Source organism: Cyprinus carpio, chromosome B7, assembly GCF_018340385.1.
Source record: "Cyprinus carpio isolate SPL01 chromosome B7, ASM1834038v1, whole genome shotgun sequence".
Lineage (NCBI taxonomy): Eukaryota > Metazoa > Chordata > Actinopteri > Cypriniformes > Cyprinidae > Cyprinus > Cyprinus carpio.
In genome coordinates, this window is record NC_056603.1 from 8,339,169 (window position 1) to 8,479,104 (window position 139,936).

General features: G+C 37.2%; 14 protein-coding genes and 3 non-coding genes across 31 annotated transcripts; 7 read left to right on the plus strand and 10 right to left on the minus strand.

Moving 5' to 3' along the window:
- The first annotated feature begins 12,757 nt into the window (after window positions 1–12,757).
- Window positions 12,758–14,727, plus strand: LOC122137859 (jmjC domain-containing histone demethylation protein 1-like). The gene is made up of 3 exons (XM_042726869.1): window positions 12,758–12,827; window positions 14,173–14,249; window positions 14,353–14,727. Exons 1-3 carry the CDS (start codon window positions 12,779–12,781, stop codon window positions 14,461–14,463), a joined length of 237 nt encoding a protein of 78 aa, XP_042582803.1. The 5' UTR covers window positions 12,758–12,778; the 3' UTR covers window positions 14,464–14,727.
- A 2,699-nt stretch (window positions 14,728–17,426) lies between these two features.
- On the plus strand, window positions 17,427–22,545 carry LOC109093020. Its single transcript, XM_019106747.2, has 3 exons — window positions 17,427–17,883; window positions 19,933–20,625; window positions 20,909–22,545. The coding sequence occupies exons 1-3, from the start codon at window positions 17,841–17,843 to the stop codon at window positions 20,992–20,994; spliced, it is 822 nt and encodes a 273-aa protein (XP_018962292.2). The 5' UTR covers window positions 17,427–17,840; the 3' UTR covers window positions 20,995–22,545.
- A 343-nt stretch (window positions 22,546–22,888) lies between these two features.
- On the minus strand, window positions 22,889–26,710 carry si:dkey-19b23.7. The gene is made up of 8 exons (XM_019106749.2): window positions 26,417–26,710; window positions 26,032–26,103; window positions 25,841–25,912; window positions 25,442–25,617; window positions 25,306–25,363; window positions 24,234–24,405; window positions 23,439–23,636; window positions 22,889–23,108 (listed from the first exon to the last, which is right to left on the minus strand). Exons 1-8 carry the CDS (start codon window positions 26,480–26,482, stop codon window positions 23,002–23,004), a joined length of 921 nt encoding a protein of 306 aa, XP_018962294.1. The 5' UTR covers window positions 26,483–26,710; the 3' UTR covers window positions 22,889–23,001.
- Window positions 26,711–30,219: 3,509 nt separating this feature from the next.
- On the plus strand, window positions 30,220–38,355 carry zpax4 (zona pellucida protein AX 4). 12 transcript variants are annotated; one of them, XM_042727016.1, is made up of 22 exons: window positions 30,220–30,380; window positions 30,458–30,540; window positions 30,617–30,706; window positions 33,000–33,127; window positions 33,671–33,811; window positions 33,880–33,948; window positions 34,022–34,192; window positions 34,305–34,401; window positions 34,529–34,749; window positions 34,847–34,996; window positions 35,095–35,241; window positions 35,332–35,496; window positions 35,598–35,673; window positions 35,758–35,966; window positions 36,417–36,531; window positions 36,665–36,870; window positions 36,975–37,092; window positions 37,280–37,449; window positions 37,535–37,632; window positions 37,768–37,877; window positions 37,954–38,091; window positions 38,303–38,355. In XM_042727016.1, the coding sequence occupies exons 1-21, from the start codon at window positions 30,358–30,360 to the stop codon at window positions 38,082–38,084; spliced, it is 2,718 nt and encodes a 905-aa protein (XP_042582950.1). In that variant the 5' UTR covers window positions 30,220–30,357; the 3' UTR covers window positions 38,085–38,091; window positions 38,303–38,355. The 12 variants fall into 12 exon arrangements, with proteins under 12 accessions (XP_042582950.1, XP_042582951.1, XP_042582954.1 ...); XM_042727017.1 differs by having other exon boundaries at window positions 35,347–35,496; XM_042727020.1 differs by lacking the exon at window positions 35,598–35,673 and having other exon boundaries at window positions 35,332–35,407.
- Window positions 38,356–38,526: 171 nt separating this feature from the next.
- On the minus strand, window positions 38,527–46,056 carry LOC109093024. The gene is made up of 12 exons (XM_042726729.1): window positions 45,376–46,056; window positions 43,792–44,627; window positions 43,584–43,705; window positions 43,285–43,437; window positions 42,404–42,627; window positions 41,076–41,227; window positions 40,894–40,997; window positions 40,679–40,739; window positions 40,501–40,589; window positions 40,290–40,424; window positions 39,138–39,238; window positions 38,527–39,004 (listed from the first exon to the last, which is right to left on the minus strand). The coding sequence occupies exons 2-12, from the start codon at window positions 44,567–44,569 to the stop codon at window positions 38,527–38,529; spliced, it is 2,397 nt and encodes a 798-aa protein (XP_042582663.1). The 5' UTR covers window positions 44,570–44,627; window positions 45,376–46,056.
- Window positions 46,057–54,537: 8,481 nt separating this feature from the next.
- Window positions 54,538–58,960, minus strand: zgc:158423 (uncharacterized protein LOC790938 homolog). Of its 2 annotated transcripts, none has more exons than XM_042727029.1 (9): window positions 58,915–58,960; window positions 58,505–58,697; window positions 58,231–58,418; window positions 57,706–57,879; window positions 57,169–57,257; window positions 56,793–56,923; window positions 56,308–56,590; window positions 55,147–55,209; window positions 54,538–55,026 (listed from the first exon to the last, which is right to left on the minus strand). In XM_042727029.1, the coding sequence occupies exons 2-9, from the start codon at window positions 58,663–58,665 to the stop codon at window positions 54,679–54,681; spliced, it is 1,437 nt and encodes a 478-aa protein (XP_042582963.1). In that variant the 5' UTR covers window positions 58,666–58,697; window positions 58,915–58,960; the 3' UTR covers window positions 54,538–54,678. The 2 variants fall into 2 exon arrangements, with proteins under 2 accessions (XP_042582963.1, XP_042582964.1); XM_042727030.1 differs by having other exon boundaries at window positions 58,905–58,947.
- A 2,620-nt stretch (window positions 58,961–61,580) lies between these two features.
- LOC122137920 (4F2 cell-surface antigen heavy chain-like) lies at window positions 61,581–65,951 on the minus strand. The gene is made up of 9 exons (XM_042727028.1): window positions 65,797–65,951; window positions 65,379–65,589; window positions 64,966–65,153; window positions 64,277–64,450; window positions 63,683–63,771; window positions 62,882–63,012; window positions 62,431–62,743; window positions 62,295–62,357; window positions 61,581–62,177 (listed from the first exon to the last, which is right to left on the minus strand). Exons 2-9 carry the CDS (start codon window positions 65,567–65,569, stop codon window positions 61,839–61,841), a joined length of 1,488 nt encoding a protein of 495 aa, XP_042582962.1. The 5' UTR covers window positions 65,570–65,589; window positions 65,797–65,951; the 3' UTR covers window positions 61,581–61,838.
- An 895-nt stretch (window positions 65,952–66,846) lies between these two features.
- Window positions 66,847–68,814, minus strand: LOC122137922 (cytidine deaminase-like). Its single transcript, XM_042727033.1, has 5 exons — window positions 68,698–68,814; window positions 68,275–68,385; window positions 68,040–68,151; window positions 67,893–67,950; window positions 66,847–67,785 (listed from the first exon to the last, which is right to left on the minus strand). The coding sequence occupies exons 1-5, from the start codon at window positions 68,702–68,704 to the stop codon at window positions 67,672–67,674; spliced, it is 402 nt and encodes a 133-aa protein (XP_042582967.1). The 5' UTR covers window positions 68,705–68,814; the 3' UTR covers window positions 66,847–67,671.
- Window positions 68,815–69,155: 341 nt separating this feature from the next.
- LOC122137921 (transmembrane protein 272-like) lies at window positions 69,156–70,387 on the minus strand. Of its 2 annotated transcripts, XM_042727031.1 has the most exons (4): window positions 70,155–70,385; window positions 70,025–70,075; window positions 69,665–69,856; window positions 69,156–69,517 (listed from the first exon to the last, which is right to left on the minus strand). In XM_042727031.1, exons 1-4 carry the CDS (start codon window positions 70,192–70,194, stop codon window positions 69,309–69,311), a joined length of 492 nt encoding a protein of 163 aa, XP_042582965.1. In that variant the 5' UTR covers window positions 70,195–70,385; the 3' UTR covers window positions 69,156–69,308. The 2 variants fall into 2 exon arrangements, with proteins under 2 accessions (XP_042582965.1, XP_042582966.1); XM_042727032.1 differs by lacking the exon at window positions 70,025–70,075 and having other exon boundaries at window positions 70,155–70,387.
- A 2,618-nt stretch (window positions 70,388–73,005) lies between these two features.
- On the minus strand, window positions 73,006–74,990 carry LOC122137860 (transmembrane protein 272-like). The gene is made up of 4 exons (XM_042726870.1): window positions 74,714–74,990; window positions 74,557–74,607; window positions 74,268–74,468; window positions 73,006–73,421 (listed from the first exon to the last, which is right to left on the minus strand). The coding sequence occupies exons 1-4, from the start codon at window positions 74,793–74,795 to the stop codon at window positions 73,216–73,218; spliced, it is 540 nt and encodes a 179-aa protein (XP_042582804.1). The 5' UTR covers window positions 74,796–74,990; the 3' UTR covers window positions 73,006–73,215.
- A 1,072-nt stretch (window positions 74,991–76,062) lies between these two features.
- LOC109092599 (calpain-5-like) lies at window positions 76,063–93,094 on the minus strand. Of its 2 annotated transcripts, XM_042727034.1 has the most exons (14): window positions 93,029–93,094; window positions 91,929–92,375; window positions 89,182–89,347; window positions 88,125–88,256; window positions 87,379–87,590; window positions 87,085–87,277; window positions 86,692–86,885; window positions 80,226–80,303; window positions 79,655–80,108; window positions 79,348–79,470; window positions 78,589–78,785; window positions 78,229–78,347; window positions 77,472–77,608; window positions 76,063–77,342 (listed from the first exon to the last, which is right to left on the minus strand). In XM_042727034.1, the coding sequence occupies exons 3-14, from the start codon at window positions 89,344–89,346 to the stop codon at window positions 77,178–77,180; spliced, it is 2,169 nt and encodes a 722-aa protein (XP_042582968.1). In that variant the 5' UTR covers window position 89,347; window positions 91,929–92,375; window positions 93,029–93,094; the 3' UTR covers window positions 76,063–77,177. The 2 variants fall into 2 exon arrangements, with proteins under 2 accessions (XP_042582968.1, XP_042582969.1); XM_042727035.1 differs by lacking the exons at window positions 91,929–92,375; window positions 93,029–93,094 and having other exon boundaries at window positions 89,182–89,468.
- trnai-uau lies at window positions 81,895–81,988 on the minus strand. The gene is made up of 2 exons: window positions 81,951–81,988; window positions 81,895–81,930 (listed from the first exon to the last, which is right to left on the minus strand). It is a non-coding gene; the product is annotated as a tRNA-Ile (tRNA).
- A 1,724-nt stretch (window positions 93,095–94,818) lies between the features above and the next one.
- Window positions 94,819–97,304, plus strand: cnpy4 (canopy FGF signaling regulator 4). The gene is made up of 7 exons (XM_042727036.1): window positions 94,819–95,022; window positions 95,233–95,359; window positions 95,494–95,590; window positions 95,728–95,850; window positions 96,109–96,226; window positions 96,339–96,498; window positions 96,853–97,304. The coding sequence occupies exons 1-6, from the start codon at window positions 94,938–94,940 to the stop codon at window positions 96,440–96,442; spliced, it is 654 nt and encodes a 217-aa protein (XP_042582970.1). The 5' UTR covers window positions 94,819–94,937; the 3' UTR covers window positions 96,443–96,498; window positions 96,853–97,304.
- A 137-nt stretch (window positions 97,305–97,441) lies between these two features.
- On the plus strand, window positions 97,442–97,535 carry trnai-uau. Its single transcript has 2 exons — window positions 97,442–97,479; window positions 97,500–97,535. It is a non-coding gene; the product is annotated as a tRNA-Ile (tRNA).
- A 765-nt stretch (window positions 97,536–98,300) lies between these two features.
- Window positions 98,301–98,384, plus strand: trnai-uau. The gene is given in 2 exon segments: window positions 98,301–98,338; window positions 98,349–98,384. It is a non-coding gene; the product is annotated as a tRNA-Ile (tRNA).
- A 2,184-nt stretch (window positions 98,385–100,568) lies between these two features.
- Window positions 100,569–119,923, plus strand: ntn5 (netrin 5). The gene is made up of 7 exons (XM_042727037.1): window positions 100,569–100,981; window positions 108,299–109,653; window positions 110,122–110,310; window positions 111,168–111,317; window positions 114,712–114,765; window positions 115,903–115,983; window positions 117,720–119,923. Exons 2-7 carry the CDS (start codon window positions 108,312–108,314, stop codon window positions 118,433–118,435), a joined length of 2,532 nt encoding a protein of 843 aa, XP_042582971.1. The 5' UTR covers window positions 100,569–100,981; window positions 108,299–108,311; the 3' UTR covers window positions 118,436–119,923.
- A 4,114-nt stretch (window positions 119,924–124,037) lies between these two features.
- On the minus strand, window positions 124,038–134,854 carry si:dkey-33c9.6 (active breakpoint cluster region-related protein). The gene is made up of 22 exons (XM_042727039.1): window positions 134,676–134,854; window positions 134,389–134,501; window positions 134,075–134,179; window positions 133,108–133,365; window positions 132,677–132,784; window positions 132,538–132,592; window positions 132,390–132,442; window positions 132,159–132,296; window positions 131,183–131,298; window positions 130,209–130,365; window positions 129,918–130,043; window positions 129,094–129,169; window positions 128,906–129,001; window positions 128,729–128,800; window positions 128,340–128,437; window positions 128,113–128,217; window positions 127,664–127,830; window positions 126,278–126,417; window positions 125,970–126,104; window positions 125,729–125,834; window positions 125,436–125,556; window positions 124,038–124,269 (listed from the first exon to the last, which is right to left on the minus strand). The coding sequence occupies exons 1-22, from the start codon at window positions 134,728–134,730 to the stop codon at window positions 124,180–124,182; spliced, it is 2,490 nt and encodes an 829-aa protein (XP_042582973.1). The 5' UTR covers window positions 134,731–134,854; the 3' UTR covers window positions 124,038–124,179.
- Window positions 134,855–139,936: the final 5,082 nt, after the last annotated feature.

The following is a 139,936-nucleotide window of genomic DNA, read 5'->3' on the forward strand; positions in this document are numbered from 1 at the left end:
CAGATTTTGCTCTTAGAAACTGGCTTCGTGCCACTCAAAACAGGTCCGGTGCTGAAGTAACGGCACTGCTGACTGAACCGTTGTCTGAGGCTGACTAACGCAAGCGAGGGGAAAAATGCTGCTGTTTTCCATCAGTTACGCATGATCTTCAGATGACGTAGGCCCTATGTAAAAGGTCCAGCCGCAAGTATTGAAGCGGGTGGGTTTCAGACAGAAACGGCTAATTGTGTTCTATATCCTTGAGAAGGCTGAATAAAGACGTGAGGGTGAGAAAATCTTGAAAGACCACACAATAGCAACTTCAGACTACATATTCAGACAAAATACCTTAATAAGGTCATGAAACCCTAAAACACATTTTTTGAGACGTTAACATATGTACAGGTTGCACATCAGTGAAAACAATAATAGCACTCATTTTTTGGAGCTATTTCGCTGTACGCCACGATGAATTTAACAACACTAGCTGCACGGATCAATTGACCCTTCACAGGGAGCTTGATTGACAGGCGATCTGACCAATCTTAAAGCAGAATCTGCCATTTTTGGAGCAGATTAACATCGGTGGACTTGAACTTGAAAAAAGTTGTGAATCTTATTGTTTCTACGTGGTTGAACTACATGTTTTAATGTTTATTTCATGCTAAAACTAGTAAAGAGGAAGAGATGATCGATTCATTTGGCGCTTTTAACTGAGGTGCTACAGTGACATTAAAGAGCCACAAAACTGTATTTATTGTTGGAATTTCTTAAAAAAATAAAAATTTAAAGCTGATTTGTTTTATACTTGTTTTATGTGCGGTGTGAGAGCGCCATGACTTGTTGGACATAGCAACAGTAATGAAAGGGGGGTGGGTCTTTACGAATGGTTAATTGCTACATTACATCAATACTTTATCAGAGCCGTCAATTTGTAGGCCAACCCAGAAGGCTAATTCTTTGCCACTGCATTTCACTTTCTAAAATTTTTAGTGCAATTTGTTTAAGCCACACACAATTATAATTTAGTTGTAGATGCTGGCATGGTATTTTTCTTTTCTATTTGCTTTAAGGACTATACAATTGTTGTCTGATTGGTCAACTCACATTCTTGTGGTACTTGTTGAACTAGTGAAGGTGTGGCAACATGAAAGGAGAGAATGGAGTTTTTTCTTTAAGCTACATGGTCCCCCGGTATAGGCTCATTAGTACCAGGTCAGCGCCAAGAACCTTTATATAACTGACATTAACACTTATAACTACAGCTCTTAGAAAACTCATGCATTCATGGAAAAATAGCGGGCCTGACGTCACAACCAGTAGCCTAAGACCCTTTTATACACACCTCATAAAGAACAGATGGAAGAACAGAGGCACAGTCACTCTGCACATAGGATGCAAGAACCTTTATGCAGAATTTGATTAATCCAAACAGTGAAAAAATAGGCATCTTAGCATGTATTTAACAGTCAATGTTAAACAACGTAAATGTACACTAATTGTAAAAAGTAAACAGTGCATAAATAACAACTAGCTACACCCAAAATAGCATCAGCTGAAGGTCCACTACATACTATATAATGCATTCTTCTCTTGATCTTGTGCAGGGTAGGGAACTGTCTTCCTTTCCTGTTTAGTCTATGACGTGGTGACATTCTTTTACTGCTACAATAATATCTTTTTTTGGGGTGCTTTCAACAGTTTAAATTTGACAAAGAAACGTAAGGCAACTGAAAAAAGGTTTTAATGTAGATATCCCTTAACAACAACAACAAAAAGCCTAAAAATGCTGTGATCGTAGTGGAAACTGAAAAGCACATTTTTAAAAAGTCTGCTCTGATTTGGATAAAGACATTTGTGTAAAATCACTATTATCTGGACAGTATTACAGTTCAATCAATTTTTTTGTCAAATAAGCTCAACTTATCTGACAGCGTGTTGTCTGGTTTACATACATTGACTGTATATATAGATGAGATAAAAAAGGAAATGAGCTCATATAGCTGATGCAACTGAGCCACAAGAAATTCATAAGTGAGGAAAAGAAAAAAAATCTCTTATTCTGTGTACAGGACTAACGTCCCTCTTTCCCATATTAGGAGAAGAATAACTGTTTGTCATCAGTGCTGTATCTGAGTGAGGAAATAGACTGAGCAAATGTTGTCCGTCCGCGTCCAGACGCAGTTAGCATTAGTCATGTGACCTTAACATTGAGTTTAGCTGCATGGTCAATCTGTGGTTTTCCAGTATGAGATTTCATTTTTTGTTAGACATTAACTGTTTCAGTCAGTGAGTGAGCCATTCAGAAATGTATTTTTCCTCACTTAAACTACATCTGCTGTTTGTATTTAGTACATACAGGTAAAACCTTATTCTCGATGGACATTACACTGACCTCCAGAAGTGAACTGAAGTTGCTGTACTTCAGGGAGCTATTTGTCTTGTTTGATTAAAAAGAAGATCTGTTCTAAAACATTAGATGATTACTACCTCATACTGCAACCTAGTTAATAGAAGCAGTAGGCCTATATTAGGCAATAAGATCGAAGTTTTTCTAATCATGAAATTCCATGCCTGCAGGTTACTGTAAGGTTGTGAACTCCAAGCACATTACGTGGGATATGCTGCATAAATTGTCACAAGCAATCTAATAATGCTATTTATGCTTACTCACCTGTTACTAAATTTAGCAGCAGTGCTTTGTCAGGGGTCACACATAAATATTCCAGCACGCAGCGGTCTCTGAATCTGCTACAGTAGACAAAGTCCAGTACTAATAATTGTCTTATTGTTCCAAGATAAAACAGAAATATATTTATATCGCAACATACTGGCTATCAATTCGAACAGTTCGGACATTGTGTGAATCAAGAAGTAAAAAATTATATTTATATAATAATTTTCAGTTTCTTGCACAGACCCATTGTTTTGTGTCTTTACACATCAATGTATCGTCACGAGCCACAGGGTTTAATTTGGTTTTATTTGTGTATGTTATTTTGACTCTCAAAGCCGTGATTCCCATTCACCTCCATTATATGACTGACAGACTGCAACGGTTTGTGTTAAAAATCTTTGTGTTCTACTGAAGAAACAAAGTCACCTACATCTTGTATAAACATCAAATTTTAATTTTTGGGTGAACCGTCCCTTTAAATGGCTTCTTGCATAATAGAGAGATGAAAAAAAAAGTCCAAGCAGTTAGGTCAATCACATTTTGTTCCATTAAAAATGTCTCCTATTTAAGAGTTGGCACTGTCTGCTTTTTGAGATTTTCTTGTTTTTGTTGGAAAGTTTTAGTTTAGGCCTGTGAGATAAGATATGGAGGCTTTCAGAGAGAAGTGGGTGGTTACTCTGATTACTAAGATGTAGAGTTGAAGAAAGGAAGCAGAAAGCAGTTTTTATGCTTTTCTTCCCTTAAGTTCTCAGGCTCCACAAATAGCAACCCCACCCCTAAGAAAACAACAAACCTTAATGGTCACTAGACTGAGATCAGAGTTATCACCAAAAAGATCACAGATATGACAAAGTTTTATCCAGAAATGGTTGTATTTATTTTTATACAGTAGTTGGTGTTAAATTAATAATTTTTGCACACAATGCCTTACTTGCTCATTGCCATCCTACTGGCAAAAACATGAAGTGGTTTACGTCAAATGCTTCACCCGTGACAATTGTCCGGTTATTCTTGCGTTGGCACTGTCCTATGAACCTGGTTCACTGTGTGTTTCATGTTGGATTTATATGAAAGACAGTGTGTTTGTACTGAATATATTGGACTCATTATGTATTAGAGTGTGTGTGTGTGTGTGTGTGTGTTTTGTTGGGGGGGGGGGGGGATTTGGTGGCGTCACTGGCAGTTGTATAATAGCACTGCTGTTAGGACCAGAGCTACTTTGGTGGGTGTGTCTCCCAAACCTCCAATTTGCTGATTACACAGGGGCTCAGTGTTCCTTCCTCAGTCCACACACATGGTATGAATGAACTCAATTCACTTTTACCTCTACTGAAACACCAGGAAAACTAATTAAAACAGCAAAATGTTAAAAACATCAAAAATATAAGACATCCCATATTCTTCCTTTAGAGACTCCAGTTTCCAAGAACCGAGATTCACTATTTAGTTGACAAAAATCCACAAAACCAAACTGGTGGAAATGGTATTCGCCAAAGAGATAAACATGTGCAGCATTGAAAAAAAAAAGTACAATACAAAACAATAACAGTAATATTGCATGAGAAAGCGCAGCATAACTAGTGTGTAGCGGTCTGAGGGAGCATCAGCAACTGGAAAAGATGCAGGACATACTGTATAGTTCACTAAGAAACAGTTTCTCTCTTCTGTCCTTACTGAGGTTAAATGCTTTTCTCTGGCAGAATGGCAATAGAAAGGATGCCTTATTCAGTTCTCCAAGTGATGCATCACCTCCATATGGGAGTCAAAAAGCAACTTTGGCATTAATAGCCCAGATTATTAACCATTAGATTGCTCACTCCACTAACTCTTTGAAGGTTGTTTGTTACGCATTGCTGTTAATTTGCTAAATTAATTCGATAAACCCATGTTAGTCACTCTCATAGTTGTGTCATTTGTCTATACCGTCACATTTTGTGTGATCTTTGTCTAGTAGTACATTAGAAAGTGTTATAACCGAATGGTCAGCCATGATACATCGTTTTTTTTTTAAACGTACAGGATGAAAAGCTTGTGTTAATGTTATACATTTAATTAACAACAGAACCTACTGATGATACCAATTTATTTAACATGATGAAATGACCAAATGGTAAATGATACTTGCATACTTTATGAATGTTTTTGTCATTAATTTATATTTTATCACATTGTATCTATATGGGCAGTTCTGGGGGTGGGGGTTACCCAAGTTACTGTGGTCCAGAACCGCCCCTGTACACGAGTCACAGTGAAAGTTACGGATGGGCGAGACCACTTATTTTGATTTCGATACGATACTGATACTTTTCAAGGCCAGAATCGTCGATATTGATACAATACTTCTTAACTGAACTTTTACATTTTGAAATTTATTAAATTATTAAATAGTAAAATGGGTAATGATACCCACTTAACTTTATATTTGAAACGCATTTTAACATTCTATACGCCTTAATTATAACTAATTAGGTTATATTTTTGTTTACACGTGGTTCAAATATGTGTAGGCTACTGAAGTTGTAACTATTTGAAATCTACAAATAGTTGAACGACGGTCACTTTATAATAATAATAATAATAATAAACTTTATTTTATATAGCGCCTTTAAAAGTAGCATCTCAAAGCACTTTACATAAAAAATGAAATTAAAAGATACACATAACAAAGCAGGCAGTAAAAACTAATCAAACAAAAATACAAAAAATTTAATAAAATAGAAAGCCAATATAATAACAAACAATCACATGAATCACATAAAAGCTATCCTAAAATAGTATGTTTTAAGGGACATTTTAAAAACACTAAGGGATTATGCATTCCTAATCTCAGAGGGCAGGGAATTCCACAATTTAGGAGCCAAAGAAGAGAAAGCCCGATCACCTATAGATTTTAGCCGTGTTGTTTGGACAGTTAAAAGACCAGCTTCAGAAGAGCGTAGAACATGTGTAGGAGTGTAGGGGGTTAAAAGCTCACACAAATATTGAGGGGCCAAATTATTCAAGGCCTTATAAGTGAGCATAAGAATTTTAAAATCAATACGAAAACTAACAGGAAGCCAGTGCAATTTTTCCAGGATAGGTGTGATGTGCTCCCTCGCACTGGTCCTAGTCAGAATTCTAGCAGCTGAATTTTGTACCAACTGTAATTTACTTAGGGTAGCTTTAGAAACTCCAGCCAGCAATGCATTACAATAATCAATGCGTGAAAAAACAAAAGTGTTGATTAACTTTTCAGCCACAGAGAAAGTCAACATGGGACGTAATTTGGCAATGTTTCTGAGATGAAAAAAAATGATGCTTTGACTGTGTTACGAACATGATGGTCAAATGTTAAATTGGCGTCAAATATCACCCCCAGATTTTTTAGTTTAGTTTGGAATTGTAAAGCAGAGCCATCCACACTTAAGGTTATGGACTCTGCTTTACGCAACTTATGGAACCAATAAGCATCACTTCAGTCTTGTCACTGTTTAGACAAAGAAAATTTTCAGACATCCATTTTTTAATCTCAGTAAAACATTGAGAAAGAAGAGACACAGGCATATTGACACCAGGTTTTGAATGTGTCATCGGCATAAAAGTGAAAGTTAAGACCAAGAGTTCTTAAAAGTAAAACCATGGTTTATTTTCATAAGGGACTGCCAGTGACAGGCTAGTGCATGCATAAAATACAACCTTTGTATTCTGACAGTGTATGATTTATGTTAACAGAATAGAACATGATCAATATAAACGTTTAATTTAAATAAATGTAATTGCACCAAACTATGTAGGCTACAATTAAATTATATATATATATATATATATAATATATATATATATTTCTATATATATATATATATATATATATTAGGGCTGTCAAATGATTAATCACGATTAATCACATCCAAAATAAAAGTTTTGTTTACATAATATATGTGTGTATACTGTGTATATTTATTATGTATATATAAATACACACACATGCATGTATATATTTAAGAAGAATATGTTATGTTTATATATTAAATATATTTATATATAATATAAAATATAAGAACATAAATATATAAATGTATATACATGTAAATATTTTCTAAATATATAATTTATGTGTGTGTATTTATATTTACATAATAAATATACCCTGTACACATACATATATTATGTAAACAAAACTTTTATTTTGGATGTGATTAATCGTGATTTATCATTTGACAGCCCTAATATATATTTTTTTTTTTTTTTTTTTTGTTGTGTAATTAAATCATATATGTTTTTTCTGTCCTCTGATAAGCATTGTTCTGGGCTGCCGTTTCCAAAAGCATCAGCTTATGATACTTTGGGGAAACGCAGCCCTGCTTGAATGCACTGTCAGAAGAGTAAACGCTGTCTATGATCGATTGGTTCTGCCTTGCAACATCTGCGTTTAGATGAGCAGGAAAATAGTTCTATCCTACACAGTTATTCACTAACATACGTTATTCGTACATTTCAATGCATATTGTACACTATATAGCCTATATATATATATATATATATATATATATATATATATATATATATATATATATATATATATATATATATATATATATATTTGTTAAACAAAATTACTGGTAAAGTAAAACACACCTTAGTATCGATATTTTTTACTTTCGATACTCGCGTCAGTATCAATATATTGATACTTCAGGATCGATGCGCCCATCCCTAATGAACATGCAAAAAATGAATGAATATATTAACAAATACATGCAAGTGTTTTGTTTCTTCATCAGTCTGTACCTACATCAATCTCGTCATCATTCGATGCTATCTGTACTTGTGCATTTACATATCCACTTGACTCTGCGGTCAAGCCAGCCGCCAAGTCGGAAAGCACAGTCAATCTAGCCGCCACGTTATTTTAAGGGTCGCGTATAAACTGCCTATTACGGTAAAACCGTCAGAAAACTGATCTGGATGCAGCGCTCTTCCAGCGAACGCGATTTTTCCCAACACACAGTCCGTAACTGTCTGATGTTGAATACCAAAATAAAAGCCCTCCAATACACATATTACAAAATAAAAGCAAGAATATACGCTTGCTGCATCTATATATTTAAAAACATATAAAAATAAAAGTTCTAGATTGCACAGACCACTTTCACCTCAGATTGAGAGTACACCTTGCCACAGTGTCAGCTGCATCGTTTCAGGACTGTCTGATGTGGAATTACAAAATAAGAGCATCCCAAATCTCATAAATAAGATGCTCCATCTATTTGGAAAAATCTATAAAAATAAAAGTTCTAGATTGCACAGACCACTTTCACCTCAGATTGAGAGTACACCTTGCCACAGTGTCAACTGCGTCGTTTCAGGACTGTCTGATGTAGAATTACAAAATAAGAGCCACCCAAATCTCATAAATAATCTGCTGCATCTCTACTTTCAAAAATCTATCAAAATAAAAGTTACTGATTGCACAGACCACTTTCACCTCAGATTGAGAGTACACCTTGCCACAGTGTCACCTGCTTCGTTTCAGGACTGTCTGATGTGGAATTACAAAATAAGAGCATCCCAAATCTCATAAATAAGTTGCTGCATCTCTACTTTTAAAAATCTATAAAAATAAAAGTTATAGATTGCACAGACCACTTTCACCTCAGATTGAGAGTACATCTTCCCACAGTATCAGCTGCGTAATTTCAGGACTGTCTGATGTGGAATTACAAAATAAGAGCCTCCCAAAATTTCATAAATAAGCTGCTAAATCTCTACTTTCAAAAATCTATAAAAATAAAAGTTCTTGATTGCACAGACCCATTTCACCTCAGATTGAGAGTACACCTTGCCACAGTGTCAGCTGGATCGTTTCAGGACTGTCTGATGTGGAATTACAAAATAAGAGCCTCCCAAATCTCATAAATAAACTGCTGCATCTCTATTTTAAAAATTCTATAAAAAATAAAAGTTGTAGATTGCACAAACCAGTTCCACCTCAGATTGAGAGTACACCTTCCCACAGTGTCAGCTGCGTAATTTCAGGACTGTCTGATGTGGAATTACAAAATAAGAGCCTCCCAAATCTCATAAATAAGATGCTAAATCTCTACTTTCAAAAATCTATAAAAATAAAAGTTCTTGATTGCACAGACCAGTTCCACCTCAGATTGAGAGTACACTTTCCCACAGTGTCAGCTGCATCGTTTCAGGACTGTCTGATGTGGAATTACAAAATAAGAGCCTCCCAAATCTCATAAATAATCTGCTGCATCTCTAATTTAAAAAATATATAAAAATAAAAGTTATGGATTGCACAAACCAGTTCCACCTCAGATTGAGAGTACACCTTGCCACAGTGTCACCTGCTTCGTTTCAGGACTGTCTGATGTGGAATTACAAAATAAGAGCATCCCAAATCTCATAAATAAGTTGCTGCATCTCTACTTTCAAAAATCTATAAAAATAAAAGTTATGATTGCACAAACCAGTTCCACCTCAGATTGAGAGTACACCTTCCCGCAGTGTCAGGTGCATCGTTTCAGGACTGTCTGTTGTGGAATTACAAAATAAGAGCATCCCAAATCTCATAATTAATCTGCTGCATCTCTACTTTTAAAAATCTATAAAAATAAAAGTTATAGATTGCATAGACCACTTTCACCTCAGATTGAGAGTACATCTTCCCACAGTATCAGCTGCGTAATTTCAGGACTGTCTGATGTGGAATTACAAAATAAGAGCCTCCCAAATTTCATAAATAAGCTGCTAAATCTCTACTTTCAAAAATCTATAAAAATAAAAGTTACTGATTGCACAGACCACTTTCACCTCAGATTGAGAGTACACCTTCCCACAGTGTCAGCTGCATCGTTTCAGGACTGTCTGATGTGGAATTACAAAATAAGAGCCTCCCAAATCTCATAAATAATCTGCTGCATCTCTAATTTAAAAAATATATAAAAATAAAAGTTATGGATTGCACAAACCAGTTCCACCTCAGATTGAGAGTACACCTTGCCACAGTGTCACCTGCTTTGTTTCAGGACTGTCTGATGTGGAATTACAAAATAAGAGCATCCCAAATCTCATAAATAAGTTTGCTGCATCTCTACTTTTCAAAAATTTATAAAAATAAAAGTTATGAATTGCACAAACCAGTTCCACCTCAGATTGAGAGTACACCTTCCCGCAGTGTCAGGTGCATCGTTTCAGGACTGTCTGTTGTGGAATTACAAAATAAGAGCATCCCAAATCTCATAATTAATCTGCTGCATCTCTACTTTCAAAAATCTATAAAAATAAAAGTTATAGATTGCATAGACCACTTTCACCTCAGATTGAGAGTACATCTTCCCACAGTATCAGCTGCGTAATTTCAGGACTGTCTGATGTGGAATTACAAAATAAGAGCCTCCCAAATCTCATAAATAATCTGCTGCATCTCTGTTTTAGAAAATCTATAAAAATAAAAGTTATGATTGCACAAACCAGTTCCACCTCAGATTGAGAGTACACCTTCCCGCAGTGTCAGGTGCATCGTTTCAGGACTGTTGTTGTGGAATTACAAAATAAGAGCATCCCAAATCTCATAATTAATCTGCTGCATCTCTACTTTTAAAAATCTATAAAAATAAAAGTTATAGATTGCATAGACCACTTTCACCTCAGATTGAGAGTACATCTTCCCACAGTATCAGCTGCGTAATTTCAGGACTGTCTGATGTGGAATTACAAAATAAGAGCCTCCCAAATTTCATAAATAAGCTGCTAAATCTCTACTTTCAAAAATCTATAAAAATAAAAGTTACTGATTGCACAGACCACTTTCACCCTCAGATTGAGAGTACACCTTCCCACAGTGTCAGCTTCGTTTTCAGGACTGTCTGATGTGGAATTACAAAATGAGCCTCCCAAATCTCATAAATAAGCTACATCTCTTGCACAAACCAGTTCCACAGATTGAGAGTACACCTTGCCACAGTGTCACCTGCTTTGTTTCAGGACTGTCTGATGTGGAATTACAAAATAAGAGCATCCCAAATCTCATAAATAAGTTTGCTGCATCTCTACTTTCAAAAATTTATAAAAATAAAAGTTATGAATTGCACACAAACCAGTTCCACCTGAGATTGAGAGTACACCTTCCCGCAGTGTCAGGTGCAAATCGTTTCAGGACTGTCTGTTGTGGAATTACAAAATAAGAGCATCCCAAATCTCATAATTAATCTGCTGCATCTCTACTTTTCAAAAATCTATAAAAATAAAAGTTATAGATTGCATAGACCACTTTCACCTCAGATTGAGAGTACATCTTCCCACAGTATCAGCTGCGTAATTTCAGGACTGTCTGATGTGGAATTACAAAATAAGAGCCTCCCAAATTTCATAAATAAGCTGCTAAATCTCTACTTTCAAAAATCTATAAAAATAAAAGTTCTTGATTGCACAGACCCAATTCCACCTCAGATTGAGAGTACACCTTGCCACAGTGTCAGCTGTGTCATTTCAGGACTGTCTGATGTGGAATTACAAAATAAGAGCCTCCCAAATCTCATAAATAAACTGCTGAATCTCTATTTTAAAAATTCTATAAAAAATAAAAGTTGTAGATTGCACAAACCAGTTCCACCTCAGATTGAGAGTACACCTTCCCACAGTGTCAGCTGCGTAATTTCAGGACTGTCTGATGTGGAATTACAAAATGAGAGCCTCCCAAATTTCATAAATAAGATGCTAAATCTCTACTTTCAAAAATCTATAAAAATAAAAGTTCTTGATTGCACAGACCAGTTCCACCTCAGATTGAGAGTACACATTGCCACAGTGTCAGCTGCATCATTTCAGGACTGTCTGATGTGGGATTACAAAATAAGAGCCTCCCAAATCTCATAAATAATCTGCTGCATCTCTACTTTCAAAAATCTATAAAAATATAAGTTATAGATTGCACAGACCCATTCCACCGCAGATTAAGAGTACACCTTCCCACAGTGTCAGCTGCGTAATTTCAGGACTGTCTGATGTGCAATTACAAAATAAGAGCCTCCCAAATCTCATAAATAAGATGCTAAATCTCTACTTTCAAAAATCTATAAAAATAAAAGTTCTTGATTGCACAGACCAGTTCCACCTCAGATTGAGAGTACACCTTGCCACACTGTCAGCTGCATCGTTTCAGGACTGTCTGATGTGGAATTACAAAATAAGAGCCTCCCAAATCTCATAAATAATCTGCTGCATCTCTACTTTCAAAAATCTATAAAAATAAAAGTTATAGATTGCACAGACCCATTCCACCGCAGATTAAGAGTACACCTTCCCACAGTGTCAGCTGCATAATTTCAGGACTGTCTGATGTGGAATTACAAAATAAGAGCCTCCCAAATCTCATATATAGGATGCTGCATCTCTACTTTAAAAAAAATCTATAAAAATAAAAGTTATAGATTGCACAGACCCATTCCACCTCAGATTGAGAGTACACCTTGCCACAGTGTCAACTGCATCGTTTCAGGACTGTCTGATGTGGAATTACAAAATAAGAGCATCCCATACTGTTATTACACATTTACAGGTTTTGCTTTGGGGTGCATAACTATTACGGCATACAATGTGTACAAGGTGTTAACATTGGTGGGACATTACTCATCATCTTGAGATACAACTTAGATACAACTTTATTTTAATTAAACATTACAAGTAAATAATGTTACAAGTACTCAGTAACAAAATAAAATTTAGCATCTGTACAATTCCAAATAGTAGCGTTGTGCTACTATTATAATAATATATAAATAATATTTGTATAATATATAAATCTTCACTAAACAAATAACTGAACAGTAAATACACACAACAGGTGTAAAAAAATATGGCTAGATGGTATGTGGTATGTGAAGTGTACTGTAATACCCCTCTCTCTTATCTTCTTTATATTAAGGAAATGTTTCTGTTCCAATGTTTTATAGGACTGTACAAAATGACAAAGTAAAAAATATTTGGGGAATTCTAGTTAAGAATGCTGCCATATGCTGGAGTCTGACACAGTACATGATGGTCTTATATCACTGATTTTTTAGATGGCAAGGGGAATAATGAATGCATTTCCAGCTGTTCCCGTTTTTACAATTTGGAACTTCCAGAAAGGAAATGGGCAATGAACGGAAAATTATGGCTCTGCAGATACTCAAAGCATCAGGTTTGTAAAGCAAGTTCTTGTCTGCTGTGTGCTGGAATATTTAATAAAATGCAGCTTTTCAGATCTGACTCAAATCAAAATTCAAATACACCAAGCAGAAGTCGAGTATAACAATAATAAATCACTTATAAATCATTTGCAAAGTATTGGATAGTAGTTAATATTTTATAAATTTTTAAGTTAATAGAGTTAATAGTCGAAGGTGCAAAGGCACCTATTGTATCCATAGGCATTATTATTAGGGGCCAAGCACCGAAGGTGCGTAGGCTCCTATTGTATCCGTGGGTGTTCTTATTCTTTTTCGTCCATTTCTTCCACTCTTGAGTCTATGGCAGCCCATACCACTTGCAGGAAAGTTGTCAAATTTGGTACACTGAAAGAGGACAGTCTCAACATTAACCAAAGCAAATTTGGAGTCTCTAGCACCACCACTTGAACATAGGATGAACATAGATTAACTAATTTAGTCAGCATGAAGAATGAACAATACTTATACATCATTTATCAATCGTAGTGAGTGTTAAATAATGGAACCTTATTATAAAGTTTTACTAACAGTGTTGATTTCAATGACAATGACTTATGAAATCAGTGTTTGTATGAAGTCGATTAATGTATTAACTGCAGTTTGTTAACTATTAGTTTACAATAATCAAATAGTTTGTAAGTGATTTTGTACTTTACAATATACAGTGGCAGTCCAAAGATGGTAAACATCACTATTTCTATGGCTTTTGAAAGAAAACTGTCATGCTTACCAAGTCTGTTAAGCATCTTGACAGTTAGATATGGTTCTAATAAGAATGTCACTTTTCATCAAAGATAGAGATCACACCAGTTAAGAATTGTCTTTTAAGGGTCAACAGTCATATGAAGGTTTTACACTATTACTTTAAAGCTGCCACAAAATGCATGGATGTCACAGTATTATAGCAAGCTAATAAGTTCAAGGGGAGCTTACAGTTACAGTTACAATATATTATAATCTTGCATTACCTACATCTGATAGGTCTCACTACAATCAAGGGTAATTCATGGTAACAAAACTTTTAAATTAACAACTATGGAAAATAACAACTACAGATGCCAGATGACTATGCAGAGGCCTGAATTCATGAAATTATTTGATCTGCAATGTCATAGAAACAGGTGTTTACCAAAATGAAGGGGATGCAAATGCACTGTTTGTCTACATGCCACCACCAATGTACATAAAACAAGTAACACACATTGTTATTGTCACTGACGGTAAAAGACTGTTTTGAAGCCTGATTTAAAGGCTGGATGGGAGAGTAAAATATTTGTTTGTGTTACTAATTAATTTTTGTTTACATGAATATTGCAGTGTTTGATGAAGCCGAAAACTGTGCCATGTGTTCACTTAAAAAGACTGCTGGATCTGTGCATCGTTTCATAAATTGGGTAAGTTTGTTAACCACTAGATAAAAGAGAATGGGAAAGTGAAAAGCAATAGCAATATTAAAATTTAGCAGTTCCCTGATATTTCCGACTTCTACATTTCTAGATCCAATGTGACACATGTGAAAGGTGGTACCATGAAGAGTGCCTGGGTATGGCCAAAGAAGACCTGGAACAGGCCAGAGCTAACAAATGGAACTGCATATTGTGCTCTTAAATCGTTTCATTAAAACAAATGTTATCTTTTTTTTGTTGTTGTTGTTGAAGTGTGCAGTTGTTCTTTTAAGTTGTTATTAATAATTGTAAATTGTAAATTGTTTTTATTACACCGAGTATAAACACTGTTTTGTGAAAAATGTAAAAGAAAAGTCTAAATTATTATAATATTAAACATTTTTATATGTGAAATTCAACATCAGAACATGATGTCATTTTGTAGTTGATACCATGTCAAGCTGTCCCCTCAATCTGAGTTGAAAGTGGTCTGTGCAAACTAGAACTTTTGTTTTTATAGCTTTTTGAAAGTAGAGTGAGGCAACCGTATATTCTTACACTTATTTTGTAATTCTACATCAGACAGTCCTGAAACAATGCCACTGACACTGTGGAAAGGCGTACTCTCAATCTGAGGTGGAATGGGTCTGTGCAATCTATAACTTTTATTTTTATAGATTTTTTTTTTAAAAGTAGAGATGCAGCATCCTATATATGAGATTTGGGAGGCTCTTATTTTGTAGTTCCACATCAGACAGTCCTGAAACGACGCAGCTGACACTGTGGGAAGGTGTACTCTCAATCTGAGGTGGAATGGGTCTGTGCAATCTATAACTTTTATTTTTATACATTTCTTTGAAAGTAGAGATTTAGCATCTTATTTATGAGATTTGGGAGGCTCTTATTTTGTAATTCCACATCAGACAGTCCTGAAACGATGCAGCTGACACTGTGGCAAGGTGTACTCTCAATCTGAGGTGGAGCTGGTCTGTGCAATCTACAACTTTTATTTTTTATAGATTTTTTAAAGTAGAGATGCAGCAGTTTATTTATGAGATTTGGGAGGCTCTTACTTTGTAATTCCACATCAGACAATCCTGAAACGATGCAGCTGACACTGTGGCAAGGTGTACTCTCAATCTGAGGTGGAACTGGTTTGTGCAATCAAGAACTTTTATTTTTATATATTTTTGAAAGTAGAGATTTAGCATCTTATTTATGAGATTTGGGAGGCTCTTACTTTGTAATTCCACATCAGACAGTCCTAAAATTATGCAGCTGACACTGTGGGAAGGTGTATTCTCAATCTGAGGTGGAATGGGTCTGTGCAATCTATAACTTTTATTTTTATATATATTTTTTTAAAGTAGAGATGCAGCATCTTATTTATGAGATTTGGGAGGCTCTTATTTTGTAATTCCACATCAGACAGTCCTGAAATTACGCAGCTGACACTGTGGGAAGGTGTACTCTCAATCTGAGGTGGAATGGGTCTGTGCAATCTATAACTTTTATTTTTATATATTTTTGAAAGTAGAGATTTAGCATCTTATTTATGAGATTTGGGAGGCTCTTATTTTGTAATTCCACATCAGACAGTCCTGAAACGATGCAGCTGACACTGTGGCAAGGTGTAGTCTCAATCTGAGGTGGAACTGGTTTGTGCAATCCATAAATTTTATTTTTATATATTTTTTAAAGTAGAGCTGAAGCAGTTTCTTTATGAGATTTGGGAGGCTCTTATTTTGTAATTCCACATATGACAGTCCTGAAACGATGCAGTTGACACTGTGGGAAGGTGTACTCTCAATCTGAGGTGAAAGTGGTCTGGGCAATCTACAACTTTTATTTTTATAGATTTTTGAAATTAGAGATGCAGCAGTTTATTTATGAGATTTGGGAGGCTCTTATTTTGTAATTCCACATCAGACAGTCCTGAAACGATGCAGTTGACACTGTGGGAAGGTTTACTCTCAATCTGAGGTGAAAGTGGTCTGGGCAATCTACAACTTTTATTTTTATAGATTTTTGAAATTAGAGATGCAGCAGTTTATTTATGAGATTTGGGAGGCTCTTATTTTGTAATGTCCACATCAGACAGTCCTGAAACGACGCAGCTGACACTGTGGGAAGGTGTACTCTCAATCTGAGGTGGAACTGGTTTGTGCAATCCATAACTTTTTATTTTTATAGTTTTTTTAATGTAGAGATGCAGCAGTTTATTTATGATATTTGGGCGGCTCTTGTTTTGTAATTCCAAATCAGACAGTCCTGACACAATGCAGCTGACACTGTGGCAACGTGTACTCTCAATCTGAGGTGGAATGGGTCTGTGCAATCTATAAGCTTTATTTTTATATATATTTGAAAGTAGAGATTTAGCATCTTATTTATGAGATTTGGGAGGCTCTTATTTTGTAATTCCACATCAGACAGTCCTGAAATTACGCAGCTGACACTGTGGCAAGGTGTACTCTCAATCTGAGGTGGAACTGGTTTGTGCAATCCATAACTTTTATTTTTATATAATTTTTAAAGTAGAGATGCAGCAGTTTATTTATGAGATTTGGGATGCTCTTATTTTGTAATTCCACATCAGACAGTCCTGAAATTATGCAGCTGACACTGTGGGAAGGTGTACTCTTAATCTGCGGTGGAATGGGTCTGTGCAATCTATAACTTTTATTTTTATAGATTTTTGAAAGTAGAGATGCAGCAGATTATTTATGAGATTTGGGAGGCTCTTATTTTGTAATTCCACATCAGACAGTCCTGAAACGACGCAGCTGACACTGTGGCAAGGTGTACTCTCAATCTGAGGTGAAAGTGGTCTGTGCAATCTAGAACTTTTATTTTTATTTGTTTTTAAATATATAGATGCAGCAAGCGTATATTCTTGCTTTTAATTTTGTAATATGTGTATTGGAGGGCTTTTATTTTGGTATTCAACATCAGACAGTTACGGACTGTGTGTTGGGAAAAATCGCGTTCGCTGGAAGAGCGCTGCATCCAGATCAGTTTTCTGACGGTTTTACCGTAATAGGCAGTTTATACGCCGACCCTCAAAATAACGTGGCGGCTAGATTGACTGTGCTTTTCGACTTGGCGGCTGGCTTGACCGCAGTCACTTGACTACCAGTGGCACTTACTCTCTCTCTCCACGCGCAAAGATACATTGTCTTTGTCCCTGGTGAATCTTATTTTGGGTACATCACTGACGCTTTCTTGAGGGCTGAACTTTGCTCACACCCTCCTATACACTTCCAGTACTCGTTAACGCAGTGTCCTCTTGGTTGTCTCACATCTCCCCGCGGAGGCGTGCCCACGGCGCTCAAATACAGCGCTGCAGACGCGCGCCTGACTCATTGGGTTTGTCAGAGCGTACAGTGAGGTAAGCAGAGCCGCGCTGCCCACGCCGAGGAGAACATGCGATAGTCTCGAGACTCGAACCATATCCACTCCCCACACTGAGAAACAGCGCGTTCGTCTCAGTGTATCGTGAAGCGCCGTTGCAGATTTAGGAGAGAAAAGTTTTATGAGGTGACAAAAGCTACAACGGTTTGGACGTCCACTTTCCATTCAGCTGTTTGCGGAGGACGCATGCTTTACCTGTGCCGGACCAAAAGCAAGGATTGCATGAAAGGTGAGTCTTTCACTGACACATTTTGGATTTGGAAAGGAAATAGTCGCGAAAATATGTATTTGTTATGTCGCCCTTATTAATTTAGCTGTAACGTTATAAGTAGCTGAAAAGTAGCTGTTCTCAGCCTTTTTTTTTAACTGGAATATTTTATAGTTGTGTACATGACTTTCCTAATGGACTGAATGTCTGCCAGGCTCATTAGTCAATTCATGAACTATTTGTATTTAACAATTTTTAACAACAACAAAACCAAGGCAGAAGAAAAGCAGGCAATTTTAGGCTGGTTTAAGCTCGTTTTAGACTGATTTAAGTAAGCAGTATCAATATTGGCATCAGTTACTAAAAAAGCAACATCAGTCAACCGCTATGAAGTAATTGCACTGGTTTGTAATAATTAACTCTTGAAGAGTTGTGGGTGACCATGTAAGGACCTCTGAGTAAAGTGAAAGATAGACCTTCAGTTAAAGCTGTTTTTTTTTTTTTTTTTTTTTTGTTAACTGCAACATTAAAAAAAATATATATATTATTAGTCTGCTACTATGAGATGACCATCAGGATTACTTTGCATTTATGCAGCTGTATTTGACTAATGTTCTTATCATGAGTATATCTAATAAGTGTCTCTGTCTACAGCAAACGAGGCAACATAAAACACATTGATCTAACTGTTTAAAAAAAAAGTACATTGTGGTTCAGATGTTCACTAAGGTATTCTAAAGGAATTGTAATTTCCTTACAGATGTGCTTGTGTGTGTGTGTGTGTGTCTACTCCTTGCCAGTAGATCAAATCAGTCTGTTATTTCATGTTTGCATTTCTCACATGACACATGCTATTACACACCATTGTCTTTGGGACAAGAAATATTGTGAAGGTGGCGGGATGTCGTCTAAAGCTGTTTCCTGTAGAAAGTTTCTCCTCAACAATAGGCATTGGGGCTAAAACAGTTGGAGGTCTGAGTGGTGAACAACATCAGAAGCATCTAAGGATGCTGAAATAATGGGCCAGAAAAAAAGAGAGCGGAAAAAATAAAATGCAGCACAATGTTATCGGCCACATGGCCAGCACAATGTGGGAATAAAAGTGAGATGTTTTTGGGAACACGAGACAAAAGAAGAACCAACTGCCAGTGTTGCATAACTTCTGCAAGGCACCCCTCTGTGCATTTAGACTTGACCTAATGAGGCCCTCAAGGGCATGTTAACACGGGTTGGTTCAAATACATGTTTGAAATGGGTGATCTGCATGTTTCAGTACATTAAGTATATAATTAAGGGAATGCTTGAACTGGGCTGTGAGAAGCAGGGTAAGAAAGGAACTTTTGGCAAGGTCATATGCCATAGATGAGGATCATCAGTTTCTTGGTCAGGTGTTTGAAACTCCGGATGCATGAAATATTAGTACCATACTGACTATCAACCGATATTAGATATTAATTTTTTAGTACCAGTATTATGTACATATTTACTTATGTACATGCTCATTTTTAACAGAATGTTTTTCAGTCCATCTCAAAATCTTATGAATAAGCGCCTTCAAAATGGTGTAAAGATAAACATTGCTAATTTGAAGTGGAAAAATTACTTCTCAGTGTCCACACACACACACACACACACACACACACACACGTTTGTTATCGTCCTTTTTCTAGCAGAGTGTCTCAGATGACTCACAGACATTCTTCCACTCTTGCTAGACGCAAATGTGGCCTGTTTAATATTTGAAGCTCCTGTGCTGCATGCAGGAGGAGGCAATGCATAAGTGAGTGTTAATGCTTGACTGAAACCGGTCCTATCCTGAGATCTTGGGTGTGGGTTTATTTGTAGCCATTTTTGCAATGATGAGCTGGCAGACAGTTGCAGTCGGATTGCCACATTAGAACATAATGTTCTGTGTCATAAGGTAGTGTGCGGCTTAATATTAAAAACATGGTCAAGAAAAGTAACACTTGGACCACATGCGTAAATATCTCTTTGGGGTAAAAAGCATGTTGTGTTTAGATTTTCACCTCACGAGCATGAAAGCATCTTTCTCTTCGTTCTTTGTTTCAGATCTCAAGACTGTACTGAGTTGCGCCACACTGGGAGGCTTGCTGGATAAGCAGGAGAAGCATCCCTGTGACTCCAAAAGAGTGTCTCCGCTTCTATCTTCTCCCACGATGGCCCTGGCCTCCTTCCATCTGATGCAAACTCTAAGGAACTCTCCGGCGGCTCTGCGTCGACGATTCCGTCGCGACCGAACGGAGAGCCTGTCTCACGGCGATCCCCTCTTCAAGGTGCACTACCTCGGCACTGAAAAGATCTTCTCCCTGGACTTGGAGCAGGCGGAGGATGCCATTGATCGACTCCTGGATGGAGCCCCTGGGAAGCTTTCTAAAGATCACGCTCTAGTAGTGCGACCCCGATATGTGGAAGTTAAAGAACTGAGCACCGGAAGGCAGCTCACCAAGACCTACTTGCAGGATATCGCGTACTGTGCCTCGCACACGGCCAGACCCAATGTGTTTCTGTACATCTGCAGGCAGCCCGGTCAGCAGCTGCAATGCAGAGTGTTCTGGTGCAGTCGGGCAGAAAGGGCGAAGGACATGACCGCCTGCCTGGCAATGTCGTTTCAGAGAGCACTAAATGACTGGCAGGGTGGATGTGCCACGTTGCCGCAAGGGGAAGGGATCACTAAAGAGCCAGAGATTTCTGGTACACCCACTGCACCCAAAGGTTCAACATTGCCAGCCAGTTTGGGAAAAGGTGAGTTAAAGCAAGACAAAGTGGAGACAGATGAGTGCTGTACTCTTTTAGCTTAAACAAAAGATGCTAGCAATGCCAAGGTCATAGGTTCGATTCCCAAGGAATGCATGAACTGAATAAAATGTGTGCCTTGAATGTAATGCAAGTCACTTTGGATAAAAGCGTCTGCCAAATGCATTAATGTAAAGAGTGTGATGAATGCATCCAAAAAATTGCATTTGCTCAGTGTTCTATTTTTCTGTTTAAAAGTTGTAACTCTTTTGTTTTGGATTTTGTGTTACAGTCCGTTGGAAGAAGAGGGGGTCGGTGTCCCGCAGTCCTCTCCGTGCCATTTCCAGAAGTGGTTCTGCCAGTGACAACTGGCATTGATGGGCCCCGTCCCACCCTGAACCTTGACCACATTCATTTTGTGATGCTTGGGATTTTCCAGCATAGAATGTGAGCAAAAGGACAACCACACCTACAACTGGTGGAACTTTTGAGCTTTGATAGAGTTTGCAACTCAACTTCAGAGTCTGTATTCTAAACAGCCACTGAATTTGAGTTTATGGATTTACCAAATTGATGAAACGTAGGTTTCCAGAGATCACTTTTTTTGGTTTAGGAAAATGATGGGTCCAGTCATGCTGGTATAAATTTCATCTCAGTTTGCTTAAGGACTATGAGACACAACCAAAACTGCTAACCTGAGCTGAACTGGTATCTAGATTTAAAGCCATGTACGTATCACAGAGTTGAGTTTTTCTAGTCAGTCTCCTCCTGTGTGTACACTACATGTCTGGGTAGTTTGTTAATGTGACTGATGAGCAGTCAGACAGGCTTTGTTTGTATTAGAGGTGTCAGGTGAGGATCTGTGTGGGAAGTGGGTGGATGCATGATGGTAAACAGTAGCAGGACCACAACATAAAAGTAAGCGCTTTGGAAAAGTGTTTCTATCCCAAATGCACAATGGATACAATGATTTTTATGTTGTAAATGGGCATTTTAAAGACAATCAGTTTTATTCTAAACTACTGTATGCTTTCACATGCTCTTTTTTTATATATGGCCATAACCTCCACATTATTACCAATGACTGAATTATTATTACACCATCAAATGTGTACTGTATTATGTACTGCATAATTGTATACTGGCTTGACAATCAGGACTGGTTGTAATTTGGCATTTTGGTACTGAGATTCTTGTTTCTTGTTGTCTATAATTTGCCTGGTTCTGCCTCAGTTTGCCATTTTTATTCAGCTTTGAATAATTCCAAACAGATAATGAAAATTAGCAGTATTGCTGTGTGCTCTTAAAATGAGAATATTTTTTTTATGACATCAGCCCATTTTTCTTTGAGAAGAAAAAAGCCCAATAAGTCACTGTCTCTAGGCAACATCAGAATGCTGACTGATTCAAAGGTATGCTTGCATAGAGAGTCATGTCCTTGAAGAAGCAGCATCTTTGCACTGCAGTTATATGTAGTTAGTAAATTGCAAGGAAGCCTTTTTAAGTGGCCTGGTTGCATAAACCAAATATTTTATAGGAGGACACCCTGATTTCCTCATACAAAAGATTGTCCAGCACCCTAAGTAGCTATTTCCCTAACACTGTTACATATGCTCACTAAGAATCGCATTATATATCACAGTAGTATACAGTCGGTGCCTCACGGTATTAGAAATTCTGCCTCGTGCTAGGCCAATTACATCAAAGGATTTCTTTTTTCATTTTATCCTTATGGATTTTATTTAAAGTCGTATTAAACCGTATCTCGCATTACAACGACCTCAGATCTGTTGTTGGATCTGTTCTGTCTGCTTTATGAGGTGTTTAATGTTCTATGAATGTTCTTGTACCTTATTTGAAACCTATTTTTGTGTAGATACTTAAATATTAAATGTATTTTATGGAATATTAAACTTTTTATACATGAAACATTTGTGTCTCGTATTCTATTAATTTATTAAACACAAAAGACACCACAAACTTTTAAGAAGCCAGTTGTTGCTTGAGTTTCAGGACAGATTAGGGCTTTAAAGAGGGAGCAGTTTCTGTGTAAGTCATGGGGCACAAATCTTTTAATGCGAGGGATTAAAATACTCTTCTGATTTAGTAACTTTTCAAAAACATACATGGTTCACAACAACATGCCATGGCTGACATTTAGAAGCTTAAGGTCACAGGGCTAAAGCTGTCATTATTAAACTTCTGTTTGTACATAAATTAATGGTCCTTAATATCAAAAATAAATAAACAACAAAACATGTTAGTTCATGGCTCAGATCGTTACAATTTTAATTTCTAGGAGTTCTAGGCCAAATAATAAAAACGGTGATCTTTTGTAGTTTAATACCCTTGGATGTTGTTGATTTTTTTTTTGAAGTATCCGTTTCATTTGGCGAATAAAGGACTTCGAGTCCTGTCACTGTCTTGAAACCTTTGGACCTCAGAGAGGCTTTGGAAATGCAGTCGTCTCAGTGGCTTCAACTCTTCCACAACTAAGAAATAAGGTAGAGGAAATATGTATTAGAGGAAGATGGTAAAATCTACCCAAAGATGTGTTTCACACAAACCACTAACCGCTGTGGCTCTATGCACAAAAAAAAAAAGAAGTGCTTTTGTGCCACAGCGAAATGAATGTAGGCTATGCAACAGACACAGGATGTATGAAGCAGGCCTAAATTGCTATGTTTAGATTTTTGTATTGTTTTTCTTGCTCACACCCCTCCCTTATCGTATGAGCACAATGACAAAAGAAGGTTCCAAATATTTGGATCCTAGCTTTCCCAGACTCCTATCTTTCAAAGTAACTCGAGCTCTGTGCTCACCCATATCATAGAACGGTTCCTCTCGGCTTCCCTGAACCACAATCATCTCCAGGAAATTCAGGAGGGCCCCAGTGACCAGGAAGCGCTCTGGGAGGGACAGGGTTTGGAGGTAGCGCATGTCCAAAGAGAAGGGGTTGTCGGGAGGCGGCATGGTGCACAGTCCCACCAACTCACTCACTACATCCCATACATGAGTACCTAGAGGGCAGATGAAAGATTTGTGTCTTATGTAAGACCCTTGTAAAATGAAAAGTACAGATGTTTGATTACTATCCTTCTGGTGGACTGGTGATTTATGGTAACACAGCAATATATGGATATACAACCACTTAAGTAAGTTGTATGTATATTTTTACATACTATTTAGCATGTTTCGCACGATTCCCCTTTCTGTCAAACATATTTTATTGCACTGTCCAGCTTTTAATGTATGTAGAAAACTCTTTTATGACGTGAACTCACTTAAAGAGTTATTTAGTAAAATTTTGCCAGAAAAAGGTTTAGAATTTTTATCATATGTTAATGTGAAAAATCGTGTATAATATAACTTATACTTAATGTTATACTTGTATTTTTTTAATTGTTTTTGCCATGAAAATAGCCTTAGATGCTGACATGCCATTAGATAAAAATATACTGCTACTACATAACCTTTAACCTTGTTTAAAAAAAATTGTAAAAGTTTCCTAACTTTGATCCAGGAACATAAAAAAATACTGTATATAATAAAATTGTGAAAATATGGCCAATAAAAGTTGAAGATGGTGAAATAAAGAAGCTTAAAGATATTAAAACCTTGGGATGTTGAAACCCAGTCTGTGATGGACTTCAGCTTCATTGGTGTATCTTTGACTAGTGTATCAGTTCCTCCGACGTTTACTAGGCGCTCATGATTGGATCGAATCCAGACATAAGGTTGCCCATACTTGGCGTAGCCGGCTAGCAGGAACAGGGTGCAGTTCATTTCCTGCAATGAAAAAAAATATTTTAAGAGCCTTGACTGCTGCAAGACAATCAGAAATTTAATCTTGATAACTTACAGAAAACCTAAAAGTTAAAGGTAAACTATTGTATCTACAACATTTTATTATATAGCAACTTAATTGTATTTAATCTTTAATCTCTTTAATTGATATGTACATTACTGTTCAAAATTTTGGGTTAAGTAAAAAAAAAAGCATAATTATTTTAAAATATATTAAAATAACAGTTATTTTAAATTGTAATAATATTTCATATTACTGTTTTTACTGTATTTTTTATCAAATAAATGCAGCCTTGGTGAGCTTAGGAGATTTCTTTCAAAAACATAAAAAAGCTTACAGACCCTAAACTTTTGGAAGGTAGTGATTATTTTTTTCAAACCTAAACGAATTGCCAGTGTATTTTAAGAGTAGTATTGTTCTTAAAATGTGACCCTGGACCACAAAAGCAGTCTTAAGTCGCTGGGGTATATTTGTAGCAATAGCCAAAAATACATTGTATGGGTCAAAATTATTGATTTTCTTTTATGCCAAAAATCATTAGGATATTAAGTAAAGATCATGTTCCATGAAGATATTTTGTAATTTTCCTAGCGTAAATATATCAAAAACTAATTTTATGCATTGCTAAGAACTTCATTTGGACAACTTTAAAGATGATTTTCTCAATATTTTAATTTTTTTGCACCTTCAGATTCTAGATATTCAAATAGTTGTATCTCAGTCAATTATTGCCCAATCATAACAAACCATACATCAATGGAAAGCTTATTTATTAATCTTTCAGGTGATGTATAAATCTCAATTTCCAGAAATTGACTCTTATGACTGGTTTTGTGGTCCAGGGTCACATATGTGAATTTCACATTGGCAATGATACTCACAGGAACAGCGATCTCTCTCTCACTGGGTGAAGCTGGGAGAAGATGAGAATCAACATTCCTGTGAGTGAGTAATGAAAATAATTGATATACAGCACTTAGTTTTAATTGCTACAGTCTAAGGATATTTTTCCTCCACCTGCTGGGAGTTTGTTGCTGTGTGGCGTCTGGTGTCTCTGGTTTGTACTGTGGAAGTGGCCCTTCTCCTGCTAAAGGCGAGCTGGCGTAGTCACTGTCCAGACTGTAACTGCTACTGCAGGTTGAGCTGGTAAAGGTGGAGGCCACAGACACGGCGAACCCAGGAGAACGCCATCTCTGTGAGCAAAGGGTCACGTTGCCAAAAGATACATACAACTCTCACTGATGCAGCAGCTACTGAGCTTGAGATGAACAATGTTTAATGTTTCCAGAGATAAACTTGTGTTTAAAGATGTTGAAGCTGCACTTTATGACTCCAAACATCTTCTCAAACACATTTTTAATATAAAAAAGTGAGAGAAAAAATAAAAAGGGACAAACAGAGAAACAAAGACCCCACCAAGTCATCATTGACCACAGTCAGCAGAAGTTCCTCTCTCCCTCTTAGCCAAGGCTGAAAATAACGGAAGCCCTACAGACAGACATAATAAAGACAGCAAAACAGCGACATGAGCATTAATTACCCCAGAACGTCGTGCTGTTTTAATTAAATATGAAACTGTACATAGTATTGCTTTAGGAAAAGCCCACCTGTAAAGAACCCAGTATTGCAAGCTCCGACAGGAAGTGCTGAAGTCTCGCGCTTTGTTCATGTTCCTGCATCTATCACCAAGGCAACAGTTTATATAATTAGTTGTTCTTATAACGTACACAACACACACTTAAATAACAAATTGCTTTTAATGGTGAATGAACCAGCTTCGGCAGCCAAGCGATGGATTGAGAAAATAAAACCCTTTGCATTTAATATGCGAATATACAATTAATGTTTTCTGCAAACACATCATCGTGATACGACCTCTGCAACACCGTTTATGGCTGTCAAACAAAATCTAACCGATTAGGTACCAAAATGGACATTTGAGCATAAGCGCATAAATAAGCATGCAGTCAAAAGACATTTTCATATACTTACACCAGAACTCATGTTTACACGTACACTGATGGACACACAAACCAATTTGCTGTAAATGAGATGCATTTACATTGAGCAAATTAATGCAAGCACACTGTCACGCCTATTTCCACATGCATTTCTTGGTCTTCCCTCTGCAATGCATTGTATCACTTATTTTTGGTAAATTAATAATACATGCAATAGTCTCTTATCCTAATGCATGAAGTGTTTCGGATTTTAGGTCTCATTTGGTATATGATCTCGCGCTCATCATTGTGCAGATGCTGCTGTCGCGCGCAAGGGATCATCTGCGTGTTGCGCTCTTAAAGGAAAACGCAGACAATATCACATAACACCTGTGTGTATAATACTTAGATGTATTTTTGGTGAGTAACATTTAACACAACATCACAGGATAAATTTGAGGAATCAAATCTAATTAATCTATGACCAACCATAAATAGTTATCACCAACAGGCAAAATCTGGAACTAGTCATTTTATAGCCAAATTATATTCAGTTAAGTATTATTCAGTGTAGCTAAATATAATAGCTATGTCGTCAGGCACTGTAATTTAGCAATAAGTTTGTTATTTGCATTTAGCCACAGAGCCAGATCATCACTTATTGCGTAATAACCAAAGTTAACTGATTAAAAGAAGAAATTATGCAGTATTAATGCTTATGAAACTGTGGTTTGCATGTCTTAGAAAGGTTATAGGCTGAGGTTTAGATGGTAGGCCTGGTGGTGTCCCAGCCTGGCCAGCTAACAAGTGCCCCGAAACCACTCTAAAACCAGATTTCAAAGTTTTCTCATATCGTATAATCATCTGTCTCCCACTACTAATAGTTCCCATGCCAATGAACTAGTGACTTGCACATCAGTAGGCTACATTTGTATGTATCATGTTCTTCAAGGGTTTCATCTGATTACCGTAAAAGGTCAATTGTTTCTTCATATTTAATTTCAGTACATGAATCAATCACACACACTATACAATTCAGGTTCACAAAAAGGACCCAATCTGTAGCTGGTGAATTCTGTGTTGACTAGAAATCAGCAGTAGACGGAGAAATGACTCACTGCATATATCAAGCAAAATGATGTCACGCCACCCTGTTGCCCATAACAGGAAGTGAACACAATAGCATACTGCCAGAAGACATTCAGTGGAATGTGTATCGTCTTCTAGCTGCAAAAACACTCTGGGCCAGAACACATTATGTACCTTCTGTTTTAATCAGTCTTCTTATTAATTGTTCTGCTGTAAAACCAAATGCTTTACCAACTTACTGATGTCACTGTTTCACTTTTAGTCACTTCTCAAAATATATTAAAGAAGCATGATATGAGATCACTGTTTCTCACTATAGTTTGTGACAGTTTCTTCCTCTTTCTTACAAGTGGACCATCATTCCCAAATGCTACTTTAGTTTCAAATAAAAATTGTGTTTTTAAAATGAATGCTAAAACCATTTTAGTTTTAAAAACCATTTCAAATATGAAATATTCAGAAGTGAAATTACTTAGTTTTGTAGTGTTACCTCTGTTCATTCGGATGGCTTACATTTCAAAGCTGACCTCACTTCCTGTCTGACAGTTTAGCTGACAGCATTATGTTCTTTTCCTGTTTATAGCTACACTGTGCTTTTTAAACACTATCTATGGACATCCTATAACGATTACGTAGTCTGAAAAGAGCTCAGTATTCAGCCACTGTTTATTTAATTAATAATTGTAAATAATTCACTTCTGGACCTTCAGTGTGAGAATCTTTATAACAGAGAAGTACAATGTGTCTACTCTGTTCAATTACACTTAAAAACTTTTCATTCACTTGTTTTGCTTTTCCAGTCAGACAAACCCTTCAAATGTCTCCTGAAATATATCCATTCATTAGCCTAACACAGAATATTCTTTGTGTTTTAGCCCTGATTCATAAAAGCTGGAGACTCTGTGCGGTGCAGGTTGTATCAGTTCATTCATTTGTTTCAGGCCAAAAGATTTGATTCCACTGAACTCTGCTGTCTTTATGCTTTATGTTCAGTCCTTGAGTGAATTGTTTTGGTCCATTTTATTTGATTTCTCTCTCTCTCTCTCTTTATGGTGTTTCCTTTTCACCTCTCATCTTTTGGATGCTGATATGTGGATGGGTGCTGAAGGCCATGCTGTGAGTGCAGAATAAGACTCAAATGGGAGGAATGTCAGCACCCCTTTTGGAAAAGACAGTTTTCTATTTGAACTAGAATTTCTCATATAGATATATATATAGCTCTCTTTCATCGTTTTATAAATCTAAATTTGAAACTGACTTAAAACCCCCTTATTGTTTTATCATGTTAGGCTTTTCTTAGTGATTTCTGTTATTCCCCTTTGTGGAAGGGAAAAACAGAGAAATAACTGTGACTGATCACACAGCGCTGGTCTGTCATGCTGGGTGCGTTTCCTGCAAGCATGTCATAACATGATGACACTGCAGATGTGACACTCACACATTCTCAGGCCTGGATGTAATGCAAATTCAATTTTTATATGGTTCTCTTAAAAATAAAGGTGCTTAAAAGGTTCTTCACAGCAATGTCATAGAAGAACCATTTTTGGTTCCACAAAGAACAATTCAGTCAAAAGAACCATCTCTTTCTAAACTTTTTATAATCTGAAGAGCATTCTTTTTTCGCAAAGAAGATTTTTTTGTGAAGAAGGGTTGTTCTTATGTTGTTTGTTCTTTATGGAACCATTTAGACAAAAAGGTTCTTCTATGGCATCGTGAAGCACCTTTATTTTTAAGAGTGTACTTTGTTATTGTGATATTTTATTATGTCTTTTTATTATTGAGTCAGTGGCAAGAAATAAAAATGTTATAGTGTTTCTGTGACATTTTACAGTTAATTAAATGTATTGCAAGTAATTATGACAGCATGTACAGGCAAAGCATCTATTTAGCTTTATTTATTTATTGGTATCATGTCTCCATATGTTATATGCCTGATGCATCATTTATTTGATACTCTCTGTATTTATTTAGGATTGTCAATTCTGTAATTTCAGCAGTTGAAATGTTTCCTGGCACAGTTTTATGTATCTTTGGTCCCACCTTGTGGACAGATACACCATTACATTGGTTCAATAATCCTTTAGTAAGATTTATTAAATTAATTCAGAATGAATGATTTGTTGTACAGCTGAAAAGGTTATATCTCAAAATACCAAATAAAAATGAATGGCTAAAATGAGTGAATAATTTGAAGGCTGAAAGAAATGAATGGTTAGAAGAATGGCTTGGTTAGTACACAAATTACACCTTAAAATTGCAGTTCCTTTACTTTTTTCACAGTGATTTTATTCCTGCTTTCAAACTGTGACTTTTACATAAGCCAACAAATATCTGCCCCGCAAATATATACAGTATTTAAACTGTGTTCTTCTTTTCCTCCTTAACGGTTTATGACAACAGCAATGACTTCCACGTGATCTTTTTTTTCTTCTTCTCTCATTGGTTGTTTTGTTATCTCTGAACAGATGAAGTTCAATTGCTGCACTAGTAATGTGCTAATTCAGTATTCCTTTTTTAATATATTATTATTATTATCATTGTTGTTGTTGTCATAAAGCAAATTAATATGCATTTTTCTAAACAATTTTCAATAATTGGCCTTTCTTTCAACTTTGGATAATGGGCGGGGCTTCCAGCTAACTAGGAAAGTCTGGAAAAAACAGTGATTGCAGCCAATAAGTTAATTATGACATGCATTTGTCCTAATAAGCACAGCTGCTGTTGAAGTAGCCAATCAACTCATCCAACTGCTAACAAGCCAATCAAAATTACACATTTAAAATATAGCCGTCAGTCACATGTTGTCATTCTTAGCCACATAGCTCAGGATATTGTTTTAGTGCTAATGTAGGTTTGGTAGTGTTTTAGGCTCCCAAACTACAGACACTTAGTTAATCAGTGGCTATGGCCTTTGGATTTTTTTCAGGGTAATTGTTTAAGACTTTTTTTTTTTTCTGTATGTAACATGAATCCATTAGTAACTTGGGTTTGTTGTTCTCTTTAGAGAGCTGCTTCTCCTGTGTGCAGTAGCTTGTGCACTGCGTGACTCTAAAAACACATGGCAGCAGTCCTCCAGACTACCACAAGGTAAGGGCTTGCAGAAAGATGGCTTTCATTATGTTTTCTTGTTTCAAACTGCATTTTTGTCTTGTTTTGTTCATAGTTCCCACTGAGGTTGAATGCAAGGCCCATTCCCTGTTCCTGTCGGTAGACATACCAGCTTCAGGCAGAGAGCCTCGTTTTGAGGCTATTGGTGCGTTGTGTGTGGGTTTTTTTTTTTTTTTTTTTTTTTTTTTTTTTTTTTTTTTTTTTTTTTTTTAATTTATTTTTTTATTATTATTATTTTTATTTTTATTATTATTATTATTATTATTATTATTATTATTATTATTATTATTATTTGTACTACTTAAGTCATGGCCAAAAGTTTTGGCAGTGCCATTTTGTTTCGTGAAGTTTGCTGCTTCAGTATTTGTAACTTCTACATGTTTCTGTTATACTGACAAAACAATGAGCATAAGTTTTAAAGGCTCTTATTGGCAAAAAATGAGTCCATTTGCAGTGTTAACCTTTTTCTTCAAAACCTCTGCAGTTCACTGCTGGATATTAGCTTCTGGACCTAATTCTGACTAATGGTGATCCATTCTTGCCTTATTAGTTCTGTGTTGATCACAATTTGTGGGCTTTTGCTTGTCCTCTCCTTTTGAGGACTGACCACAGGTTCTCTGTGGGATTGAGATCCAGGGAGTTGCCTGGCCACGGATCCAGAATCTCAATGTAATTAGATTAGATTAAACTTTGTCACTGTCCAGAGTACAAGTACAGAGCCAATAAAATGCAGTTAGCATCTAACCAGAAGTGCAAATGGAGTATATGAAATAAATATAGAATGTGTTAGTTTTATGACACATAATGCAAGTTATGAGGTAGGAGGGCAGAGACCAGCTCAATGCAAATGACTGTACATACAACACAGGGTGCAAAGAGAGTATAAACGGAAAGTGAATTATACAGTGAAAGGTGCATTATACAGTGAGGTATGTAAATTGCGTAAGTTTATATATATAGCCAATTACCACAACAGTGCAAATGGCATCTGGAGGTAGAAGTGTGCAAGGGAATGTGCAAAATAACGGTGGGAATAATAAGAACATTGTGAGTTGTGCAGGCAGGTTTAGTTTATTATTTTTTTTAATTATCTTTGAGCCACTTCATCACTCTTGCTTTGTGCATGGATCACCAAATTGCTCATGGATTGTTGGAAGAAGTCGCTCTTGCAGGATGGTTTTTATACCATTCTTTATTCATGGCAGTGTTTTTGGCCAGAATTATGAGAGGGCCCACTCCCTTGGTTGAAAAGCAACCCCACACATGGATGGTCTCCGGATGCTTCACTGTTAGCACAACACAGGACTCATGGTAGCGTTCACCTTTTTCTTCTCCGAACAATCGATTTTCCAGATGTTCCAAACAGTCGGAAGGGAGCTTCAGAGAAAGTGACTTTGCACCAGTCTTCTGCTGTCCAATCCTTGTACTTCCTGCAGAATTTCAGCCTGTCCTCGACGTTTTTCTTGGAGAGAAGTGGCTTCTTTGCTGCCCTTCCTGACACCAGGCGGTTGTCCAAAAGTCTTGGCCTCACTGTGCGTGCAGATGCTTATACCAACCTGCTGCCATTCCTGAAACAAGCTCTGCAATGCTGGAGACACGATTCCAGCTGACTCCTCAGGAGACGGTCCTGGTCCTTGCTGGACACTCTGGGATGTCCTGAAGACATCTTCACTGCAGTTGACCCTCTCTCCTTTTAAGTTCTTGATCTGTGAACTCTTATAAACATCCATTTGGTTGTTAACTTTTAAATGCATCATTATGCAGAAAATGTTCAGAGTTCTCTGCATGAAGGACCCGTGACTGGCAGATCAATGAGCTAATTTTTTTTCTCTCCAGTATGGTAGTAAGTTAAATGAAATGTGGAGAATGTTGACAGACAAGGTGATTGACAGGCCAATTAACAGTGACAGGATGTGTGTAACAGGTGTGACAGAGCGAACCTTTAAAGATGCAATTGTGTGACGTGAAAGTCTTGACGTCCCAAAGCTTGCCCAGTCTTCTACTACACACTCAAGTGTGTACTTTTTCTTCACCAAAAAGAACATACTTTAAGAGCATAGTATAAGTAGAGACATTGAGATGCAGGGAGTTGCTTACAAGAACACAATGATTGGAAGCGCTTCCCTCTTTTTAAAGCAGTAAGTCTGCCACTACAATATTTAGTATGGTAGTGACTAGTACTCATTCACACTTTCACATGTGCTGCTGATGATTAGTCAATGTTAGCTGGCCCTTTCCCCCCTCAATTAAGCTTTTATCAATTTATCTAAAATGTGTCTGATCACTCTACACAATCTAGAAACAATGTGATTGAACACCACAACTGCTTGCAGCAAACTTTGCAAAACACAATTTGTCATTGCCCAAGCTTTTGGCCATGACTGTATAGTTTAGCATTTTCTTTTTCTTTTTTCTTTCTCTCCTCTCTGGTCTCTTAGATGCCACAGGTGCGTATCCTGTTACAGAGAGCTATGGGGCTCAGTGTGGTTACACTTACTCTGTCCAGCCTATGCTGGGTCGTGTTGATCTCCGAGCTTCATACTTTTCCTGTCATACGGGAAATCAGGTACAGAATCCAAAATAGAAGGTCCAAAAGAAACAATTTAAGTCTTGTTGCTTGATCAAATTAATGCATATTTGCTAAGGATTACATTTCCATAACTTTGGAATAATTTGCTTTGTTTAGCAGAGAAGCAGCATTTCTATTAGATTTGGTCTTTAAACTTTTGTTCAAAGAATTACATGTCACTGTTTACACTAAGCATAATGTCTGTTTTCTGCATTGACATGTTAGTTGTGCACCAAAGCAGCATGTAGGAATGTTTTCTTAGGGATCGTGTGATAAGCTGACCTTTCAGTTGTCACAGCAATGCAGTTGATATCTGTTCTAAACTAGTTTGATGCCTCGATTACGATTTCAGTCAAATGTAGGCTCTTTTTTTTTTTTTTTTTTTTTTTTTTTTTTTTTTTTTTTTTTTTTTTTTTTTTTTTTTTTTTTTTTTTTTTTTTTTTTTTTTTTTTTTTTTTTTTTTTTTTTTTTTTTTTTTTTTTTTTTTTTTTTTTACAAGCATTCTTCATGACCCCAGACTTACAAAAAAAATTTCCCCAGAATGATGAGGTCTTCACCTTCATGTTTGGGGTGTTCGTTATGGATGAGAGTGGCAAAGAATCATTTTTCAATGTCTCCAAGACTTGCTCTGTTCCTCCTTTATCTCCGAGGGTGGTTACTTGTGAGGAGAACTACATGGAGGTATGAGTAACTTTCATAGTGTTTGCCCTGCTTTATTTGTAAAGACTTCTACTCCTTTTCTCCAATAGGTGTCTGTGAGAACTGATCTACCTACAGCTGGCAGTATTAAAGAAGACTTCTCTGCAGCTTTAGCTGTGGTAAGCAGCTAGGTCTTGTTCTTAAGGGTTCACTTAAATGGTGGTCTTTGGTTATTTTATTTTTTGCTACCAGGCACAAAGTTCAGCTGTTGAGGCCTGGCAGGTGATGCTACAACAAGAGGGCCAGCAGTCTGAGGTAATGTCAATTGAAGATGCTGCTACTCTGGGCTACTTCATAATGGTCACACCTGGCAGACTTGTATTTAGAACAACCTTTGGACAACGCCATGCTTCTGTAAAAATGGTCAGTGGTTGTTATCTAACTGACTCTGAATTGGGGCATGTGACCTGCTCTCAAACATATACACGTTTAGGACTGCCTTGTAATCTCAATCGTTGCATCAAACTTGTTTCAGGTCGATGGTGGTGCGGCTGAAGTGATCCAAGCCACAGTGTTTTTTAGACGGAACTGGATGGTGGTCATGGTGGACCTGGTTGCTGCCTGTTCACTGGGTAAGAACCAGTGTGTGTGGTTTTATTTTTTTTATTTATTTTTTTTCCTCCATCTGTTACTGATTCTCTGTAGAGTTGCAAGAGTCACTTTCAGGTACCATATTTACACTGATTCTTCAACTTTCAGATAAAGGCTCTTTTGATGGCTACAGACTTCATTGGAGGACCCCTCCAGTAAGGACGCCTCTGGTTGTTGGACCCTCGTTAAGAAGAGAGTACATAGGCATGGGAGTTGATGGTGAGGTTGTGGATGAACGAGCTGTGAAAGACCGAGGCTACTATGTGACAGTTGGTGAAGAGACTGTAGGGAGTAGCATCTCCTCTGCTGCTGGGAGTGGAATACGAAAGGTATGATCCATGATGTTTTACCCATGTAAGATCCTGGAATTTAAAGCATCCTAAAGTGGATTAGGAGATGAATCACATGTTGACTCTTGTGGACCAGCATAATGTGGTCCGGCAGATGGCTACTCCACCAGTTCCTCGTCCTCCCTTTTCAGTGAATCGTGAGTCAGTCCGAGGCTACTCTGTGGCAGTTGGTAAAGAGACTGTAGGAAGTAGCTTCTCCTCTGCTGCTGGGACCGGAATACAAAAGGTATGATCCATGATGTTTTACCCATGTAAAATCCTGGAATTTTAAAGCATCCTAAAGTGGATTAGGAGATGAATCACATGTTGACTCTTGTGGACCAGCATAATGTGGTCCGGCAGATGGCTACTCCACCAGTTCCTCGTCCTCCCTTTTCAGTGAACCGTGAGTCAGTCCGAGGCTACACTGTGACAGTTGGTGAAGAGACTGTAGGGAGCAGCATCTCTGCTGCTGAGAGAGGAATACAAAAGGTATGATCCATGTAAGAACCTGGAATTTTAAAGCATCCTAAAGTGGATTAGGAGATGATGAATCACATGTTGACTCTTGTGGAGCAACAGGGTGTGGTGACCAAGCATGATGTGGTCCGACAGATGGCTACTCCACCAGTTCCTCGTCCTCCCTTTTCAGTGAACCGTGAGTCAGTCCGAGGCTACTCTGTGGCAGTTGGTAAAGAGACTGTAGGGAGTAGCTTCTCCTCTGCTGCTGGGAGCAGAATACAAAAGGTATGATCCATGATGTTTTGCCCATGTAAGATCCTGGAATTTTAAAGCATCCTAAAGTGGATTAGGAGATGAATCTCATGTTGACTCTTGTGGACCAACAGGGTGTGGTGACCAAGCATGATGCAGTCCGGCAGATGGCTACTCCACCAGTCCCTCATCCTCCCTTTTCAGTGAACCGTGAGTTAGAACGAATATCATGTTTGGGCATATCGCTGCTTCACTTTGGGTGATGGTTTACTTTAACTGTATGGACTCATCCAGAAACGACTCTCGAGGAGCGAGTCTTCCAGGTCTTCCTGGGTAATATTCCTTCTGATGTGGAACTAGTGTCCGTTGAGCTAAATGGGCAGGAGATCTCCGTATCGACTGCCGCACAGATGGGGTACTCCATCACCAGAGTCTCAGAAGGCAAAGATACCTTTGCGTACATCATAAGGGTGCCATTTGATGACCAATTTGTTGTAAAGCAGGTGAGGTTTGCTTTTGTTCACTATTTTCTAGGTCAGGACTTATTGTAATGCACAGTTTCAAAGCAGTTTTACAGGAAGTCATGATCTTTCTTCATGCATTCATATGTTAGCAGGTTGAAGTACAGTGATCTTTAACATGGGCTTTGTGACCACTCAAGCAATTGAGATGCATAGATGGTCTACACTCTAGCAAGTATACTGTAGTTTGGATGGATGCATTTAGATCCAAATTAATAAAAAGCTGGCTGATAAGATACTTTTGCAGGCAGTTGAGATTTTGCTGTGGTGTACCGCTTAATGTGAATTGTGTATCCATCTTCAGATTTTACAATTATATTACATGAAACCCTGCTCTGTGGACTTGATGCATGCTTGTATGACCAAGCATCCCTAACTTCAAACCTGTTAAATGTCCGTCTTCCGATTTTCAGCATTTTGTCTCTCTTGCAGTACACTTCGGCAGGCTTTGAGTACTCTCTGGAAATTAAATGGACTTTGAATATCAGGCCTCAGATGGAAGCCTATTACCACTATTCTTCTGTGTCTGCTTTAATCGTTGATGCCTGTAAGAACCATTCAACTTTCAGCATTTTAAGTTAAGGTTTTTTAGAAAGTGAATGAGACTAGTTTTAGATGAATCAAACACTTGGTGTAGTACTCTGTCTTCCAAACATTGGGTGTGTTTTTAATTTTCACAGTACCTCCAGTGTTTGACAGCATGTGTACTGACAGTGGCATAAGCTTCATGAAGGACCATCAGCAGTATGACTACTTGTGGGACATTGCCATTGGGTCTTACACCCTGACCCCACAGCTGGCATCTGAGCGTGGCTACATCCTGACAAATGACAGCACCACATTAAAATTGGCTGTGCCTCTGTTCACCATTGGATACGTTTATGAGGTTAAACTTAACCACAAGCAGGGCCCACTTGCAGAAGACACTTTAAAATTCTCATACCTGAGTTGTGTGGCTGAACTTTAACCGGAAGTCTCCCTATGTTATAGGATATTACCCTGCAGCAGTTCTATGGCACTTTTGAGCTTCTTGCCAGAAATGCTAAAACCCTGGAGATTGAGCAGTCCTCAGCCAAACGTTGCCTCTTCCAAACCACTGAGCTTTTGGGTAATGTAATGGCTGTTATTGACTTACCCCAAATCTGTGACGCTGGCATTAGAAAGCACGCGTGTATATTTTGTTTGTCTGTCTAAAAGCTGGTTTCTGTGGGCTTGATCTAATACAGGTCTAGGGATGAAGTGGTGTGTAAAGTGATGTACGATTCTTTGTCCGAACATTTTCCTTATCTTTGCAGTGTGCTCTACTGAGGGTGTGATGTCTGTAGTGGCTGACATCACTAAAGTTGTGCCTTCTGCCGATCCTGCCAGAACCACACTGTTGGACATAAACTGCAGACCCCAAGAAACTGATGAGACAAGAGTCCTCTTCTCTTTTGGACTTAACACTTGTGGGACTAGATTTCAGGTAAGGTGATTTGTGTGGGGTTTTTATTATTATTTTTTTTTTTTCTCCTCCCTGTGAAATGTCCATTTAACTTCTTGCTTTTCAGATTGATCAGCAGTATGTGACCTATGAAAATGAGATCATATTTCATGAGATGTATTCCACGGACAGCAGGCCAGTCATCACAAGAGATGCGGCATACAGGTATGTTATTGAGGGTCTGAGCACCCATAGTAAACTATTTTTAATATGGAGTTCTAAAACAAAGTGCTAAAGCTGTGCAACTGTGGCTTGGCTTGTTTCAAAACGGTTTACAAGATCTTCTGACTTGTTAATCAGAATGACCATGAGGTGCATATACCCAGTACGTGACACTGAAAGCCTTTTTGTGGACCGAAAGTTTAGAGCTGAGACACCTGGAATTGGACAAATCAAGGACCCTGTGAAGGGCAAGTCATTCTGCTTAATTATGATTTAGAACCATTTGTGTAAGTGCTTCTTAATGATTTTCTTTTCTTTTTTCAGTTCCTCCCCAAATGCTTAAGCCCATGCAAACAGTTACGAAGCCCTCTTTTTGGGGATCTGTTGCAAGGAAACCAGCTGAACATGCACGAGTGGGCCAGTGGAGTGCGCCCCTAGACAAATATGCCCAGTAGTCATTAGGTGGCATTTTTATTTTTATTTTTTCATCCGTTTACAAGAAGTCATGGCAACTTATGTTTTTACAGTACTTTTACTCAGAATAAGTAGAGCAATTTAAGTTAAGTTGAAGTTTAATGTAAGTTAAAGACTTGTACAACCAAGTTCGTTTTACTTTTAAGGCAGCAAATGAAGTTTGTTGAAATGAGTGAATTATTTTTGTTTTTCCCCCTAGGTCCCTAATGGAGGCGTTTGGATTTGATGTGATTTAATAAACTTGAATCTTAAGCATTTGTGTAAAGTGGTTTTCTTCAAGCACTTTTTTTTTTTTTTTTTTTTTTTTTTTTTTTTTTTTTTTTAAAACACTTGATTCTTGAACTTGAAGTCTCTTAAAACACTTTAAAGCAGTAATATCTTAATTTCTTATCCCCATCAAGAGTTTTAAACTGTACAAGTCAGTTATTGGGTATCAGCCCATGGTTTACTGACACTGTCCTGTATGCTCAAATGGAGCCCGTTTACCATGGAGCCTCTGTTATAGAACAGGCCTCCTGTGTCTACACTGTGCAGGGAGCCCCAGGTCTGCTGAGGTCCAGTGTGGAGTTTTTTTGGGGGTGGTTTTTTGGTCATCTTTTGTTTATTGTTGGTTGGTGTGGTGGTTGTTGTGCTGGTTGTTGGTGTACTCGGAGTCTTTGTGCTTTGAAGAAAAGCCAACTGGGTCTGTGATTGGACCAAGTTCTGAATCAGACTTTGGGTCAGGATGTGATTCTGATGGTGGGTCTGGGTTAGGAGTTGCTGGTTTGGATGAGCCAGTGCTCTGGTCAGGTTAAGGTTGTGGTGCTGGTTTGGGTGTCGCTGTAGTTTTTCCCTCCAGTCCTCTTGCTGTTGCCGATGGATCTTCATGTGAGCGTTTCTACTTTTGATTTTATAGAACATCCTGAAATGACAATTTGCAAGGTCAAAGGGAAGGATAGATGCCAATGTCCAAAATAAGCATTTGTTTGCTATAGAAACAAAGACCACAACTTTCAAACTTAGTAGTATAGCACAGAAAATTTGCCCATACTTACTTTCCACACTGTTTACAGGGAAAGTTTGTGGGAAGTGGTGGGGTATGAATCAGTCGGTCAATACTGGCTTGGTTAATCAACACCTTTGGGGCTGGAGGAACCTGTGAATGAGTAAGATAACATGTTTTGTAAAAACTGCTAAAAAGGGCTGCAACTAATTTAATTTAAGTATTGAAAAATTATGCTGTCCTCCAGAAAATATTCAAATCATAGGCTATAGGCCATTATACTTTTATACAACTGGTAAGAGGGAGAATGTTCTGACAAAACAAGGATTTCCTCTGCTGATCACAGTAGCACGTTCCTAATGGGTTATTCCTATTAAAAAAAAAAATGTGACGCACATGCACTTTCATGCAGTGAAGTTTACCGTAGGTTTGCGTGTAGTCTTTTAAGTCATATTGATCCACACACCATACCAGTTGGTGTCGGAAATACAGCATTTTGTCGACCGCTAATAAAATCTCAAGAAGAAGAATTTCTCACAATTACAGAAAAGGATATGACCGTAATATGTAAGTCATCATACATTGTGAAAATATGTATCAAATGCATTAAACGGCCAACGAAATCTGGCAAAGCACTGACATGGCAGGCCATGTTAAAATATTTGCTCTTGAGTTTGTTTGAAGCGTTTAATATAAAACATTCTCAAGTTTTGGACAACTTGGGGAGTACACTATTATTAATCAGCTCACTATGTGACCTTGGCTATTTTTCAGATGTTTTGTACATAACGCTTTTTTCGGTAGTAATGGGAGAAACGAAGCTTTTCCAAAATGTGAATCAATTAGAACCGATTTCTTCGCAAAATGATTCTTTTTCTTCTAAGAACTCGAAATGCCACAGGCTGGCGTCACCAAAACATGTCTGACATTTTACAAACCAAGTGTAAACTATTTAACTTAATAATTTAAAGGTTAAGCTAAAATTGTGTTCAATGTGCAGTGCTTGTTTTGTGTGTTATTAGGTAAGGCTGGGCAAACTAGCTCAGTTAAAAGCAATTTAATATCATTCACATTTTTCTATTAAATGAATTAAAAATCAGCCCAAATTATAAAAACCATTACACACCCATTCATGGGTTTACCTGATCAGCTCTCATGCTTGTATAGACTGACGCTGATGTGCAGTATTCTAAGTCGGTCTTACCTGACTGATGGCTGCTGCAATTCTCTGCTCTTCCAAACTTTCCTTTTCTCTTTCCCTCTGCTTGTTTTGCTTCTCCAAAAGCCTCTTGGAGTTGTAGTAGAATTCAATACACTGTGACACCTGCTTTGTTCTCACCTGAAAGTATGAGAACTGTGAATACTCTGATCTCTGATATTTGGTGGTTTGGAGTTTCGAATATTCAATATATTACCATTTTGTGTATAAAGGAGAAATCTTTTCCATAAATTGCAAATGCTTTATGGAACAGTCTTTGTTCACTCAAACTCCACATATCCATGCCTAAATGGAAAGTGAAACAGGATTAGTCTTATTTATGATATGCTCACTGTAAAAGTTTTTGACAATCAAAAAATGAGTACAGTATTTACCAGAATAGTGATAGTTTTCTGATGGAGGGGAGTTTTTAAACAACAGCATCTCCAGCGCTGCCTGTTACCAGGGAAAATAAGGAAATTCAATATTATGTGTGAAAAACAGTCATCAGAAGTCATGATTACCGAGGACATTATGAAGAGGTAACTGAAAGCAATCACAAAATATTATAAATCCACAAACATGAATTCATAATGAATATGGCACTCACTAAAATGTTTCCCTGGCATTGAGACAGGCTATGAAGAGCAAGCTCCAGATTGGCGCCACCTCCTGGTAGAACACTGGAGGCACTCAGGTCAAGAAGATTCTCCACTGAGGGTCGAGATCACACTCATTAATGAAGAAAAAACTAGTGATTTAATGGTAATTAAAATATGCAATTTTGGTTACCGTGCTGTAAAAGGGTGTCATTTTCCTCTAACTCTGCCCAAGGTTTCCATAGCAACTCCTCCCTGACTGGTATCTCTGGACACACCTCATGCTCTCTTCCTATTATCAGATCTGGCAGCTCAGCTTGGAACTCTGGGCCTATATTCATGCACTGGATGTGAATTGACAAAGTTGAATGAAATCATCTGTCTCAGAAAAGCTTGACACAAGGTTCTTAACCCTCTGGGTGAAATTTCAAATTTCATTATTTTTTTTTCTTTATTGGAATGGTACGAAACTTGGTAAAGACTTTGGCACTTGCTGTGTAAACACACACACACACACACACACACACACACACACACACACACACACACACACACACACACACACACACACACACACACACACACACACATTTTTATTGTTCACATTCATTAAAAACGAAGACTGAGAACTGAGAACTGAGACCTCGTTTATTTGTGATATCAACCTCAAACTTGTTTAGCTTCATGGCTTTGATTTTCTTACAGTTTTTGAGTAAAACATGTTTTGGAAATATGTATTTCATATAAAAAATGGTATTTTGTGCATTTTTCATAACAGTAATCTTCAATAACTTTTGTTTCACTTAAACTTCCTGCCATGTGTCTTCTTTAAAAAGAGACCAAACTTAAGTCTGTGCTCCAGAGGCCTGTTTCATAAAACAAATTTACCAAATAAGCCAGGCTTATTTCAGTTAGTCTGACTTATTTTGAACCAAATCAACGGACAATACGTCAAACTAATTAAAATAAACCTGGCTTATTTGGTAAACTTGTTTCATGAAACAGGCCCCAGTTTAAGATTTACGACAGTTTAAGTTGGAAATTAGATGTTCAGGTCTATGCTCAAAAATGGTTCGCAGGTATTAAATGGATCATAACTATTCCATAAATATAATTTAAAACCCAACATTTTCTAAAAAAAAAAAAAACCCTAAATATTAAATTAAAACTATCAAGCTGCAATATGGAACATTCATTTCATTGAAATAATAAAAAAAAGATAATTTTTGACTGCCATGTGAACAATGCCAGAGGGTTAAAATAAGGAAGATTCAACACAATCAAGCAGATGCTCACCAAATCAAGAAAGAAAAAACTTGACACCAAACTGTGCATTATTTATCTCCTGACAGATTATTGTTGTCAAAGAAGTATTTTTTTTTTTTAGCTGTTCAGGCATGCTTTTCATAAAACAACAAAACATTTATATTAGCTGAAATAATACAAATGCTTCATGTATGGCACCAATGAGCGACCAAAACTGAGAAAAACAAACAAACAAACAAACACTTGAATGCTGACCTTTGTGAGTCATCATCTTTCCTCTCGCCTGTCCACAATGCTCTGTTTTCCACAGCTAGGGAAGACAGTAGGTTGCAAAAGAGTCCCGTTCCACTACGTGTTGGGTTCAGCATTGGAGGTGGCATATAGTGAGGTGTAGTTTCTTCCCAGTTCTGCATTAGTTCTCTACTCATCTGGATCACACTGTTGAAAGGGACTCCAGTATATACAGAACTGGGAACATTCTACATGAGGAAAATAAAGCTGCATGTGAGTGATTCTGCTTAAAATGATGCTTCCAAGCATAAAGGCTTGTGGTTTTAACCTGTAACAGTTAAAGTTTTTATATGTATTTCACATGTCGTATATTACTGACGTTCAAAAGCTTGGGCTTGGTCATTTTTTTTTTTTTTTAATGTTTAAGAAAGAAGTGTCTTTTACTCACCAATACTGCATTTATTTAATCAGAAAATACTGTAAAAATGGTAATATTGTAAAATATTATTACAGTTTTATTTATAACAGTTTTCTATTTAAATATACTTTAAATGTATTTTTTTCTTCAGAAATGATTCTAATGTGCTGATTTGGTTCTAAAGAAACAGTTCCTATTATTATCAGTGTTGCAGACCGTTGTAATGTTTTTTTTTTTTTTTCATGGAAGCCATGATAATATTGTTTGGGATTCTTTGATGAATAGAAAGTTTAAAAAGAAAAAATGAACAGAATTTATTTAAAATAGATTTTTTTTCTTTGCATTATAAATATCTTTACTGTCACTTATGAAGCAAGGATTAATTAAATTGATCAAAAATTTAATTTATCTAAAATTTCTTGAAAATTTTACTGACCCCAAACTTTTGAATGGTACAAAATGATATAGTAAATGAATGGTCTCTTGCCTGTGTGCTGAAGGACGCCTGAGATTTGTCTGAGGACCCAGCACCGAAGTTCAGTCCGTAACCGAATCGTGTTCCTTCTCCTTGCCCTGACCCCTGCACATGGACACTAGACTGGTGTAGAGAAGGTCCAAATGAATGAGATGATTGCCCCATCTGTCAAAAAAAAAAAAATAAAAAAATAGGTTGCGTGCTAACATAACCAGCTTAAAATACAGAACAGTATTTCTGTATAAAATACAGAACGAGTATGCTTGACCAGGCTCAGGCTAATAATTTGTCTGAATGTGCAGATGACAAACCTGAGACCAAGCCATGTGATCTTCAGATGTCCCGGGCTCATGATCCAGCTCTTGTTGCATGCAGACCTGCTGATGGTGATGTTGAACCAGTACAGGGTTGAGGGACATTTGCAGTGAACAGTCTAAGCAAGAAAGCACTTGTTTAATTAAAAATAACGGCATGCCAAGACAGATCAACACACAAAACACGGTGTTATGTTACCTTTACCTTTCTGCAGGGAGTTAATATGTTTCAGATGAGGCCCTCCATGCTCTGAGTAAACCAGAGAGGAGTTTGAATCTTGTGGAAAGTGCTGCGTTAAGTCCATGCCGTCGCTGTCGTCAGCTTGCAGCTGGAGCCAAATGGGGTGATTGAACCTGCCGGTGGAGGGCGAAGGTAAAGAGGGAAAGAACTGCAGCGACCCATCCGTCTGAGTTTGTATCTGTGATTGGCTCAAGATCTGGCCGGGCAAGAAGTGTTGAGGTCGTTTAGGAGGAGAAAAGGATGGAGCAGACAGGGGCGTTGGTGGTGGGCTAAGAACCAAAGGGAAAGAGAGGGCATGTGACGGAGGAGTAGAGCTGTTAAAGCCGCTCTGCTCTCCTCCGCCAGGCATTTGGGTGGCGCTGCGACTGCAAAATGCCTCGGAGAATGAATCCAGTTTTTGTTGCTGACGCCCAGTCGTTTCATAACTCTCTGATGCCTCTTGTTGGTGGCAGTGAGAACTCCAGTCGGCCTCATAAACTCCAGCTTGTGCCTTGTTCCGGTTCAGTCCCATAGAGGACACAGGGGATGTATTCCCCCAGTAAGAAGCATTCCCCGTTTGATCTATTCCATTCAGAGCATTCCCGGTGCCATCTGTGGCTTCACACGGGACCTCAAACGGGCCGAGCCCACTTATAGAACCTTGCTGGTAAATGTTGTGGTTTGACCTTTGACCTTCTGTCTGGTGTCGGAACATGGGAGTGAAGGAGAGTGACTCGGGCTCGGGAGATGTAAGGTCAGCCATGTGGCTTGTTGCAAATGGCTGCACCGTCGAGTTAAAGGACGCTCATCGCATCTGAAAACTGAAACGACACACAAAGACAATCAGAAGCCATCAAAACCCTTTCAACCTCATGATCGTTAGTGAGCCAAACCACACAAACAAATGCAATGAGACATTTTCCCAACCGCTGAATGGTTTGTCTCTGTCTTCCTCTGTAACAGTTGCTTTAAAAGACAAACATTCATACAGAAACGCAGAAACGTTACAGCAAAGAAAAAACTGAGAAACGTCTACAGCTATCGAAAGAAAACTAACAACCTTTGTTCTGCGGCTTTTGTTTATCTTTTTACTTTCTTTCTCATCCTTCTTTTTTTAACTCTGTTTGTCTAGTACTCACCAGTGCTTCACTTTCTTTATCCATAACCTGTTGTTATTTTAACCCGTTCATGTCGACCTGCGAGTTGTTTGCCGTGTGCGACTCTTCTCTCCAGCTAACAAAATTAAAATACAGCCACATGTGAAAGCAGGCGCTGTCTCTAGCTCTTCCTCGCTTGTGCGCATTATCATACTTAAATGTGAAAACTCTTTCTCACACATATTTCTTTCACAGGTGCCGCCGATCAAAAGGTAAGTCTTCGGTTGTCATAGAGTCACCCCCTCCCTTAAAACCCTGAACCGAAAACCACATCCTGAGGAAGCAGTCACGGATCTCCCTCTATCTCTGTCTTTCTATACCTCTCTCCCTCTTCTGTCTTGCTCTCCTCCTTAACCTCTTTTCCTTCTCAGTCTATTTTTATCCGTTCTCCTACATCACATCACATACTCACAGTCTCCCATAGATCACCGTCTTCTTTTGGTCCAGTGGGGGTCTCACTCATGGTGAACAGACATAGGGTAGATCAAAAAGGGCTGATTCCAACCTAACCTTACTTTAGAATACTTGTTTTTACAATTAACAAAAGCAGCAGGATGAAAGCGTGTTGTCTTCAGTGATGTTGGCAGGTTATGAGACCTTTTGGGCTTATTGTGCTTGCGGCTCAGAGTGTTATCTTGAGATTCGCATCTGTTGTGGTTAGTGACTTGAGCGTAAAGAACGTAAGAGTTGTCAAACTGGCAGGTAAGGCGTGGGTGTGCGTGTATTCGATATGAGTGAGAGGCAAAGCTTCCTGTCAAGTGTGTGTGTGCGTGTGTGTGTCGGTCATAAGAACAAGTTTGAGTATTTTTTTCTATTTGTATGTTTTTGATAATGTTATGTGGTGTGTTAAATGATTAACTCAATTGCTTTATTGAGATTTTGTGCATGCATACATGTGTGTGTTCTTCTGTGCATGTGTTTGTGTGGGCGAAAAGACAAACTGTGTTTACGCCAGTGAGAATCTGTGGTTGCTCAAAATCATGTGACAGGAAGTTGACCATGAAACAACAACAGAACAGGAAGTGGACAAGGGAAACCTCCGTACACCCCGCCTCCGCTCTCTCGCTCTCTTTCTGCAAGTGTATCCCTCTTATACCCACAATATAAAATCGTTTCCATACCGCATACATTGTCTCTGCACCCCTTTTTCCACCCACACGTAGTGTTTCCCTCTCTTTTCTTTCTGCTCTCATGCTAACTTATTTGCATCATTTAAACTGTTAATTCTTAAATGACAGCAGTTCAGCATAATCATGGATTTTTATTTTGAATGACAGGTCTACTACAGGTCCACCCACTCTGTCTCTGTGCGTCGTATCTCGGTCAGAGGCATTAAACTTTGAGAGACCGTGAATCTGGACGGCCCCCGCATAGGTTATAGGTTTGTCAGTTTGGCTGATGAGGGTGATGTTAATTCAGTGGTGAGTACAGTATGAATGTACCTGCAGAGATCACCTACACAAACCTCACCATTAGCATAATGTGGGTGAAAGAATAAAAGGTGTAAGACAATACGCCGAGAGAAGACAGATTCCTGGACCAGAGAAATGTAGATTTTTCACTCTCGCTGCCCTACTTTTTTTAGCTTTTGTCTTTAAAAATCTACTTTGTACAACTTTTTATATTCAAGAACAGAGAGTGGGAGAATTTGGGACTTAAAATACCAGCTTCGTTGCATGAAACGTTCATTCTTAAATCAATATTGCATACCTAAAAGCTATGTGTGATCAGATGATACTGGAGAACGGGGCGAGTGGGTTAAGGAGGGACAAAAACAACAGGATATAATTGATGGAAAGAGGAGTGTGGAGGCTGTTTTCTAGTTTTCTGTCATACGTGTGAAAGACTGAACAGAGGAGGGGGAAAGCAGCAGAGCGGTTTGGACTTTTTTCCCCCCTCTATCATCCTATCAAACCGTTTATTTTATCTTTGAGACAACCTTCATAAGTACATGCAGAGAGATCACAGATGAATGCGTTATTAAAGAAGTAAGAGAGTAATGAAAGCTAAAGCTCTTGCTTAATGAACCCTGAAGTTTAGGTTGCGTAAATAAATGAATGTGCTTTTTACAGGTGCGAGTCACGTCCCCCAAAACCTGTAGTTTCTAATGAATTTAGGTGCTTCTCCATTATTAGTCTGCTCATGAATAACGCAGCGTGAAATCTCCTGATGATGCATTTTAGGAGGAGTAAGAATTCATTCATTTTAAAAACATAAGCACATTCAGAAACGGCTAATGTGATAAGTAAGCTTCCACTAAATTTCAGTAGTCAAAATTTCAACTGATAACATGTGGCCATAATTTGATATCATAAAAAAAGAAGAGAATAGGTGAAAATACATGAAGATATGAAAATCTCCTTTACCCTAGTGCACATTTACTGCTGCAGATTCTGTTGTATTGTGGGATCTTGTAGCGTGAATTGCTAGCATTGTGATAACTGTATAAAATAGTCTGTTCAATAATTTATTGTAAAGTATCAGACTCTATACATATGTCTGGCAGTCCATGACTTCCCAGCAATGTGACGGTGACATTTTTAAGTCGTGAAAGCATATACTATTATAAAGACTTTTAAATAATATTAATAAAGATTTTTAGTTTTGGAATTGCTTACATTTTGCTGGTGGCATTTTATAATAGCTGTAATGTAACGCTAAAAAATATGAACCCAAATCTAATGCTAAACACAAAAGTGTTTGCATATACTGGACCTGAAGTCCGTTGATAGAGGAAAAATCTGCAATTTAGATTTTTAAATATAAATACAACAAGATAAGATTTATAAATTGATTTAGATTTATGTTTTTGTATTTACATGGAAATATATTTTTCGTATATATTTTTTTCTTCATCGGTAGTCTTATTCAGTGTTAAAAGTTACGCATTATCCTATTGAGCCTTTTTTAAATTATGTCTATAACATGATCTTTGATTAAATTTCATCAGTTTTAGACCTGTAAAAAAAAAACAGTAAGTGAATATGATATATGCAAATTAGATAAATCTAGCATTAGAAGTTGCACAAAAGTGATACTAAATAAACAACTTTTTGAATGTGTGCTTTTGTATGATTACATGAATATATTTTGGAGTGGTTTTCAAACGAGAGAATGATAAAATATAAAATGACAGAGCACAACATCTGTACATATCTCACTAAATCACTGCAGTCGCATCCATATAATGATTATTGATCAGATTTATCATTGATATTATCAGATTGTTTTGTGTTTTTTTATTTGTCTTTGTTTTTCTCATATCGGTGCTCTAGATGAAAAAATAGCAAATTTAACATGTAATTGTTTTTTTAATGCACTCTAAAAATGTTTATCGCAGAAGGCTAAACATGACTGCACATAGACAAGCTTCAGAAGCAATCTGTCCTTATATCAGCTCTAATAAAGTCTTACATTTTCACACCATATCAATTATTTTTATATACTGTAAAATTAGCAAAAATTATCTTATGTAATTATCTGTATTATCTGATGAAATCAGACTTACTGTTGTTTTTTTGTTTTTTTTTATTCATATTGAACAGGTGCTACCTAGACTGAATATCTTGCATTTCATAATCAAATAGTAAAACATATTTATAGTCAAATAACTGCAACGACTGTTAAGTGATGTTTCTAAGGACTCCCAGAGCCTCGCATCTAAACCTACATACAAATACACAAATTATTTCTACGTGAAGACATACCAAAGACTACGATTTTTTATATAAACGTCGTTAGAATTACTATAGATTAAACCAGCTAACAAATTCCTTAAACAAAGTTATCTGATAGGATTCATGTGTTTTACCTAAAATATCAGTCAGTTTACATAAAGCCAATTCTACATTTTCTTTTTCGTATTCCATCATTTAAAAAAAAGAAAGAAAAATAAAAAATAAATTGCTAATTTGTTGTTGGTGACCATCGTCATATTCTGTTTGATCCAGTACATTACATAATAATGGAGATCTGAGGTTTAAAATCAACTTAGCGCCTTATGAAAACACTCATTCAATACCTGAATAAAAGAAGACCTAACACTGTACTGATTAAGTATTACTTATGCATATTAAAGCTAAATTTGGCTGCAATGATCATTATACAGGAAATATGCCCTTGGTGGATACCAACATCCTAACAGAATAAACACAGAACTCTTGCATAGACATCATTTAAATATCCAAAAAGGTTAAATGTACAATGCAACTATTGCAATTCTGTAGAAGTAGAAGGATTATTGTTAAATCCTAATAGTCTTTTTTTTTTTTTCAAGTGTAAAGTATAATCACTGAACTTTGAGGCTAATTTTTTATTATATATTTTCAGGAATCATCATCATCATCGAGTCATAAAGGCGGTGTAGGACGTTATCCGTCAGGTGAGTTTAATTTCATAAATAACAACTCTGAATCAATTTTCTCTACATGACATTATACTTTGCAATAATAGCAAAAACATCAAAGAAAGTTTGCTTATTAGACCCTGTCATGTAAAGATGAAATGTACAGAAAAAAACAGAAGAATCAGACAATACATTATTAGGAGCCCGAGTTATTAATAATTTGCATGGTCCGTCATCAACAAAAATAGGTCATCACTGACTGCTGTTTTGCTTAAAGGGAAGGGCCTTGCACACACTTAGTTGTTCAGGAATATCAGTCCCATAATCATTGACGCAGGTCTTCAAGGAACTACAGTTGCACTTAAAAGGTGAGACAGAAATTATGCTCAAAGTTAAAAAAAAAAAATCGTACCCCTTAGAAATATTTTTGTAATATGATTTCCAGAATTAGAAGCTTTTGTTTTTTTATTTTTTGAATTTTTGTAGTTAGAGCGCAGAACCAAGAACAAGTATTCAAAGTATTTCAAGTATTTAATATTCAAGTATTTCATCTACAGCTTATCCGATAATGATCAATATTCTACTTTGTCGTTCACAATCTGAAGAGTGTCATAGATGCCACAAAATACTAATAGAGCGAACTATTATTAGTATTGAAAATGTATAGTATGCATCTCATAAACTAAAGATGTATTAATTAATTGTAAAAAGAGGTACATTACAGTCAAAAAGATACCTCATTCAATCCACACTGAGTTTCTAATGTGTCCTCTGTACTCCAGTCGTTTTCCGAAACTAGGCCTCAACATCAATGAAATCTTTCATGCTACACACACATCCATGTTGCTTAGACGAACCTGTTTTCGTGCAAGTCTACAAGTCTGGTGCAATACACAATCTTATGAGTTTCAAAAACAAGCGACCCGCGCCTGCATCGCTTTATATTCAAGATGTAAAAACAAGCAAGATGAGTGTCAGCACAGCCATGTCTGTGTCTTATATAACTTTGTCTGCAGAACTGAAATACATGTGTATATACTTGTAAACACTACCTATTAGTCAGTTTTATCACTCGTTAACTCGCTTCACTGTCTGTTTTTTTGTTGTCTTGTTCATAAATAGAGTAAGATGTCACTTACCTCTCAGTTTTGAAGTCAAGGCCTGCAGGACAGTTGAACTCTGCGTGTTACATGCACGTCTGTATACACGAGTGATAGAAGGAGGGATGCACTGTTAAGGTAAGATAGGCAGTGAAAGAGACATGCAGGCTCTGCGGAGGCGTTAGTGATGGTTAACTTTTCGGTACGGCAATCTTCTCTTGATTCCTCTGATCTTCTGAAGCGTTTGTCATTGTGATCCTGGAAACGAGTGAGAAAAAACATCATACACTGTAGAGAGAGAGAGAGAGAGAAAAAAACCTGTATTGCTCCGACTCAGACCTCAGAGACAGCTCTCAGTTTGACAAAGCTCCTGTCCTTGCCCCTACGTTTTTTTCACTCTCTCTTTCTTCAAATCCATCTAGTATTTGATTGTTATTTACTGCTATTTAATGCTGAAAAACTAATCTGCAACCTATTTGTTGTATTTTATTGTATTTCCATGGTCTCCTGTATCACCTCCTCGGGCTTCAAACAGGGGTCCGTGAAGGTACTTTATTGAGTAAGGAGAAGATTCTGATAATAATAATATTAATAGCAGAAATGTTTTTCATTTAAATAGCTGTTGATTGTGGATATCACATGCTAAGAGAAGTTTTTAGTACACGCACAACAAATCTAAATATCAGATTTATTGAAGTCAAAATATTACTTAACATCACTTAATCAACCAAATACATTACGATACTACATCAAAACTAAAATGAAATTTTTGTCACCATTTACTCACCCTCATGTCGTTCCAAACCTGTCTGAGTTTCTTTCTTATGTCGAAAACACAACAACTGTTCGATTTCCAACTTTCTTCTTCAAAATATCTTCTTTTGTGTTCAACGTAAGAAAGAAACATATACGTACAGGTTTGGAAGGCATAATGATGACTTGTATTCACCTTCATGTTGTTCCAAACCTATTAACGTTCTTTCTTCTGCTGAACACAAAGATATTTTAAAGCAAGTTTTGGCTTTTTATGTTTATACAATGAAAGTTAAAGGGGTTTGAAAACAACACTGTCTTTTGTTGTATGAGACTTCTTTCAAATGATCTTCTTTTGTGTTCCACATAAGAAGTCATACAGTGGACCACGCGTGAGAATAAGTAATTAAAGACTGCAACTATTGCTACATGTGACATATTTCGGTAGGCCATTATTAATGATGAGGTATGAAAATGATTGTTGAAATTGCAATGCAGCCAGCCTCATTCATTTTAGTGAGAATCACTATTTCATGCAGAGTATACAACGGTATATTTGATATCGAAAGTCACACTTGTGCTGAGAATAATATAGAGTTTGGGGATGATGATGCTTATGAAGAAATGTTTGCGATCAAGATGGGGATTCAAGATAACAGGGTTTAATGAAGTTTAGTGATGTGTGTAGGCTGTAGCAGTAAAACCGAGAGTCAGGCATGACTGGGCATTGTTCAGTGAGGAGTTTCACATCAACAGGGCGAGAGGGGGCGTTGTGTCTTTCTTTCTCGTCTCTCTTATTGAGATGAGGGAGGAAAAGTAGAGAGAGAAAAACAGATGATCAAGCCTGTACAAAACCCAAATCACATGAGAAGACAAGTGTGGTTCAAAGTTACCAGAAAGGTATTTCAAGTCAATAACTTAAATTGAATAAGGTGATTATGCTCCATTTTCAAAGTCTCAAAAAACCCGATTCACTGCCGTCAAAAGTTGCCCAGAGTCAAAATGAAACCCCCATCCCCACAGAAAAGAAACACACAATCACACAGGTACACACAAAGACACGTCTGACAAATACGTGTAACACACACACGGGTTTGTGACCACACACAGTCATCTCAAGAGTGCGACGTCGTGTTTTACCAGAAACACGCCGCTGTCTCCGTCGATTTTGAAATATCACTGTACCCCCGCTGACATTCACATCAACACACACACATGCACAAACAGCTGATGTTATAACGTCGTCTGAGACAGTCAACGTATCTCAACTATTTACAGTATGTGCACAGATATTGCTTCAAACACTTTTTTTTATAAACATACAAAGACTGAACACAATTTGCTGTATTTCAGTTTATAATTTTATAATTCAGTCCTTTTTTAATGCTGAGATTAGGTAATTTCTAACAACAAAACTTTGGTAAAATAATACAAAAATGCATAAAATATTTACATCGTCATAGAGAAGTAAAATAAAAAGAATAGTTTGAAGCAGTTGTACACACATTGCAATTACTTAAACGCAGCTCTAATATTTACAACAAATACTGTATGTCACCGAAATGAGTTTAGGTTTAGGTTTAGATTAAGTGTAATAGCACAAGCTTACTTGATTCAGTCAGTGCACATTAATCCTGTTTAAATATTTATAATATGTCGAAACTGTGTTGTTTTGTTCAGTCTTTATCTGAACATCTGACCTGGATGTTTTTTCCCTTCTGATTTTGTTTTTTTCCAAACACCTTTTAGTTCTCACCAAACATTTTTGTGATCTATTTCTAGTTCTTTACCATGTATATTGTAAACTTCACTCAACTTGATTTAGATTTTATGAATATGAATTGTTATTATTCATTTTTATTGATACTATACTTAAAGAATTACTCTTTTATAATTAACAGAAATTAGAAAATGTATTAATTGTATTGTAAAGATTTGGATGATTTATCACTGTACAACTCAATACAACAATAATGTCATTTTTCTCTACCATTGTAGATTTAGATTTTTAACTTTTCTGTAAAACAGAAATGTTCTTCTGTCTGTGGGAGGACATGCAAACGAACAGCCCTCACCACCACTTATATATGGGAAAGTTCACAATCACAGTTAGATAAAGATTCCTTACAAGATCAATCTCTTTCTGTCTCATATACGCTAACACAGAGATTCAAGACCGGCATAAGCTTATTGCTGAAGAAAATATTTTATGGGACCCACAGAAACTAAAGGTTAGTAAAAGAGAATTATACCCTTTATAAATTTCAGATTTGACCTATGACCTTACATTGATCAACACTAGACTGCCATAAAAACAAAACAAAAAAACAAACAAATGGAACATCAGGTAAAATACAAAATGTACAAAAAACGTGTTGTTTGCATTTAAGAAAGAAGCACTTTGCCCTATATATATATATATATATATATATATATATAGTAGTGCATCTTATCCTGAGAAAAAAATTCATAAAATAAGTGTTAAGAATATTTTAATTACCGTGTATAAATCAAACTTTGTTATACTGAGCCATCATGTTACATATTTCTTAACTAAAGAGCTAGATTTATGACATGTTACGCTGAGCCGTTCAGCATTTAGGTGCTGGAAGAAATGTTGCTTGTTTTTAACAAGCTAAAGTGTGCAGGAAGTAATAGAGTTTTATAGAGTACACATCAAGATCGCACATGACACACATACACACACCTGTTGACTTTAGAGTCTTCCTTTTCCTGCCCTGAGAATTAACGACACATGGCATACGGCCAAGACACAAGCGCGCAACAATTGTGTTGTGTGCATAAAATTACAAGGTAAAAAAAATGTCAAAGGTGTTTCGTACACACAAAAATCACTTTTTCATTATAAAATACGCAGAGAAAAAAAAGGAAAGACATACATTTATCAGCTTTGTAGTTAAGCTGATTTATTTGTGGTTTTGTACAAACACGTCTGTGCACTGAAAGTAGACATGAAAAACCTTTTTATTCAACTTTATTAGTATGTAAGAGAAGTCAAATTTAATACACAATGAATGACAAAAATCACTTTAATATTCAAAAGCATTTAGACTTTGTCTACTTAAACTTGACACTAGGCCTATTTTATTAGACCTCAGAGAAAGTCAAACAGCTTTGAGACGATATGTGACCCTGGACCACAAAAGCAGTCTTAAGTCGCTGGGGTATATTTATAGCTATAGCCAAAAATACATTGTATGGGTCAAAATTATTGATTTTTATTTGATGGCAAAAATCATTAGGATATTAAGTAAAGATCAAGTTCCATTAAGATATTTTGTAAATTTCCTACTGTAAATATATTAAAACTTCATTTTTGATTTGTAGTATGCATTGCTAAGAACTTCATTTGGACAACTTTAAAGGCGATTTTCTCAATATTTAGATTTTTTTTTTTACCCTCAGATTCCAGATTTTCAAATATTGTCCTCCTAACAAACCACACATCAATAGAAAGCTTATTTATTCAGCTTTCAGGTGATCTGCATATGTGTGTCTAACCAGCATAAGGATAAGACAACAGAACAGCCTGTTTGGGCCCAAGCTGTAACTTCTCTAAGGAGACCATGCTATCCACAGCTAGATTCACAGCATCTGTGGTGAGGCGGACCTGAGCTTGAGCCGGCAGGTCGCTGTTAGAGAGGATCATGGTTACAGGGTCATTTCCCCAGTTCATAGCAGTAAGGTAACGACTGCTTTGATCCCAGAGGCGGAGAAATGCTAATGAAGTGGCTGAACTGTGAAGGCTGATATATTCTCCGTGCAGAAGCGATCTCTCTTTTCCTCTCAGATCACTGAGTGTTTTGAAGAAGTCTCGAACTGCGATACGCTCCTCCTGCAGAGTCTGAATGAGTGGAAGATGAAAAGAGCGAGATTCAGTGTGCTGGTTTTAAATTTGTAATTAGTACAGTGATGAGGTCATATCTACATGTTATGAATAGTCATGTGAATAATCAAAATGTACCTTTGCTGCTGTATTCTTTTCTTCTGCTGGGTTTTCCAAGTCCCACATTATTTGAGGTTTTTCCTGTAAAAGAGAAATCTTAAGTCATCTGCGTTATAGCAATAAGCTGGTAACTTGGCTAAATATAAACATTAGACTAAGACCTATCACTTCTAACACTTTTAGCTTGAGTTTATGCCTTTTTTAAGAAATGTGTCAGATGGCAATTCATAGCACAACGCAAGGGGCTCTATAGCATATGAGCCTAAACTATCTTCTGAAATAAGTTTATAACTACTGCGATAGTAGAGCAATAGTTTGAAGACTTTTTATAGTTAGCTACCTGAAAAATAATCACATTGACTTAATGACAGGGACATTTAAAGGTATTTAAGTGCTAAGACCTGGTCTAAGATCCTGAAACAGGCTAAATTTAAATACACATTATCATTAAACTAACAGAAATACTAATGAAAGCAACCTTATATCCCCTATTCACCAGGGTTGTGTGCCATTTGGAATTCAAAATTAATTTTAAATTATAATTCAGTTCATGAATTTAAAATGCGGATGTACAAGAAAGCATAATTAAAATAAAAAACTGAATATTTACTTGACAAAGCCTAGCATGAATGTTTAAAAATATTTTAAGTTGGCATTAAATGAGAATTCACCCTATTTTTCTAAATGCATGTAAATCCTTTTTAATTCTTAAGTCACAATGTGAAAGAAAAGACCAGCTACTTAATTTCATTGCAACATTAGAACAGTTGCCAAAGGTTTTTATAGGCCTTGGATATGGACTAAGGATATGCAGATGGATGAACAGACAATATAGGTACATGATGAGATAGATAGATAGATAGATAGATAGATAGATAGATAGATAGATAGATAGATAGATAGATAGATAGATAGATAGATAGATAGATAGATAGATAGATAGATAGATAGATAGATAGATAGATAGATAGATAGATAGATAGATAGATAGATAGATAGATAGATAGATAGATAGATAGATAGATAGTTCAGTAAATTCTCCACCTGTCATTTTCAATTCAGTCACAACTGTCTGTGGAGTGTGAATGGTTCCATATGGTAAATGGAGCCATATTTTAAATTCTGAATTTTGCATCCAAACACTGATTTAGCTGCCCATTTATTTAATGCTGTACTCACCCCAGCCTTCAGTCCGACCTCATCTCCAGCGCTGAACACAGGTGTGCCGGGGAGGGTGAACAGCAGCATTTGAAAGAGTCTTACAGGCGCTGCTGTTGTTCTGGAAGCTGGAGAACCCAGACTCCAGCCCAGAATCGTCTGCGGGTGACTGGAGTAGAGCTTCTTTAGTTCCCCAGTCTCAGGTGGATCAGACAGTTCAGTCAGGAGCAGGTCAACACCTGAGCGGTTCAGCACGAGAGAGACCTCATCCGCCGAGAAACTGGTGACTGATCCCATCAGAGCTCTGAAAGTCATGAGGAGAAATAGAGAGGCTCTTGAAATCAAAAGAAAAACAAACAGATGAAGTAGAAAGACACTTGGGCTAACTAGAAGGAGCAAGCTGCAGTGCTCATTACCACATCTGGCCAGCAGGTGTCTCTATTTCATTAAACAATTCAGCAGAATAGGAAATCACTAGGTCGTAGCACACAATTACAGACACTAACACTTGTTTGGTCTCCTCAGTTTTGTTGAATATAGCTTGTATAGATTGCCAGGACTTTGTTGTCTTGATGTTTCTCAGGTCAGGCAAGAAAATACCATCAAATCCTTTTTCCAACCAGTGTGTACATGCATCCTAAATAAATAAATACAAACAAATAAATAAATACAAATATTAATTGGTATACCCTTCTGTATATATGTTGTATCTTATATCTTAAATCTGCTGTTTTTCCAAGATAAAAGATAGGATTTTGTTTGGCTCTTTAATACTTTTTTTTTTTTACATTTCATATATGTCTACTAAAAATAGGCATCCCTTTACAATTTCCTATTTTTTTTAATTTATTTTATTATTATTTTTTTTTTATCAGCACTTACTTTTATTTTCTCAGCAACAGCAGTAACATTGTTGAGCCAGACTGAAGCCTTATCATAGCTGGGTGTTAAATTCAGCACTATTGGGATACCTGCAAAAGAGAGAGCAGGGAAAAAGAAGGGTTGGGGAAATAAAAAATGATGTTTTATAATAGCACATGCTTAATATTTGTATTGTAATCTCATTTCATTTAAACGAAATCCGTCATCTGCTTAAAAAAAAAAAAAAAAAAAAACGCAAAAGACTACCCTTTTACATATTAGCAAGCCTTCATTGGCAGTCAGATTTCATAAGGTACACTCTTAAATTTCTTCCCAGCGATGCCATAGAAGAACCATTCAGTCAAAGTCTCTTTCTTAACCCTTATTATAATCTGAGAAACCTTCTTTCGTCACAAAGAACATTTTGTGAAACAGAAAGATTCTTCAGATGTTAAAGGTTCTTTATGGAACCATTTAGACAAAAAAGGTTCTTCTATGGCATTGTGATGCATCGTGTACTCCTAGCTGGGTAAAAAGCCATTCAGGGTCAAAGGTCACCTTTTTTATGTGCTTGCTCCAGCAGAGATTTCAGATCATTCTCAGTGCCTACTGCAGATTTAACCGAAACCAGATCTAGTGTATCCAGCTGGTCTGCATCCACGGTGTGTATCGGACCCAGAATAAGACCCTTCACCTTCATCTGGGTCAGATAGTCCAGCTTTTCCTCCACTCCTACAGAGAATGAGAGAAAGAGAAGAGATTGCACTGATACGATCATGAACCCTCAGCTGTTTTACATTATAATCATTATGAAATAAAAACCTGAGCAGATATTTGACTAATCTGCGATGATGTAGTGCTAATATATAAGAACTGAAAAGTTCAACAAATGTTTCGGCTGCTGCATGTCTGTATACAGCATGTGCAGTTTGCACTTCTGTAAAATACTGAAAACAAGGCTACTGATCTAAAAAAAAGGACAAACAGAATAATAGAATTGAAAACATCTAAAAACCTAAAGGTAATTTCTCTAAGGCTTTATAATTGTAATAAAAAAAACAATTAAAAAAAAAAACAATTTACCTTTCATGCCATTTTTAGAGAATTCATTCACGTCAGATATCTGGTACAGAAGACCTTCGTTCCACCAGTTCATCTCAGGAATGGGTTTACAGCGTGGGGCCTGTACTATGATTACTATTGCTCCAGCTAACATGCCAAACCAGCCGAGCCAGAACAAAACCAGCAAGGCCCAACGAGTCCGAACCCACCTGCAGAAAATATGCAAATATATATTAGACAGACAGACTGTCAAATGTTTCATTGTGATTTCATAATCCTCGTGTAGGTTGCCTACCCAGCAGTACTGGTCATTTTCATTAACTCTTCTTTGGAGAGGCCAGTATACTTCACTCCAGGGTCCTCTGGGACGGTGACCTTCACGCAGCCATTTTTTTGAGTTTCTCGGGTCATTAGCTGTTTTTCCTGATCCACTTCATTCAGTTCTATGTCCTTCATTTCTCTTTATGTACAGACGGCCTTTTAAAATACTGGATTAAAACAGCAAAAACTAGTGAACAGATTCATTACATCTGGAAACATATGGTTTATGGTTAAAAAGATCATAGTATAGATTGCCATAAAAGTTTAGTAATAAGTTATACAGTAGTTTGAATTAAAATTTCAACGTGTATAGAATAAAACTTCAATTAATGATAAATCAATAATTCAAAAACAAAAATATCTAAAGAACGCACAGTTAAATACCTGTCCAGAATTGAGGTGTCCTCTCTGCTGTCGGGCAGAAAATAGAGTACAGTTTAGTGGTCAGTTCACTTTTATGAAAAGGACTTCATCTGTTCCCGCCCCTAACAGTACTGGAGGAGTAACAGTAGAGAAAGTCATAGATTTCTGCAACCAAACAAAATAAATCATCATGCTTGATTAATTATACTGTTACCTTTTTGTGCATGTGTATAAAATCAAAGTATCTCCATTGGTCCCTAAAGAAGGAAAATGTCATATTTTTACATATCTGTAGTTTTTATAAAGTATACACTTTAAACAGAGTATGTATAGAGTATTTAGTGCTATGTTTAATCAAAATGACCCTTGAAAAGCACTTTTGTAATAAAAATGATGACTGTAGAATAACTACAAAAGTCACAGTGCAAACCTATTCCCACAAACACTTGCTTTCAATGCGCTCAACACCCAAGATAGAACCAGACACAGAGCAGTTTTTTTCTGTTACAGGAAGGTGTAACCAACACAACTGTAAAGCTCTCAAAACGATCTCAAAGACACATCTTCCCTGCATGCTATTCTGTCTCCTTCCCTCAGTTTAAGATGAACAATAGCAGCTGAGGGGAAGAGGAAAAGTCTGAGGAGAGTGGTTTGTTTTCTCGGCGCTCTGCATGAGGTCCTGGGGTTCACAGATGCTCTGCAGGGGTCTGGGTGGACCTTCCTAAGCCTGTCTGATCCTGCTCTACAGAAACTCTTTCAAAGACATGAAAAAATTATGACAGACCACAACCAGATGGAACTGGTTTTATCTATTTTTCCCCAAGCGTGTTTATTGTTACTGTTGGAGGCTTTGAGGAGCCAGGATTGTCTTCTTTGAGAAGATGCAGAATTGCTCTTCATTCCAATGTAGGATTTCTGTGAAGTACTGTAAGAGCTGTGTGTGCTTGAATAATGTTTTTGGAGACAATTTTAATTCCTCACAGAAATTTTCAGCAGACAGTTTTAAAAATAACCATTTTCTTAGTTTGAAGAGCATTTAAAAATATAAATGTTCTTTTTCTATTAAACAGAATCTTTTGTGTATTGGAAAAGTTCCATGGATGTTAAGGGATCTTCATGGAACCACTAAAGAAAATAAAGAACCATTAGTTGTATGTTGTATGAATCGCGATGCAATATAATAGTGAAAATCAGTTTTGAACTATTTTATCTAATACATTTGTTGGCTAAAACAAAATAAAAATAACAAAATACAGTGTGATATAACATTTTCCACATAGATATTGCACCTACTAGACAACACATGTAGACTACTTAGTCCTCTATGGAATGACTTTTTATTTTTTGGGGAAAAAAATATTTTACCTAATTTTTGGGAGCTTGAGCCCTGATAATATATCCATCATAAATTTGTCGCTGTCACTGCGTGTGTGTGCCACTGTGTGTGTGTGTGTGTGAAGATAAAGTTTATTTATCAGCTGATAGGCTTGATTCTCTGTGGCAGCATAATAATAAATATCATTTACACACATAATGCACATTCTTTGAGTTTTCGGAGCTCGTAAACATAAAATTCATAGGAGGACTTGAATGCACCATATGGTTCTGATATGCATCCACACTTTAGCATGATAGGCCTATTGGCTGAACAAAAGTGCTCTAACTGCACAATGTTGCCCTGAGGCAACAAACAAAAAAACACAGTTTTAGTATATAAATAAAAACAAAAGTATTTTAATAATCAAAGATACTTATTTACTTGATGCACATGCATATATTTTTATATAAAGATATTTCATTTTAAACATTTAAGGAGTGCTATTTATCTTATCAATTTGTGGCACTGTGTCCCATGCAGCTTTGCTTCCTAAAATGACTGCTCCATCCCCAAACAAGAGGCTAGACCCATTTCATTTTATTGAACAGACATGTTAGGTGATATGCATAACTACAAAAGTCACAGTGCAAACCTATTCCCACAAACACTTGCTTTCAATGCGCTCAACACCCAAGATAGAACCAGACACAGAGCAGTTTTTTTCTGTTACAGGAAGGTGTAACCAACACAACTGTAAAGCTCTCAAAACGATCTCAAAGACACATCTTCCCTGCATGCTATTCTGTCTCCTTCCCTCAGTTTAAGATGAAAGTACTGTACAGTAAATTATTGAAAAAAAAAAAAAATTTTTTAGGTGATATGCATATATTTTTTTTATTTTAAAAATTGTGTCCAAAATTTTTTGGATTTGGGTTTATATAATATGTCTCTATAACAATTATTCTGGGGGTTTTAGGTATAAAAATGTCATTAAAATTTTTGCGTTGTTACAAAAAAGTTGCTGGTCTGTAAAAAAAAAAAAAAAAACAGCTTAAACGTTTATATATTTTTTTTAGTTGGCTGATTAATGTGCAGAATATAATTCTAGGTTTAGTTGTTGAGGTCATAACGTGCCCTCTAGTGGCAGTTTGTGAACTGCTAAATAATAGTACTAATTTCTTTCCAATAGATAGATAGACACGTTATAGGTTAAAATACTTCTCTCCTTTTTTCCCTGCTTTAGGATCAGGAATTGTGTCTTAAAACAACAAATAATTAAATTAATTAAAGAGGGAACAATTTCCTTTTGATGTACTATAAGCATTAAACTGCACCAGTGCATAAAGTGGATACAATTTCACACAAAACATACGTTCAGTAGCAGTTTTATTTATTATTATATCAGGGGCTTTAGATCTACATGTCTCTATATGGAAATCAACTTCTGTCCTACACCAACCATGACAACTCTTTCATATAGCTTTAAAGTTAGTGTTCCTAAAAGTATCCCTATTAGAGAATACAATTAAAGCTATAAACTCTTCAACTCAAAAGACAAAGTATTTCCGAACCTGTGCACAGTGTTGAAACTCATCAGAGACATTAAGGACTGTCTGTGTCCTTGTGTCTAGCCAGGAAAAGCATAAGACAACAGAACAGCTTGTTTGGGCCCAAGCTCTAACTTCTCTACTGACACCTTACTATCAACGGCTAGGTTCTCTGTATCTGTGGAAGCACGGACCCGAGCCACAGCCGGCAGGTCGCTATTGGTCAGTGTCATGGTAACAGAGTCTTTTCCCCAGTTTAAGGCCACCAGGAAGCGTTCGCTCTGGTCCCAGAGGCGGAGAAATGCTAATGAAGTGGGTGAACTGTGAAGGCTGATATATTCTCCGTGCAGAAGAGATCGCTCTTTTCCTTTCAGATCACTGAGTGCTTTAAAGAAGTCATGCACTGCGGTATGTTCCCCCTGTACAGTCGGAGTCAAAAGAACGAAAGAAATAAACAGTGCTTGTGTTTTTAAAATGTGCAATTACTAGATTGATGTATATAATAGCAATGTGAAAATGTGAGAATGAAAATGTACCTTTGCTGTTGCATTGCCATCCTCTGCTTGACTTTCCAAGTCCCACATTGCTTCAAGTTTCTCCTGAATAGGTGATATTATGTCAGCTTCCCAATTTAACGTCATCTTAATTTTCATTTTAATTTGCTGTACTCACCCCAGCCTTCAGTCCGACCTCATCTCCAGCGCTGAACACAGGTGTGCCCGGGAGGGTGAACAGCAGCATTTGAAAGAGTCTTACAGGCGCTGCTGGAGTTCTGGAAGCCAGAGAACCCAGAGTCCGTCCGCTCAGACTCCAGCCCAGACTCGTCTGCAGGTGTTCAGCGTAGAGTTTCCGTATCACCTGCGCCTGTCTTACACCGGGCTCAGCCGGATCAGGCAGTCCAGTCAGGAGCAGGTCAACACTGGAGCGGTTCAGCAGATGAGAGACATCATCCACGGAGAGACCTGTGACTGATCCCATCAGAGCTCTGAAAGTCACGAGGAGAAAGAGATTGAGACATCTGAGTGCGCTGAAATCAAACATTTGTATCAATCTGGCCAGCACGTGTCTCTGTTCTTCTAAACAAATGTCCTCTTTACAAATTCCACTATCTACCACCCCATACCTTTTTTTGGTCCCATCAGTTTTGTTGAACATGCCTTGAACAGACGGCCAGGCTTCTGTGTTTACAATGTCATTCAGTTGAGATAGGAAGATGCCGTCCACCCCCTTACTGAGCCAGTATACACAAGCTTCCTATAGAATGGAACAAATAAATCCGTTTCTATGGATAAAGACTGATTAATAAAAGTTTTTTATAAAAATGACATTACTCATCATAATAGTAAAACATACTTTCAATGTCCATTTACACTATCATTCAAAAGTTTGCGGTTGGTTAGAATTATTTACAAGAATCGCTGTTCACGAAGGCTGCATATATTTGGTCAAAAATAAATAATATTGTGAAAAAAACATTACAATTTAAATGAACTGTTTTCTATTAGAAAATATTTTTCAATTCAAAAGAATTTTCAGCAAATTAGAATTTAGAATTATCTTAGAAATCATTCTAACGTGCTGATTTAGTGCTCAAGAAACATTTCTGATTATAATTTCAAGGATTAATATTGTTGTGGAAACTGGGATACACTTTCCCGATTTTTTTAGGAATAGAGTTCAAATATTCAGAACAACAGCCTTTATTTGAAAAAGAGTTTTTCGTAACAATTTAAAAGTCTGTACTGACATTTTTGATCAATTTCATGTTTTCTTTGCTGAATACGATTTATTTTAAAAAATACTTTTGAATGATATTGGTACGCTAATATCAGAAGTATGTTTTCACTCTAATATCAGGAGATACGTTCTTTCTTACTTTGGCCCTTTGGACCCATTTCTAAACCTTCAATATATCAGCACTTACTTTGAGTCGCTCGGCAACTGAAGCAGCATTGTTGAACCATGCTGAAACTCCCTCATAATTGGGTGTTAGATCCAGCACTATGGAGATTCCTGAGAGGGAGACAGGAAAACACGTAGAAAGAGGGGGAAAGGCAGAGGGTCGAGTCAACAAACCAGAAGGCTGTTAAATGATCTTTCTGCAGTTTATCTTTCCTGAAAAAGCCTAATGTTTGCCTTGTACTGTATGAAGCCTTTATTTGAAGGCATATGGCTTTATTTACTGGAAACCACAGGGATGTTCCTGCTAAACCAACACAACTGTGTTTGAGTTAGTGAATCAGTTCCAAACCAGTCGATATATTGTTGCTAAAATTATATAATTATATAATGGATACAATATGTGCCATAAAATAGTTTGTGAGGTGACTATTTTCTATATACCTTGACTATAGGTTATACTGCAATTTCAGACAGCCTTCCCCTAATACAGAGCAACTGTAGCTTAATGATAAGGTCTATCCAGTGACCCATTTCGTAATTTCAAAATAGGTCACTGGCTATGTGACAGGGTTGATGTTTTCTTTTGAAAGCCTTAAAAACAACCAAGCAAGGTCACCTTTTCTATGTGCTCGGTTCAGCAGAGAAATCAGCTGGCTCTCAGAGCCAAATTCAGGGTTAATGGAAGTTAGTTCCAGTGTGCTGGACTGGTCTGCTTGCACAGTGTGTATCGGACCCAAAACAAGCCCCTTCACCTTCATCTGGTTCAGATAGTCCAGCTTCTCCTCCACTCCTACAGACAGAATGAAAGACAAAGGGTTAAGAACAAGAGGAAGTCAAATGAAGGAGAGATCATCATCAGTGCTTCCTTTTTCTCCAGCTACAGAGTTCAGGGCACTCTTTTAATCATTAATCTGCTTTGATTGTTAAACCACAGTACTGTGCGTGCACACCTGAAGATATCAGGGTTTAAGGTCACTATACTTGATAATCTTAATCTAATCTACAGTATTTGTGTGAGAGTGCGAACACTTGTGCAATATCATAACTACAATCTCAGTCAAAAGTTGTTGTAAGAGCAAAAAAAGTGATGAGAGGAAAGAATCTTGCATACATCAGCACATGCTTCCTCACATGAGCGAGTCACAAGACAGCCAGTCAGTTCTGATTTAGCTACATCACCCACCTGATATTTTCCCTAGGGTTTTCCTAATGTTATTGTAGTGAAGAGTATCTAAAAGTTGAGAGATGCTGGCAAGATGTTTCCCCATTTTTGTTTCAATGATTAATACAAATGTAAGCAATCACCTTTCAGGCCATTTTCAGAGAATTCATTCACGTCAGATATCTGGTACAGAAGACCTTCGTTCCACCAGTTCATCTCAGGAATGGGTTTACAGCGTGGGGCCTGTACTATGATTACTATTGCTCCAGCTAACATCCCAACCCAGCCGAGCCAGAACAAAACCAGCAAGGCCCAACGAGTCCGAACCCACCTGCAGAAAATATGCAAATATATATTAGACAGACAGACAGACAGACAGACAGACAGACAAATAGATAGACAAATAGACAGACAGACAGACAGACAGACAGACAAATAGATAGACAAATAGACAGACAGACAAATAGACAGATAGATAGACAGACAGACAAATAGATAGATAGACAGACAGACACACACACACACACAGAGACACACAGACAGACAGATATCGTACCCGGCTGTACCGGCGACTTTCATTAACTCCTCTTTGGAGAGGCCAGTAAATTTGACTTCGGTGTCCTCCGGCACTTTAACCTTTACGCAGCCGTTTTTTTCGGTGCCTGTCGGAGTTTCTCCGGTCATCGGCTGTTTTTCCTGATCCATCTCGTTCAGTTCTACTTCCCTCATGTCGTCTTCTTTATTCATGTTTGATGGTAGTTTCAGTGCTGACGGTTAAAAGAAAAATCATTCATTTAAAAAAAAAAAAAAACAAAAAAAAATCCTTTTGACAAAAATTTACATATGGGCCATATTTTATTTCGAATTTGTTTTAGGCTAAATATAGGCCTGTGAGTTATAGAACCATAACTTAGGTTTTGAAAGCGTCGAAACATTATAGAATAATCTTGAATGAATGTAAGAACGGGACATACCTGCAAAAAGAAGAAGCTTCCGTTTCGATCAGGATTCGGTTTAACTCCTCAGAGGCTGTATCTGACGGGCAGTCCTGTTTATATAGTGCCGACTCTCCTTGCATCCGCCCATCTAAAGGAGGAACTCCAAAGGAACTTTGACACCGATAAGACTACTTTTTATTGATATTGACTTCTGCAACGTCATCAAATAACGCGCGTTTCAATGCACTGCATTTAGATAGTGCTCGAGAAGTTACACTATAATCACGACTGTAATGCAGTCAGAGTTCCTGAAGAGTTTCCACCTTAAACGCTCCCCTTCCAAATCCCGAGCGGATCACTGAGCCTGAGTTCACTTGAGTGAACTGGAATTCATTCTGCAAACATGCCCATGAGAACCAATATACTCTCCTTGATGAAAAACACGAGTAAAGTGGAAAATGGTGCTTTCTGATACAGTCAGGCAGGCAGCCTTGAGATTGTTCTGATCAGCAACAGCTTATAAAGTGCAAGACTTAATAGTCTTCTGCTGCACACAACAAGCATGTCATAAAACATTGGGCTGCACTGTAACAAAAGCGTTAGCACACACAGAATAAATCATTTGATCAAGGTTGCATTGATAAGAGAGAGTTACAGTAAAGATCTATTAGACCTCAATTTTATTTTTTTCTGAAAATTTGTGTTTTTTGTCAACGCTTAATTTTAGTTCAGAAAATAAATACTCTTAAAAAAATACTCCTGACAAAGATCTGTTGTTGTTTTTTATCATGGCTCTCTCCCACCAACTAATGTTCACTTTCCCTCTCAGCCTACCAAGAGAACAATGTGAGTGTTTTCCCCATGTGACAGAACAGTATGTTGGCCCCCTCCGCCTCACAGTGAGGAGAATTTCAAACAGTCCCGGGGCAACAGGGTCACAAGGATTACCAATAATTCTCTCTCCTGGGAAACTGTCTTCATCAAGCCCAGATTTAAGGCATTTAAGGCATTTTTTTTAAATAAGCCTCTTATGCACACTAAGGCTGCATTTATCTGAACAAAAATACAGTAAAAACAATAAAATTGTACAATTAAAATGTAATTTATTCCTGTAGTAAAGCTCAATTTACAGCAATTATTACTTCCGTCTTCAGTGTCACAAGATCCTTCCAAAATCATTCTAGTAGGTGAAAATATAGTTAGGTCACAGGTAAAGACAGGGTTTTTTTTAGATTTTTTTTCCAGGATACTTTGATGACTAGAAAGTTTAAAAGAACAGCATTTATTTGATATATAAATCTTTTATGACATTTTAAAGGTTTTGATTGTAACTTCTGATCAATTTAATGTGTCCTTGCTAAATAAATAATAGTGTTATTTTAAAAATCTTTAAAAAAAATCTTTAAATCGGTAAGAAAACAAACAAACAAAAAAAACTTTTAACTGTACATGTGAATTAGGTCAACCAACAGACATCTGCCCAGTTTAATTCACACAGCCTCTATAGGTCCTTATTACAGCATTCATTTATACTTTTTAGTGAAAAGTATGAAGTATTAAACCATTCTTTCTGTTACTATATTCTCTAAATAAACATGGAACAAAAGTTTTAGACTTAAAAAAAAGTTTTTTTTTTTTTTTTTTTTTTTTTTTTTTACATTTTTAAGAAATGCCAAACAATCTGTTTATTTTTTATGCATGAAACAGTTGATATTCAATTAATGCTATTCAAACATTTCTGACCTTTCTTATGTACTACATTTGAATAAGGAGTTTTGTAGACTGGAGGGTGTATAGAGATGATGTTGTGACTGAAATGGCCCTATGTACAGCACAGTTCATGGTCGTATCAATCCTAAATTTAAAATGCAAAAAAAAATAAAAATTAAAGAAAATTTTAGGGTAGCTCATTCAGTTCTTTTGCAGGTGAGCCGGGGTGAATGCTAAAGGCAAGAGGTCTCTGAGACTGGTCTTCCTATAGGTTCCATCTGGCTTAGTGAGGTAAACGTCCCATTCTGTGCCAAACTAAAAAAAGAGCAAGTGACAGAAATGGATGTAAAAAACTGAGACAAAGGAAAAGATGCTCAAAAGTAAGAACTGACATATGTGATAAAATATGAGTGTAGCCATACCTCCATTAATACCTGTCGACAAGCACCGCAGGGTCCCACAAAACTATCTTTGATATCACTGTGGGCGAAATCAAAAGGATTCTTCAACACACTGAATATGTTTTCTGTTCAGTAAGTCAGTTTGTATTCGGAATATAAATGATATACCATGTGACAGCTATGGCTGTGAATCTTCGGTATCCTTTTGCGACCGCTCTCTGTATCGCAGTTCTCTCCGCACACACAGTAAGGCCGAAGGAGGCATTCTCCACATTGCAGCCTACAACATATAATGGTTAAGAACACTCTAACAGCAGAAGATGATAAAGAGATGACTACATGGCGGATAAAATGCTGTGGAATCATGTTGCTTCAGTCAAAAATGAAATAAACAGGTGCATACCAGTGATAATGGCGCCCCCTGTCTTCAGAATTGCAGCACCGACTGGAAACCCACTGTACGGACAGTAAGCCATTTCTCGTGCCTGCAAGCATTTTGCCACTAGTTCCGCAACTTAACCACAACAGTTGACGACCATGCAAAAAAAGGGGGGTCAAAACAAAAAGCGCATCAATACACAACTATGACAACACTGGCACGCTGTTGTATTTACAGAAATGCATGTCTTATTGCAAAACTATGAGGATATGTTTAAGCATTAAGTATGAACGGTTCAGATAGCAAAGTCCTAAAAGTAACTAGGCCGCTCTAGGTCAAGCTCGAGTAACCTGCACACGCCAAACATATCAACTAGCTTACGTGCATTAAGTGCAAAGGTTGCGTTGGGTGTTTGTTTTACACGTATTGGATTCAATGTGTACCTACCAGCCATAACAACTAGCCGATTTGATAAGCTGGATTAAACTAATTTTCAAAACATAACACAGTTTTGTGAACAGCTGTTGTTGATGCCTCGCCAGGAATAATGACATTTCTGGGACGGAAGCTGGGACAGGACAACTGACCTACGGCAAGTGTTGTGGGCGGGGCAAGCGACCCTGTTTACAACAATCTCATGAATTATTCAAAATGCATTTTTTTTTTCTTTTGAATAATTTAGCACGTTTTTTAATTGGTGTATTTTTGATATTCAAAACTTTTCACAATAAAAGATATACTGAAAAAAGATATAGCTAATGTTTAAAAACAAATACAAATAAATAAATAAAATTAGCTTAATCTTTGTTTTGATTGCTTTATCACTCACATAAGTATCTGATTAATAAATACATATATTCTAATGAATAGAGGAAGGTATGTTATTGCACATTTATTTTCAGTAGTTAAAAAACATCAAGAACTTTATTGATGATACAAGCATTGTAAACTACGAGGACACCTCTTGTAACAAACGTATATAATAAGATCACTCATACCAGTATAAATAATACAGCACATTTTCAGAGCATTACTGGACGTTATCTACAGGTCTGCAGCTAAATTTTAACATATTGGTTTCTGTTGGTGAACAATATACTTCTACCGTTCAAAGTGGTATACAAAGCAAAAAGAGACAGTATGAACACACAAAGAAAGCTTAGATTGTTAATCCAAAATGCAAACAGATACAGGGCTTTGTGACAGTGGTCTCCAGTACTGGTGGGAACATAGTTGGGAGGATATATGGAGTAAATCCAGTAGGTACCTGAAAGAACAGCATGAGACCACCATTGATTTTAGTTTCACTATTATTTATAAATGAATAAATATTAATAAATATATGTTGCACTGGCACTGGGGTGATGATAACTATATCCTTTATTATCAGTAATGTAACATCTCTTTCTCTCACCAGCAATGAACCAGCACACAATGAATAGGTAGAGCGTAAAGCTGAAGGCACTGCAGAAGCGAACCAGCAGACCGTCGTCCAAAGTGTTCCTCAGGTACATGACCAACAGTGAAAGCAGACCGGTCACTCCAATCACAGTCACATAGATGGGGAGGTTTGGCTGGACAGGGCACTCATGAAAATGGATCACTCCTAGAAACATTTATCCAAACAGCCATAAGACAGAGTAAAAAACAGGCTTCCTGTGGTGTGATAAAGCTTATCTTCTCATTGTTGTTACCTGACGTACAGTTATTAGTTAAAAGCATTGATAGTGCTCCAGATCAATATTTTATACTGTAAACAAAAACCGCTCTTTACCTAATCCAGTAGCTGTTATTAAAATCATCCATGCAATCATGTTAATCATCACTGAAAAAAAAGAAAGTTTCATTTTTTTATTGTAGTTTATTAACTATGGGAAAAAAACATAATTTCTTAATATTCTCACCAATGAAAGATTTTCTGGCAGCCATCTCAGTAGTCTCCATCTTCAACGATGTCTTAAAAAGTCTGTAAAAATGTGAATTCTCTCTTATTCATTTGCCTCATAGACTTTCAAATATGAGGAGGACCCCCCAAAATCTGCTTCATTATGAAGATGTGAACAGTATATTCCAGTTAAACCGGATAGAGCTGCTGTGAGTCAACCAGTCTGTTTTCGCAGTTCTGTGGTCATCAGACTCAGCCAGTAGCATTAAAACACTTCCTTTGGTGAGATGTTGAGAAACTGTTGTTGCAAACCCAAACTGAAAAACAACAACCACCTTATTGCCTTTATATAAACATTTTCAGTTAACAAAATCTGAATAGTATGACTTTTATACACTGCGCTGGGAGTATATATTTTATTTATACTGATATTTTTCAAATTAAGCTGTACATTACCTTTAAGTCCAGGCCTTGATTTTAAAGAATGTTATATATCACTATACAGATCATATCAAATCAGTTCACCCTAAAAATGTGCTTTTCTGTAACGCTATACTGGTAGAAAATATGATATATAATGTCAAGGTCATGGATTTGATTCTAAGGGGCACATATTGATAAAATGTATGATTACATTGTGATTTTAATAAAAGCAACTGCTAATCATGATACATCAGGAAAAATCCTATATTTGTTGGTGAGAGTTTGAAGCCAATGACTGTGGTCTTTGACAAGTATTTTGTGCACATATATAAAGCACTAAAAATCCACAACAAACCAGCCAGCCCGTAACAGACTGTATTCAAGCAGAATGCAAAGAGATACAGAGTTTTGTTGCAGTAGTTCTCTTCGTTTGTTGGGTCATAACTGGGAGGATGTACAGAATATATACAGACACTCCCTGGAATACACAGAGAAAACATTTTAGTGCAGTTAAATATTCCTTTGATATCTTTGAAATTTAAACAACAATGTTCAACTTTTATTTATTTATTTTTTCTAATTTTTCTCATTTTATTTAAAGGGCAAGTTCACCAGTTTTCAAAGAGCTTTGTATTGTTACAGTGTAGTATGAGTTACTGGACAAAGTGCATTATTTTTCAATGATATCTGCACCGAGATATTTATCTTCTGGACTTTTGTGAAAACTACAGGTTGTACTTCTGCATTTTTGTTCTCCCTGCTCATGTGATCGAGTGCAGTGCATTATGGGTGTTGAAGTTTTCCTACACTCTAAAAAAATCTGTAAAAACAGGGCACAATATCCAATATCTTTTTTACAGCGTACACAGCCCTTTTTCCTCAGTTTTCTCTAATGTTACACCAAATTCATAAAAGTGTTTCTATTGCATAGACAGACAACTTTTATTAAAGCCCCATCTTGCCAGTGGTGAATTGTGACTTTACAGCCCCACATTTTTCAGCCTGTCATATTTTCTCCACTATACTTTCTATAAAATATCTTCACCCCTCCTTCTGTATATATATATATATATATATATATATATATATATATATATATATATATATATATATATATATATATATATATATATATATATATATATATATATATAAAATTATTAAACAAGGAAATAATTAACATTAAACATTTAACATTAAAATGCTCAAAAGTGACAGGAAAAGATTTCTATTTCAAATTAATTCTGTTCTTTTGAACTTTCTATTTATTAAAAAAGAACGTGAAAATAATCTGTGTATAATCAGAACCGTTAAAACACACACACACACACACACACACACACACACACACACACACACACACACACACACACACACACACACACACACACACACACACACACACACACACACACACACACACAAAAGCGTTTTCATTGGCTTTGATTAATGATTTCTTAAGGATAGTGTGATACTGGAGAATTGAGTAATGCATGTCTACTGAAAAAAAAAAACAGGTATTACATTACAATTTAAAAGAAATTAATAATAATTTTAAAATAGTAAATAGTATTTAACAATATACTGCTTTTACTGTATTGGTTTGCATTAAAGACTCACAAATCTTAATGACACCAAACTTTTGAACGGAAGCGTAGGTCTACAGTAATTGTCCTGCTTTTCCAACTTGCGTAATTTTTTTTGTCTGTTGTCTATTTTAAGTCTATTCTTCTGCTTTCTCCTCAGTTTGTCTGAGAAATGACATTACAGGCTGGAATCACGTCTACATCCTGCAATATTGTCTTATATGACCCTTGCTCAACTTCATCTTAAACAGTCACACAATTTAATAGTATATCATCTATTTTTATCACTATGTAGCAATTTTCCTGTCAGTAACCTCTTGAGTATAATAATTGCTTGGCTTTATTATACTGTTAGTTAAGAGCTAAAATGTGGTCAGAGGATCTATTTTATTTTCGACTTTTTTTTTATATTGAAACAATGTGTAGCAAACCTGGCCCGAGTGTCATGTCACTGCCTGAACGCCAGAGGTCACTGTATCCTTGTATTCTGAACTGTTTCTTTGGATCTCACTAAGTTCACCTGTTATTTATTCCCCGTTCAGTGCAGTTCTTTGCAATTATGTCTCTTTGTTCTTTGGCTTGATAATGTCTACTAATTCCAGTTGACAAAAGTGACTGGATTCTGCACACGGGTCCTAACTGTCCAACCAAAACTGCAATGCACACATTTCTCTTAGTCCTCTGGATGTAATCAACTGTAACGTTTTCTTAACCACTCTGTCTCTCCTCTTATTTATTTATTTATTTATTTGTGTGTGTGTGTGTGTGTGTGTGTGTGTGTGTGTGTGTGTGTGTGTGTGTGTGTGTGTGTGTGCGCGCGCAATTGAACAGAATAACAAAAACATTGAGTGGGTGGCTAATTTGATTTTATTATTAAGATTTCATTTTCATTGTTAGCCAAAAAAAATCTTACTTTCAATGCTCAAATGCTACCAAAAGTTTTGAAGATAATTAAATATTAGTTTTAAACACAATATTTTTTACATACATTTTGTTTAGTGAATTTATCACACAAACCATCAAAACCCTGTCATCAAGATAAATTCAGATGGAGTTTTTCCTAATCCTTTGCTAATCCAATGCAAGCGCAACACAGTAAACTAACTCAGCTAATTTGCCCCAAACACAGCACCCACACAACAGCACCAGACCAAACAGAATGTTTCCCAGTATGGTGGTCCAGAATGCAAACAGGTAGAGGGTCTTATTGCAGTAGGCATCTCCAGCCATGGTTTGGTTGTAGTTAGGAGGATAAACAGAGTAAATCCACACACTGCCTATACATAAAAAGTAAATCAATGAAACATTTATTTCAGAAATAGAATGTATTTCAGATTATCATTTAAAGTTGGCATCACTGATTCTGTTACTTCCCTCTTTAAAGGTATAGTTCACCCAAAAATGAAAATTCTGTCATTAATTAACCTCAAGTCATTCCAAACCCTTCCAAAGACCTTCGTTCATCTTGGGAACACAAATTAAGATATTTTTGTAGAGATCTGAGAGTTTTCTGACTCTGCATAGACAGCAGTGCAACTGAACGCTGGTTCCTGTGTCAGCAGCACCACAAGAATGCGTCACAGTACTCTCATGAATCAAAGACTGACACGGAAGAGAACAAATTGTTGAATAAGCTCATTATTTTTATTTTCCTTACACACAAAATGTATTCTCATAGCTTTATAAATTATGGTTGAACCACTAATGTCAAAGACTATTTTAACAATGTGTCAGTTGTATTGCTGTCTATGCAGGGTCAGAAAGCTCTCAGATTTCATCCAAAATATCTTAATTTGTGTTCAGAAGATGAACGAAGGTCTTACGGGTTTTTTATAACAACATGAGGGTGAGTAATTAATGACAGAATTCAATTTCATTTTTGGGTGAACTATGCCTTTAATACTGTGAAGCTGCTTGGAAATATCTCTAATGTATAAAGTGCTAAATTAATAAAAGTGTCTTGACTTGATTACTTTAAAAACATGCATTCACATTTAATTTGTATTTACTTTTCGTTTAATTAAAAGTGAAGTTGATTTTTATTATTTTTTAAAGTCTGCTGTCAGAATCTGTCAGAACACATTAAATAGCCTCTTCCTCCCACGTACACCATCGTATCTTACCACAGATCATCCAACAGACCAAGATGACAGAAACTAGACATTTCAACACATTGCGGATAAAGCTTCTTTGACGTTCCTCCTCCGTCTCCGTGGTGCAGGGCAGACAAGACAGCAAGAGCAGAAATATAATAAACACTCCACAAACCAGCACATACACTGGGATATAGCACTGCTGAGGACAGTCTTGCAGATAGACTGCACCTGTGATGGTAGGCAACATAAGAGCACTTAAATAATGGAATGTAAAAGCAGAGGAATAACTACAGTTCATACATTCACTGTAACCCACCTATCGCAATCTGAGCAAGGGGAAGAGCCAGGAATATCAGTTTTTTAATAACTGAAATACAAATCAGTCAAAAAAAAAAAAAACATTACTTGAGTCAATACACTTTATGTTCATTAAGTACAAAAGTAACAATGATTATTGTGTAAAACTCCCATACCAAAGCAAGTTATACTAGTTTTAGAAGCAGATTTCACATAATTCCACATTTGCATCGGATCCATGGTGCCTATGCAAAGCATACAACATCACAACAACCCAGGGAAATGTAACTTCATTAAAAACTGATTTTGTAACTGCATTTGATTCTACTGATTATGTAAATATGTGAATAATAATACTCCTACAGATGTATCAGAGTAAAACTGCCTTCCCATATGTCAGTCTGCACAAACATACTTACCTGTAGTTCTTCACACACCAGGGGATCAGAAACAGCCTAAAATGATTATTCGTTGGTTGTGTGCTCACTTTTTTTATAAGGCTGCGTCACTCACCTCAGGACCATAGCATTTCAAGATAAACCTGTTCTTGCTGTGTACAAACAATATCACAAACATGCATTATGCTGCAATTCATTTGGCGTTATTATCCCTCAGAACATATCCCCTATATTTACATTCATGAACATCTGTTGGAAGACACAGTGGAAAAAAATCTCTGTTAAGGTCTGACAGGTGCTTATTTTTATTAGTGCTTTTCATTTTGCATTCTTGATAAAACTAGATTTTTTTTATTTTTATTTTTATTTTTTTTGTAGTAGATATGACAAGTACAGTCATTTTCATAATTAGCATTCTGCAATAACAACATCAAGAATCCTTGTAATAAAAATTTACTTGCAAAACTGTTAAGAAGATATTTTAAAGAACATTTAAAAAAAACATGGAGACACTTTTTTTCCAGTTTAGTTGAGTTTATCAGACAAAACCATCAAGATCCCAATTATTAAGATCCATGAAGATGGCCTACAGTATCAGACAAAACAAGCTTACAGTAATAATGCTCTGCTGGTGATCAGCAAGGTTTCATTTTTTTTTTTTTTTTTGAAAATCCACAAATACAAGTACAGATACAAAAACAAATATTACATAAATTAAAAATATTAGAAAATCTTTATTTTAATTAATTATGATAAACTATAAAATATACCACGCCCAATAAAAAAAATGTGTCATGTGTCTAGAATTCAAAATAAGAAAAATCTCATTCAAAACCATATCCATTGAAATTACAATGAAAATCTGCTGTTCTCTTGGCAAGTAGCATGGTAATGGTTTAACAGAGCAATGCACAGAGACCTGTAGCACACTAAATGATATCTTCCTCCCGCATACACCGCTGTTTCTTACCACTTATCAGTCAGCAGACATAGTGTGAACACTTTTTGTAATTTGAGCAATGGTAATAACCATCACTGAAACAGAAACAGCCAGATGGTTACTTTTGAGCAAATATACAGTTATGTTCACTAAGTGCAAAACTAAAGTGTAAAAATCCCTGATTTTCACAATACATACTAGAGCAAGATGCTTTAGATACTGGAGAAGATCTCAAATAATTCTATGTTTGCTGTTTAGATCCATGGTGCCTCACAAAACAAACCATATTACTCAGGGAACTCAGGGAAACGCATGACCTGTTCCCAAAAGAAGCATTCATTGTGCATTTATTAAAGGTCACAGTACCGAAATGCAGTTTTGCTTCCTGTTGACTATGTAAATCAGTATATTAGAATACAATGACTGATATACAGTAAAAATGTGTGCACTTGGTTTCAGAAGGTTTCAAAACAGTAACATTTTAAGATAAACCAGTTCTTGCTGTGTGCAAACAGCATCACAAAAATGCATTATGCTGCAATGAATTCAGTAGGCTGGAGTTATTGCCCCTGAGATGAAAATCAGAAGGGGAAAAAAAACCCTGTATACATTTTATATTTCTGTTCTCCTGCAGGAAGACACAGTGGAACAAATCTCAGGTCAGATCTTACAGGTGCTTTGAGATAATTTTTACTCTCTTTCCATCCTTTAAGTAAATCGTTTCTATTTAAATTAATAAAATATAGATATGATTTTTTTGCTGTGCACATTTGTTGGTTCTTGTTTTGTGTGTGTGTGTTTAAGAACACTACAGATAGAAGAGACTGAAATGTTTATTACTCTTCTGATCAGATTACATTTTTTTTTTTTTGGCAGTTTATGTGTTTGTTTTAAATAGATATGTTACATTTTAGCATAGCCCTTAAAGACTTCCTGAGACATCAGTACCAACCATTAACACTGAGTCAAAGCATCAAAATGAATAGCAGATTTAATTCACACTGCAGTTATATTTGGTAATTTTATTTGCCCAGCATTAAGAACAAAACATTCTGTCAGTTATTGCATAACTTTTCTACATCATTAGCATTATTACTAGTAAAATAATCCAAGACCTTCATATTTTTCATTATCTGTCCAGCAGATACAATGAATTTTATCCATCACCATAAGCCCCTGAGCAAAACACATAACCCCAGGTTGCTCCAGAAGTTTGCCGTTCTATGCTGAAGCATGGCAGCAAGAGTTGTTTCTGATGTTCAGTCGTCTGATGATATATCATCAGTCTTTACCTTGACTAGGTCACAGGTCTGTCAGGCACTGGCTGGAGGAAGTCTCTATGAAAACACTGCCTCGCGATTGGCCACCCTGCAAATCAATCACTCTGTTTTGACAGCGCTCATGTCCTCCTGTCTGAATTTGTGCTCCTCCCAGTAATGTGTCCAACAGCAAACCTCTTTTCCACAGCTGCACAAACACAAATACAAATAAAAATACAAACATCAGCACAACTTTTTTTTTTTTATTAATTGATTTATAAAACAGAAACATTTCCAAAAGTCAGCCTTCACAAAATACAGTGCAGTAGCCTCTAACCTCAATGGATATTTTGGACTTTGGGTTCCTGTTATAAAAGATGGCCTTGGTGTTAAATTCAGGACTTCCATTGTTTTTGAAAATTTTAGTCCTTACAGAGTCTTCCTCGCAACGGATGACAGCATATACATCAGGAGCTGATATATATACACATACAGAAGGAAAGATGAAAATTAATGGCATAATTAGCTAAAACAAATAAAATACTTATCTGCTAACAGTCAAAGCAGGACTGATCCAATTTCTGACTGATCCAAACCCGTCACTTAAAGGGATAGTTCACCATAAAATGAAAATACTGTCATCATTTACTCGTTGTTCCAAACCTGTATACATTTCTTTTTCTGTTGAGCACAAAAGAAAGTATTTTGCAAGAAAGTAAGTGTGCAAACATTTGATGGTAGCCAATGAAATTCCATAGTATTTTTTTATTTGCCATTGAATAACATGGATGCTGACTTTGTTCAAAATATCTTCTTTGTGCTCACACATACAGGTTTGGAACAACTTTAGGATGAGCAAACGATGACAGCATTTATATTTGTGGGTGACTATCCCTTTAATGAAACTTTGAATATATTAGGCACAGTGGTACTTATGGAGCAACTCCTATAATTTTATACCCAAAACTTTGAAAATCTGAACTGCTAACACCTTTCTTAACCAACTGAATGTAAAGGTTAATAAGCATATAATCATATAGTCATACTTGCTGGTCATTTAAGTATTACAGTAAAGTTTAGTGGTGAGTTTTAACCGGTTTGTTTGGGATGGCTAAGGCCAGAGGCTTTGAGCAGATGGACTGTCGTTACAGCGCTGGGCTCAGGAAAACAACACTGCCACACTGAACGAGCAGGCAGCTCTTCCTTCAACTCCCTGAAGACAGTAGATAACATGAAGAAGAGGAGGGAAAAAAAAGAAAAGAAAAGAAAAAAACTGGATGACATTTGAAGACACCTCCTAATCATTTAAATCAGTCACCTTATTGAACATTCAATGTTAGAAATTACTGCATTCTACTGTATCTAGAACTAGATCTATATTTTGTTTACTGTTCAATTGGTTGCTTATTTGAATACAAAACAGAGCAGAGTAGCCTATAATCTTCTGTGCCTACCTGAGGCGCACATGTGAGTGTGAGAAAAAGCGCAGAAGGAAGCGACCGGTGGAACCAGGCAGGAAAGTAGTGGGGAGGATGACGTAGCGTCCCGGGCCAAGAGTCACTCGCAGAGTAACGCTACGGGAGTCCATATACACAGAGCTAGCAGCCTGCTCACATAAACACTGTACACGACAAACACGATTCACCTCCACCTGAAGGAAGGATAAATGGAGGGATAGAAAGAAAAAAACATTGATGAGGACCAATTCAATGCAAATGTAGGCTAGAATCTAATGATTTACTGTGATTTAGTTTAACAGTTAGGTACATTGATTAAATCTGATTGAGTTAACTAAGAATGCTGATCCAGTCCAGTCCAGCACTGTGACTTTTCACTGTTCATATCACTTCATTTGTGTTTCCATGCTACAGACTGTCAGTCTGTGCAGGAGACATTGACGACAAGTGACTATTCACTCAAGCAATTAATTCCAAAACACTCAGAATTCATTCAGATTCAGGATCACCAAATTTAAATGTAAATTACTTAGTATTAAGTTTTGTTTGTTTAACTCTTGTATCATATTCACAGTCATAAATATCACCTGATCTTTGGAGCAACACCACTGTTGCTTGTGTGAGATTGCATAGATTGAACAAAACTTCCAATTAAAAAAATTAAAAAACTACCCCCACAGCTCACATAAATTAAACAGTCTCAGTCAAAATCTGACGATGTCTAAAAGTGCAGATGACATTTAGTCAGTCACTTACCCTTAGAACCTCAAAGCCGATCGGTAAGTTCTCCCCACTTCCCTCCCTCCTTTTCATCCTCCTGTCCTCCTGTTGCAAACATATCAACACCTCTGCCCCATCTCCAACCAGTTCAAAAAGGAACTAAGAAAGAGATAGAGAGAGAAGTGAAGGACAATCATCTGAATGTAAAATTAGAGACAAGAGAGAAAATTAGCAGGCCAAAATTTTCCTTTTTTCAAAAAGGATTTTGAACTAACCTTTACATAAACCTAACCATTTATGCTTCAATATCATTTTTCGTTTGGAAATTCCCAGAGTGGTTTACCTGTGGGTTGTATAGAAATGTGTCTCTGTGATTGATACATCCTCCACATCGACTTCTGCTGTCAATTTGCCTCTCCCATCTCATTTCCATGCCTTCTGCCTGTTTTTTCACATGCTCCCTTCTTCCCTTAATTTGCTTTGGTTTTACTTCTTTCTTTTTCTGTTTTTGTCCTTGGATTTGTCCCTCTTTCTGCCTTTCACTCAGTCTTTGTTCCTTTTTGTCTTGTCTTTGAGCTGGCCTTTGTTTGGACCATTGGTGCCCAGTTGAAGGCCTCTGGTTCTTGATGTTTAGATGACAAGAAGATGAGGGAGGAGGTTGGATCCCAGATGCATAGGTCCAAGCACCCTGGCAGCACACCTCTCTCCAGTGGGTCTGTGGCCAGAGGAGAGATTTTTCCGCCAACCTGCAAACCACCATGTCTGTGAAGTAACGGCAGAAGTCCTCAAACTCCATCCTAAGGAAAATTATAAATGTACAATACTGGGTTAAAACATGTTTCTCAAAATAATTATGTCCATATACACCATTTTTTTGCCAAATACACATTCACGTCACTGAAAATTTACATTACCAAAACTCTCCGACATCTCGGACAACAAGGCCCATCTTCTCCCGTTCTCTGCGACTTAGCTGCTGCCACTGAGGAGACCTGAAAAGACAGAATGTTACAAGCATTAAATTTCAAAAACTTTCCATGTCATAGTTTGTCTCAGTTATCAAATTTGGCAAAAAAGTCTCTCTCAAAGAACACTACAGATTTTCTACCTCAGTTGAAGAGGGTCAACCAATGTTACATTGGTTTTTCAGATTAGACTCTGAGCTCTTTACTTACTAGAATGTCTCTTTTATATTAAAACTGTGCCCCAAGTGAGGCTCAAACTCACAACCTCACCATTGTCCTGCCTTTTAATACTACACATTGACCAACTGCACAACTGGAGCTGGTGTCAAAGAACAACATGAGAAAAGGCCTGGGCCTGAATCAAAGTACTCAATTCAAATATAAAGCCAGACCTCTAGGTCTCATTTATAGGGACATTAACACACACAACACTAACATACCACACGCTGACTGTCAATTGATCCTTCAGGGAGTTTGACTGACATGCCATCTAAGCAATGATAACACTGAATCTGGTTTATTAGCCAGGTCTTTAACTCAAGTCCTTGAATCATTTTCTTACTGGAACACCTCTATTCAAGTAGAGAATCTTAAGGGAATGGTGACACTTATTATGATATGTTCAAAGAATCATAGATGCAATCTGAGGAAATCGCAGACGCTCGTGATATATTTGATATGCTAAATATCTGGACTTGCCAGCGATTTAAAATCCTGCTGTGTGAAGTGAGTTCTGACTGAAAAATACATCGGTGAAGACCTACAGCCAATGAGAGAGCAAGATACAAGGCAGCAGGAAGTTTGGTGAGGAGTTATATGAAAAGTAGTTTGTGGACAAGACAGAGTCGTCGTGATTCTTCCTATTGTAAAGTCATGCAGTGTGTAACCTCCTGTCACTGATCCGTTGTGCAATGTGATCACAGCATCAACTGAATGCTACACCATATAGTCGTGCAGTGTGAAAACAATGTTGATCCGACAACTTTGGAAATCGTGCAGTGTGAACTCAGCGTTAAGTCTTTTATGTTAGTCTTTGATCTACTAGTATGTTTCATAGATCCTAAAACCATGCTCTAGGTGATGAGGCTCAAACTCTCAACCTCAGCATTGCTCTGCTTTGTACTGTCTTATACAGGCTACACCCTAACCAAATGCACCACTGAAGCGCATGCAACTACCCTTAATGGAAAGGGGTAGACATTAGTGGACAACGTGCACTAGGAGGTTAGCTAATCACAACACACTGGGCCAGTTAACCAATCTGAGCCCATTGCGAAATTCTGAGGGAGGAAACAGGAAGTCAACAGACAGTTTTTAGAAAAATGGAAAAGCAGTGTAGAATGAAGGTAAAATATGTGAACAATAATGCAATTTTTTAAACGAAGCATGAACACGTTTCAGTGCACCTCACAAACACAATCAAACCTTTGAAGAAAGTCAGTAGACCTCCCATTTAAAATCATAAATCCTGGTGAGCTAAACTCTGCAGGAAAACGGGCCACAAGGACCAGAGTTAAGAACACCTGAATTATAGAATCTGAGATGAACGGTGATGTTTATGTTTTTGACATTAGTCGTTGATCTCTTTTTTTAAGTATGTTTCTTCCATCTAAAACTGTGCTCCAGGTGAGGCTCGAACTCACAAGCTCGGCATTGCTCTGCTCTGTACTGTCTTATAAGTACCGCGCGCTAACTGATTGCGCCACTGGAGCTGTTGCTGCCAAGCTGTAAACAGTATAGTGAAAGCCAGCTCTAAATGTTCAATTACAGAAATGATCTATGAAGCTTGAATACACAAATTTCAACTTCCATGTCTCACATTAGTGGAAGATTAGTATTACGCACTGATCAATTGCACCACTGGAGCTGTCATTCCAAAGATGATTGAATACACAAGCCCCAACTCCAAGTCTCACTCATTGGAACATTAGCAGATACACTATGAAGTGCCCACCTCAATTAAGGATTGCCAGCCAATATTAGCCTGGTCTTTAACTTAAGACCTTAAATTCTTTTCATACTGGAATGTCCCTATTAAAGTGGATTCTAAGGTGAATGGTGACGTACATGTCTTTGATTTAATTTCTACCAGCATGTTTTCTTGCATCCTAAAACCATGCTCCAGGTGAGGTTGGAACTCTGCTTTGTACTGCCATATAAATACCATGCAGTAACCAACTTCACCACTGGAGCTGTTGGTTTAAAGGTGCTTTAATACACAAGTCCTAACTTCCAAATATCCCTAATTGGAACATTAGCAGATACACTATAAAGTGTCCACTTCAAATAAATATTGCCAGCTAATCTTAGTGAGATCTTTAACGTAAGACCTTGAAATATCTTTTTCTACTGAAATGTCTCGAATTAAGTATAGAATCTAAGGGGAATGGTCACATTTACTTATCTTTTATGTTAGGTTTTGATCTTGTTTCTTGCATCCTAAAACTGTGGTTTATTTTTGACATTAGTCGTTGATCTCATTTTTTCTAGCATGTTTCTTCCATCCTAAAACCATGATCTAGGTGAGGTTTGAACTCACAACCTCACCATCATTCTGCATTGTGTTGCCTTAGAACTACCTTGCACTAACCGATTGTGCCACTGGAGCTGTTCTCCCAAGAGTGCTTGAAAACACTAGCCCCAACTTTCAAATCTCACTCACTGGAAGATTAGCATATGCTTAAGAAGTGTCCACATCAATTAAATATTGGTAGCTAATATTAGTGTGATCTTTAAATTAAGAACTTGAATTATTTTTTTTACTGAAATGTCTCTATTCAAGTATAGAGTCTAAGGGGAATGGTGACGTTTACATCTTTTTTGTTAGTCTTTGATCTCGTTTCTTGCATCCTAAAACTATGCTCCAGGTGAGGCTCAAACTCACAACCTTAGCATTGCTCAACTTTGTTCTGCCTTATAAATACCACACACTAACTGATTACACTACTGGAGCCATTGATGCAAATGTTATAGGGAAAGCCAACTCCAAATGTTCAATTACGGAAATGGGCTATGAAGCTTGAATACCTGGGCTATGAAGCTTGAATATCTGGAATAGAATTCCATGTTCTAAGTCTCACATTTTTGCAAGATTAGCACCTATGCTACAGAGTGTCAGCTGTAATGGCAATTGGCAAAAATGCATTAGCAAACACTATAGGAAAAGCCAACCCAAGATGTTTGATTACTGGAATATGGAGCTTAAAGGGGTCATTTGACGTTGCTAAAAAGAACATAATGTTGTGTATGGTGTAATGAATGGGGTTTATGCGGTTTAAGGTTAAAAAAACACATTATTTTCCACATACTGTACATTATTGTTGCTCATCTATGCCCGGCCTTTCTGAAACGCGTCGATTTTTACAAAGCTCATCATTCTGAAAAGTGAGGTGTACGATGATTAGCCAGCTGTCCAGTGTGTTGTGATTTGCTGAATACCTCAAGTGTGTAACGGAAATGTTACGCCCCTTAACATATTGTGATGCCATCTTTAAAGGGAAAGTGAAAGTGAATGTGACGTGACATACAGCCAAGTATGGTGACCCATACTCGGAATTCGTGCTCTGCGTTTAACCCATCCAAAGTGCACACACACACAGCAGTGAACACACACTGTGAACACACACCCGGAGCAGTGGACAGCCATTTATGCTGCGGCGCCCGGGGAGCAGTTGGGGGTTCGGTGCCTTGCTCAAGGGCACCTCAGTCGTGGTATTGAAGGTGGAGAGAGCGCTGTACATTCACTCCCCCCCACCTACAATTCCTGCCGGCCCGAGACTCGAAACCATCTCCCGGCACGATCAGACAAAACCAATAAAACCCATTACAAACGAGGCATTTGTTGCATCCAGTGGGGACATAATTACTGATTAAAATGACTTATACTGTGTTTTTACATGTTGCGTTGCATATCGTGCCGCGTAAACATAAAACCATGTCTGTATTTGTGATCTGAGAAACGACAAACAACAAGCGCTACTCTACACTGCTCAAAACTTGCGTTTGAATCATCAGTGACAAATTCTTTAAATATAAAACATGTACTTACAGGCTGTGAGTCAGAATCGCCAGACTGTCTTTGCAAAGCTGGAACTGCCCCACTTTATAGAACAGCTTTTGAGCACAGACCCATTGTAGGCAAAGTAGTTTTGCTTTCACTACGAAACACAACGTATCCACAACATGGCGGCAACAAGAATACTACAGCAAGAATAAAAGTTGCGCCTTCTTTCTTTGCGTGAACATTTGGGCAGTGTTATGAAAATCTTCCCACACAGTGATGTAAACATGTGGGGGCACGTTTAAACGAGGCGTTTTAGGGGGGCGTGGACAAGTCTTAACTTGTATAAAGAATATCTCTTTGAATTTAGTCTTTTCAACTTTACAGATCTTCTTTATGCACCAATAGCTTGTAACACTCCAAAGTACAAGTACCTAAAGTACCAGTCTCTGCCTTTCTCACACAGAACAACCTCCTGGACAGCAACCAATCTGGCTTCAGAATTGGACATTCGACCAAGACTGCCTTGCGCTCAGTTGTTGAAGCCCTAAGACTGGCAAGAGTTGCATCCAAATCTTCTATACTTTTTTTGCTGGATCTGTCCACTGCTTTTGATACGGTGAACCACCAGATTCTCCTGTCAACCCTATCGGAAAATGGCATCTCAGGAACCAAACGCCAGTGGTTTGATACTTCAAGGTATCTTGGGAGAGGTGAGGTGTCCAAGTTGTAAAATTTGGATAATCTGGTTACTGGGGTGTCTGTTGTTTGAGTTCTTTTGTTATCTTTTTTGTTGGCATCACTAGGTTCTGTCATTCAGAAACATGGCTTTTTATATCACTGCTATGCTGATGACTCTCAACTCTACCTTTCATTCCATCCTGATTATCCGATGATAGCTGCTCGCATCTCAGCATGTCTAACAGACATTTCTTGTTGGATGACGGACCATCACCTTCAACTCAACCTGGCTAAAACAGAACTGCTTGTGGTTCCAGCAAACCCATCACTTTATCAAATTTCACCATCCAGTAAGGCTCATCAACCATAACTCCTTCAAAAACAGCTAGAAACCTTGGAGTTGTGATTGATATTAAGCTGAATTTCTCAGACCACATTGCTAAAACTGCCCGGTTCTGCAGATTTGCTTTATACAACATTAGGAAGATCAGGCCCTTTCTTTCAGAACATGCAACACAACTCCTTGTTCAAGCTCTTGTTCTATCCAGGCTGGACTATTGCAATACTCTCTTGGCAGGTCTTCCAACCACTTCTATCAAAATCCAAAATGCAGTTGCAAGATTATTCTTTAATGAGAATGCACGTCACACCTCTGTTCATCAATTTGCACTGGCTATCAGTAGCTGCTCGTATAAAATTCAAGGCATTAATGTTTGCCTACAAAAACCACCACTGGCTCTGCACCCCTTTACTTAAATACACTACTTCAGAGTTATGTGCCCTCTAGCTTGCGTTCTGCAAGCGAATGACGCATTATTGTGCCATCTCAAAGAGGCACAAAATCACTTTCACAGACTTTTTCAATAACTGTTCCTTCCTAGTGGAATGACCTGCCCAACACAATCCGAGCAGCTGAGTCATTATCAATCTTCAAGAAACGACTAAAAACACATGTGTTCCATCTTTATTTGACCCTCTAACTCTAGCACTTTCTATTCTATTTTAATTCTACTTTATCTATTTTTCATTTTTTACATTAAAAAACTAACACTAGCTTTCTATTTTTTCTATTGTATCTGCTTATTTTTCTTTTTGTGTGTGTGTGTGTGTGTATGTGTGTGTGTGTGTGTGTGTGTGTGTGTGTGTGTGTGTGTGTGTGTGTGTGTGTGTGTATATATATATATATATATATACCTTGTTACGTTTACTACGTTAGACTAACTGAGACTTGTCATTTGCACTTACATATTGTTGCTCTTTTGTTAATTTTGATTGCTTCCATTGTACTCATTTGTAAGTCGCTTTGGATAAAAGCATTTGCTAAATGACTAAATGTAAATGTAAGTCTCAACTTCCAGGTCACATTGTTGGAAGATCAGCACCTACAGAGTGTCCATCCATTTTAAGATGGCCAGCCAATATTGCACCTGATTTTTTCATGTTAACCCTTGACTTACAAATATGTCTCTATCCTAGTATAGAGTCTAACATGAAGATGGAAAGACCAACTATATTAGGCCTTTTCTATATCTTTTCTGTATTCATCTATATGTTTCCCACTTGAATGTCTTCCTAAAATCATGTTCCGATTCGAACCAATCAGTTGCAGCATTGTTTAAAGAGAACCATGGGAAACACCAAGAACTCAATTAAATTATTTAATTGTGGTGTCTGCTAACCATGATTATTCATTGACTTTGTGCTTCTGAGAGAGATAGGTAGCCATTAACTCACCCAAGACTCCACGCTCCTGTCCAGTCTGCTGTGCCCCAAGGGTTCCTCATCCGGACCATGTGCAAACGAATTGTGTTACACATGCCATTCAGAGTCTCTGACATACGAAGTTTTTTGAATGCAGTCACACCGTATGCATGACCCTTTATCAGTCCACAGTCCAGAACTGATTCTACCTGCTCTCCGTCTGCTGGCTGCAACACAAAAAAAGACAAAGTGTGTACAAAAGTAAGAGGTAAAAATCAGAGCTGTGTGACTTTAATGTATCATTATTCCTATCAGGACACACAGAGCAGTTATTATGTTGCATTTGCTTTAGTTAATTTGCAGTGTGTTTAGACTGTAAAAAAATAACAAAAATAAAATAAAAAAAATTTACTCCTGTTTTCTGACCCGAATGGAACAGGTGATGAGCGCTTTATGGCCATGTGCGTGTGCTATTGTCTGGAACAGCATTTTTCTCTGGTCAGCATGCTGGATCAGTTCCTCCTGGTTCAAATTCAATGGTTCAGAGACACCACCAGTAAAATCAACTAGGGCTTCGGCTGTATTACCTCCCTCTAAAGCCTCATAACACCCATTTAGCCTAAAAATGCAAAAAGAAAGACACGATTATTATTATTTTTTTTTAATAAATGAGCTTTAATTCATTAAAAACAATTCTCTCTTATTTGACAAGCATCTCACTTGGCATAAGCTTTCTCCAACAAAGCGCTCCAGAATTCCCGTGGAGTTGCAGAACGGCAGAAGAGCAGTGTTCCATCCTCACTGACTGGTAAGCGGTCATCAACCACGACATCTGTCCACTGGCCCAGCCGCCAGAAACGAAAGTGAAAAATTCCGGCATACAGATCCGGGCGCTTTGGGTGCCACTCCTGCTCAGCATGGTCTGGGATAACCTGAATAAGAGACAATTAAAAAGTAAGAAGAAAGAGAGAACGGAAGTGAAATCTTGATAAATGATAAATGATAAATGATAAATGCAATCAGTAAAACCCATATACACCACCATTCAAATGTTTGGGCTTGGTAAGATTTTTTAATGTTTCTGCAATTATTTGATCAAAAATACAGTAAAAACAGATATACTGAAAATATTATTTGTGAATAGCTATTATTATATTTAAATGATCTCTTTTACCATTTTAATATATTTCAAAATATAATTTATTCCTGTGATGGGATTTATTAAAAAATAAATCTTTTGTAATATTTTACGTCTTAACTGTCACTTTTGATCAATTTAATGCATCCTTGCTGAATAAAAGTATTTATTTCTTTAACAAAAATCACACTCACACACACACACACACACACACACACACACACACACACACACACACACACACACACACACACACACACACACACACACACACACACACACACACACACACACACACACACACACATAAACACATGTATTTTCTGACCTTCTTCCAGAGTGAGGATTCTGCTGCCAAACATGATGTGGCTGCCACCATCCAGCAGTTACCCAGACTGCCCTGGTGCAGATCCCTTGTGCTGATTCCATCCACAAATAGTCGAGGATCTTTACACAGTTCCTGGGTGTAAGACAGAAGACCCTATGTGTATATGGTTACATCTACCCATTTCATTAAAGAAACATTTCAGAATAATATATATATATATATATATATATATATATATATATATATATATATATATATATATATATATATATATATATATATATATATATATATATATATATATATATATATATATATATATATATATATATATATATATATATATATATATTTTTTTTTTTTTTTTTTTGCAAAAGTAGATAAGTAAAAAGCAGAATAAATAATAAAAACATAAATATTTTAAATTCAAACAAACATATAAAAAAAACAGTGCTGTAATGACATAATTTGTCTAATGTTAATTAATTAACATTTAAATTCAATTTTCCTGACTAAAAATATTTTGCACAAACTAGGAAAGTAGCTCTCCAAATCAAAATGTTTTTTTGAATTTTCATTAAAATTTTAGAATATTGCTTCTTTAACTGTCTATTAGATTTGTCAGCATATCGCATGTAAATGTAGCATAATAAATTGGTAATCACCCTCATTTGAAGCCATACACACAACACATGTGCTCTTTGAAGAATCAGGTTACTGATGCCTTGCAGCCGTCAGAAAGGTCTTTAATTAAACATATCTCTTATGCTGCTGACTGTGCAGCCACATTTAGAATCACAAGAGTCATCAGGACAGATCTACTCACTGAGAGAGTCAGACCATATGTACAGTAACATCAGACTGTACTGTACTCTTTTAAAGAAAGGAAATACTTTCTTTTAACATATTTTTCCATTATTGTGGTGTTATACTTTTAGCACCAACAAAATTGTTAAGGCCATCTGCATGATAATATACTCCTAAAAATGTACAAAATGAACTATGAACACAAACACATTTAAAATGGAAAGGACAGTTCACTGTCAGTTTCTCTTACCCTAGGTCTCTTCCACGTCAGTCCTGGAGGGGGCGTCCTTTTGTAGAACAGTGACTCAGCTGAAGGAGGAAAGAATGGATCTTGGAACAGAGCCCCTCGCCTCAGACATGATCTCTTCAGCTTATGATAACACTGACCTTGAAACTTGCACACTTTCTCTGGCATACTGCAAAAAGGAGAAGCGGAAAGAAGCTGAGGAGAAGTTGAGAGAAAAGGAAACTAAACAAGAAAGAAGAAAAGTTGTGGACAAAGGAAGAGAGAAATTAACATGCTAAGAAAGAAGTTAGGGGAAAATGGATGTATTAAGAGTTAAATAGAATGCAATAAAATATGAGAGAATGAAATAGAATTTTCATAAAGTGCAGCCTGAGTTGACAACATAATATAATTTATATATGCACACAACAAATCTTAAAATAATAAAGAATAATAAAATAAAAATAATGATGCCTGATAATGACATTGGACATGATACAATTCACAGAATAGACAATCTGAGTTACATGAGATTAATTTAAAATCAAACCATGTTCAGTGATTATTCCAGTATATAATAAATCAAATATTAAAATAAAATAAAAATACCTAAGTACAAAAAGTTTTTTTATATCCTATTTCTATTAAAGTGACACCTTTGTTCCACAGCAGTAACAGCCGGCAGAATCTGTAAACCACAATGTTAAGTATCGTCCTGTAACCTCGAGTTTAGCTTTAGTTTCAGGGATGATTGGGTAACGGTGTATTTGCAGACGGTGTAGTTTCCCTTGGAAATGGAGAAGGGTTAGACATGCCCTGGAGAGGTTAAAGTGTCAGGAGTCCCTTTGCACGTAAAAACATCAAAATAAAATACGTTTAGAGGGAAAGTTATGTTTAGAGGGGTTTGGGATCAGGGTTTAAGAGTGATTGGATGTCTCATATTAAAGTCAAGACTATGTGTGTTTTTGTGTGCATGAGAGACAGTGTGTTTATGTGGGAAGGGATATGATTTAGGGGACATATTAGCTTTTGGGGTTCTGGCAAGGGGCACGGGGAGGCCAGGGGCCAACTAAGTGTGCTGGTATATGAGCCACCTATGAGTGTTTGTAAGTTTGCGTTAGTGCTTGTGTATGTGTGTGTAGTCTGGATCCAAGTTGTGTGCACATACCGGACAGACCAACACTAGCACTGCACTCTTGACTTACCTCACTGAAGAAATGAATCAGAGTTTAGCAAACAAAACAAAAAAACTAAACCAACACAGAACAGTATAAACATATGCGGTTTTATATCGCTTTGACATTTTAATTAGACAATCTGAAACTATCAATATAAAATATTGACACTTTTGCTTATTATTACTATTGCAACATTATTTTTTGTTGTTAGAAAATAATCTAATTAATAACATATATACATATATATATATATATATATATATATATATATATATATATATATATATATATATATAATATTAATATTAACAAATATGATATTCTGGACCAGCTTTCAGCACACACTGTTCAGGTTTGATTTTGGCTTATTTGTCTATGCAGATTTGCACCACAGGTTGTTCTGGTTAGTCAGATAACACTGATGCACTGCAATTTTCGAAATCTGTCACAGATCATCAGTTGGATTGAGATCAGGGTTTTGACTGGCTCTTTGCTCAACATTCAGCTTTTTGTTCTCAAGCCATTTCGATGTAAATTTAAGTCTGCATTTGGTATCATTCTCCTGGTAAAATTTGCACCACTTCTATTAAACAAAATACCTGATCTCTGGTGATTAGCCCCAGCAGCATCTATCCTGCATCACCATAAGTGTTTTTCTATCTTTTTGAGGAGTGGGCAAGGCTTGACTTGACCAGAAAATTCCTTGGACACATTTTCACCTCAGAACCAGGATAATTATGCTTGACAGTGGAGTTGTCAGGAAATGGTAGTTATTGTAATGTTTCACATATGGAGGGCAATTGTATCCTTGTTAGAGAAATTGTTTTTCATCTGTGTAACCCCAGAACTTCTACAACAGGAGTGAACCCTTTTTGTAAACACCTTATTTCACAATACCTGAAAGAATGCTGCATTATAATAAATGTTGTGTTTCAATTCTGAAATATTAAAATATCACAAAGAACCTAATTTCAGTGGGATTTGTAAGTAAGAAAACCACTTAAAGGTCTGAATACATTTGTAGTGCAGCATATAGTCCATATAAACAATGTTGCCATGAAGCCGTATAAAGTCACAACACCATTTAAGCCTTCCCTCCATATCATATGTGTTCCTGTGGCTCAGTGGTAAAGCACTGCATTAGCAGCAAAAGGTTGTGGGTTTGATTCCCAGAGAACACACGTTAGGTAAAAAAAATTTAAACAAATGTTAGCCTAAATGCACTGTAAGTTGCTTTGGATAAAAGTGTCTGCCAAATGTAAATCGTATTAGCATGTAAAATCATAATATAATTAAAAATTTCCATGAAGTGTTGAAAAGTTGAGCACTTGGAAATTAAACTTTACACGGTAATATAATTTGATGGAATAAATAATGTAATTAAAAATAATAACATAAAACATTTTAAATTATTTTATATAAATTCATATTAAATTAAGAAAAATTACCATTTTAATGTGAAAAAAAGAATCAACACATGCTCCTTGATTATCCCAGTTGGCCTGTATAATATAGCAAACCACTGTATGAACTTTGAAAAATTAATAATGAATTAATAATAAATTCAATCCCACTAAAAAATGCAGCACTTACCTGTACCTCACCTTTGTTTTTTTTTGCTTTGCCTTGGCGTAAAATGTTCCTCGTGGCAATGTATCCGTTAATTAAGTTCTTTTCAGGTAAGGATGTTATTTGCAGTGTATTTGCACAGGATGAGGCTTATAAGACTTCAGTCATCAGTCATTTTGCAGTTGTAGTGTCCATGTGTCTAATATAACAGGATCAGTGTAGCAGGTGTTCTCTTTCTGTTTGACGTCGCTGTGACAACCAGGTTTTGTGCGGTAGACCAGGTATGGGTATCCTTGGCTCTTCTAAATAGTTAAATACTCTGGTATTCATTTGAATTTTCAATATAACGTTTAATTAATCCTCATGACATGTAATATTGTGATGTCAAGTGCCTTTACATCTGTTCGTTTCTACCTGCACGAGGACTGTCATTTGTTTGGGGATGTAACTCCATCCGTCCAGCCAGTCTAGCTGAAAACACAGTGACATAACAAACAATTACTGATACTGAGATGAGTGTGTGCACACATACGCATAGAAACCTCACTATCAGCTTGCAATGAAACAAAAGATTCCTATTAAGACACACTACAGCCACTTGCCTACTTGTGTGCATGAAATGTTTAAAATAAAAAATAAATAAAATGTACACATAAAGTGTGACGATGACGACGACAACGTGACACAGCCAAGTATGGTGACCCATACTCAGAATTTGTGCTCTGCATTTAACCCATCCAAAGTGCACACACACTTTTACAGGATCATGTGACACTGAAGACTGTACAAAATGTGTAAACAGTGCAATAAAAACAAAGTCAATTAAGTGCATGTATCTCATTTGCTTTTTTCCCATCTAATTGTATGAATATTTCCTCTTTAAAGGTTTCTCTTTTCTCCCTCTTTTTCTTTATAAAATGTGTATTTGGTCATGCCATCTCTCTCTGACCCCATGGTGAGCTCTTCTCTTCTCCCACTGCCACCTGTCTCCCTCATCGCTGTCTTCCTTGTCTCTCACTCTTACATTGGCAATACACATGGGCTATCCCTCCTTTCCAAATCCCTTAATTAGGCATGCTGCTCCCCCCGCATTCACGTGCATAATCACCCACAGTCTCACCCACGATCTGGCCTTCTTGTTCACTCTGGGTATTCCCAGGTTCTCACGTAGTACTTATCTCAGTCCTCTGTCTAGATTTGTTATCCCTCTCATTCTCTCTCCTTCGCTTTTCAACCCCCTCCCTCAGGCCCCCAGCAGAAGCTTCATCATACCATATCGGCTGTCAATAAACGCATGGCACTGACACCTGAATCCTCAAGAGGGCCCAGAGCCGGGTAACACACCCAGACACCCCTCTGAAGGCACACAAACTTCAAAATCAACAGCTAACCTCTTACTTGAGACATATTAATATGAATAAACTATTGCCAAGAAGCACTTTTTTGTATCTTTTCCAAATGGCTTTTGCAGATGACAGAATGGCTTGTAAACTGAGTGCCAGCCAGTTGAGTTAATGCAATCTACATGTCTCTGTTATAAATACACTTCAACTAAATTTTAAACCTGTTCAACTCATTCAAGGACACAAAGAGTCAGGTGGGACAATAAATTAAACAGATACTACTTTTGTCTTTTTGACAGCCAAAAGGTCAAATGATTAATTAATCAGTAATGCTTTAGTTATCAATAGCCTTTGGCTAGAGCATTGGTGTGGGTCGGCCTTTATGTTTTCATAGAATTATAAGAGAGAATATATATATATATATATATATATATATATATATATATATATATATATATATATATATATATATATATATATATATATACACACACACACACACACACACACACACACACTACCGGTCAAAAGTTTGGGATCAGAACGATTTTTAATGTTTTTTACAGGAGTTTCTTCTGCTCATCAAGGCTGCATTTATTTGATCAAAAAAAAAAAAGAAAAAAATGTAATATTGTGAAATATTATTATGATGTAAAATAACATTTTTCTATTTTATTATACATTCAAATGTATTTTATTCCTGTGATGCAAAGCTGAATTTTCAGCATCATTACTCCAGTCTTCAGTGTCACATGATCCTTCAGAAATCATTCTAATATGATTTATTATCAGTGCTGGAAACTGTTGTGCTGCTTAATATTTTTTTGTAACCTGTGATACTTTTTTTTCAGGATTATCTGATGAATAAAAAGTTTAAAAGAAGAGTATTTATTTAAAATAGAAATCTTTTCTTACAATATAAAATACAGTTCAAAAGTTTGGGGTTAGTAAATTTTTATTCTTTCTTTTTTTAGAAAGAAATTAAAACTTTTATTCAGGATGTGTTAAATTGATAAGAAGTTATAGCAAAGATTTATATTGTTAGAAAAGATTTATATTTTGAGTAAATAATGTTCTTTTAACTTTTCATTCAACAGAAACTATTATTTTAGATTGTAATAACATTTTGCAAGATTACTGTTTTTTTTTTCTTCTGTATTTTTGATCAAATAAATGCAGCCTTGATGAGCATAAGAGACTTCTTTAAAAAACATTACAAGTCTTACTGATCCCAAATTTTTGACCGGTATTGTATATATATATATAGCCCACACACACACAAACAGTGCAACATTTTCTAAAAGATGTCATTTTTAATATTGCTCAGGTGAATTGTCCACATAGAAAGACTGAACCTGCCACATGAGGCTTAAGAAATTAAAGATGTGACTGTAATACGATGCCTGAAGCGCTTATTTCAGTTTATCCTAAGAATCTGTTAATAAAAGAACCTTTTTTTCACTTTGAGCAGTAAACGTTTATGGTAGCCTACTTTGATCTTTGCGGCGATTCTAGAACTAAACTCAACGATGTGTGCTATAGATTAGCTATGCCTAAATCGATAACGCGTTTTCTGTTTGGCTTTGGCAATGCGCATGCTCTGTTCCACTAGTCTGAACCACTCTCAAAAATGTCGATGTGGCTTTAATGTGAACTCCCACTGATTCCAAGTTTGTGAACAGAGGACACTATGGAAATGTTTGCCATTCTCTTTATTTGCATGTTCACCCCCGTCTTGGCAAACCAAGAGGAGCGATTACCAAATAAATGCGAGGGTAAGAAACAGAAAGTATCATCCTTTCGGTTGCCCCTTAGGTGTTAAATGTAAATATATATATATAAAAAAAACTATCATGCAATTTATTCTATAATGCAATTCATATATAATATACCCTTGTGCAAAGTTTTCCTCTGTAGGGTATTTCATGTGTAAGTTGTGTAAGAAAATTCAGTCGGGTTCTTAAGTTTTTTCTTCCTTTTAATAGTTTGTAAATTACTGACGGTGGAGTTGCAGGACGCGCTGGAAAAAACTGGCCGCTCGAAGGAAGTTCTAGAGCTCGGAGAAGTTTTGGACACTGGCAAGCGCAGGCGCAAGATCAAATACAACACTTCGTAAGTAGTGATGACATACTGATATCTCAGTTCTGTCCCTATGAGAAAGCTTAAGAAACCCTTAAGGTTAGGGGGGAAAACGAAATGTTCTAATGCTCTCCCACCTCTTGCTATTACGATTTATTTGTTTCCAGAGAGACACGACTTACTGAGGCCATGGACAACATCTGTGAAAGAATTCTGCAGTATAAAGTCCATGCTGAGAGACCAGGGAGCCTTCGCTATGCCAAGGTATTGACCTCACCTTAGCACTCTATCCCAGCCCTCAGTTGCATGAAATTCAGTCAATCCTTATTTACAGAGATACTTTAAATGTGTGGATTTTGTCTGCAAAATGATACATAATTTTAGACTGCTATGTTTCTCAGGGCACAAGTCAAACCATGAACACACTGAAAAACCTGGTGGATAAGGGAGTGAAGGTAGAGCTGGGTATCCCTTATGAACTGTGGGATGAACCATCGGTGGAGGTGGCAGACTTGAAGAGACAGGTGATACTCATGCACTAACAAACTAAGAAAGATCCGTAGGAGTGCTGTAGCTGCATGTTTTCATCTTCATAAATTATATGTAGTTATTGTTTGAGATAATGTTTTATAGTGTTTATGAACTGGACTGTCGGATTGTAGAATGTTAAAAAGAGGATCAATATACTGTCTTCTAAATGAAAAATATATCCTTTGGGACGGTATGGTCAAATGTGTATATATATATATATATATATTTTTCTTTTCATGTTTATATTACAGTGTGAGACCATGTTGGAAGAGTATGAGGAGATCGTGGAGAACTGGTACTTTCATCATCAAGATGAGAGACTTGACAGATTTTTCTGTGCAACCCATGTCCTCAGAGACTCGGACCAAGGTAGAAATACACTGTGTCTCTTAGCATTCACGAATATACAGATTCGTAATATAATCCTTCCTTTAGTTTACGCATAAGCCACTATTATCAGGCCTTATTTGATCTCTTTCAGAGTGCCTGAATGAGATATGGAAAGGTGACATGGGTGTAAAGGGATCCAAAGAGGAGAGTGAGGGAGAGAACGGAAGACAGACCCATGACGCAGGAGAACTGTGAAAGCAGAGCCATAATGGTTGATGAATGCATACGACCTGTATGACATCTTTGCACAAAACTTTGTGGGGAAGTCGTGGCCTAATGGTTAGAGAGTCGGACTCCCAATCGAAGGGTTGTGAGTTCGAGTCTCGGGCCGGCAGGAATTGTGGGGGGGGGAGTGCATGTACAGTTCTCTCTCCACCTTCAATACCATGACTTAGGTGCCCTTGAGCAAGGCATCGAAACCCCAACTGCTCCCCGGGCGCCGCAGCATAAAAATGGTTGCCCACTGCTCCGGGGTGTGTGTTCACACAGTGTGTGTGTGTTCACTGCTCTGTGTGTGTGCACTTCGGATGGGTTAAATGCAGAGCACGAATTCTGAGTATGGGTCACCATACTTGGCTGAATGTCACTTTCACTTTCACTTTTTGAACTACAGGAACCCAGGAAACATCAATGTTTTTTCATCAGATCTACATGAACATGACTTTACAGCAACAAACACTAACTGTAAGTGTTCAAGATTGTCCTAATCTGTTACTTTCTGCCAGATCATGTTATGTGAACAGTCCTTGGTGTTTTTTTTTTTTTACCTCTTTTTCCATGCTGATATCTTGAATTTCTCCGTGTTATCAATAATGAAGAAAGACACTGAAATGTGCCTTTTATTGTGTATTATCTTATAGGGATGTGCTAGAGCAACTACAAACACTAATAGCTTTCGACTTGATAAGGAATTGTATACGTATTTATCATTATTGCACAAACCAAAAAGATTATTTTAGGATTTTGTATTGTGAGGTACTTTAAATATATTTTCTTCTGATGTAACATGTACAGTTATGTTTTTAAACAATGGATTCTTGCTATAAATCATAAGTGTGGCGTCTTTTTTGGCAGGTGGGTGACCAAAGTGCCAGTAGGAGCGCTTTAGGTCTGGCTCATCATTTGCCAGTCTTTTCAAAAAAGAGAAATGCTCCTATCCAATTAACTATTCTATCTATCCCACCTCAACCTAAGGCTTCAGTGGTGCAATCGGTTAGCATGCAGTATTTATAAGGCAGTACTAAGCAAAGCAATGCTGAGGTTATGAGTTCAAGCCTCACCTGGAGCAATTTTAAAATGCATATGTCTTCTGGTCAACATGAGCTTGAAGTGAAATTCTCCACACAGCGTATGCAATTGCTTATGTCCAAAACACATAGTTTTCCAAGTGCAATTCAAAGGAGAAATTAAAAACCTTTAAGAGTAGGCATATCATTAATAAGAGCTATCCTTAAATGAAGTGATATTATGGTGGCATTAAGTGTCAATTGCTTTGAATTAAATAGCCGTGAAGTGGTAACTCACCGTCACCAGAACAGATAATTACATATATTTGATTGTGAAAGCAATTAAGTTGCAGGATGCCTTTTTTGTCTTTGTTTTTGCTTATAGTATATAAGGGTATTTTCAGATGTTTTAGTAAATTGTAACCTTGACCTTCCAACACAAAATGATTAGTTTTTAAAATGTTTTTGTATGAAAGAATCTTTTGTTGTTGATCCCAGTTGGCTGGAGCTATATGATGTGCTTGAACTGTCACCTAGTGGGACTTAACACATTTTAGGCATCACTAGGGGGCAGTGCAGTCCTTAAACATAAACTGAAAACCAACTGTTTCCATTCATAAACTGGTTCACTGATAGAGTGATAAACGGTCCTTGTGGATAATAAACCGATATCTTAAATTGAAAGATATATGTGTGACATTATCACCAGTGAGGAACCGAGGGATCCTTCTTACGTTTCCTTTTTCAAGTTTTAGGAAACATGAGTCTCATTCTATTGTGATGATTATTAGATGGACAGATTGTGATTGTTCTGAAGCCCACCCGAAGCTCCAGTGGCGCAATCGGTTAGCGCGCGGTACTTATACAGCAGTGCAATGCCGAGGTTGTGAGTTCGAGCCTCACCTGGAGCAGTTTTAGGGCCTCTCTGTATCAAGGTAAATCAAACAAGGCATTGTCTATGTCACTTGCAGGGGTTCATTGTTGTACTTGTGGGACACACAACCAAGACCGTTAGTTATGCTGATTTCTTGTCATATACAGTAGGCTAGGCTACTAATGAATAATATGTCCTGTTCGATATGTCTATAGATAAGTGTTCCAAATCGCTATACAGGAGTCTAGAATATAATTAATGAAAAAGAATGCATTGAAAGTGATATTACATTTCAGCAACTTTTTTTTTTTTTTTACTAATCAGGTTTTTATTACATCTAAAATTATACGCAAAATTATTGTGTATTTAAATCTTTCATTTTGCACTTTTAATTCATTTCTCAATCTCTCTTAATGTGTGTTTGTTTAAAAACTTCTTAAATTCCCACTTACAAACATTTAAAATGAAAGAATATGCAGGGCCAGCTGCTAATGACTTCTATGACCAATCACAGTCATTAACTGTACTACACATTCTTTTAAACATTATTAATCACACATGTATGACTTCCTACCGGTGCAGTGCTTTTGTTCTTGGTCATTAATTATTGTTCGTATGGGTCATTTGTGCACTATATAGCACAGATCATGCTTTCCCCTTGTTTTTCTCGATCAGTATATCTACATCACAGAATTGTCAGTGTGAACATTTGTTTTTAATTCATGCATTGAATGCCAAACCGGTGTATCACTCAATGCTACAGTATAGTTTTGAAAAGAAAATATTTCTGCAGACCACAGTATTTAGAATCTGATAATCTGGGGAACATGTGCTTGTAAGACCTGGAGACAACTCTAGTCTGCTTATGCATTTTAACTGAGAAGAACCATAAAGTGAGAATTGATCTAGACCCAGTGCAGGATTTTTATACTGAATATTTAGGCCTCAGAATGTTACTTTTTAAGCAGGATAAAGCATATCTGACTTCAGCCGAAATATGAGTTCTAACATTTGTAGAAAATTTTATTTTTTATTTTTTATTCTTTATTATTTACCATTCTTGTGTTCTCCTTCTATAACTAAAACACAGGAAAAATGTGTCTGTGGTTTCGGAGGAAACTTCTACTTAAATTTTAAAAACAAAAAATAAAGATAACTTTGTCCTTGCCTAAGCCTGAATTTCTGCCATCTTATATCAAACTGTCTTTTTCTGGCACGATTACCCCTCAAATGTTGAATGTTATTCTATGTGATAATTGATCCAAACAGTTATGAAATGTGTATCCATGGAATTAATAATGATGTGTTTCATTTGAAATCAAAACAGAAATTATGCCAAGGATTCTGACTTCCTTTCGTCTCTAGGAAAAACAAAGCTCTCACGAGCAGCTGTTTCAAAATCAAACACAGTTTTGCACTGTTTGCATCATCAAATACTTGAAACCTAATTAAGGATGAAATGAGTAGAAATGAGACGAGTTCAGACAACAAAAGAAGCAGGAGAAAAAAAACAACTGGGTGATAAGTGACTAAAGCTGGTTTTAATATTTAAGTGGTTACAGAACGTAATTGCAATCAAAAGCTAATACTCCAGCACTGTTTTTTTTTTTTTTTTTTTTTTTTTTTTTTTTTTTTTTTTTAACACTAAATTAAACCCATAACTTGTAAATACTGACAAATGAAGTGCCACTATAAAATCTATATGTGTATTTTCTAAACCATTTGCAGTCTGATCACAGTAGCCCTCACCTCCATTTGGTAACATTCGCTCTTGCCGCTCACTTCTCTCCAACACACTCCTTGTCTGGTTCAATGTCTGGACTTTCTCCAGCCTGCTTTCAATATCACATGGTGTAATAGATCCAGCAGACACTTTTGTGTGTTGTAGCACCCAAGTCAAACTGATCTGTGTGGTGAAAGAATGCCAAGAATATATGATATGCTCAATTGTACCAGTTCATCCCTCAATTAAGTTTGTTGTACTTGACAAGCATCCAAAAACAACAAAACCTTAAAGTGACATGCTCTATAGCATGGGTACACAAAAGCATACACCTGGGAAACAGTCCTCCAGGGAAGTCATCAATCAGTTTTATGGGACTGCTCTGGGAGAGTTTCTTTTGTTTCCCTTTCAATTCAGTTGTTCTTTTTTCACTCGCTCCCCTTGCCTCACCCTTACTCACTATTTCCATATGTGTCAGCTTTAGATCCTCTCTAGAGAGGGAGCGCCTCGTTCCTGGGGTTACCCAAAGTGTTGTTTCAATTGCACATTGAACTTTGAATTGACGCCCGCGAGGGTACAAGTACAAGATCACGGTGCGTAACCAAAATTGCCTAAAGGGATATTTTCTCAGCTGAAGAATCAGAAAACCGAAAAAAGTTTCCCTGTCTTTCCTTGCGCATGCATTCCCGATGTGCTTAATGCATGTACATGCATTTAGTGTGAGTATGTAGTATGTGTGAGTTCTTTGCCAGTGAAGGAGTTGACGTCAGGGTGATACGTAACCCTGCTGCGGCGCACTGAATGCAGCAGGAACGTGCGCTGCTCAGCCTGAGAATATCTGTCCACTTGTCGTGCTGTTATTGATCAACCAGGACGCGGCTACACTGGCAACCCGCATTGAAGCGCACATGGTAGGTAAACTCAGTTTTGCTGTTGTGCAGCTTTTCAGTCCCCGCTTCTGTCGTTAGATCAGAACAGGCTTGTTCAGGACTGCTGACACGGGATTTAAATTTAGAATAACCTGTTGATTAATCTTAACCAGTGATGGTGCTAAAGTAGCCCGCGCACTGGAATCCTAGTTGTTCTTTAAACAAATCAAAGTTTTGATCAAAGTGTTTTTTTTTTTTTGTAGGATTATGATTGTTATATACGTTTTTGTATACATGCACTTGCATGCACATATCACTTTTTATTGCAGCATGAATCGGGTTTTTAGTTTTACATCAAAGTATGTTTTGCAACCAGATCATTTATTTTATATTTTCATTTGTTTTCACTGTCAAATACAAAGCGTGATTTATTTAAAAAACAATTGTCTGCTGCTTACCTAGAAACTTTTCCCAAAAAGGTTTTATTCGTTATATTACAAGTTTTTTTATTAATTTTTTTTTTCTTTTAAAAATTAATTATATATAAAAGCCAAATGGGTAAGACTTTCACTTAATTGAAATGCATATTTTAACATTTAATAAAGCAACTAGCAACATTTAAAAAAGCAGTTGTAAATGAATGCATATTATTGTTATTATTATTGTATTGTGCTTATCAGGTTTGCATCAGAACCATTACTAGTCCATGACTCAAAAAAATAAAATAGAATAAAGTAAAAAAAATAAACAAACTGTAGTAAACATAGCCCTAAGAAAAATACGTGATTGATTGTCATAATCAGGAACCTGTACCTGTCAGTGGCGGATGGGCTGGATGATTTGTGAATTGTACAAAATTGTTCTGCCGGAAGGCTATACGCGTAATTTAAGGATAATGAGATCATTCGTCTACGCACACACCGCAAATCTTGTCAAACAATCCTGAAGTATTATTTAAGTTAAGGAATATAATAGTCCAAATTCCACTGCATTTTAAGAATAATGTTATTTTTATTATAACCATAGATTAATTATAAAGATGCAGGGCAGATTACATATTTTCTAGAACAGCGCGCGCTGTTGAAGTTGCTTCAAATCTGGCATTTTGTAAATACGCCAGTGAACCTTATGTTATTCATATGTTATGGTGTTTTATGTCTTATTAGGTGCATAATTATCAAATGTCATGATGCAAACTAATTTATAAAGTCCATAATTAATATTAAATACTTTCCATCGGATGGATGGGACACAATCAGTTTAGGCCATGCATTACAACAACGGGGTATACAAAGGACCGAAAAATAACAGCTTAAGGCCATGTAGGTGGCCAGCTGCGAAACCATTATTTTAGTAAAAAATGCAATTTCCGTTCCCCGTTCTGCGGGCGCACTTCGTGCCTCGTTATTCTGTGACATATGTCGGGTCGACTGATAAACACGAATGGTTGTAATTATAGCTCCATAAAACAGAAATTTTCATTAAATAATCATTATAGGGTTCGCCTTAGTTCACATCCCATGTGATTTAAATCTTATTGCACAATACAAACTCAGATTACAGTGGAAATATAGAATTGAGAGGGGATCTCGACAGGCCTGCAATGATCAGTTATCTTTTTTTAAAAAAAAGGATGGTCTGTATTTGAATGGAAAGACCAGCTATTTCCAAGCTGCCAGCATACTTGACAGGATGATACATTATCTCGCTGTATCTTCTAAAACGCATGGTTAACCATCATTTTAAACGTTTAATTAACGATAGCTAAATGAGATGAAAACCCCCCTGCTAATTGTTCCACCCTAGGTTCATCATGGAATGTTGTGCTTGGCATAACTGCAGCACGGAATCACGGACGGCGATTTCATGTGCATCTGTTTTTCAACATTGAGACGAAACCTGCAGGGAAATTTCATGATTTCACTGCCAGGGCACATAGCGTGGGAGAGAGAGAGAGAGAGAGAGAGAGAGAGAGAGAGAGAGAGAGAGAGAGAGAGAGAGAGAGAGAGAGAGAGATCGGACTCTCTTTTTTTTCCTTCTTTCTCTCCCTGTGCCGCTGTCTACTGTACATGTGTTTTCCTATTCAAACATGTATCCTTGCTTGGACCTATTAGGCATATGTTAAAGCTGACAGGGCGCACTATGAATATTCTTGTAAACTTCAAAGCACAAAAGGTTACATCTGGCTTGGATTCTTGAATAAGATTTCACAAAACACGAATAGAGCATGCATGATTCAAAAAAACAAAAACAAAAAAAACTCCTGTCTAGTTTGATGTGTCACAACTGTCTGAACGAAATGTACCAAATATATTAAACAAAGGGAATATGTCCAACACTTCCCTTTTCTTTCATTCCGTTTCGTGTTTTGTACCTATGATGCGCATCAAGGTATGTTTGACAAATTTGTGTCAAAAGGTAATTAATATCTAGGCTTTTATGCTTCTGCTGAAGGATGCCAGTTTACAACATTTATCACTAAAAACACTTTAGTCTCTGCCGTGCATGACAACTAATATAATGTCAATTCAAGACAATACATCCATGCTTTGCATATATTAGCTTTTCATTTTAAGACCATTTGAAATTAGGCTACCGGAAGATACGAGAGGTGTTATTGGCAGCTGCTGCATGGTTAAACAGGTGTGTGTGTGTGTGTGTGTGTGTGTGTGTGTGTGTGTGTGTGTGTGTGTGTGTGTGTGTGTGTGTGTGTGTGTGTGTGAGAGAGAGAGAGAGAGCGAGCAAGAGTGCGTGTCCTACAGGATAAGTACAACGCTTATGGGAAATCGACATGGTTTTCGAAAGCGCAAGAGAAAACGTTCTTGTTTCTATTCTTCTGAGGACAACGAACAGACAGTTAGTGATTTATTAATTTATGATGGACAGGGACATAACCGCAATAAATCACGCAATTTTTTTTTAAAAAAAAGTTCATTTCAAGAACATGGATCCCACGTGTAGGCCTATCACGGGGATCGCTTGTCAAAGATTCAGTACAACCTTGGCTGGCACTCGTCCACGACGAAGAATGTTCAGATGTGTTAAGCAGGCCAAATCTTTCTCATCTGTCCGACACCATACTCCAGGTTTAAGATTTAGGACGTGAAGAGCAGCACTGTGTACGCGCAAACTGACAGGTATCGAGCTCTCCATAGACCTGAGTTATGTGGCAAATGTGTGCAAAATCATATTTCAGAGAGAAACGAGGAAACGTTCTATCACATTCTAAATCACTCCCTTTTTTTTTTTACAATCATAGGTTTGTATATATTTGTAAAAATATATATATATTTTTTTTTTTACAAAATAAATGTATTTTTTATTTGTATATTTTATTCCTCTAGCTATGATAACTTGCTTTGATCTCTGTTTAACTTAAAAAAAAAAAAAAACTTGAAAGGATTGCCATATAGCTGTGAAACTCTCAAGCAGCCTACAGTAGATAACAAAAGTTTGTATGCTATTTTTATTTTCATTTTATATAAAACACTAAAACACTTTATCCTTTTCTCAAAAAGCAAAAAAAAAAAACTTTTTTCTCTGATACGAAAATCCCCCATTTGTTTTGACCGACCCGTATAGTCCCACACCAACTTGGGGGCGCGGGGCTGCAGCCTGCTCGATGACTGACTGGATGTTTTGTTTGTCTTTTTCGAAAAGCTGTTTGGTCGCGCATACATTACATACTTCAACGCAACCATGTATTCAACCAATGTGTTCCTAAAACAAATGGATTAAGCAAATTCCCATTTAGATTGAAACGCAGTAGAAGTAGACTAGCCTATACGCTGACTAAATATTCGAGATGTGTTGTAATATGTGATTAAGTGAACAAGCTTAAGACTTTTTTTAAAATATATAAGCTATATGATAAAAAATATAAACATATAATGGCTTATTAATGACATATAAACCAATGGCTATCGGTCAAGACTCGTGCCTCATCTTGTTGGCTCGAGCATAAACAAGGCTGATCCGATCATTTCTTTTTGACTTTGTGATAACTAATGAAGAAGCACCCACGATCGTTTTCAAAGCTAACTTCTGGTGAACAGGAATGGACACTTTGTAGATTTCATATGTGACTGGTGTGAATTTATGGAAAGAGCTAGACAAATTGTGGAAACTGTATCCAAGGTTCTACGTGCTGCTAGACTGAGGCCCAGCAACTAAACAAGTCTGAATTTCCCTTACGCAAATTATCCATGGTTTTACTACAAATAAAACAAACAAACTACCAAAAACATGGTTACTATAGTTAAACCATGGTAAGCACAAACTAGCCATGGTTTTGCTGCACTAGGCTACATAGTTTAACCATGATATTTTATAGTAAAACTGTGGTTATACAATCAGTGCGCCAAAACCATGGTTACTACACTTTCATGATAATAAAACCATGGTTAATTTTTGTAAGGGTTGTCTTTTAGAAAGGGGTTTACGAGCTTAATAAACCAATTGGTTAAGCTTCAATCCATCAAGCATGTGTAATGAGCTATGTTCAATTAGCTAGCACTGCACTGAAGCCAGGGACAATCTCGAATCATGCTGAGAGTGGATCAGACCCTCCCTGCTTGAGACCCGCGCCTCTCTGCCTCAACGACAGCCGTGAATATCTACACGCTCTCATCACTTTCCCAACTTACAGTCTTACGCATCGCCCTCAGATACACTGCCACCTCTCAGAAACTGGAGATTCAATTAATCAGGCGATCAATTAATGCGGAAGGGTTTTTCACGGTGTTCTCAGTTTTCCCCTGGGGCACGTCGCAACATGTGTGGAATGATTGCCAGCCGCACACCGGACACTGGGAATGTGCCACAGCGGGAAAGAACGCTGCTCTGTCCTGCAGTTGGCTGCTCAACACCTCCTGTTGTAGAGGCAGACACCTGGCGATGTTTTAGAGAAAAATGCTTTAAACACATATTATTCCAAATAAATATTAGGACGTAAAGAAACCCAAAGAACAATATGTAAGACAGTGGGTGGTTTTACCTCTCAGTGCGCTTTCTTTGACCTTCATGTCCCTCAGGGGTCCTCATATTTCAGCCTATGAGATAATTGAGCCAGTGACTCCTCTAGTGAATCTCTCAGTGCTCCCCTCTCCTACCGGGCCGTTTATGCATCCCTGCTGACTTTGCTGTCAATGTCAAACGCTTGTTAGGACATCATCAATCATCAACACTTAGGAATATTCTCAGAACTTTGAAGGCAGGCGATGCACTGAGAAAAGAGAGGGTGAGAAGAGCTGAGGGAACAGCAAATGTTCGTAAGTGTTCATCTGTTAGTTTAGCATGCACTTCCAACAGTTAACAACTGATCATTTGAGGCACTGACCGAACACCGAGGATTTTACAGTGTGTTTCATTAGAAGCAAAGAGTGTTAGATCTCAGATGCAACCAATCTGCCTGCCTTTTTAAAACCCACAAGTTGTCAGGGCTCTATATCACTCTGTTTAAGGAAGAGTGAGTGTATTGTTTCTCTTGTCTGCAGGCGAGATTTTGCAACTTTCTCTGGTACAGATTATCATCAGATAAATAAACAGACTCCTCCATCAGGCCAAGAAGCGGAAGACAGAGATTCATTACTGGGGGCCTGCAGACAGGCGGGTACAGGCTTACGCTGTCTTGCCAAAGGAAGTGGCTCAACTTGAGCATGCATTTCTGACATTCAATCTATAAATCTGCCACTCTATTTTATTTTCTAATCTTAGTCCTTCATATTTCCCTGCACCTTCTTGCTTTCACTTCCATTCTCCCAAAATCTCCCTCCCTCTCTCTCTCTCTTTGCCATCTTGCCTCAAGTTAATTATTGGAACTTAGAATCAGGGCTCAAGGGTACAGACTGGGGGACAACCAAATGTAGCACTGGGTCCTGGAACAGATGGGCTCCATATAAACCCTGGAGTGCATAAAGGGCGTGATTTACAGAATCATTGTTTTCAAAATAAAATAATTTTTTTTTTTTATACTTTGTAATAATTCATGCATTCTTCATATAGCTTATGTGAACCTCATAAATGCCATTTGCATATTTATTATTTTTAGACAGAAAAGATTACAACTACACATTTTTGTAAATGTGGTTGCATATGTATTTCCTATAGTATTTTTTTGTAGAAATAATATTATATTTTTACATTTATATTTATTTTATATTATTATTATTTTTCAGTATAAAATAGCAATATACTATTGTTGCCAATAAAAATATTTGTTTTCTACATTTGTGTTTGTAATGATGTCAATTTCATATTATGAGTTTTATGACAGTTCTATATTTCAGTATATGTAAGGGTCAATGCACCACAGTATCACTGTGATTTCATTCATGTACTACCAGCCACACCAGAATTTATGTTTCTCATGTTCTAAAACAAGTAGGCCTGTCCAAAAATTTGAAAGGTGCTTGTCTCATTCCCTCAAAGGGAAGCAGTGTAAAAAAATGAAAATGTGTTTGTGTGATGTGTTGGATCTGTCTGCAAAAATCATGGCCAAATAATCTGCAAAAGCTACCAGCAATTAAAATTTCTCACAAACAATACACGTTACAATACAATACGATTAATTTTGACCTTTATACAAAGCTACATATAATTTAAACCCTCTCTATCTGTCTCTCTCTCTTTCTATCTATCTATCTATCTATCTATCTATCTATCTATCTATCTATCTATCTATCTATCTATCTATCTATATAATATATTTTTTTTTTTTTTTTTTTTTTTTTTTTTTATATATATAGTTTATTTGGGTCATGTGTTTACTTTATGAATCTTTTCATCCCACTTTTTCTCTCAATAATCAAATCACCTTATTCTTTCTTACACTGCTTCTTCCCATCTCCACTCACAATTCCCCATCTGCAATAGACAGGTTTAGATTAAAAGAGTGGAAAGCCATAAATATGATAAATGAGAAAGGGCTTGGAATATTGGACCAGCTGCTCCACATGCTCTATGTCATCTCTTGCAATCTCTCCATGTTTACACTCGATTGCCCCGTTCCTTCTTTACAGAGTTTAAAATGTCAAAATGAATATACATTTAAAAGCCGCATTAAGTCAGACACTTTGACACAGACCAGATAAAGAGAGGCCTCCTACCGACAAACATGCCTCTGATTGGCCGCATTATGCGTGTTAAATGGTCGACTTAGAAGCTAGAATGAGTGTCGTGAGCTGGGATGTTTTTAATTGTGGTACAGGTGGTGTGGTCTGAGAAAAACCATACCGCAATGCTCTTGCCTGTTTGAGCTTCACTCAACCATCATGTAAATCCATCAGTATCCTGACTTTTTGTTATATGACCTCTTATAAATTTTTTCATCTTTCTTTTTCTCTTTCCCTACTGTTACAGGCTTGATGACATCATGTCCAGATATCACTCCCCTTCTTTCCAGACACTCTCCTTCCTCCCTCTTCTCCTCTTCACCCTCTTCCCTCTATCCCTTCTTTCTCCTCTTCTTTCTCAATCTCCTCTCAGCTGGACCTCTTCTCATGACCCCTGCTACCATCTGGATGGGCGTCCACGCCACTGTCTATCTGAATTCATCAATACGGCCTATGGAGTGCCTGTGATGATGGAGGACCTCCAGCAAGGACCCAAGACAAACATCAGCACTTTAACAGACCTTCATAACCCTCACAATCTGACATGCTGGACGGCTGCCGAAGGCTCAGGCAGTGGGGACTGGACTTTAACAGTTCCCCTAGGCAGACGCTTTGAAATCACTTACATTAGTCTTCAGTTCTGTCAACAGGTGGAGTCTGTAGAATCCTACTCCATCTCCATCTTGAAGTCAATGGACTTTGGCCGGAGCTGGCGCCCCTTACAGTTTTATTCAAGCAACTGCATGGGCACATTCGGCCGTCCTGCGCAGTCCATCGCTCTGACAAAGCACCAGGAGACAGAGCCGCTGTGTTCAGATCCCAGACCACTGCAGAAGCATCGTGGAAATGTCGTGCTGGCCTTCTCGACTTTGGATGGACGTCCTTCCTCACCAGATTTTGACTACAGTCCAGGGCTCCAAGATTGGGTGACTGCAACAGACATAAAGATAGTATTTCATCAATCACTGGATAAAATGAAAAAGCAAGGAGACAAACTAAATGAAGTGGGAGGCACATTTAGATGGAGGGAAAGGGGAGACAAAGCTCTGAGGTTTGGAGAGAAAAACACTGGCGTTGAAATTTGGAGAAACAGTCGAGAAAAACAGACTTCAACACAAAGAACTAGAAACAAAAGCACTGTGCACCAAAGTGGCCTCAATGTTACTCGAAAAGAGATGGGATCTCAAGGTAGAGTGGGAAGGGGCCGAAAGAAAGACAGTTACAAGCCATGCCAGGATGGCACATGTGATTGGTCCCTAAATATCCCGCAGCAGGGCTCCAAAGGGCGAGAGTTGAGGAGAAGAAGAAACAATGCAGGGAGGGAGAGGTCCCATTCTAAATCGAGAAAAAACGCCTCACGCAGTCTCGTTCCATCATCTCTTTACACCCCACTGAAACCCTCTCTAGCCCTTTCTGACCTGCAGGTCGGTGGCAGGTGCAAGTGCAATGGCCACGCCTCTCGCTGTCGTCGCGACAACCAGGGGCGTGCCGTGTGTCAGTGTGAGCATCACACATCTGGGCCGGACTGTGACGTGTGTGAGCAATTTTTTTATGATCGACCGTGGCAACGGGCCACACCCAGCCAACCACACCCGTGCGTCCGTGAGTTTAAGCCTGTGTGTGTCTGGTGGTCTGCCTATGCTTAAATGTCTATTTTTAAATAGGATTCACTGCTACTTACTTGCAAAATAGTATTTTTCACACAATATCATATAAAATGTAAACATCTTCATTAAATATTTACAATCCACTGGAAAAAAACCTTACTCTTAATGAGTATTTTCATTTAAATGACCAATTTAAACCATTAAAATCCTCTAATTAAAATTTTGCAATAAGCAATACTTAATAAAACTCTGTGACTCCAACACCTTTTATTTTACATTGGATGATTAAAATGCTGGGTAATCAGTAGTGTCACATATTAAGATTTTTTCTACAAAAAAAAAAAAAAAAAATCCATTAAGAAGTTCCATTTCTTTACTGAAACTCAAATGTTTTTCACTCCTTTTACTGCTATTTTATAATCCTCCATCTGCGCTCATCTTTGTCTGTTTCTCTCTTTCCCAGCATGTGAATGTAATGGTCACTCTACTAAGTGTAGGTTCAGTATGGCCGTGTATCAGCAGTCTGGTCGAGTCAGTGGAGGCATTTGTTTGAAGTGCCGGCACCACACAACGGGACGCCATTGCCAGTTCTGCCAGAACGGATATATGCGAGACCACAGCAAACCGCTCAGCCACCGCAAGGCCTGCCAGCGTCAGTAACAATTGATTTGTCTGTGTGTTTTATGTAGAAATCATGTTTAAGCTGGTAGATACGTGATTGAATCATTCTTGCTGTTCCACAAGTGAAAAGAAAAACATGTTTTTTTTTGGCTTTGCCATCTGTGGGGTCTGAGGTGTGTGAAAGGCAGCATAGTCTGTGTCTATGTTATGGCTACACTATGAGATGGAATGCGCACTGACATTTGCCCTTTGACTGCTCTCATATCTATGGCAAGCTCACGGAGCATTTTAGTCAATGTCTCAATATAACATCAGTTTACACAGCGTGCTTGTGCATGCATTTCATACATCAATGTTTATTTGTAATTTAGTTTGTTAAATGTATACAAAATCTAAATTATGTCTTGAAAATACCATAAAACCTCTGCTAACACCTAAATATTTGAATTAGATGATAGAATTATCTTAGAAATTTGGAAACTGAAAGATTTAGAACTTGTTAATGTTAAAACAGACCTGACTTTTTAAGCGTGTATAAATGTTTGTAGGATGGTTGGAGTTTTGTTTGGATGAAGAAAGGTTGAGCAGAAGCAGAGAAGCAGATCTTTCCTCTCAGTGGTCTCCCAGCCATCACACATATGTTTTATGGGGAAAATCTTGCTCAGGGGTCAGAAGACACGAACCACAGCTGCCTTGTTCTGTGTAGTAATACCCGTCATTTCCCTTCATGTGTCTAAACCTGCTAGTCTCACACTAATACCCTTAGTCTCAGGATAATTCTCTGCTCTCTTCCTTCCATTTTTTTCCTGCTTCTTCTTTCTTTATTGCTCTTGTTCCTAATCTTTTTCTTCACTTTCATCCTTTCATTTTCTATTTTGTTTCCCTCAGCGTGCCAGTGCCATCCCATGGGTGCAGTGGGACGTTGGTGTAACCAGTCCACAGGGCAGTGTTTGTGTAGAGAAGGAGTCACAGGACAGAGGTGTAACCGTTGTGCCCCCGGGTACAAGCAAGGCCATTCCCCCCTCCGGCCATGCATCCGTAAGTATCACACCTTGCATTACAAATTTGACTGGATTCTGTATAATAATTAAAGGGGTCATATGATGCGATTTCAATTTTTCCTTTCTCTTTGGAGTGTTACAAGCTCTTGGTGCATAAAGAAGCTCTGTAAAGTTGCAAAGACTAAAGTCTCAAATCCAAAGAGATATTCTTTATAAAAGTTAAGACTTGTCCACACCCCCTAAAACACCTCGTTTAAACACGCCCCCACATATACATCCCTGTGTGGGAAGATTTGCATAACACCACCCAAATGTTCATGCAAAGAAAGAAGGCATAACTTTTGTTCTTGCTGTAGTATTGTTGTTGCCGCTATGTTGTGGAGATGCTGTGTGTTTCATTGTGAAAGCGAAAATACTTTGTTTGGCCTTCCAAAAGAGGATGATATCCGACTTGCCTGGAGATGATCTGTGCTGGTCGCTGAGGAAATACATCAACTTCGCGCTGTGGATCGCCAGATCAGCTTTCACGAAGCTGAGTCCAGCCTGGGGTTGTCACATGTGGTTGCCGCAAGCCTGCTGGCCGCTCCTTCATCGAATCCACCGGCCGCGCTGTTCTCAAGTCCGCCGGCTGTGCCTAACTCCGCCTGCCGTGTGTGATGCTGTGTGTTTCGTTGTGAAAGCGAAACTACTTTATTTTGCCTTCCAAAAGAGGACACAACTACAAATCAGTGGTTAAGTTGTATTTACTGTTCCACAGTTCAGCCCAAATATTCAGATGTGTGCAGCGCATATAACGGAGGACTGTTTCCTGACATTGCAGAGTAGCCTACAATGGGTCTGTGCTCAAAGGTTGTTTCTATAAAGTGGGGCAGTTCCAACTTTGCAAGGAGAGTCTGGCACTTCTGACTCACAGCCTGTAAGTCCGTTTTTTATATTTAAAGAATTTGCCACTGATGATTCAAACGTGAGTTTTGAGCAGTGTAGAATAGCGCTTGTTGTTTGTCGTTTCTCCGATCACCTAATGGTTAGAGAGTTGGACTTGTAACCAGAAGGTCACAGGTTTGAGTCTTGGTGCTGGCAGGAGTTGTAGGTGGGGGTGGGTTAATGAACAGTGCTCTCTTCCACCCTCAATACCCATGGCTGAAGTGCCCTTGAGCAAGGCACTGAACCCCCAGTTGCTCCCTGGGCGCTGGATATATTGCTGCCCACTGCTCCGAGTGTGTGTTCACTTCTCACTGTTGTGTGTCTGCACTTGGATGGGTTAAACACAGAGCACCAATTCTGAGTATGGGTTACCATACTTGGCAAATGTCACGACTTTCACTTTACTTTCATAATCAGTAATTATGTCCCCACTGGATGCAACAAATGCCTCGTTTGTAATGGGTTTTATTGGTTTTGTCTCATCGCACCAGGACACACGGCATCACAGGATGTTAAGGGGCATAACATTTCCTTCACATGCTTGAGGTATTCAGCCAATCACAATGCACTGGACAACTGGCCAATCAGAGCACACCTCACTTTTCAGATAGATGAGCTTTGTAAAATTGAAGCATTTCAGAAAGGCGGGGCATAGAGGAGCTACAATAATGTACATTTTGTGGAAAATAATGTGTTTTTTGAACCTTAAACTGCATAAACACATTGCATTACACCAAATACACAAAATAATGTTCTTTTTAGCAACATCATATGAAGTTGCTGGCCATAAGAAGCACTGCTTACAGTAATGATATACTGAAATATTAGCCAGGATAATTAATCGGCCCATATCTGGCCATCAAACAGTAACCACATTCTCTTGATGACAGACATGTTCATCTCCCCACCCAGTCAGTTTCAAATTTCACTCTTTAAATGTGCAGTTTTAATTGACCTACAGTTTGTTTCTGCATAGGCATTATACATTCCTAATTTGTCTGTCAAGTGTGCATGACACAATCCATAATTTAATATTTGATGGATAAAATACATATTGCACATAAGGTCTCTGTCTTTCGCATCGCCATGTTTAGTCATTTCTGGGGACCTGCTGTTGTGTATTTTCCTGTTTTATTTTTCACCTCAACTGCCCTTGACCCAATTAAATGGCTTAATTTATTTAAACTCCAAACGAAGTATTATTGTCCCTTGGCGAACTACTGTTTGTTTATGAAGGATTTAGTAGAAGCTGCTCTCTGAAATTCTAACGCCTTCCCCTCATTCCTGTGAATAACTGGTTCCATACAAAGTCCTGAAACCTCTCAGGTGGTGCCACTTGGCTTTCATCAACATTACAATCAGCTTTCCTGGATTTCTGGGTGCTTCATTTTCATTACGTGATAATCCATTGAATATTGCTGCGTTTTTATTTCTCAAAGTTCACATAACAGCACAAGCCTCAGGGAGAAGGATGACATGGTATGGTGAACAGCACCTGTCGTGGTGCACAACCAGACCCGTTTCCCTCCCAGCAGGACAGACGCATAATTCTTCACGGGTTAGGGCTCAGTGATAGAAGAGCTTGTTTGTTGTTCTACATGGATCGTCTCAACATGGATATTTATAGCGTGAGCTCCCGTCTTTCCTACACCAAAGGCGAGCCGCAGCTAAAAACATGACCGGCACCAGCGAACCGTTTGCCACCTCTCATGGAGCAGGAAACGCAGCCGTCGTTTATCACAGGGAAAGTGACCCAGACATTAGATATTATTAGCCCATGAAGATTTGTGGGGTTTATATTTTGGATAACAGGGACTAGGAAGTCTCAGGTTATCCATGTTAAACACTATCTATATGCTACATCCTTTAAAGCAAATGGATTTCTCCAGGTGTACATTTGCCGGCTCTTACACCCGGAGACCTACTAAATGCCTCCGGGGCTGAAAGCACTAAAATGAATTTGAAGCCGTTTGACGTTTGATATGAGTTATTGCTTAGGGACTTTTGAGTTTGGGGGGTTGAAGGAGGAGGATAAGGTGTCAGTGTCCCAGTTGTGTCAGAGATATGGGCAGAAGTACAGAACTCATGGGTAATATATGGTTGACCCAGCATTGCAGACCTATCATGGGCCGTATGTATGCGTGTTTGACAGAGGGCGTCCTGATAGGTGGCCCTCTTGACCTTTAAGACCACACACATGCACGAAATTGTCTGGGCTCACTCACAGTGACAAAAGTATGCTTGTTTTTAACACAAGCATTCCAGATGCACTATAACACAACAGGGCAAACTGCAGTCACAGCACACACGTCCCCTTTCTCCCTTACACACTCACAAATGGCAAGTATGCCCTAATGAGCCATTGCAGGGATTAGAGCAAGTCACCCACAGCGGAGGTGTGAAAAAGAGGAAGGACAAAATGAAAAGCACACAAATAAACTTGTCACTGCTTGCTGTAATTTAAAGAGACCCTCGTCCCCCTTTCTCTCTGTCTGTTGTTCGTTCAGGTATTCAGGAGGTTGCACCACCCACCCCAGTTTACCAGCCTCAGTACAGCATTGGTAAGCAATTGGTTCTTGCTTATAAACACACCAGCACACACACACATACACACACACACACACACACACACACACACTAATTTTATTCTGAGTTTTCTGCGTGGAAACACAGTTTATTTATGAATTGTCATCTTTTTTTCCAATGTAAAATATTTATTTTTTGTTAATGTTGTGTTTTGTATTGAACAATGACAAGAAACAACAAAATAACAATTAAATAATAATAAAATAAGACGCATTTTCTACATAATTAAGCAATTAAATGTGATTTACTGCCCCCTAGTGGATCAACTTTGTGCTGTAACATTTGGTGTGTAACACAATTGCTTTCTTGCCACATGAATTTCTCTAATAAAAATTATCTGCATTATATAGTGTGGAAAATGTATGTATTTTAACAAGCTGCACAATTAGAATTATTTATGTTCCTATAATTAATAATGTGGGATATGAAATGCACCACATTTGACATTATTAACCTATTTATAATTTATCATTATAGTTGTCTTTGTAGAGATGTTTGAAGCAGAATTTAAATTTATCACCTGTTTGATAACCTATTCTTAAGAGACTCACATATGTTGGCTAAATGAAGGATTTTCCAGGGTGATACTATCTTGAAATCTGGCCTAGTGACCAGCAGACAGTAAAAAACCCAGAGCAGATATTTTCTTTCAGAATAAAACGTGTTGTACCATTGACAGTAACAGCATATTGTGCAGTCTGCCATGATTATGGTAATATATACCTGCCGCAGCTGCTTCACTCATATCTAAAAAAGTGCAGTACAGTCCATTACTGCTGATTGATTTCACACACATTACTGTGATCTGCATTGGGCAGACAGGCCAACTCTAGATCTCTGGAGACTAAAGAACTGGCTTTTACACTCCTGGACCCCTGTGCTCTATTAAATACTTGAATAGGGATATAGAACAGCCCTTCGCTTTCCTTTCTTGGAGAGACTGATACTGGTGGTCTAGTTTGTACAAAGTGTAATTTAAAATAGATTACAGAATGTGTGTGATTAACCTTTCCATTGTTGCTTTTAGTAATGGAAAAAAAGTTTACATAGAAATGTTTTTTTTTTTAATGCGTGTAATTACAGTAAGTGTTTCTCTCTCTCTCACACTCCAGGCGAGGAATGTCTTTCTTACTGTCCACCTTCCCAAGCAAGAGTCAAAATGAATTTAGAGACATATTGTCTCAAGGACTATGGTAAGTCCTTAACTAAGGAATTTTGTTTATGCCTCAATAAAAAGGCAGTTGTGCAAAAGTTAAATTGAGAAATTAAGTCACAATTATGAGAAATAAGGTTGCAATTGTGGGATATGTAAATCACATGTAGACATAAAAAGTCACAATTACCTTTTTTTTTTTCTTTTTTTTGCCGAGGTGAAAATCAAGTGTAGCGTTAGTTCTAGCAGGTCACATTAGTCAAGCTCGTGTCAGCTGACTCTCAGCTGATTCACGTCTACATATAAGGATACAACACCTTTCACAGCACCTATAAATGAAGTCCTTCAGTATTATCAGCAGCTTTCACGTTGCTCAATAGCTAATTACACTCCTCCATCCCCAACTCCTCCTCTCATCCAGTGAGGATTCGGCCTTCTGATTCCCCTTTGAATCAGACTAATTTCTAAAATGTGTACATTAAATTACTGAACATAAATGATACACATAATGCCTTTATGTTGGTTCTGTTTAGGGGTTATCGCTGCTCTCCCTGCTCTCATTCATGCTAGGCTGCATGGATGCGCAGCAAGGTCTTGCCCAGAACAGAACCATACCACCTATCCAACCTGTATGCTAATTCTCAGTCATTCTTGATGATAGTAGTCCTGAAAGAAATAGGAATATGGCAGAAATATACTGCCAGTCAAAAGTCTGGAATAATGAAGTTTGTTAAAGATGGCTCTTTTGCTCACCAGGCAATTTTTTTTAATCTAAAATAAAATACAGCAGTAATATTGTGATATATTATTACATTTTAATATGACCGTTTTCTATATTAATATAGTTAAAAAAGTAATTTATTCCTGTCATGGTAAAGCTGGATTTCTAGCAGGCGGTCTTTAGTTTCATGTGATCCTTCAGAAATCAATCATTCTGTTCTGGTGCTCAATTATTGTTATAGCTATTTTATTAATAATGGTTCTTATTGTAATCAGTGTTGAAAATAGTTTTTGCTGATTAAAATTGTTGTGGAAACCATGATAAATTTTTTCAGGAGTTTTTTATGAATAGTAAATACAGTGAACAAAAAGTATTTAGTTATTTTACAATATTTTAAATTGTAATAATATTTCAAAATATTGCTGTTTTTCTGTATTTTTGATCAAATAAATGCAGCCTTCATGAGAATAAGATATTTATTTTAAGAACATTAAAAAAAGTCTTAATTATTTTAAAACTTTGGCCAGAAGTGTGTATAGACTTACATTACTTTTGAAAATCACTAAAGCATGATAAAGAAACTTAAGGCCAGAAAACAACACACCACTAGCCTCTTAAAATTTGAACATATTTTAAAACACAAAGCATCATGCACCTGCCAACTTTGTAAATGGTCACACAGCAAAGACACACACACACACACACACACACACACAAAAACACTGGGCATAATAGACAAAACATCTAATGATCACATCACCATGATCACCTGTGCCTTGTTGCTAGAAGCTGCATGACAAATTAAAACAATCAAGAATCGGCTCAACATATCAAACATGTTTGATATCCTCTGACCGGATAGAGTCATAGTCCTAAAAAAAGTAGCTAAAAAATTCAGTCTTAGCCCATCACACACTACAGTATGCGTTGTTCTGTGAAATCTGTCAACTCTGCTGAAAATCCACAGACATGAGGCAAAAGTCATGTAATGTATTCCAGTCTTTAGTCATATTGTCTAACATCCTTGTCTCTTTTCTGTCATACTTTTGTCCCAGTGCTGAAGGTGCAGGTCAAAAGTAAGGAACGTTCCGGTCCCTGGTGGCAGTTTTCTATATTGGTGCAGTCAGTGTTTCGTATGGGCTCTTCGCACGTAAAGCGAGGCATTCAGGCCCTCTGGGTTCCAGATCGGGATCTGAGCTGTGGTTGCCCTGCGCTTCAGATGGGCCGGACATTCCTCCTGATTGGAGCAGAGGAAAGCGGCCAGAGTTGGGTCCCTGAGGAGAGGCGATTAGTCGCAGACCGCACCACAATGGCTTTGCAGTGGAGGGAGCACTGGAGCCCCAAATTAAGAGGCTTCCGTGGGCAGGACACCCGGGGAAAGTGCCTACAGGGAAATACCACTATGCAGAAACACTCTCACCCTAACTTGTACGAAGAATACACCCCACCACATCTTAAACTGCAGTCTGAGCCACACAGACCACATAAATATACACACACGGCACATAAGCAGCATCATTTAACCACACAATCTGGAGGATCAGACCTCACGCACACACACAATATAGGAACTCAGGGCGTACATGGAAAAGACACAGAAATGCACCTTGAGGAGGACCGTAAAGCTGAAAACATCACTCAGGAAACACAGCATGTGTCGCAGCACACCCAGGATCCTCTCTCAGGTGCTTCAAAGACGAGTCAAGCCAATGAGCATGAGCAGTACCACCCAACAGCATGTCCAACATGGTCACCTGGGCCACCTGTCTGACAAAATGAGATATTATGAGCAGCAATCCAAAAGGAAGTTGAAGGAGTTGTTTACCAAAAAATTAACATTTGCTAAAAAATTTACTCGCACTATCATCCAAGATGTGGATGAGTTTGTTTCTATATATAATATATTTGGAGAAATTTAGCATTATACTATCACTTGCTCACCAGTGGATCCTCTGCAGTGAATGGGTGCCGTCAGAATGAGAGTCCAAACAGCTGATAAAAACAACACAATAATCCATATATAACCCACACAACTCCAGTCCATCAATTAATGCATGTTTGTGATAAACAAATTCATCATTCTGGGTAAGATAAAGTCCTTTATCCAATAATATTGGTTTCTACAGTGAAAGAGTCATCTCGTCTGAACTAGTTGAGAAATATACACTGGAGGAAGCATTATTATGGATTATGGACTTGGATTTTGGCCATGAATGGATTATGGACTCATATTTGGTTGCACCTTAATAATGGATTTCTTACTAACACACAGCTTTTTACTTCACAAGATGTTAAATGATCAACTTGTGAATTATTGTGGTGTTCTTATCAGCTGTTTGGACTCTCATTTTGAAGGCACCCATTCACTGCAGAGGATCCATTGGTGACCAGGAGATGTAATGCTAAATTATTCCAAATTGTTCTGATGAAGAAACAAACTCATCTACATCTATGATGGCCTGAGGGTCAATACATTTTTAACAAAGTCTCATTTTTGTGAACGATTCCTTTAAGAAATGCCTACAGTGGGCTTACGAAATGGCATGGCAAGGGATATTTTGGTTGTCTCTAATCTAGGATGTTTCCTATACAGAGTCACTCAATCCACTGAATATTCACACACTTTGCTGTGAGGATCTAAGTATTTTTGTATGTTGTGCTATATATTCATCTCCAGATTACAGAGCCATTTGTATTATTATTATTATTATTATTTTATTTTCAGATGAAACATGCAGGTATTTTTCATGTCACATGCTCTGAGAAATTATTTTTGCACCTTCCCTCCAGGAAGAGATGAGTCTAATCCAAATATTAAAAGACTGAAAATCATCATATTTTACTCAACATGAATGGCATCCTGTTCAGTCCACAGTATTTAGTCTGACAGTCAGACATGTAAGACATTGCTGGACTGTAAGAGGCACATTGTTTTCATATCAGCAGCTGACAAATCTTATCCATTCTGGTCTCCATCACTGACAGACATGTTAAGTGTGGCTGAAGATACGATACGATATTATATATACAAATCACATTGGCAGTGAATTCAGACTGTATACAACAGATCTTTAATATGGTGCCTTTTTAAGTCTTATTACTTGTGAATATTTTAAGCTATCATATAATATGTAAATGTTATAAATATTTACGTATCAAAATGTGACAAAATGTCTTTTTTTCTGTTTAACTTAACGCTCTACCTCATAATAAATAGTTAACAAGCCTGGTAAAGTCGTTCATTCAGTTAAAACATTTAATAAACGTTTCCATTTCAAATAATAAAATGTAAAAAGAAAAAAGAAAGAAAAGAAAAAGGAAAAAAATGAATCAGTGATAAAAAAAAAGTGTATGAAAGGGAGAAGTAAAAGATAATACAAATGTGATTCACTGACAGAAAAAAAAAGTCCTAATGAAGGAAAGTTCGCGGACGTGAGACTGAAAGGAGAAAGACAAATGGAGAGAGACCGTAAAGCGAGACGGCCAATGATGCACCTGCTTTGTTTGCACAGGAAACACCTGTTCCCAGCCTTCCTGCCTGGCTGACTGACGACAGTTAATTTAGTGTAAAAAAAAATCTCCCACAGCTTGAAGGGCCAAACTGCCTCGAGCTTGCCTTGTTTTGAGAACAATACTGCAGGAAGTCTTACTTGCTAACTCTCGTGCCCTACTGTCCACATGACCTCTATTTTGTCTAGCAGCCAAGTACATGTATCAGATAACACACTCCTAACACTATCAGAGCCCCCGTGGACACACAGTTGTGAGATGTCTAAGTTAAATACATGGCATGTGTGACATTTTGGTCACATTAAAAATGTTCTAAACTCACCTGTACATTTAATCATGAAGTTCTGGGTTCATCCAAGGTCAATAATCTACAGCACTTGTGGAATAATGTTGATTACCAAATGGACTTCCTCTCACCCCTCTTTTTTTTAAGAAAAGAAAAGAAAAAATAGAAAGAAAATGGAAGTGAAGGAGACCATAAACGTTAAAATACTGTTTCGAAATCAATCAAGACGTAAACAATGTTAAAACCATAGCTGTGGTTAACACGGTTTTAGTGTAAAAAGAAATCTGTGTAAAGTTATATTCCATTGTAGACATCTTTTACTAACCTTTTCTGTGTAAAGTTATATCCCACAGGTTTTAATAGAAGAGTTAATTATAAGCTTAAACAATTTAAGCTTTGCATTTCTGCTCGTAAATCTTCCAAAAAAAAGCTCCCTTCACTTCCATTGTTAGTGCCTCATCAGTTTTGTATTATTATTAATATTATTATTATTCATTTTTATTAATTAATTAATCTATTTATTTTGTGTGACGCCATTTTTTGGACAGAAATGAAAACGAGTCTGTGAGGGACAGAAGTAAAGTTGTTGAGCTTACAAACCATCTTTTTGGTAAAAAGAAAACAAACAGTAAACAAAACCGTCATAAGACAGCTTTTAAAGTTTAAAGAGTTATTAAAATTGTGTGATCTGGCACCTTTATACAGTGTGTGTCCTTGTAAAGACTATAAGTCTATCCCTCACAGCCTTTACCTTCATGTAAAATTCAGTGTGGTGTCTAAACTGACTAGCCTACAGACAGACTGAATACATGTGGGATAAACGCTGAGTTCTGGACCCCGTGTGTTTACTGGCTGGCAAGAGGAATTTTTACGAGACATGAGGCCTACAGTACGCTACAGAGGCAAAGTTCAACAAGCTCTACCACACTCACGCTCACCCGCTCTCTTTCTTCTGTTCTTTCTCACAGTGTGTGAGTAATGATACTGCTGATTGAACCTCACTGTTTAATAAGCCTTCCTGAACATGTTGCTAACACCGTTGAGATCACGCACACATACACAGACGGGCACAGGGAACCAGATACACACGCGGCTTCTGTTAACCCGAGAGTGGAGGTCAATCCAGTTGATCCCTTGCATGCATGCCTCTCATACGAACACACTGCGTCCATGGCAACAAGATTCCTGCTCGCTGTTAGCTCTAATAAAACTGGTGCCATCTGTGTTACATATATACAGTATACTGGTTCACTGTACCACACTGATGAACCTCAACACACACACACACACATATATATATATATATATATATATATATATATATATATATATATATATATATATATATATATATATATATATATATATATATATATATATATATATATATACGTAATGTGTAAAATATACATCCAAACAATGACAGAATTGCAGGTGTGACCTCAATCTATCAAATCACCTTTAGGCTCAGTGGTAGAACATTGCGTTAGCAGCGCAAAAGGTTGTTCAAAGGTTGTTCTTCTAGTTGCTCAAATTAAAATGAACTTCAACCTTCCTGATTAAGCTTGATTAGGCTGAATAAGGGGTTAAACTAAAAAAAGAATGAAAACACCTGCCTTTCAGAGATGCTATTCCCAGAGGCAGACCTTGCCTTACTGTATAAGCAAGCAGGAACACATGGGCTAAGCCCCAGAAACTGTACAACTTTTAAGCAATTAAAATTAAATTTGTGTTTGTGTGTGTATAGCTCTTACTGAAATGTAAAAAACAATACTTGAATAGTGAATTTTAAAATTAATTTGAATATATTTAAACATATTAAATATTTGTTGATTTTTTTTAAATGTAAAAAAATACATTTTAATATAATACAGGATAGTAGAATATAATGCAACATTTACATTTGTTCACAGCTCTTAATCTAATTAGATTTTTGGCCCTTCGTATTAAAAAGTTTGGGCACCTCTGCTTTACAGCAATATTTATTGTTAAAAGTGCTATAAATATTTTTATACTGAATTATTATATTAGAATTATAATACTGAACTGAAAATGTGTATACATCTTGCATTACCAGAACTTTTCTTTACCCACTGCTTATTAAAGTAGAGAATTTGTTCTAATAGTTATTTTTTATATATATATATATATATATATATATATATATATATATATATATATATATAAAGCTGACAGTATAAAGCTGAAAACAACTTGTCTTTACTATTTATCACATAGTTTAAACGGGTCATAAATATAAAGAGCTGAACTATATAATATGTGAAAGTACAGAGCTCTGTTTCTATTTTAGGAAGCTGTTCCCTTGCAAGGGGATCATATTTAGGGGTGTTTGGGATCAAAATGTTTAAAAAAAAATAAAAACCTTACTAGAGTGATCTACATTTCATCTGTTAGCATCTGATGTATATTTCAAACTATGCCCTCAAATCTCAGTTTCAGTTTGACCCGCTACAGAGATACAGCCGTTACTAATAACGTCTGCCTTTCATTGTGCTTTTTCCCATTCAATCCATCATTTAATGCTTTTATTCTAATGGCAAGATCTTTTCATGATAGTCCCTTCTGTGTTAGCACTTAAGGAACCTGTTTTATTGGTGGGCATTTTCGCATGGGAGCACCGACTTCTTTCAGAACCCATTTGATGCTGTGTTGTAACCGGGGCACGTCTGGATGGCGTTATGGCACACATCTGACATTGCTGCTCTTTTCCTGCCTGGAACGCTGGGAACGGGAGCGCTTTTCCAAGTTTGGATTATGGATCAAAGTCAAAATCACGCGGAGGGAAGGAGAGTGAATCCCACCCCGGCCAGGTGGGGAATAAGCTGAGGTGAAAAGCAACACCCAGCGACAGTGGGGGAGAGGTTAGGAAGCATGGATCTCTTTGAAGTGCTGGTGCATGTCATGGTGAACTTGGTCTTGTTGGAGCTGAACTGTAACGGATTGATTTGCTTGGAGGTGGGGTGAGGGGGCGGGAAAGAGGCAGAGTTATTGGTGACCCCCACAAGTGTGTGTGTGAGAGAGTTGGCCATCTGTGGTAGGATATTACAAGTGTCTCACTTCACCTTTCTCCCCTATTGCCCTCTCGGCCCACCCAGAGACTCAGTTTCAATGAGGACCTACTCAGAAGAGCTCTTTACGTACAAGTTAACTTTTCTGTCCTGGCTCATAGGATGGTGGAGTGACGGGTTTTCTCTAGTGTTAATGTAGTATAATTAAAATACTATTATAGGTTTAATAAATATATTAGGTTCGTTTTTATTTTTTTTTCAGTTTAAAGTTTTAAAGTTTTTTAAAGTTTTTGTTAAAGTTTTAGTAATTTTATTATTTAATTTTATTTAATTGTATGCTTTTTTCATTTTGTTTAGTTTAATTCGTTTTATTTATTTTTTTATATCTATATAGTTCTCTCTCACTAATAGTAACTAGTTAGTTATACTTTTCAAGTGTCCACATTTTTAAGTGCAAAAATTTCTATTGTATTGACTGGATTTTGCATGCAAAATTTTGCAGAAAAATGTCAGGCACCTTAAAACTGAAGCTCTAAAACATAATCAACTCATGGTCATGTCATTTTTTTAATGACATTAAAAATCTGAAAGAATTAAACATCTCTAAACAATTTTTTTTTTATTTTTTTTTTACAAATTTACAGATGACCATGGATACGCAGACAGAAAAGGAGTCTGGTTGTTGAAGGCTCATGTCTCTAGATCATCAATGTCCAGATGTTTTGTGAGATGAGCTTCTGGAAGGTTCTGACACTGCAGATATATAAAAATCACCCGAACCTGTGATGAGAAACACAAAAACATAATATAATGTGAGAGGAGGCAGTGCCTCCTTGAGGCAATGACTGGCTCATTACTCTGTCAATGCAATAATACCCATCTTTCAAATTCTTTTCCTCACTTTGATTGGCTGATTAATCTGTGAATTTGTTAATGCTCACCTCTGATGTTTACAACTGGTCTACAAATCAAACTGGTATAAATAAATGACTTGCATGTGATCATCATGACAAAAATGTAAGTAACTAATTGACTGCAAAAAGGTGACTATTAAAAATAATATTCAAACAACTAGGACTGCACGATTAACCGAAATAAACTGAAATCAGGAAATAGTTTAGTGCATAGATTTAAGTGAATGTAAAGAGAAGTGATTATAACGATGAGCAAAATTAAAGCTTGATGGTTTAACATCTGAAAAAGAAGAAATTAAGACCGTCATAAATATTATCATTGTAAATGTACTAAATTGTCAATAATTTAATAATTATTCATATAAAACTTTTCTTAAATATTACATTTTTATTTTACAGTGGAATATTAAATTGTCAATAATTTAATAATTATTAATATATAACTTTTCTTAAATATAAAATTTTTATTTCAGTGGAATATTACAATAATAATATTTCTTGTTTTATTTATTATTTCTTTGTTTTGTTTTTTAGTAATAATAACAATAGTAATAAAACTGTCAAAATTTTACAAGTTAAATTTACATATATAATAAAAAAATGCATTTCCATTTTCCCCAAATTATGTAGCTTATGAAGAAATAGGTTTTTTTAAGAAAAAGATAAAATGAAGTCATATGAACATAAAAATATTGTATAATTTTATTCTCTTGTTGTTGTAAGAAGGCTAAATAGTCCATTATCCCAGAACAAATGGAACATGAACATACATTGGTTTAAACAAACAAACAAACAAAAACACACATTTCATAAGTCCACACCACTGAAGATACTCAAGTATCCATTCAGTGCAGAAAATTGTTGTTTCACTTCTTCTAAAACAAAACCCAGAACAGAATAAACTGCATGTGTGCCTAAGTGGCCAGGCTTCAAGGAAATGTTATAACTGAACTATTTATAACAGTACAGTACCACACTGGACACATCAAACATTTATTTTGTAAAAAAAAAAAAAAGAAAGAAACAACTCACCTGAACCTCCACTTCTTGCGAAATGTCGACACGAGCCACTGGAGGGCGCAAGAGGCTGGGGCCAAACACTGTGGCCAAATTACTCAGAGACATTTTATTCTCTTCCTTTCTCTCCGCAACACTGAGAAACACAAAAAGAAAGAACAGGTGTGGAAAAAGGGGAGGGGGGGGGGATAAAACAGAGAAACATATTTTTCTCAGTTACATCCATCAATGCCGAAAGCGATTCAGGTCAGTCTGGGGTGAAACTAAATCAGTGTTTTGACAGTTATGAGTTGAAGGATGTTGTGTACCGTCTCAGGTGATGTAAGAGGAAGAGGAGAGTGTTGCGGTTTACATCTGGTAGAGCCTGCAACAGAGTCAGCATGCTGTCGGCCCTGAGATATGGATCGGCAATGTCTGCCATAACCGGATAGAGAAAGAGACAAGTATTATCATTTTAAATGCTTCATCATCATCAGGTATACTGTTCTCACGTTGCATGTTTATGCACAGACCCATGCAACTGTGTGTTCAGGTGTGTGAAGGCCTCACCTAATGCATCTGCAAGGTCCCTGAATCGCTCAGAGGGAATAAGAGGTAAAGGAAGTTCTCTAAAGTACAGTTTCAGAGTGCCTGATACAGCATTCACATCTACAGTCCTCAGTTTACTCACAGCCTCACGGTAATCTACAGAGAGAGACACACTTCTGAGGCAAGTACACTTTTGAGATAAGTGCTGTGAGAATCTTTTGATAGTTTGACACACACACACACACACACACACACACACACACACACACACACACACACACACACACACACACACACACACACACACACACACACACACACACACTCACTAGTGTTGAATGCATGTTTTAGTGCTTGTATCTCAGAGCTGGCTCCTGAGATTCTGTAGATCCCTTCTTCTTTCAGACCCCTCCTCTCAATCTCCTCTACACAGGAACGGACAATGTGAGGGACCAGCACACTCTCTTGCCTGTAAACACACAAACATAGAAACAATTAAGCCTTTAAATGCTTCTTCCTGATCGGTTTTCATTTTCCTCTTCCTTTTTTGATGACAAAACACCTCTATTTCTACACATCTTAAAAAACAAGAATTACAAACGTGCACACCAGCACATTAAAATTATTATTTATTATTATTAGAAATGTAACACACAGTTTTAAAATATTAGGGTTAGTAGGATTTTTTAAAATAAATAAATACTAAGTATTCAAATGGAATTCATACTTTTTTATTGATTTATTTTTGGCATTTTTATGCATTTATTTAGATAAGACAGGATTCAGAAAGTGGACAGGAAGCAAAGTGGGAGAGGGGGGGTGGGATTGGGAAAGGTATTGAGTGGGAATCGAACTCGGGAAGCCCAAAGCACAACAACGCTACATGACGGCATGCTGCCAACGAGGCTATTGGGACCGACCATACATTTTCAGTTGTGGCGTAAGTGTTTACTTTTTGGAGCAACTGTATGAAACAACTAAATTTAAAGAATAATGAATAATTATCAACATATTATTGGCACTGACCATACATTTTTAATTGTGGCGTAAGTGTTGGCCACAGCCATATCACCCTGCAGCCCAAGACTGGTTACCCACTGAAGCTAAGCAGGGCTGAGCCTGGTCAATACCTGGATGGGAGACCTCCTGGGAAAACTAGGTTGCAATTGACTAGGAAGAGGTGTTAGGGAGGCCAGTAGGGTGTGGGTCATAATGCCCCAGTATAGAGACGGGGACACTATACTATCAAAAAACACCATCTTTCGGATGAGACGTTAAAAACTGAGGTCCTGACTCTCTGTGGTCATTAAAAATCCCATGGCACTTCTAGTAAAGAATAGGGATGTAACCCCGGTGTGCTGGCCAAATTGCCACCGCTGGCCCTTGTTAATCATGGCCTTTTAATAATCCCCATCCACTTAATTGGCTCTATGACTCTCTCTCCTCTTCACCTGTAGCTGGTGTGTGAGCGGACTGGTGTTGTTGTACTGTGGCTGCCTGAGCATCTTCCCGATGGATGCTGCACACTTGTGGTGGTTGAAGAGAGACCTCCCTCATATGATTGTAAACTGCTTTAGGTGTACAGCAATACACAATAAAGTGCTATATAAATGCTTCATTCATTCATTCATAATATTGCAACATCATTATAATCTTAACAAAATATAATTGCAACCTCTTAACAGTCAGTAGTAATTTTTGGATTGTGAACTCACATTGCCACTTGTCCGATCGGCACACAGAACACAGGTTCCTGTACTAGAGGGGTGGTGCTAGGAGGCTCGAGAGGGTGGGGCATGTACTTGATTGACAAGGTCACATCAACTTGGCCCAAAGAACAAGTGACTTTCTTCCACTTCTTTAACATGTTGTCAGTGTCCAGCTGTAAACACATACACATATGGCTTTTTAATGCTTGGCATTAATAACTAAACATACAAACTGATCTAAAACTGTTTACATTTGTGCAATTTAATCCAAATGTGGTTTAATCTTATGACTGTTTAATGTGAATCCAGTCAGTTATTTTAAAAATCATGTTTATTTTCACACAAATAATTACCGGTTTAAAATGAAGATGGAGAGGTGATGACAAGATGTTTATGTTTGGATAAACAACTCATTTAAAAGGAAACAAAATGAAGCAAAAAGTATATGAACTCACATTTAAAACCGCCCTGCCCACAATGTCATCCTGTGTGCCGTTCTCAGTCTGAGACACAAATACCAGTAACAGCTGCCGTGCTCCGTCCACTTGAAACACAAGCTCCTATACACACAATAACACATACTGATACATTCAAATTAATTCAGTATATTAAAAACAAGGCAAATCACAGAATGCATGATCTATGATTTTCTAAAAATTCATAATGGCTTTTACCCACTCACCTCATCCCATTGTGGTGTAACACAGAAGGCTGAAAGGCAGGTTTGTTTTCGTCTTTCGTAAAACTCAAAGCTGTCTACCTCCACACACACATATGCACCTGAAAGGTCAAATGAAATAAAGACAAGAAGCTTATTGGAAGATATTGTTCAATGCATACATACTACAGTATTTTAATTGAAACATAGATAGTATTTTATGTTTATAATTTTTTTTAATAAACATTTTGTGTTTAATTGTATTTTTGTGGTGTGTTCCTTTAGCAAAAGTTCCTGATGGAAGCATTAGGTGCTTCATATTTAGTGCAGAATGTATGTGATGAGTTTGTGGGTTTGATGTGTGACTCGGAAACTTTCATTCTTGTACAGACAACGTGTGTTTTGTCACTTACTGCTCGGGTTTTGCAGACCACACGCTGACTGAACCATCACATATAAGCTCCCACACATATGTGCACTTTCATCTGTGAAAGACACAATAGGAGAGAGAGTGTTCATTGTGCACAAGTGTGACTGAGATGATTGTGAGAGCACTATTTACTGAAAGAAAGATACAGAGGGGGCTTTACTGGACTGAACGCAGTGAACGGGAGGTTGTTGAGTCATTCTGAGTTTGATACAGGAACTGGTAACAGACAGCAGGTCTGGAGGAACCATCTCGATACCTGTGAAACACACACACACACAAATGCATGGGGTTATGATAATGCAATCAGTCATCAGGACAAAGTACACAGCTGGATGAAGATGCACTCACAGTTTCCACTCTGTTTCTCAATGGCTTCTTTCCACTCAGTCAGGTCATACAAAGAAAACAGTCGGATAGTGTGACTCTGTGGAAGGAAAAATCATTATTAACCAATAACCGGAGAGATGTGCAGTTTTAAAGGCTTCAAGAACTGCAAACATCTTATTTGCATATATCTATCAAGCCCATATCTTTAAACCACGATAAAAAAAAAAAAATTCCCAAAACATTCATACAGTGATTTATCTATGTTAATATTTTCTGGTTAAAAATGACAGTTACACAAATTTATATTATTTTGTTTTAATTTAATTAATATTTAATTGACTACTCATGTTTGCAACCTAATTTCTAATCAGAATTAGAACTGAATAGGCATTCTGAATATTCACATTTGTTTTGAAAGGGCTTGTAATGTAGTTATACTTTCTGTAGGTCTTTTGTTCACAAGACCTTGGTTCCTCTCAAGGCTTCTTCCTCATCTAACTAAACAACTTAGGGAGATATTTTACTTGCCACTGTAACCTTTAAATTCATTTCAACTAATTTGGGGCATTAAAGCTCATTCTGTTAACCGGTATGAACTGCTTTGGAACAATATATATTGTGAAAATTGCTTTAAAAGTGTTTTATATATATATATATATATATATATATATATATATATATATATATATATATATATATATATATATATATATATATATATATATATATATATATATATATGTATGTATGTATGTATGTATGTATAAAACTGAATAGAAAATGAATGCTTGTTGGATAGAAAGAACGTGCTCGTGTGTTCACGTGTGACACTGTTGTGGTTTTACCTTTCCACTGGTGCTATGTAGGTCTAAAGTAAAAGATGGCATGTTTGTTAGGAGCCAGATCTCACACTCTTCAAGTTTGCGCCTCAAGCGATCAACAGCACGAGAAACTGACACCTTGCTTCCTTTCTGTAAAAAACACAAACAAGCATTTTGGTATCTGAAAGGGGACTTATTACTGATTTATTTTTTGTTGTTGCTGATGCATTTTCTGAGTTTTTTTTTTTTTTTTGGAGATTTAGCTTACATCTAGGCTACTGAAATACTAGTTTAAGAACATGTAAATTGCCTTACCGTGTGTTGCTGGAGTGCTTGTTTGAGCTGGTACATTTTGGCTCTGGTTTTACTGATTTTCACTTGGTATTCTGATGAGGGCAGATGTTCAGCTGCCCAGTGCAGCTTCAGGCCAACCAATGGCAAGTACCAGCAAAACCTGTACTGTGCCTGCCTCCTTTATATGAAAACACATATAAGCCTATACAGTACATACACATCCATATCATGCTAATATGTTCAATAAATGAATACAAAAATAACTAAATAAAATACAAATTATGATGTATACTCTCTGAAATAAAGGTACAAAACTGTGGCCGTACCCCTTCAAAAGGTACTATTATATACACTCGCTACTATATATACTATTGTATACTGGTAAATAAGATACAAAGATGTACCTTTTAGCTTTTTTTGCCTCAGTGACAGGTTTTGACTTTTTTTTCTAAAAGTATATAAACTATATAACAGGGGACCTCAAATAGCAGACCTCCAACTGGACCACTATATCCTCTAATAATTTTATCTAGAGCAGAATGTGCTTTATTCCAGCTCGTTCTGCCCTGTGTGTGTTGCTTCTCATCTCCGCTAAAGTGGCACATTAAAAGCTGCAGATGACAGCGTTATTTTAACAACAGTAGCAGCAAAATATATACTTTCTCTAAAACACTGCAAAAAACAAGAATGCAGCCAATATAATTATTTTAAACTCTCATACGACTCCAACTAAACAAATAAACCAGGTTTGTGACAATCTACATTTATCATTAATTTCTTTGTAGAAAAATTATCAGACATTACTGCTTAGGCCCAATATTTTAATCTTCGATGATTATTTTGCCTTTTCCTTTTTGTTTTATTTTGTTTAGGTTATTTTCTTTTACAAAGTACTTCTGCTGCCCAGATGGAAATTTATAACTATCCCAAAGAAAGTACTGTCCGGACCTCTGCTTGGAAGGAAACATAGAGACCTGTGATTGGTGGAGACTCACCCTGCACTTGTCAGTCTGGCACATAGCAGCATGTCTGTGTACAGGAAGAGGTGTCTCAGGTTGTGCCCGTTCTCACTCACGTCTACCACAAACCCATCTCGCATCAGCTGACGTCTCTGTGGACGTGCACACATGTATTTATTATTATGAAGAACATCAAATATTATAGGGGTCATCAGATGCCCATTTTTCACAAGTTGATATGATTCTTTAGGGTCTTAATAAACAGTTTATAACATACTTTGGTTAAAATTTCTCAGTGGTAGTGTAAAAAAAAACACCCTTTTTACCTTGTCAAAATCAGCTCTGCAGAAATCAACCCATTTTTTGTATGTTGCTTTAAATGCTAATGAGCTCTGCTGACCCCGCCCCTCTCTTCTGCGGGGTAAGAGGGACTGTTTACTTTAGCAGAATGATTCAGGCACACATAAACACATTTAGGTAGATCGGGGGTGCGTTCCTTCACAAACAAGTGTAATCCACTGTGTTTTCAGCGGTTCAGATGTCGGAAGTAAATGATGACTGCTATGTTCATTATTACATCCAACAACAGAATACTTCAATCACTATGGAGCTATTCTTGTCTACATCTGCTCCGGCGGTGAAACAATGGCGGCCTGATGACAGCTCACTCAGGGCGGGTCTAAGGTAAGACGCCAGTCCAGTCTGTGCTGAAACCCTACTGTCAATCAAATCATAGTGGGAGGGGCCTGTCTGTGTAACATCACAAAGACAGCCATCTAAGATCGGCTCGATTTGAGAAAGGGGTAAAAATTTTAGTAGATTAAACAAAAAAAAAACACTAGGTGGATTTTTATCATTATAGGGTGGTTGTGTATACACACTGCCAACACACATTTATGTTCAAACAATATGTAAAAGTGAATTTAGCATCCGATGACCCCTTTAAAGTTTAATAATAAAGTTTAACAATAATCTGCATATAATGAACCATGACACGTGAGGTGGGGAGTACCTCTCCTCTGCTGAGTTTGACAGAACGTTTGCAATGCGACCGTTCATTGACCCCAGACAGAAAGCTGCTGGAGAGACGAAGCGCTTCCTGCAACGTGATGCTGTCAGGGTGATCGGGGGGCGTGTGCTTCCACAAGTCCTGAGGAGGACAGAGAAGAAGGTTAAATAAATCCATAGGCATGAATGAATATTTATAAATAAATGTAAGAGGTGATCTTAAACAGAATCTCACGTGCAACACAAGTGTGGTTTTCATCACTCTGTCTAACGGCTTATACAGGAGAGCTGTGGAGTCCAGTGTGTGAATTATTGAATGTTCGCAGTGTTTAAAAATTCATTCAAAACCATATAGGGAGGGAAGCAAAAAAGGAATTGTTTACCTTCAAAGGTGTACTTAGTTTTGACATTGTCTGACCCTCTGGAGGACATCATACTCTATAAAGATAACAAGAGACAAAGGTGTTTGTCTAGTTCCCCTCTAATAAAGATAAAGTTATCAAAAAGGGAAGAATATAAGACCTCTGCAAGCGTCCTGAAACGCTGGTCTGACTGCATACACTTCTGCACGATATCCACTGCATTCTCATAGTTGTCAATGAAGCCACGATACACTCCTAACTGGTTGACCTGCAAAATGACATCAAGCTATTATAAGATATACTAACAAATTAATATATATATATATATATATATATATATATATATATATATATATATATATATTATATATATATATATTATATATATATATATATATATATGTGCTATATTGAATTTTTTGTGAACATGAACATTTGAATGAACTGATGCAACATTGTGTCAATTGTTTCATATTACACCAAATATTAGGTCAAGAAGGAATAAGCCATATTTAATTATTATCACTGCTGTCTGCTGATGGTCAGTTTTATGGCATTACCAGCCACATGTTTGCATATAAAACAACTCACAAACTTATGAAACAGGTCTCCCACACATAAATTATGCTCCCTGTGGCAAAGCTGCGTCACTGGGTCCTCCTCCCTCTCCAGGCCTTGTTGTGACCCTGGGTCCATCACTTCATCAGGTTGCAGTTTGGCCCGAAGGCTTGTGTAAAAGGCCTTGTGGAGATCTCTGAGCTCAGGGATTTGATAAAACACAGTCTGAACCTGCTCAGTGGACAACACAGGTTGAGAGGTTCCCGCTGCTGCCTTCAAAGCTTTCATAGGCTGCAGAGAAGGAGACGTTATAGAGGGAAAATGAACAAATGTCAAAGAATGAAAGTAAGATTGGGAACTGAAATTAAACTCAGGTTGAAAATAGCTGATGTAACTGAAAAACAAGCACATCACAGAATGAACACAAAGCATCTTTATGGGTAAATGCCGGACACAATTCCTGTGAGGAAGTGGTTGAGAAACATGACACTTTTCATGCATGCTGTACTTCAACATTATGTTGCATGTCATTCTGGACTTTTTGGAAACTCTCTAGTTTAATGATAACCACTAATGGGCTGACTAGAAAGGGAAGCAATACTTCACTAAGAGAAACAGAAGTTGACCTACAGGAAGTGGCAGATGCCAAGAAGGTTTGATTTAATAACGCGTCTCAGAAACTGGAAGAGAATCATTTTGTATGGACCAGAAAAACAGGTGTTTGCAAACCAAGTATTCAATTGCAACCAACGCCATAAATGGCATCGTAGTGAAGCTTTTTGTTTTTTAATAAAGGAAGCAGTTTATATGCAGGCTCAGTCATAAGATTTATCTTTCACTGATATCTTTTGTTTAACCACAGTGGTTTTTACTTCATAACTCGCAGTTTAGAAAGTCTGCAAAGCAAGAGCCTACTGATACCGTGTGGAAGAAGTGCTTAGGTCAAGAAATAATATTAATAAATGTCTGCTGAGAAAGTCCTGTTTGAGAGTCATATTACCGTGAGAAGCGTCTCAAGCTCTGTCAGGTAGATCTCCTCACTGATCAGAACCCCTTTCAGAACCACTGTTCTCTTCTGAAGCAGGTCTTCTGGGCTCTCGGTTGTCTGGAAAAACATTACAACATTGTCTGAATATAACTGAATGGTGATCATGCTGAAGATTCACACCACACAAATAATAGCAACTAACTAGGAGATAACGTCTAGTTATCGACAGTAAGAGCATAACGGCAAGAACTCACTGATAGATCATTCAGATCAGATTTGTATTAAATATTCATTTTATGTAAACATTCTGTGCATTGCAGTCTTACTAGAGTGGAAGGCAAACATGGCTCAGTTTGCAAAGGGCTGTGAGAAACCCACTCTGTCTCCTCAGTGAACACATCCTGTAGTAAGTCAGAATCCATAATCTCATCTTCAGTCACTGTCAGAAAAACATAACACAATATATAGCGCTACATATGAGAGTATTAGTAGATGACCAATGGCAGTTCAAAACTAATGACTGGTTATTAGTTTTTAAATTAATTCCTATGTTGAAGTAAACAAACCAGACAAATATTTTAAGAAAATTTGAATTTGGGTTGAACAGTCTCACCGGGTGTGATGCCATAGGACTTTAGATAGTCCACTGCTTCTGTGTAGAGCTCCATCAGCAGCAGCAGAGAGCTGTCCAGAGTCACGGCGAGCAGCTCTACAGCTGTGAAGTGTCTGTGAAGTGAATCCTCTCGCTTTCACACGGACCGCTGTTTGTGGTAAGCTCACGTTCTTCCTGCTTCTCAGACAGTGCAATAAGTTATAGGCGGGGGAAGTAAGATGTTCATTAAAAAAATACAAATACTCACATTTACAATGACAGTTAAGACAGGAAGAAGTAATGTCTGCTCACCTGCTTTAAAAAAGGGAACAATGGTATTCTAATACCCTAAAACTGTTATTTATTCATTTTACAGCAATCACAATCTAAATATATTATAAACAAACATAATTGAAATATATTTATTAGACAAAGAGGCAGTTTATATATACACTACAGTTCAAAGGTTTGGGGTCGGTAAGTTTATATATATAGCATTACGTGTGTGTACGTGTGTATGTGTGTGTGTGTGTGTGTGTGTGTGTGTTTGTATATATATACATGTGTGTGTGTGTGTGTGTGCGTATATATATATATATATATATATATATATATATATATATATATATATATATATATATATACACACACACACACACACACACACACACACACACACACACACACACATACATGGCAAGGCTAATTTTCAGCATAATTACTCCAGTCTTCAGTGTCACATGATCCTTCAGAAAAAACTCTTTGGTTGAACGTTGTAGCACTGTAAGGGTTTGTTGTAACAGCTTCTCCTCAGCTGTGTTTCTCAGGAAAGTCCTGGAGGGGGCGCTGACATCCCACTCAGGTCTGAAACTCCCGCAGCATAAAGTTTTTTAAAAATTGTTTGCCTTGCACACATTGGCACTAAAATAGCTACTAATAAATAAATATAGTACCATTTCAAAGATGTTTTAAAATAATAAGTCATTATTATAAGTCATTATTCTAGTACACACAGGTTTTCAGTTCATAGAGGAAGCGCTGATGTTTTTACAGCTGTAGGCTATCTACTGGGCCTGCAGCAATAGTATAAGGTCATTATTGTAGTATGATATTCTGCACATGTTGCAGAGAATATGAACATGAGCCTACAGTGATAATACAGAATACTACAAAACATCACAGAAAAAAAGTCCTGACTTGTGGTGTATGGAATACTGTTTCTGGGCCCAAGCCTCTACTCGATGTCAACTGAGAATACTATCGTATATATATAAGCTAAGCTTAAGTCTCCGGGCTTATAGCATAGTGTCCTGTATTGCCAAATGAGATTTCAGTATAGATATGGAGGTTAGGATAATGATTTTTATCAGCAGTGAGCATATTATCACTATTTGTTGTTTGCTTTTTGGGATCAGTTTTCGACCCAGGAATGGTGATGCTTAAGACACTGTACTTCCTCAAACTATTGGCCTTGCAGTATCAGTCTTGCAATCAAATTGATCTGACTTTAAGTACCTGTTTTAACTAAAGCATATAAGTAATAAAGATGAAAATTCATTTATAGTTCATTCACTCACGTTGTTCCAAATCTGTGCGGTTTCCTTTCTTTCTGTGGAACACAAGTTATTTTAAAGAATGTTGGTAACCAAACATTTTTGGTTTCCATTGTTTTCAATTGTATGGACCAAAAACATTTAAAACAAAATGACAGAATTAAAAAAGGGGCCATGTGACAATAAGTAATTAATAATTAATAAGATAAAATTATAATAAAAAAGGAAATAATTTACTCAAACAACAAAAGTGTGGCCTTTCAGTGTAAGATCCAAAAGGCTCCAGTATTTAACTCACATTATTTGCATTCTTAATGGTTGATATGTTATTTTTATGTCACACGGAAAAGACCCACACTAAACTATGATGCAGTGTTTCCTCTATTTATTTGCAATTCAAAGAGGGCACTGGGGAATGTACCAACTGATGCTTGATGCTCACCTGATTCTAGCTGTGGTGTGTAGTTTGTCCCAAAAGTAATTGAATGTCTTTGTATATGGAATATTAATTTGATTTTCATACTCTCCCACATGATGTCAGATAGGATCAAATTCAAAACAGAGTTCCTAACATCATATAACCACAGGGACTGGCTGGTTTTCTTGCATCCTTTTCAAATGAAGGATGCTGCCTATTTTCATTTCCATTTAACAGTGGAGCGGCTTCCTAAGTACTGAAACCACCAAATTCAATAATATTCTGTAAGTTACATCTAATAGGCATAAGGAAAAAAGGACAAAGGAAAATGCATGGAGAATTCTGAGGGAAGGGATTGATGACTATGCTTGGTTTTTGCAGGAATGGAGAGGGAGAGCAATAATGTGCAATTAAAAATGAAGCTGGGGGGAATAATACAGCAGGACAATACAGAGATTTGAATGATGGCATAATGATGAGAATAATGATGGAGAAATAAATGATGAGAGTTGATAGAGGAAACGTTAAGTTAATTTTTGAGTAAGATATTTTAAGTCTCTCAAGTTATTAACATTATTTCCTCATTTTGTTTTTCTTTTTAAATCTATTGACTTTTATTTTAATTTTCGTGTTAACACTAATATTTTTCTATGAACTGCATCTTATGCATGAAAAGTGCTAGAGTTGTATGTATGTGTGTATTTATAATATTTTTCTATTTTATGTTTTGATCTGTGGAGCACTTTAAAATGCATGTGAATGTCTTTATTTATTTATTTAAAGACTAGTACAACTCTCTGGACACATGAATATCCAAAACTAGCATGAAAGTGCCCAAACATGCCTTATACCGGTCAATATACTGATCAAGAGGGTTTTATTTGTCATTTTCACCATCTAAACAAACACATCTTATATACTTTTGGTGCTTATACTTGTAATTTTGCCATTCTGGTACCCTAAGGAGACCCTAAGAATGCTTTTATTCTGCCTTGTCTGTGTGACCTCTCACACATATATACTTCAAAAACACACCTCTTCTCACAAGTCCACAAACCACCCCCTCCACCATTACCAACAGCCTCAGCCACGTGTACTTTGCTGCTAGGCCTGCGATGAGCACCTGCACATCCGGCACACTGTGCCTGCTTTGAACACCACCAGTGCACCATTCAACTATTAGATTCTTTAGCGTTTTATCTGAATAAATCATTAAAATACTTCAAAATATTCTGTCTGTGACAAAACTTCTACTTGCATATAGTTTCTGTACAGCTTATGGAGTCCATGCCATATATATATGTAATTTTTTTTTTCAAAAGCTGATCACTTCATTTTGCTGTACATGACTGTACATGATAAATCTCAAGTCTCAAGCAAGTCACAATTACTACGTGTAATTTACATAAGATTTCATTGTTTCATTGTTGCAATTTTTATGGGAGACCTACGCTGACAAATGAAGGAGAACGAAATTTTTACAAGATGTTATGACATGAATACCTAACCACAAACAGGATCAGCCAAGTCTCTGAGGCAGCCAGCCAACATAGTATTCGTTGACATACCTGGAATAATACACCAATCAGGCTAGAATGATTTTATGTAAAATGAGTGTTCACGCACAATTGAACTTGTTATCAGTTACTCACCTTCATGTCGATAACAGCCTGTGTGATTTTGAGGATATTTTGAAAAAAGTCTGAAAAAGTTTTTTTTCTATTTTGTTATGCCGAAAAAAATAAGGTCATACAGGTTTGAAATGATATGAGGGTGAGAAAGTAATACAGGTTTGAAATGACATGAGTTTGAGCAGATGCCAGCTTTTTCATTTTTGTGTAAACTATCCCTTTAAATGAAAGTAACACTGGTAGTAATTTGAATTTAACCTATGGACAATAACTGTACTAGATAGTGGATTCAGTTGCTGAATGTGTTTTAGAAGTAAAATTTCTCTGCTTGTTTCTCTCGTTTCATCTGTTTTTCCCAGGCTTGAAAGGCTGCTTGTTTTCTGTAAAACAAGCCCATTTCCTGCCTATCCTCCTGTTTTTCTCTCCCAGGCGGCGGAGGAGAGCTTGCGTAAGAAGCTGTGGGAGTGACAGTTAATGATTGTTCAGTTCCTGAGAATAATGGATGGTCTGATGGCACGTCCCCAAACGAAAAAGAGAAAAGAAACACACAAGAGAGTCACAAACAGTAGTCCATTAGAAGCCTGCGAACATCAACCATGCAAGCACGTGTGTATAGAGGTTAAATCTGATGCACAGTGATGGTGCTGTGCCAGTGCTAATCTGAAAAGTAGTCAGAAAAATATAAATTCTAGGTCAAATAGAAGAAAGATATATGAATACAGTGTCTTGAGTTACAGCAACTTCTCCCACGCACTGCCTCAAGGTCAGCTAACAGATAGGACGCTGTCCAGCAATTCAGAGTGCAGAAGAATAACTTCTGTTTCACATGAAATGAAACCATTTCCTGTATAAGTGGTTTAACTGTTCAAACTGCTTAAAGGATTAAATGTAGGAAAGTGAATGTACTTAGTTAGCCTCTGCCAGTTTGTAAAAGCCATTTTTGTAATTTATGATGAATTGAGCATATACTGCGCCATTTTAGATCTTTAGATTTCCTTGTTTTGTTCAGGGTGCAGAATGCAGTCTCAGTGTTGTAGTGTTTAATCTTTTCCAAGTAACCCAATCGGGTCTTTGAAAGCAGGATCCCACCCTCCCTGCAAATTACTCTCCAAAGCCACACCTCCTCCAAAACACATGAATGCGTGCAGGCAGAACAGAGGCTAACCAGACACACGATGAGGGCTGAATGCAATGCTGTCAGATTACCTCATGTCTCATACACTGGTGAGAAAAGAATACTGTACGAAGCGCACAATATTACAATAATAATACTGTCTATTCTCGCTTAACAGCGTAAATATTCAGAATTCTCAATATTCTCCACAACAATGTTATGGAACGTGCTGCTGAGTTTTTTTTTTAATTGTGGTGCTTCTAATTAAGTGAGAAAAATCAGTTGCAAATGTTCTAGAAAATACACCTACTCTGCACCAATAAAATATGCAGCACTTTATGTTTTATTACCAAATAATTTGTAATATCTAATCATTTAACTTACACTTTAAGTTTACATTGATATTGCATAATCTTGGGGCATGTGAGTTCCTGAACATGAGGGAAGATGGAATAAGCTTAGTTTCTGCACAATGAAGAGGTATTAGAGATTTAAAGTCTGTTCATACCAATAACAATAACTTTAAAAGATTACTGAATAAACTTTGTTAAACTTTGAGGGTAGCT

Bases quoted from the DNA above. Each gene is read 5' to 3' on its own strand.
- LOC122137859 (XM_042726869.1), top strand. From the start codon at position 12,779: ATGGGCAATGAACGGAAAATTATGGCTCTGCAGATACTCAAAGCATCA. The intron at 12,828-14,172 runs GTTTGTAAAGCA...TGAATATTGCAG, and splicing joins GCAGATACTCAAAGCATCAG to TGTTTGATGAAGCCGAAAAC. The intron at 14,250-14,352 runs GTAAGTTTGTTA...CTACATTTCTAG, and splicing joins TGCATCGTTTCATAAATTGG to ATCCAATGTGACACATGTGA.
- LOC122137921 (XM_042727031.1), bottom strand. From the start codon at position 70,194: ATGGAGACTACTGAGATGGCTGCCAGAAAATCTTTCATTG. The intron at 70,076-70,154 runs GTGAGAATATTA...CTTTTTTTTCAG, and splicing joins TGCCAGAAAATCTTTCATTG to TGATGATTAACATGATTGCA. The intron at 69,857-70,024 runs GTAAAGAGCGGT...AAATGTTTCTAG, and splicing joins AATAACAGCTACTGGATTAG to GAGTGATCCATTTTCATGAG.
- zgc:158423 (XM_042727029.1), bottom strand. From the start codon at position 58,665: ATGAAGGACATAGAACTGAATGAAGTGGATCAGGAAAAACAGCTAATG. The intron at 58,419-58,504 runs GTAGGCAACCTA...TATTTTCTGCAG, and splicing joins AAAATGACCAGTACTGCTGG to GTGGGTTCGGACTCGTTGGG. The intron at 56,591-56,792 runs GTTAGTGTCTGT...CATGACTTTCAG, and splicing joins ACTGAGGAGACCAAACAAGT to AGCTCTGATGGGATCAGTCA.
- LOC122137860 (XM_042726870.1), bottom strand. From the start codon at position 74,795: ATGCTTTGCATAGGCACCATGGATCCGATGCAAATGTGGAATTATGTG. The intron at 74,608-74,713 runs GTATGGGAGTTT...TTTGTATTTCAG, and splicing joins AACTAGTATAACTTGCTTTG to TTATTAAAAAACTGATATTC. The intron at 74,469-74,556 runs GTGGGTTACAGT...CTACCATCACAG, and splicing joins CCTTGCTCAGATTGCGATAG to GTGCAGTCTATCTGCAAGAC.
- zpax4 (XM_042727016.1), top strand. From the start codon at position 30,358: ATGGCCTTTGGATTTTTTTCAGG. The intron at 33,812-33,879 runs GTATGAGTAACT...TTTCTCCAATAG, and splicing joins GTGAGGAGAACTACATGGAG to GTGTCTGTGAGAACTGATCT. The intron at 35,242-35,331 runs GTATGATCCATG...GTGGAGCAACAG, and splicing joins CTGAGAGAGGAATACAAAAG to GGTGTGGTGACCAAGCATGA.
- LOC109092599 (XM_042727034.1), bottom strand. From the start codon at position 89,346: ATGCCAGAGAAAGTGTGCAAGTTTCAAGGTCAGTGTTATCATAAGCTG. The intron at 87,591-88,124 runs GTCAGAAAATAC...TCTCTTATTCAG, and splicing joins AATCCTCACTCTGGAAGAAG to GTTATCCCAGACCATGCTGA. The intron at 79,471-79,654 runs GTAAACCACTCT...TCTCTTTCTTAG, and splicing joins CATTTCTATACAACCCACAG to TTCCTTTTTGAACTGGTTGG.
- si:dkey-19b23.7 (XM_019106749.2), bottom strand. From the start codon at position 26,482: ATGCATCTCATTTACAGCAAATTGGTTTGTGTGTCCATCAGTGTACGT. The intron at 26,104-26,416 runs GTAAGTATATGA...CCTTGGTGATAG, and splicing joins GTGTAAACATGAGTTCTGGT to ATGCAGGAACATGAACAAAG. The intron at 24,406-25,305 runs GTGAGTATCATT...TTTTCATTGCAG, and splicing joins AGAGAGAGATCGCTGTTCCT to GAAATGAACTGCACCCTGTT.
- LOC122137922 (XM_042727033.1), bottom strand. The intron at 68,152-68,274 runs GTATGCACCTGT...TATATGTTGTAG, and splicing joins AGGGGGCGCCATTATCACTG to GCTGCAATGTGGAGAATGCC. The intron at 67,951-68,039 runs GTATATCATTTA...TTTCGCCCACAG, and splicing joins ACAGCCATAGCTGTCACATG to TGATATCAAAGATAGTTTTG.
- ntn5 (XM_042727037.1), top strand. From the start codon at position 108,312: ATGTCCAGATATCACTCCCCTTCTTTCCAGACACTCTCCTTCCTCCCT. The intron at 114,766-115,902 runs GTAAGCAATTGG...CTCACACTCCAG, and splicing joins CCAGCCTCAGTACAGCATTG to GCGAGGAATGTCTTTCTTAC. The intron at 115,984-117,719 runs GTAAGTCCTTAA...CTTTTGTCCCAG, and splicing joins ATATTGTCTCAAGGACTATG to TGCTGAAGGTGCAGGTCAAA.
- LOC109093020 (XM_019106747.2), top strand. From the start codon at position 17,841: ATGCTTTACCTGTGCCGGACCAAAAGCAAGGATTGCATGAAAG. The intron at 17,884-19,932 runs GTGAGTCTTTCA...TCTTTGTTTCAG, and splicing joins AAGCAAGGATTGCATGAAAG to ATCTCAAGACTGTACTGAGT. The intron at 20,626-20,908 runs GTGAGTTAAAGC...TTTGTGTTACAG, and splicing joins GCCAGCCAGTTTGGGAAAAG to TCCGTTGGAAGAAGAGGGGG.
- LOC109093024 (XM_042726729.1), bottom strand. From the start codon at position 44,569: ATGGCTGACCTTACATCTCCCGAGCCCGAGTCACTCTCCTTCACTCCC. The intron at 40,425-40,500 runs GTAATATATTGA...TCATACTTTCAG, and splicing joins TCTCCTTTATACACAAAATG to GTGAGAACAAAGCAGGTGTC. The intron at 39,239-40,289 runs GTAAGACCGACT...ACTCATTCACAG, and splicing joins TTGCAGCAGCCATCAGTCAG to GTTCCTCCAGCCCCAAAGGT.
- si:dkey-33c9.6 (XM_042727039.1), bottom strand. From the start codon at position 134,730: ATGGAGCTCTACACAGAAGCAGTGGACTATCTAAAGTCCTATGGCATC. The intron at 128,438-128,728 runs GTAAGTGACAAA...TTGACCTTTCAG, and splicing joins TGGTCTGCAAAACCCGAGCA to GTGCATATGTGTGTGTGGAG. The intron at 125,557-125,728 runs GTACACAACATC...TGTGTTTCTCAG, and splicing joins CTCTTACATCACCTGAGACG to TGTTGCGGAGAGAAAGGAAG.
- LOC122137920 (XM_042727028.1), bottom strand. From the start codon at position 65,569: ATGAATAAAGAAGACGACATGAGGGAAGTAGAACTGAACGAGATGGAT. The intron at 63,772-64,276 runs GTGACCTTGCTT...TCTCCCTCTCAG, and splicing joins GAACCGAGCACATAGAAAAG to GAATCTCCATAGTGCTGGAT. The intron at 63,013-63,682 runs GTAAGTGCTGAT...TCCATTCTATAG, and splicing joins CAGTTGCCGAGCGACTCAAA to GAAGCTTGTGTATACTGGCT.
- cnpy4 (XM_042727036.1), top strand. From the start codon at position 94,938: ATGGAAATGTTTGCCATTCTCTTTATTTGCATGTTCACCCCCGTCTTG. The intron at 95,591-95,727 runs GTATTGACCTCA...TATGTTTCTCAG, and splicing joins GGAGCCTTCGCTATGCCAAG to GGCACAAGTCAAACCATGAA. The intron at 96,227-96,338 runs GTAGAAATACAC...GATCTCTTTCAG, and splicing joins CCTCAGAGACTCGGACCAAG to AGTGCCTGAATGAGATATGG.